Source organism: Perna viridis, chromosome 15 (genome assembly GCF_037379345.1).
Source record: "Perna viridis isolate PV_CMFRI_1.1 ecotype Kerala chromosome 15, ASM3737934v1, whole genome shotgun sequence".
NCBI lineage: Eukaryota > Metazoa > Mollusca > Bivalvia > Mytilida > Mytilidae > Perna > Perna viridis.
In genome coordinates this window covers 25,067,288-25,191,283 of record NC_142459.1, presented here as the reverse complement: position 1 = coordinate 25,191,283, position 123,996 = coordinate 25,067,288, and the positions used below count along the sequence as shown (strand labels likewise).

General features: G+C 33.5%; 3 protein-coding genes, 1 long non-coding RNA gene and 2 pseudogenes across 5 annotated transcripts; 4 read left to right on the top strand and 2 right to left on the bottom strand.

The window, feature by feature from the left end:
* Nucleotides 1–6,682: 6,682 nt before the first annotated feature.
* On the bottom strand, nt 6,683–55,880 carry LOC148597593 (aminopeptidase N-like). Its single transcript, XM_088563300.1, has 21 exons — nt 54,464–55,880; nt 33,141–33,250; nt 32,403–32,572; nt 32,069–32,189; nt 30,919–31,073; nt 28,633–28,746; nt 28,007–28,144; nt 27,501–27,566; nt 25,923–25,988; nt 25,468–25,631; nt 24,495–24,583; nt 23,234–23,358; nt 21,953–22,008; nt 21,060–21,207; nt 20,615–20,688; nt 20,040–20,144; nt 16,974–17,141; nt 16,555–16,695; nt 11,417–11,498; nt 10,982–11,055; nt 6,683–10,571 (listed from the first exon to the last, which is right to left on the bottom strand). The coding sequence occupies exons 1-21, from the start codon at nt 55,315–55,317 to the stop codon at nt 10,493–10,495; spliced, it is 3,099 nt and encodes a 1,032-aa protein (XP_088419426.1). The 5' UTR covers nt 55,318–55,880; the 3' UTR covers nt 6,683–10,492.
* A 7,422-nt stretch (nt 55,881–63,302) lies between these two features.
* Nucleotides 63,303–65,004, top strand: LOC148597592 (uncharacterized; annotated as a pseudogene).
* Nucleotides 65,005–65,831: 827 nt separating this feature from the next.
* On the bottom strand, nt 65,832–67,238 carry LOC148597591 (uncharacterized; annotated as a pseudogene).
* Nucleotides 67,239–85,773: 18,535 nt separating this feature from the next.
* On the top strand, nt 85,774–89,415 carry LOC148597590 (uncharacterized). Its single transcript, XM_088563980.1, has 3 exons — nt 85,774–86,003; nt 87,471–87,533; nt 88,882–89,415. The coding sequence occupies exons 1-3, from the start codon at nt 85,805–85,807 to the stop codon at nt 89,343–89,345; spliced, it is 726 nt and encodes a 241-aa protein (XP_088420106.1). The 5' UTR covers nt 85,774–85,804; the 3' UTR covers nt 89,346–89,415.
* Nucleotides 89,416–89,428: 13 nt separating this feature from the next.
* Nucleotides 89,429–95,508, top strand: LOC148597589 (uncharacterized). The gene is made up of 3 exons (XR_015919158.1): nt 89,429–92,546; nt 93,286–93,344; nt 93,619–95,508. It is a non-coding gene; the product is annotated as an uncharacterized LOC148597589 (long non-coding RNA).
* A 6,364-nt stretch (nt 95,509–101,872) lies between these two features.
* Nucleotides 101,873–119,343, top strand: LOC148597588 (potassium voltage-gated channel protein Shaw-like). Of its 2 annotated transcripts, XM_088562890.1 has the most exons (5): nt 101,877–102,021; nt 102,066–102,226; nt 108,945–109,255; nt 116,949–117,257; nt 117,689–119,343. In XM_088562890.1, exons 3-5 carry the CDS (start codon nt 108,986–108,988, stop codon nt 118,532–118,534), a joined length of 1,425 nt encoding a protein of 474 aa, XP_088419016.1. In that variant the 5' UTR covers nt 101,877–102,021; nt 102,066–102,226; nt 108,945–108,985; the 3' UTR covers nt 118,535–119,343. The 2 variants fall into 2 exon arrangements, with proteins under 2 accessions (XP_088419015.1, XP_088419016.1); XM_088562889.1 differs by having other exon boundaries at nt 101,873–102,226.
* Nucleotides 119,344–123,996: the final 4,653 nt, after the last annotated feature.

The window sequence follows — 123,996 nt, the reverse complement described above, 5'->3', positions numbered from 1 at the left end:
CATTTATCTAAAATTTCTGAGAAAGTCTTGTAATTCAGAAAACAGATAGTGGTCTTTTGAAATAGAGCCAAATTGTCACATGGCAGGTTTTTGACATGGATGTTTCTGATTTCTCCCATTTTGCCTGATACTTACAAAGACTTATACCTAACAGTTTTTAGTAAGCAGTGTTCTTTTATTTAAGTGCAATAGTGCAGTAATAGTCAGCTGTCAATAATATAGACGATGTATATTCAAGTAAAACACCTAATTTTACATAATTGATTCATGATCACAGTGAAACCGTCATCAAAAATGGATTTATATGGAAGGTTCAAAATACATTTTAACCTTTAAAAATGTGTCTGGTTTAGATAGGGTATTGAATTATTTGGGATTTGGTTTAGATGGGTTTTACTGTATTATACATTATCATTTTTTTAATCATTTACTTTTTTCTGAATTGTTTTGTATTGAGATGCATCAACAACCTAAAACTGTTAGTGTGTATATTTGATGGTCATTTTTTGTAATTATAATGTTGTCTTATCTGATTCCAAGATTATATTTAAGAATGCTTAATTCTTCAAAATATTATTTTTTTTTTTATTCCAATGAGGGAGTTCCAGAAAAAAAATGTTAAAATGTAAAATACAAATAGTACATATAATTAGAATGGATGATTTTGTCTTTACCCAGTCTTTGGAAATTATTTATACCCCACTAAAAAGTTTTATTTAGGGGGAGGTATGTGGGAGTCTATCTGTTCACAAGGGTAACTCCCTATAGACTGCTTGACGAATTTCAATGAAATTATGTAGAAAGGTTTTGCATGATATTTAGATGTGGATAGAGATAATTATTTTCTGTGCTCATTGATGGTAGACTTTATGAATTACATTGGCACCATATGCAGGAAGAAACATTTTGGTCAAATCTCTGTAAGGAGGGATAATCCAATTTAAGGGTTTGACTATCTTTTTAAGTACAACTTCCTCAAAATATTTATGAATTGTTTAAGCAGGTTATGGATGATATATAGAAATGTTGAAAGGAAGATAATTGTTGTTTCCATTCCAGAGTGATAATCCAACTTTATCAATTTACATGTTTTAAATCCATGTATGTATTTTGTAAGCTTTCTCATGGTATTTCAAATGTATATTGCTATGACAAAGTGTATCCATTTTCATTCCAGACTTAAGATTTGTTCAAAGTCTTGGTTTGTCATAGCACTCTCTGTTTACAAAATGTAGAATATCTATAAGTCTAGCACATTTTGAACCTGATGTGAAGAGACTTCAGAAAATGTGATGTTCAGTTTAGACTGGTTCCTGGTTTATTCAGTTTCCAGTCTGGACCAGTTCCCGGTTCGTTCAGGTTCCAGTCAGTTCTAGTTTCTGGTTCATTCAGGTTCCAGTCTGGACTAGTCTCTTGTTTATTCAGGGTTCAGTCAGGACTGGTTTCTGGTTTATTCATGTTCCAATTTTCAATTTATAGGAACCTGTTTTGAATGGAAACAATCCTTTTATTTTTGCCAGGTCAGCTTTGTTTGATTGCTTCATGCTTGAGATTTGATCTTTTTATTAATTGCCAAATTTAATTTTTTTTTTCTTAATTTTCTGCATGGTACTACTGCCCTGACCATCAGAAAATATTATTATGTCAAATCGACTATTATGTTGTTGGTAAACAGTATAAAGCCTATTTTGAGGGTTTCACCAGAACATTACATCTCCGATCAGGCTGAGTTTGATATTTCCTGTTTAGACTTTAAAACTACCACTTTTCTGTATAAGCAGACATTTGCTACAAACATTCATAAAAAAATTGACAGTGGAAAAAAAGTTGAGAGAGTAATCAAAGGAACCAAGGCCACAGCGGTAATCAAAAGAATGTAGTCCAGGGACAAAGACCAGACATGGAAAACAGACATACACAACAAAGAATATAAAGTAACTAAAATCATACATACAAAGCAACAAAAGCAAACGAGCAACTCGGACTCCACTAAAAACTGGGAGCATGGACCAGGTGCACCGGTAGGGTACCTCTGATTCATGTATGTGGCCACAAGGTGCCAAGTGGGGCACCAGTATCAAAAGGACCCATAATTCTTGTTATTAATGTGATAATTCTGTTATGTTGTATTTTATTGTTATAGTGATTATCATTTTTATTTGTATTTAGCTTTGTCCATGCATCCATATCCCATCCACAACTAACTTGATATATGTAGACTTCAGTAATGATTGGTTTAAATATTTCTCCACTTGAGATAGTAAAATTATAAATTCAACATGCAGATTTAGTGAGCATGTTAAAATCTTAATTTTATCGTAGAAAGTGCAGAAATTGTTCAAATCAAGATTATGCTAAAAGAGAAACTGTTTCTCTCATGAAATCTGTTGTAAACATGAAAATGTATAATGGTCGGAAATTTCTTGCAGAAATTTAATTACTGCCTTATGGTCAAAAGGTCAGGTGCATTTTAAATCAGTGGTTCAGAACAGAAGAAAAAAAATTAACACATGAGAAGCATCAGTGATAAATTTGAATACTTGCCACGGTTGAAGTTATTCAGATTGAAAAAGTGATGCACTAAAAATTCGTTTCCAGGTGTTTTAGAAGAATTTGCTCCGTCATTACTAATTGGATGAAGTTGTCATTGATATGTATTTGTCCCCCACCACAACCCAGAAGGGCACATAGACATATTAGTGTCTGTGCATTTGTCTGTCACATAGATGCAAATCCTTGGAAACCACTCTACAGATTTTCTTCAAAATTTGTGGGATTGTTACTCACTATATGTTAACATAGTTGATTGTATTGCACCACCATTAACGATTTTGACAAATTTTACAAGGGTTATGAGACTCTAACTATCTGCAATGGCGAGGGACATATGTGTAGCAATCTTGTTTGCTATAGCTTCAGGATAGTAAGTTTTGTAAGAAAAATTGTATTTTTTGTAACTTAGAAAGTTGTTAAGAAATTTTTATCATTTGTATATAATCATATCTTAACTATGTGTTTTTTTTTACATGCTTATTTTCCTGTATATTGTGTTACATTTAATATGTTATAGATAACAGTTTTATTGAATGAGCATATTCTAATAAGTTTTAACAGTTAGGAATTACGAATGAATGTAAATTTATGTTTTGGGAGCTATACTCTTAACTTTCTAACAGCAACACCTTTCAAAGAAACTTATGCAAGGAGACTTTAGTGGTAAAGCAGACATTATACTGAGGACTATATCAGGATTAACAAACATACTGTACAATGAAATATGTCTAAAACAAATCCTTTCCAGGCTTTAAAATTGGTTCTGTACTAAAGATCAATATAAAGGGGCTTCTATAAGTGTCTGGTTTATTGTCCGAGGGGGACATGGAAATGCCAGGTGTCCATCCATCTGTCCACGTTTTCAACACTTTTTTTTGTTATGCTTTTACCGAATAAGTTTTTTTTTGGTATGTGGCCTTATTATGAAGATTTACAGATTAAGTTTGACTTTGGTTACAGTTGAATGATTTTTACGGAAGTTATTGCCCTTGGTTATTTCAATGAATTTACAGTTTTCCGCTTTTTTTGTAATGCTTTCACCAATTGATTGTAAATTTTGCATGTAGTCTTACTATGAGAAGTTACAGAATAAGTTTGACTTTGGTTACGGTTGAATGATTTTTACGGAAGTTATGGCCATTGGACTTAGAAAATTTCAGTGAATTTAAAGTTTTCCTCATTTTTTTTTTTTTTTTTTTTTTTTTTTTTTGCGGAGGACATTGCAACACTGTGCTTTTATTTAGACAGGTTTTTGGATTATTCATTATTTGGTTTAGACAGGTTCCATTTCATTTAATTGTTTTATTATTAGAGGTATATTCAATAGAGTTTTGTTCAGCCTGGTCACAAAACTTTTAAATATGTCCAGGTCTGAGAATATTCTTAACTTCCATGGTAACTCCTATTAGTCTTTGAAATGGGTGATGTCGCAAACATTTAATTGTTATCTTTAATTTAATTTCATTAATTTTACAAGTTCTGTGGTGCTGTGTCCTAATATCTAATCATGATCTCTGCTTTCTGTTGTAATGCTGGGAATTTTTCTTACCATGGTTCTCCATATCAATAAACTTTCCTGTAGACTTAAATTCACCATCTTTTGTCAAGTTATATGTGTATGGAACCAATATAGCAGAAAATATTTTTTACAGCTTTGTTTTTGTGTGTCAGGTTGTGTTTCAAAAATAACAACTTTGATTTGCAATATATCAATTTTTTAAAGTTTCAGTATCAAAACCATTTTTATTTTATAATAGTGCAATCCAATTAGCTTTTCTATGAATGTGTTGATCATATTTTGTCAGTAGTATTGATGTTTGTTTTATAATTTTTGTAGATTCAAAAGTCTCCTACTAACATACCTATAAAGAGTCAATTGTAGCAAGTAAAGAAATAACAAAAAAAGTCAGCTCTATAAAGCCATCTGTCCTAGATGCCTACAATGATCAGACTGACAGACAGTACAAAAAAAATCAGTTCACATTTTTTATGATAAAATGTTTTGAGATGTACCTTTGTTGAAGATAGCTTTCATAGAGCTATATGAAATATACAGAGTAATGAATGCTTATAACAGTTTTTGAATTCATTACTTTTTATTTTTACTACAGCTGACTCCAATAAGATAATTTTCTTGTTAACATACAAAAATATTTCGCATAGTAGAAGTTTCATTAGAACCACAGAGATTGCATCATCATGGGCATATAATTGGGGGGGGGCTCAAACAATAACTCAACAGCAATATTAGCTGAAAATCCTGTCTTAACTTCTACGTGTAGGACATACATGTATAAAAACTATCAGTATTGTTGATCATTTTCAGTGTTGGACAAACTTTTCCCTTGTTGGTTAATTTTAGCTGTCATATTTCAAACTATAAAGTTGAGATATCAGCTCTAAACCTGGATAAATAATTAGTGGTGGTTTTTTTTTTTTTTTTTTCCTTTTTTTTTGCAAAATTGTTTTGAAATGAGTCAAAATGCCAAAGAAAGATATGTATTGGTGACTAATTACTGTAACCAGAGGAAATCAAAGGGAGTTAGTCTGTAAAAAAATTACAAACCTTGTTGGTGCTTTTTAAAATAAATTTAGACATATTGTCAATCATCTTATAATTAGACCTGTCAATTGTTCGGTAAAGTCACTGTATGTAGGATCTGAAAACACTCCATTCTACTTTCTGTTCTGATGACCTTCCTGATCAGCCAATTAGAATTCATCTGTATTGATTTTGACAGGATTATTCAAAGGGAAAAACCCAAGGTTTCTAATAAACAGTCCCTGAGCAGCAATTAGAATGGATTGTTGTTAGATCCTACATGAAATGGAATAATTGATAGGTCTAATTTTAATTAGATTAGACATTTTGTGTGTATTGATTTTGGCATTTTTTTATTTTGGACCGAAATGAGAGTTGAATTACTGTCATGACTTTTTTCTGCTTTATCAAATCTGTAGTTTAACTGTATGACATTTTAAACTGTATATGTAGATCAATTTCTACTTGTTGATGTGGTAAAATCAGATTTGTTATTGTTACATTTACAATCTATAGAAATTTATTGCAGTAGTAGTTTTTAATTGAGTTTAATTTTACTAATAGCTACATACACAAAGATTTCAATGTTAACTGTTCCCACACCAGGGTGACTGTATTTCATATTGCCAAAACCGAAAGATTACAAATCAAAACTCAGTATTGTGTCATAAATGTTTACAAAATATTGTACATTGTGTTAATGTGAACAAATAAAAGTTTTAAAATATGTTGTTGGTAGTTGGCCTACATACATGTGATAAACCTTGAAACTTTGGATTGGGATATTTTGAAATTTTGGTCAGGACTTTAAATTAAAAAAAAAATTGATTTGACCCACTAACTGCATCAAAATGTTAGTAACATTTAATTTTCTTTTTTGGACTAATTACCATTTTAAAGTGTTATGTTGACCCATGATATGTGGAAAGGTTGTATAAAAGCAGAAAGCATCTCATATAAAAATAAGGATACTTACCCTACCGGTGTACCTGGTCCGTGCTCCCAGTTTTTAGTGGAGTCTGAGTTGCTGATTTACTTTTGTTTCTTTGTATGTATTATTTTAGTTGCTTTATATTCTTTGTTGTGTTTGTTTGTTTTCATGTCTAGATCTGGTGTTTTTCCCATAATTACTTTCTTTTGATTTCCGCTATAACTTTGGTTCCCGTGATTAATCTTTCAAATGAAGCATATCTTTTTTTTTCTAAATATGTACTACTCAGCTGCTCTCAGTATGTTCCAAGATTGAAACAGACCATATATCACCCTCCTGCATTGAAAGTTGTTGCATTGCTTTATCACTGTACATAATTCAATAATTATTCAAATTAGCAATTTTGATGTGAGGCATTTATTCATATCAACCTCAAGAAAATTGGTAAAAATGAAATTGAGTTATTTTGCAAACTACAGAGTTAGATAGAAAGCTCCCCGTCTGTAAGGGTAGTGTATAAAATGGGAAACTGTATTTGGTAAAAATAAATGACAAAATTGCATTTTTTAATCACGCTTCAAGTTTTCATGAAAGGCATTGTATGTGATTTTAGCTCGATCAAGGTCTAATCCAGCTCTGTTCATTAAAATACGAAACAATTCGAACACTTTAATAAACAAATGACGTTTTACAATGTAAACAAAAATCACTATATATTAACAAATAACCAACAACAAAAACTGCCATTAAATCTTTGACCTTTGTCTAATTATATACAATAATATGAGGCAGGTTTAACCTGTAAGTGGACGAAGTGTAACCCGAGAATCCTTACTAGTAGATATTCATTATAACATGGGTAACGACCTGGGTCTTGGTATAGATTTGTGACGACTTGTTCATGTCGCGATTTGTCACATATTTTAGACTTTCGTATTTGCAGGGCAGATCACCTCCGGTCAATCTATAGGTAGAATGGTACTATTTCTCATTATTTTAGGTTGGCCTTTTGTGTACCCTACTTAAGTAAATACTTCTGGGCACTGTGATTGGACAAATTGTGCTGATACCCAAAATGTTTTATTAATTCCAGGCTCTAACGTTATTATACTCTTAAAAAATTGCATCATACTTTTTGAAAACCATTTTATGTAAATATTATGAATTTTCAAAATTTATGTGCCATTCGCAGAAAAAGGGGGAACTTTTACCCCAAACATAATCTGCTTAAAATACCAAAGAATCGAGACGGTTTTGCTATGACTTTGATCAAATTTTAGTCAAAGAAATGAAGATATTACTGGAAAAAGGTCAGTTTATAGCTCCGTCATTGTTTTAAAGGTCTGAATTTTTATTATGTTTTATTATTGTCGCCTATGGGAAATAAATAGTACCGTTCTACTTATACCCAATCACTTAGGTTCTATTGTTTATCAGTATAAAGCTTTGTTCATTCCATATAACTCTTCCGTCCTTGCGAGACCCGACGGGGTAGTTAAGGACGTTAAAAATCCCACCAGTCAGTCATATCACTCTTATAATAAAAAAGATCACCAGAACTGAAGTTCGAATTTCATTCTGAATATTACCACTGTTAACGACACGAAAGTGGCGATGTTGTCTCAAATCAAGGCAAAAGATTATAGGGATTGAAACCAATCCTGGTCAAACTGAAATTAAATCTGCGGTGATGCTAAAGTCATAGGTTAAATTTACTCTAGCAATGCCAGAGGTTGTTTGGCAAGCTATTTTCCGACTTGGTGCCATCATAACCTCTAGCATCTGACACGTTGAAAGCCACCGCAAATGTTAATTAGTTAAACGTGTTTTAAAATATTTTAAGTCTTTTAATTCATATAAAATAACTGAAATCGAGCGATAAAAATCCTAAATATTTATTAAATACCTAGAAAACATTTGTAATACAGACAAAAGTACCAGCAATTTTGAATTAGGTCACTAATTTTCCGGAATACATTATATTTTTAACAAAACGAACATACAGTTCGTGAAGGCAATTCGTTGGCTAATTTGATATCTTCGTTTCGCAAATTTTAAAACCCGTAATTTTATCAACCGGAATTACAAATGTAATTTTCATTTTAACTGCATTTACAAAATATTTCCAGGATCGCTGGATTTTCTCATCAAGTAGGTCATTTATTTTTCTTCAATTTAGTGACCTTCTCCCGTGTTATGGTAAAGAAACTGTATAAAACGTTTTAAATGGTAAATAGTTTACTATAATACTGCCGATTTAAATATGCAATATGGCGCTCGGAAGTAAGAGGTAGGGGTATGAAGAAACGGAATTTCAACCTCTTACTTGTAGGAGTATGTTTATATTCGTATAATTACCGTATGATGACTTGATTAGTATACTAACTTTAATACAGCTAAGGGATATTCAAAATGTTGATACATGTATTTGACGTCAAATAAGACGTCTCATATATTGAATAGATAAACATATAAAATTTTGCAAATAAGTGATGCTTTATTATGTCCACACTGTCGAAAAAAGGCTTTTTTATGTTCTGATGTAGAACAACTTGCTGCGCCACTATCATCTCAAAAAAGGAGGTCCGTATAACAAATGGGGAAATCGAGGTAAAAACCGCAAAGCTGAAAACCACTGCAATAGTCAATGATTTGCTTTAGTGCATTTATTTTATTTCTGTAGTAATGGGGTATTATTGTAAATCATCCCCTTGACGTAAAACCACCCGTCAATATGCTTTGTCTCTTTGATTTTAGGAGTAATATGTATTCTGTTGGGTTAAAATATCGACGTTCATCTCAAAGATAAAAATTTGCTTGCGAAAGGGATGGCAACAACCTTTTTTATGCTAAATTGAAACTTTATTAAATTGCTGTTATATTTTTTCTGTTTATTTGTATAAAATCAAAACCTGAGGTTCAAACATAATAATAGCCTGAAATCGCAACTAACTTAGTAAGCACGGCATGATTTAGGTTATTCCTTCATAGACAGAAAAATAAATATTCCCGTCATTCCATAATTATACTGTTACTTTTTTCGGGGGTTTGAGGACATACTGAAAATATTTTACTTATTTTTATTTATTTATCATCAATACTTCTATAACATTTTGTATTAAAAAATATGTTAACAGAATATAACCTCCACGGAAAGCAACAGCTAAAGGGGATTTCTCTCGGGGAACTTTTCACTGTACAAATGAGGACACATTCGTGTTCCTTTACCGATAGGAACAATATAGCTTGTTACGACTTTAATTCCTCTCTCACTGAAGGATGCCTGGTAGTAATGAAATCGTAATGCTTATGACAAAACATCATCTCTAAATCCCTTCAGAATTCAATTGATTAATGACGAAAAATTGTTGTTTCTTTATCATGAAATTATGCTGTTAGAAATGTGTTCATTCTCGTAAATACAACCTGTAAAGCCAATATACGACACCCAACCTATAATGTATGGGACGTGCACGTCTAAACATTTAACAATTATTTTATATAAAAAATAAATGTCATTTAAGTACCAGTCCATATAAATTTCAGACCGAACGAGTGATAAAAGAGATTCATAGAACAGGGAAACCAAAAAACAAAAACAAAAACAAAAATGCTTTTAGAGTCTACATAGTCCTTTATGTAATCAAATCTGTATTAAAAAAAAACAAACAAAAACCATCTTACAAAGTACAAATTTCATATACATGCTGTATAATTATTATCTGAAAAGTACAACCACGTGATTGAAGTAAGAGTGGTTATGTGTTCTTTTTTTTCAGAATTATAAAGTAAATTTCGTTTGATTTTGACTAACATGGATCACCTCCTGTCTGACTTTTATAAAGACTACTACTTAAGTTGAGGTTTAACTAAGATCCATAAAGAAAGTGACAAGTTCTTTTTTTGTCAACCTTTTAAGAGAGTAAACCACCCAGTATGCCTCATTAGTGACTGAAGATCCACTCACAGTAATGAAGAAGTTTGATAAAGTGGAAATAGTGACTTGTTACGGATTTTTGGTGAACAAAATGGGACGAACGTTATGACTAAATTCATTATTTTTCCAAACAGAAATAACACTTAAATTGGTACATTTATCATAATTGTAACTTACTAAATGATTTAAGCTTGTTTAAATTTACTAATACCACCTTTTTAACGTGCACGCATTTTAGATGAAGTTATACTGAATTGTCTAAAAGCAATATAACTCAATGTTTGTCCAAGCCGGATACATAATAATGTTTAGTATGTGTTCCGTCATGATTTCCCTGTCAAATTACTAGAACGGAATTGTCTCCCTGTTTGGTTTGACTTGCCTATGAGCATAATTAAATTTTGGCACATATTCTACACAAATGTACAAAAGTAATTGGTTATATACATATTATTTGACTCAGAGCAAGATTATCCTCGCTATCACTTTAAAAAACAGTCTTCAAAACTGTTCGTCGAGCTGACTAAGCTTACAGCATACCGATCACGTGATCACGGAGCCAGCCGGAAATAGTTTCGTAGTTCAAATCCATCCATTTAATATTTGCTCTGAAATGAAGAATGTGACAGTATACTGCAGGAAGGTGATATAATAATACAGTAACATAAGTAAAGTGTAGTTCAACAACTCAAAAACAAAATACATGTATAGAAAAAAACAAGAATAAAAACAATGAAGGGAGCTATTCTTTACAAGGATGGATAGATGCTGTAAAAAACAAATAGGAGAAAAAATGTACATCCTAAAGTGTACGAAGCATGACGAACTGGACGGATGAACCATGCTTTGTTATCAAATACGAGTGTGAAAAGCAGTATTCTTGTCTTACTTACTGATTAAAAATAGTTATTTATAACTTTTTTGGGGGTAGGGGATGTTAAAATAGTACTAAGCCTGATTTAACCCCTTTTTAGACTAACCCAATATTACAAAACCGTTTAGACAAATTATTGTATACCTCATTAGTGCTAATGCATTCTCTGCTTCTTTCTTAGCAACCTTTGGTGGCTTTTCCCTGAACAATGTTTCAAGCTGAAACAGGAAATTTATTTTTCACTCAAATTTTATCTCAAGATGTGTTTATAACTTAAGTTATAATTTGATATTGATGTGCGGACTTTTTGTATCGTAGTTTTAACCTCTGAGGTGAGTATTTAAACGTTGGTGTTGTGGTACAGATAAATTATAAATGCAATCGCATGCTGTTGGTGACATGTCATAAAATATTGGTGCAAGCGAAAAAGAAAAAAACCGTATTTCTGATATTTCTCTTGGGAAATAAAGCTGTTTTAGTCTTGCCAGTTCAAACCTTAGTAAAACACTTCTATGGCCTTGAATAAAGCTTTTTGACTTAGCATATTATTCTAGTTCATCAACATAAAACTGTTCTTACCTGCTTATACTCAAACTCCGTGTTGACATATTGTGTTACTTCACCAATGGTTTCCCTCAGTAGGAAATTGTCTCCTCCGAACCTAATGTAAAACAGTTACCAGTAAGAAATAGAATGAAATCCATGATAAGGCTTCCATTGGCGGATTAAGGGCAGGGGTGCAAAACGCCCTTCAGTTTAAAAAATAATTTCGTGCAAATGAGTAAACAATAGCCTGGAATCCTCCCTTTTCTGGACAATAATATTCGGTCCGTAAAAGTTTGTGGCATCTTATATTTCAAGACAAAATTCAAGTTCTTTCGTCTATGATAATAAAACCGTGTCGTCCTAAATTTCATTTTCTACAGTATAAATCATAGTTTTTTTACACTAAAATGTATGGAAGGGGATATCCGCCATTAATATGTTCACGCGTTTCTTTTAACTTTGTTACTTGCTCATTTGTTCTCTTGTGTTTTCTTTCTTTGTTAATCGAAGATTGTTTAAATGATAATTCGTGAAATGCATTTTTAGCACTGTGACTTGCAGTTTGTACCTATATTTCTTTGCCTTATTTCGTTTCTTTTTCTGTAATACCTTTCGTTTACAATTATACAATTATTAATTTCTAAAATACTTCTTCTAACCCTGAAAGTCGTAGTTTTCCAATATCTTTCTTTGTTGAAAGTCTTAAATCAGTGATTTCTACAGGTTATATATAAATTAGAACACGTTTCTTTGAAAATCGAAACGATCGACTCGTTACAAAGAATGCACAAACATTTAACAAATGAAGAATTAACATGTTACTCATGAGTGATTTTTCACCGGAAGATCGAGGGGTTGGTCTAAAAACAGGAGGGCATTTTCCGGTACATTTTTGGCTATAACTTTTGTTTTATTTAATGGCATTCAAAAATTAAAAGGATTTGTAAAGAAGAATAAACGCGCTTTTAAATCATTTAAAGTTTTTTGGAAAATGTCGAATAATAAAGCGAAAATCTTGACAGGACGAACTTTTGCTGACAAGAAAATTGCGATGAAAAAGGGGACATGTTGATGAATAAAGTTCATTATTTCAAAAAATGTGTCGTTTGACAAATAATGTTTACTTATTCTTAAAGCTTATACTCTTATACCAATAGGTACATTTCGATATAAAAATATTATTTCATTTGGAGTCAGCTAAAGAAGAAAAATCTTGGCAGGACGGACTTGTTCTGTGATACGTGATTTGTGTCGTTTTTTACGGGGGTACGGTAAGAAAACATCAAATATTTGGATTTTAATTCTTGTCTGTTACAAATCCTTAACATATTCTTAAAGCTTTAACTTTTTGGTATATTTTGATGCACGGTGTATATGTTTTTGAAACATGTTCAGAAATCAGTCCAGAATTTCACAGGACGAACTTTTTCTAACAGGAATTTTTCAATTTGGTATCGGATGTGGGAACAAACAACGTTATTTTTTCTCAAAGTGATAAATGTCTGTCAAAAAGTTTTACATTCGTTAAGCCTATATTCAACGGTATATTTTGATATTAAAATGATCAATTTTGAGAAAGTTAAAGGGGAAATATTTTGACAGGATGGATTCTTTCTTTTACGTGATTTGTGTATTTTTTTTAACGGGGATATGGTAACAAAACATAAAATATTTAAACTTTTCTTAGTCTGTCACAAATAGAGATGGGAAAACTATGACCCGTTGAATAAATCAGTTTTCATGGTTCTGATGGATACACCATAACGATCCATGAATTCGTGATGACGACCATAAAACTTCTGTAGTGATGACTTCAATCTTGTAGCAACAAGTAGGCGTTGGCAAAATATAAGTAGAGAAAATAGAAATATTATTCATTCATGTAATTGGGGAGATATTGAGGATGAGTACCATTATTTGTTTAATTGCGCATCGTTTGATAGTGACAGAAAATATCCTTCTCGCAGAAAAAAAATTGTTAAAAGACCAAATATTATTAAATCTAAAGCTTTGATGAATAGCTCATCACCTTCTGTTCTCAACAATTTATATAAACTTATGCGACAAATTACAAAGATGTTGTCTCCAAGATAGCTCTCTAAATTTATGCATATAGAAATTCATCATGAATATGACTCAATATTATTCTTTCCAATACATGTACACTAATCAAATTCTTATGCATATTATGTATCTATGTAAATTGTATTGAATTTGTTATCTGCACTATATTATTATGGTGTTTGAGTAATAAACTATACATAGCATCTGAACAAGATTTGTGTTTCCAAACACTACAATTTAAAACCCCATTTTTATAGTCACAACCTACCATGTCCTCAATATACTATCGGCTTCACCACGTTCTCAATTCATTTCTACAGTTGCAGTTTTTGATTTCACCTTACCTACTTGACCCATTAGTGATTTAGAATCATCCTGAACTCTCCCTTTTCCAAACATGAAATCAAATGGTCTCTCGTCTATTTTTCTTCGTACTGAATATAAAGACTCCAGTAAAACCACTTATACAGAATTCAACCGTGTTTGCAATCGCATATAAACCACAGTCAACTGAATCTGAATTAGATTGTTTGTGAATTTCTGGAATTTTGACGAGAAGCCGTGTATGTTGTTACATGTATGAGTAAATCTGTGATAACTGGATTTCCTCAGCAACTGTCAATGTATCAAACAAACTATCTAAAACATAAACCTGTTTTTCTTTTTATCTGTTTGGACGGATGTTCCCTAATGTTGCTTGCCTGTATGGTGTTTTGTGCTGATTTGCTTGACACCTTTTTCAAATTTTCTGTGCGATGACCACTTTTGTTTTTTATTTTAAAACTCAGTCCCAGGCAAGTGTCTTGGAAACCCGATTTCTGTGGAAACTGTTTTGTTAAAATTGAATGCATGTCTTAACTTTCTTACCCAAGGTATGCTTTGTGTTAAAATGTATGCCTGGATATGCTTTTCGTTGTAATTGAGTTTCCTCTTTTTCATATGTAGGTTAAGTTAAGTATGTGGTAATATTCTTGACTGACATCTATACATGTACGTCTTTCATTCAGATTGTAACCTTTCTTGATTGTCTGTAAATTAAATTGTAATTTTTTTCTTGATACTGGAGTAGACTTTCTTGTCCTCTTTCTCCTGTTTTTGCTAGTAGGTGAAGCTTGACAACGGTTCTTTTTTCAACTGGTTCAAGCCCTATGCGGAGTTCTTCCTTTAAAATATGGATACATGTTGTTATAGGTGGACATTGACATGATTCTTTGGGAACTGTTGTGCCACAATATACTTACCACTTCTACCGTCCCTTGGTGTCCTTTGTCTTGAAGCAACTCAAAAATTGCTTCTCTGCACTGGGCACAAGGAGGCTTCTAGTGAGTATTATGTCCACAGCACTTATTTATTTATTTTTTCTTCTCTTTCTTTCTTTTTTAATGCATTATTATCACTATTGCAAATAGATATGCCCTTAAGTGAACATACATTTACATTCTTTATTCATATAATAATTAGATGATCATAATTATAACCCCCATTATCATAATCCAATTTTGTAAATGAAACTGAGGTGTGCCAGTATGATAAATAAACACTATGTATTGATTATTATGATGTATTACTCATAATGCAAGTAAAAGCTAAAATAAAACGTGACAATTATTTATTTTGTAAATTAACTGTTGATATTATATGTTATTATATATGTTCAATCAAAACTGTTGTATGTAAAAAAAATTGTATTGTAATCATGCCCCTTAATTGGTGAATAAACTGTTCTTCTTCTTCTACCTTGAACAATAAAGGCACCCTGAATGGATATATGAGTGATTAGGTTATTTTCTATTACATACTCTGCAAGTGCATGTTGACTACTTACTGCTGGAGGGAATTGATGATTCTGGGAGGAGAGACAACATTTTTCCTCTACGTGCGATGTGTCTGATAAATTTCCCTTAGCCTACCCAACTCATGCTCCGCTTGATTTAAGGATGACCTTTCATAGATTTGAGGCTCTTTTTTATGTATTCTATTATGTCGGAAGGTGCAATGAGTCTTTTAGGAATAACTAATTCGTCACTCGAAATAACTGCTCTAGAAAACTCGTTTTAGGTGGTAGTTACCTGTGCCAGACAAGCTGTAAGAATCTTATAGTTTTTATAGTTTTGTAAAAAGTGAAAAACGAGAACAAGCATGTTAATAGGCAGTTCCCGTCATTCATTCTCTTGTTTCAAAACAGCATTATAGCACTCTGATAATGTGTTGTTGTACCATAGTATGGATCATAGAGTCCATCAAATTGGTCCAACACCCACTTACCTGTTTGATTAATTATGAACTAGATTAACGAGGTGTGAAAATTTTACGAGCCAGTTAATGGTGATTAGAGATTGTTAATCCAATTTAGGCAAATTACAAAGAACACTTATATGTTACAATATCTCTGCTCCTAAAACTACTGTTGTGAGACTGATTAAGATTCTATATAGAATAATACCTCCAAATTGTATTCTATCTACATTAAATTTTCATAAAATATATACATGTATATTAAAGTCCTAATTATGTCCATATTCTTCTTTAGAAATCATAAAAAAAATTTTAACGCCATTAAATAAAACAAACGTTATAGCCAAAAATGTACCGGCAAAATGCCCGTCCTGTTTTTAAACCAGTATGAGTAACATGTTTATTCTGCATTTGTCAAATGTTAGTGCATTCTTTGTAATCGTGTCGATCGTGTCGATTTTCAAAGAAACGTGTTTTAATTTATATAAAACCTGTATAAATCACTGATTTCAGACTTTCAACAAAGAAAGATATTGGAAAACTACGACTTTCAGGATTAGAAGAAGTATTTTCCAAATTAATAATTGTAGAAATGTAAAAGAAAGATGTTACAGAAAAAGAAACGACATTAAGCAAAGAAAGATACGTACAAACTGCAAGTTAAAGTGCTAAAAAATGCATTTCACAAATTAACATTTAGACAATCTTCGATTAACAAAGAAAGAAATTACAGAGAACAAATGAGCACGTAACAAAGTTAAAAGAAACGCGTGAACATATTTATGGCGGATATCTCCTTCAATAATAATGAGGGACTTAACACAGCGTCACACAACAGAAAACATGAAATGAAATGACATTATTGAACTTACTGTTCGTTAAGTCGCTCCCATTTAGTCATTAGTAAATGCAGGGCAATCATACGTCCTAGAGGATTTTTGGCGAAGTAACTGACAACGAGGCGCACGTCTTGTAACTTGATCTTTGATTCATCAAATATCCAGTTAGCGTATCTACAACGGTATCATTATAAAAATGAAGTACACATATATTCTGAACGCTTGAATGTTAGCGCTTTAACCCTTTCGTTGACAATGCTGTGCTTTCAATATGCTAACAGATATAAATACTAATGTTATAAATATATAAAAGTTTAAATGGTCTTTCAATTTTGAACTTGAAAGTATGCTTATTTATAGCCTTTTCATGTCATTTGTTTTGATACCGTCTACGGAATACCCTTTCTAACATTGTTTATAGCCAGCCGTGCAAGTACTGACAAACAGCTTACCTCCATAATAACCATGGTTTTTGAGACTGTGCCAAGGCGTCCATTAACATTTCCCGCTCTCCGTCTACGTTTGAGGATTTCGATTTATTCCAGACATAATCCCACTCCTCGACGCTCCCCTCACGAACACCAACTGTGTAGATAACTAGTGAGTATTGAACTGGTAACCTAAAAATTACATATGTAGCATTGACAAAAAAAAAGACTGGTGTCTGGGTCTACATTGCTTCAACATGTCGGATTGCTTGTATTTATAGTTACAGAGTGGTCGGATAAAATTTCGTTTAGAATATCTATTTAACCACACAGTGCATATTACACATTTCGAAAATATTGATATGACCCGATATGGGACACAACCAATGGCTACAAACCTATAACCATGTCATCCACCATCGCTTGGTATATGGAGCCGCCATGTATCTTGGCAACTAGAACTAACCGATAGTATTGACGACAGCCGACTAGGACCTTGCAAAATGTTAATAATAAAATATATTTCAGTTCCAGTGCAAAAACTTCTCGGCACAAATCAATACTGTATGAAACCAACAAGCAAAACACAACCAAACATACGGATAACCATACTACAACAGGGAAGGTGAATATGAAACAATTGATACCTTTCGTGGTTCCCTTGATTACTCTATTAAGCTTTCCGTAATACGGTAATTTCCGTACATACAGCCGCAGATACGTTTTAATGCAGACAATGATTACAAATTATAGTCCATATAGTTTCTATAGTATAATATTTAAAAAATCCTTAAAGATCATTTATCAAATGTTTAGCTGACACATTTCCAACGCCATTAGAACTCTGATACTATTTACCAAAAACAGTGATCATATTATTATAGCAAAAAACTTTCCCCTAATTCCTACTTTTATCTATCATAATCACCTTTGTTGAAGGAGTGTTCAGGCAAAAGGAATAGTCCAGGTATATCATAATAGATATCATCTGGTTTCAGTGAATTCTGCACATGTGTTTAATCCAATGTGGGACTTTTGTTATATAAGATAGGTCATGACATGTCATGCTTGAAATACCAAAAGCGTATTATTTTTGTTTTTATTTGTAATCAATTTTACCAGGTTACTGGACAATTAAATTGAAATCTTTGCACCATGTCGAAAACTTGTTTGTTTTATTCTGAATGATTTTTTTGTGGTAAATTTTCTATGCGATCGTATACAATTGAAAATGTGTAAGTGTAATTTCATTTTCAATTTTGACAAACATCCGCTTTTGAAAAAACTTCATTTTCATTGGACTGGTCGTTGATATAGACCTCTTTTAAGAGTAATCAAGGGAACCAAGGTTATAGCGGTAATCAAAAGAATGTAATCCAGGGACAAAGACCAGACATGGAAAACAGACATACACAACGAAGAACATAAAGTAACTAAAATCATACATACAAAGTAACAAAAGTAAATGAGCAACTCGGACTCCACTAAAAACTGGGAGCATGGACCAGGTGCACCGGTAGGGTAAGCGTCCTCTGCTTTTCTAGAAACACCCGCCGAGTTGCTCATAAAAAGTCAAGTCCGGGGTAGACAAACGAGGAAAAGAAAACTATGACCCGTTGAATAAATCAGTTTTCATGGTGCTGATGAATACACCATAACGATCCACGAGTTCATGATGACGACCATAAAACTTCTGTAGTGATGACTTCAATCTTGTAGCAACATAACCCTGTTCCAGAAGCCTATTTGTTAGAGTTCTAGCGCGATGCAAAAAGTCTGTGAAGTGTCGGCAAGCTCTGGCATCACGTCTGAGTTGTGATATGAACACTCCATACGCAGGAGCCGAAGGGATGTTGCCACAGAAAACAGGAAAGTTGACAATTCTGAATGAAAAGTCATCACGTTTGTCGTAAAGTTTGGTCAATAGTTTACCTTTACCATCGACTTGTAAGTGTAGGTCAAGATATGAGGTTGATATCACATTGTCTGTAGTATCCTTTATCTCAAGTTCTTTTGGGTAGATGCGATATATCAAATCCCCGAAATTAGGATTGCTTAAAGATAATACGTCATCCATATAGCGGAAACTGAGATTGAAGGATCTAGCCAAACGATATTCTTTCTTTCTGATCAGATCAGCTATAACGTCAGCCTCATAAGAGTGGAGGAATAGGTCAGCAAGTAAATGAGCACAATTTGTTCCCATTGGAATGCCGACCGTTTGTTGAAAAACACGTCCACCACACTGGACAAATATGTTGTCGATTAAAAATTCCAGCATTTTGTAAACATCTTCCTCTGTATATTTGGAAGATGATTTGGAATTATTTCTTACAAAGTATGAGGAATCTTTACCAAGAACTATATATTTGTATCTAGGTGTATCATCTTTTTTGGCTAGTGCCTAGACTTTACCAGTTCGATAATTTCATTCTTTTTAGACTATCTTTTTTGGCTAGTGCCTAAACTTTACCAGTTCGGTAATTTCGTTCTTTTTAGACTACCTTTTTTGGCTAAAACTTAGACTTTACCAGTTCGGTAATTTCGTTCTTTTTAGACCATCCCTTTTCGCTAAAGCTTAGACTTTTTAGACTATCCTTTTTGGCTAGTGCCTAGACTTTACCAGTTCGGTAATTTCGTTTATTTTAGACTATACTTATTGGCTGATGCTTAGAATTTACAAGTTCGGTAATTTTGTTATTACTCTTCATTAAAAACTAGCCCCTTTTACTTTGCTGTGTAAAACATTTGACAATTAAGTATTGTTTGTGAAAAACTTTTGTCTATTGAAAAATAACATAAATTTTCCATGTGCATATTGTTTATTGCGGGAAATATAATAAACAAAATATGCTCATGGAAAATTTATGTTATTTTTCAATAGACAAAATTTTTTATCATAGCCAATTTTTAGAAATTAATTTTAAAACATATTTTATCTTTAAACATGAGAAAAGTAGCTCTGAAATTAACTGAATAGGGGCGTGTCAATTGATTATCCATTGAGATATAACAAAAGTATGTTAACCAATCAGATAACAGTATTTATCTCAAATTAATTTATTCAGATATATTAATTAATAGTAGTACCTAACTCCTTCATTCTTCCATTTTCTGAACATCCCCTTCGCATAGTTTATTGCTTTTACTACCCCAACATCACAAGCTGTCTGTAACATGGCCTCCCTCATATTTCTACAAAATAAATATCAAAATGTTATCAAGATGTTTACTTTTAGATTGAATTCGAGACTTTTGTCAGTGGTAATAATGTAATGCTAACATTTTATCTGTCAACTTTTTATTATATTTTCTCCTACAATTGTACAGTGGATATTTGTATTATGAGTTGGATGGTATCGCTTTCATTTCAAACGGCTAATATAACTAAACTTCTGTAAACTCCAAATAAACCGAACACTTGCATAAATTGGATACTACTTTAATTCCTTCGTCATTATTTAGATGTATTCAAACTGGAAATACCGGATAATTGTCAAACCCCAGTTCAAAATTGAAACGGTTTAGAAATGGTTCATTTGTGGTGGATTTGTTGTTTTCCTTGAAACATGTACATGAATATTTAGTCTCATTTGTAGTTACTTTGTTCCTTGTAGTAATATCCATTTCTTTATTTATATAATCACAAAAGCTAATAAACTCACTGATCAGGCAGGGTACCTTCCGTTGATGTACCCACAACATCGAAGACAGGGGCTACTAGATCGTGTAAATATTTCTGAAATTAAAATAGTACTTTTTAGTATGTTAAAAGTTAATTTAGAATGGTAGTTTTTTATCACACTTATGAACTACGTGTTCATTTTGTTAATCGGGTTGTAAATGACTGTTATATAACAAAACAATACTCTCTCTCTCTCTCTCTCTCTCTCTCTCTCTCACATTTTAGGAAGTGTTGAATTCATGATATTGTAAAACTATATACTTTGATAGTATAATGAACTAAGCTAGTTGTATGGTATGTAATATATATAATCTGATACTCACGATGTAAATATGAATTTCATGTACTTACGCAGATCACATTTTATAACATAATATATTTTTTCAGTAATGTTCCAGCTTGCATTTCATATTAAATAACGTTACCCTAAGTGCAACGTAAGATCCTTGCTTAGATATCATTCCCTTTATGAACTGAATTGAATCTAAAAATGCTCTCCATGGCACGATTTTGTCTTCATTCTTCAGATAAGTTGTCATGTTAAGGGCGACATCGTAGTCAAGTAGCTGGGCTCTGTTAAAAATATTGAAATCAGGAAGTGATACCATAGAAACCCAACTAAAATATATAATTTCAACCTAGTCATTGAACAACAACTTGTTGACGTCTTATACCAACATGAGACGAAACTCCATGCCTAGGCACATCTATATAAATCTTGTTTTAAAATATTAATTATCTCTTGACGAGTATCTCAAGAAAAGAGGACTTTACGACAGACAGATAAATATATAAGGCTAAAGCAGTACTCCCTCCTTTTCCTAGCGGAGATGTTTTATCATTTTATAAGATATGCAAGACAATAATTATAGTATAGATTATTTTGTCAAGGTTGATTGCCTGATTGTTTAAATTCTTTCTGTGTTTAATGGTTGTTCTGTATATACTCAAGACAAGGCAGTTCCTTTATTAAAATGAAATATTCCACCCCGAGGTGAAAAATTATTATTTGCTCTGCAGTTCTGTGGTATCATTTTAAGTCAAGATCGTATCAAAGTACCACATAATTATGGAATTGAACAACTTAATTTGGTAAGAGATGAAATAAGCTTAGATTACTTTTGTTATTTTAGTACAGTGGTCACAAAGTATGACATAATAAAGGGCACATATTTTTTTTCATTTCCTAAAGGAATAAAATTGTTTGGAGGATTTCGCCGCTGTTTTGAATTCGCCAAGTCACTTTGTCACTTTTTAACAGTTATAGTTTTAATTCAACTTTTATCAAACGATTGAAACTAGCAATCAAGAAATATACCTTGCCAGGTTAAGTGCGTCGCCAATCAGTCCAGCCCTGTTTACCTCAGGAAACACCTGAAATAGGTCAGTGCATAGTCAGTACAATATGACACTTAATGCAAAAACTTCATGTTATAATTCTAATTGTTTGTGTAACGTTTCATTTGATTGGTCAATGTTATGAAAATCAAAATGTGTATCTTTGTATAAGCGTATACGGCTTGTTAATGCTTTCAGAGACAAAATAGTGCAATTAACAATGACATGCCTGACATCAATGAAGGTCAAAACGTAGTTTTCGTTGCATAAAATAAGGTGATTCGGTCGCTTTAAACATGAAGAAGTTCTGTGAAAATAACTTTGATTACCACAGTAAAATATAAGCCCTGTTTAGAGTTATCTTAATTATAATATTGAACAAATTGAAGAACTTTATTTGGTAAGATGTGTAATAGACTAAGATTACTTTTGTTATTTTTTTTTAGTAAAATGGTCACATTTAGCCGTTAATTGTCTACTCCGTTTTTGTGAAAGACAGTGTTACACTTTTGTAGGACTATAACTTTATTTTGAGTGATAGCGAATTTCCTATCATTGTCGGTACTCAGTCGTCACCTTTCATGGGTTTAATTTCGTAGTACTATAGACAATAAAAGTCATTATTCATAAAATTGTCAAAACGAGTACGATTATTTATTAATTATTTGTTTTAATTTAAATTAATTAAACTTATTCCGAATTTTGAAAAGGCATGGAAATTAATATGCATAACAGGTGGAAATAGTAATGGTACAAAATCTCTTCATTGGCAAAAAAACCCCATAATTTTGTGTTGTTTTCTTTGTACAAAATAACAAACCATTATTAAATGGAGTTTATTTGATTAATGTGAAGAGAAATAAAATCAAACAGTCTGATAGAGAGGGATCTTCTGAAAACAATTCGATTTATTGTAAGATATGACGTAAATATCTAATATCATACATATCTTTAATTTGTTTGTTGTGTGGAGCGTTTTTGATGTACGAATTGATAAATATTTGATTAATTCAAGAATCTACATTACTGTAGATAATAAGACCACACAAGTTTTATTTATTCATTGTATGCTAGAATGTCGCTGAGTTAAGAAATGACGATTCATGTTGGTTTTTTAGATACATAGTTTGAAACTCGAACGGTTTTTATATGTTTTTGTATTTTAATTGCGCTTTAACCCGCGCTTTAACCTGCTCATGAAAGGAAACAATCGCAGTTAAGTGAATACAGTGTACAGCTACAAACACACAAATAAACAAACCGTATGATCTTTATTAAGTTGGTCAGCAAGAGACTGCCACATTGGAACTTCATAGTTAGTTCTGAAAAATCCTAAATACTGTACGTTCCCAAGTATCCAGCTCCCACTTTCTTTAGGAATAGTAGCTACAATAAAAAAAACTTAATGGTAAAACGTTGTAAAATATATATTTAAAAACATAACTGGTAATAAGAATATTATCGAACTGAATGGCAAAAGGAAAAGATTGATTGATTGTTGGGGATGAACGCCCGAGCTGCAATGTTTCAGCTACATTCAGGCCTTGAACATGAAATAATGATGATTATGTAATGAAAAAAAATGGGATGGGACACAAGGATAATAGGGTCGACAAATTTTGATTGCCACTAGAAATTATAAAGAATGGGTAGGGTCGGGTAATTTAGTCTCCTATGGCGGAGCGCAAATGTTCCTACTCTTATTGAATACCACAACATGGTTCTTTAACGAGCGAGGAACGTGGCATCTTTCCCAATATAGTGCACCAATAAGGTTTGCAGTCAGGTTTTCCGTATTATAGCCGGACGACCCGAGTATGTAATACACCAGGGGTACCACATTCCATCTCTTGGGGCAGGCAACCCAGTTGCTCTGTTGGCAGAGCGCCCTAGCCCCCGGCCAGGGTTTTGATCACTATTAAGTCGCCTTTTACGACAAACTTAGCGCTGTTGCGGGCCTATTCTTTTAACACCCGGATTTGGGTTGGTAATATTAGAAATGATGATATAAAGGCAAAAACTTGAAAATTTTAAACAGCCATAATGTTCCTAATTTTGAAATGAACGCAACAACAGTAAGGATAATCAACGGAACAAGATTCTAACGAACTACAACACGTTGAGCAAATCAGTTTTCATGGCGCAGATTGATAAACCGTAACGATCCACGTGTTCACTATAAAACATCTGTAATGATGACTTTAATCTTGTAGCAACATAATCCTGTTCCAGAAGCCTAAATATAAAAAGTCTAGCACGATACAAAAAGTCTGCATAGTTACGGCAAGCTCTGGCATGACTTATGAGGTGTGATATGAAAACACCATACGCAAGTGTGAAGGCATGTTGCCATAGACAAAAGGAAACTTGACAATACGAAATGAAAAGTAATTGCGTTTGTCGTATGGTTTGGTCAATAGTTTTCCTTTACCATGGATGTCATGTCACGACCAAATCCCAAATAAATCTATGAATAACTATAAATATTTAAGAAAATTTGCTTTATTGCCTACTATACTTACCGGAGCCCATCTTTAACCAGACTTGGGAAGCATTGTTAGAATCTGGTCGATCCTCCGATATATACGTAAACGGTATCACCCACTTGTAACTGAAGTGAAACATGTAATTATGTTCTTAGTCTATCAACAAGCTTTTTTTAAGAAGAAAAAATTATCACAAGACAGGATTGTACAATCTATTGAATTTCACAACATAATACGAGTTAGGCACAGCCTACAACCGAGCTTCGCACTTATACATTTTTCTTACGTTTGTTAAGTCATTGAAAAACGTGACGATAGATGAAAGGGGCGAGATAGAATAGGTCAAATGGTTGTCCATCAAATGAAATGATTTGGCGCACCAGATCAAGAAACTATTAATTTTATTGATGTTGGTGTTGTTTTGTTTTTCTTTGTTTAAGAACTGCATATTTTAATTTTAAATCAATTTAAAGTCTACATTCACAATAAAATCATTTTTCTGACGCATTTCTGGGGTTCTATTTGATACCTATTCCGGTTGGTTGGACGTTTATCGCTATCGTCGCATACGATATTATTGGGATACATCCAGCGTTTGCCATTTTATTAAATGTATTTAATCATTCAAAGGTAACACAACAGAGGCGTAGCTAGGCCTGTTTTAGTTGTACGCAAAATTACGGCGAGGGGTCTTGGGGGGGGGGTCGCTCAAGGCCCCCAGTGAGTCCGGCAAGGCAAAGTCCTGAAGGAAACTCCTGAGTTTTAACGATTTTGGAGCCAGTTTTTCAGATCGTATACTACGTTCATGGTATACATATGTGATAAATAACCTTTATTTCATCTTTAAAATGTGGGTTTTTATTTTTTTACTTTTTCCGAAAGTACGCAACTGCGTAATTGCGTATAGGCAGCTACGCCCCATGCACAAGTAAAAAAATGAAGCTGAAGTTAATGAAATGTTTATGACATTATTGAAGTAGGATATATATACACAATACAAACGTCTTACTCATAAATACTAGGATCTTCTGAGCTGTAGTTACCGTCGAGTAAAAATCGCTCTTGCGTGAGGAGGTAGTTATCGCCTTGACTCGTTACCGATATAACTGGATATCCCATTTGTCTTGTCCACGTGTTCATTATATACTTCACATCATATCGATGCTCAATGGTCTTAAAAAACGAATTATATAAATAGCTTCAAATTAAACTTTAATAGAATGCCTTTGATCAATTTTGTTAATCTCGATTTTTCTAATTGTCTACAGAGACCACGACCAACACTAAAACCAAGAGATTAAACAAATAATGCAGACTGGTATTACGCAAGAATTCAAAGAGGCAGAAAAAAAATGCATCTTATACTAGAGAAATGACTAAACATAACAATAAAGTAACATGATTTTGTGCTTTTAACACAGACCAAAATTATAACCTGTTCAGGAACATCATAAGTCTACATACCTCTGAAAATGTGTCCCAAAGTTCGTCCATTTCAGCATTTTTGTACTGATATCTCGTGACGTATAGCTAAAATACAAGTAGCACGCATTTAAACAAAAATGTTAGTTTTATGTTTATTAAATAATTAAGACTTTTTAAACGGATCTTCCAACGCTAGAAATAAATACTGCCTTAAAGAAGTATAGACTTCTGTGGTCCAAAAAATTGTAAATGTAAAATTAGTCGTAAGTTATGACGTAATAGTAAATCAAAGTATTGTGACGTCATAACTTACGACTAATTTTACACTTACGACTTTTTGTGAAAAGGACCACAGAATGTGGTTCATACATTTCAAAAACACACACAGTTTTCTTATTTTCAGACCATAATTTTTTTTATTTTTGTTATATATTTTTCCTAGGCTTTTAAAATATTTTCTCATTGATTAAATTCAATACATTATTTTAAATATAACAATTTTGATTTCCCTGTCCACAATATACAATTCACGACATAATGAAAAGGTCATACAAGTACTTTAGTTAGGAACAATTATGGTGACTGTAGATCGAATTATTGCATCATTTGTTTTGTGGATTTCTTTCTGTACCTAGAATTACCTCAAATATCGACAGTGTCTTGAATCTATATTTATTGGTACTTAATTCAGCAATTGAACCATAATAATTAAGTAGCTGTCTTTGTAAGAATCATGCACAATTTGAAAAATGTGATACACCCAAAAAAGACTACATATTTTATTTTTATGATTAGGTTGCTTTATGGGTCTATACCATGAAATGTGTAATTATTCATTCATGTCTGCCTGCTCTTAGGAGATAATCCACATTGAAAATCCAATAGATTCTATTGTATTTGAGCGTCATGTACAGAGTTATCTCCCTTAAGTTTGAAATCTACAGTGCATTCTACACAATTTTATCTCCTTTTAGCACGGGTTATATGAAAAACCACGTTAATTTCTGTTTACTATGATATTTCAAACAAAATATCAAAAAATAAAAATATGTAGGCTTTTTACCCATGAATCACATTTTGCGTGATTCTTAGCTGGAGTGCTACTTAATTAAGAAAAAAATATAAATAAACGAGCATCTAGCGAATCTACAACACTCATGGGTTTTCTTTTATTTTTCGTTTCATTTGCCTGTTTTATTTCATCGTACTCAACTTGTAAAAGAAAGTAACCGGAAAATATCACTTTAATCATAATTAGAACAGCATGGACGATGTGATACAAAATGACAAGGAAGAAACATGATGTGCTATCAATTTGTTTATATGAATTGTTTACTGAAGAGTATAACTCATAATATTACATATGTAGACCATTCAGTGTTTTTTTTAGGAACATGAAAAGATTTTTGTTTGTGCAAATACTGCATCAATAAAGGCAAATTTCTTCCAGTTTCCGTACTATGGTTAATAAGTATATAATATTTAAATTTTGTGCTTGTAATTTAAAACTGAACTTTTGCATTAATCAATTTGGTAACAAACCAAGGTTGAAAATTAATTGTATAACGGTAGCTACGGAATCAGTTGTAATAACTTTACAACTTATAACGTACGTACCCTAAGACCTTGTTTAAAGTCTTCCCAACCAATGAAACCGAGTAACATCCGCAATACTGCCATACCCTATAAGGGACATATAAAACTGGTGATATAGAATTGATACATTGGCATTTCATCGATTGAAACTTCCATACTAGAAAAACGTGAGCACTGCTCACTAACTTGATAGCCCCACTGCCCAATTTCATATCATGCACTTTTAAACCTCAATTGTGATTTGGATCAAATTATAGAATAAGAGGTGCACAATGGAAAATGTAATAACGATTCTGTGATATTTTCATTGAATTCCAATCAGTGGTATAGGAAGAAGAGCACTGGATAAGTGTAGTCCCCCATATTTGCCCATATTAGCAATGAAAAAGTCCATGTTTTGCTGTGTTTTGCTAACCCAAAAATTGATTCTGATCAAATACTAAAATTGATACGACAGGTTTTGTTTTTTAAAAATAAAAAAAATATAGTTGACATGCAAGTATTTTTATTTAAAGTACAAACTTTACCTTGTTGTAGGAAATTGGATCGAAGGTTTGTGCTATATCATCCGGAGAATTTATTGGCGTGGATACCGGATGTGACGTAGTTAAAGCGTCTTTCAACATTACTGTGAAAATTTCCTTGACAACGACGTACAGATTAAACTGAAAGATAATTTATACTTTAGAAGATATTGGTTGACTTGTGTAGTTGGAGAAACTTTTCTTTCTCTTAATATAAACGCATTTGCTTCTGACCATATTATTATTATTTATTTTCATGTATCTTCACTAGGAAGGTTTAAAAGAACAGGCAATAGCCTACACTAACCTGAAAATAAATCCGTTCCCTTAACATGCATAATGTGAAACAAATACCGTGTTACCGTGGTATCAAAATGACAAAATGTCTCAGTGTTGATAAATATAATCTTTTCAAAAGTCCTTAAATGTCACTTGGATGTTTATCTTCTAATTTACAATAAAAAACTGGGGCAATGTTTCAAGACAAAGCCTTTAATCAATAAAGGAGGACAAATGGCAGGAAATTTCAATGAAATATAATCACACACGTACGGTTAACTTGTCGCTCATTGATTCGCTTAGAATCGGGAAATATGAATAAATTACAAGGCTAAATACATTATACATACAATTTCCCAGTCCGGATATATATGGTCCATGGCAAAGTACATAAGGAGGCATGCAAATCCTTCATTCAACCACAGATCGTCCCACCATTTCATTGTTACCATATTGCCAAACCACTATAACAAAAAAAAAGAACACAGTAAAACATCCATATATCAAATCAAGAAAAAGAAAAAGAAAAACTAATTAAAGATAAATTGCTTTTACAGATAAATCTCGGTAACAAGCACAAAAAATAAATAGGGTTGCTTTTATGTTGCTGGAATATATAGGAGCAACCATATCGCCTGTATGCTATCACGTAGATGTATTCACTGTATACATTGTCCTAACATGATAAGTTTTTACACTAATAATTATTATCTGCAAGATGTATCAACCCTAACATAAACGTAAAATGAAAAACTCTATAACTGCGTATGGCGTTTTTATACAATACGTAATATTACAGCGTTCCGCAAATACGCAGACTTTTTGTACCTTTTTTGTACACTTCTCACAATTATGCTTCTGGAACATGGTTATGTTATTACAGAAGTTTTATGGTCATCATAAACTCGCAAATCGTTACAGTGTACCTATCCGCACCATGAGAACTGATTTTCTCAATGTGTTATAGTTTCTCTTTCCTCTTTCGTCTACCCCAGACTTGACTTTTTAAGAGTTATTTGGTGGGTGTATCAAGAAAAGCAGAGAACGCTTTTATTACCGGTGTACTTGGTCTATGCTCCCAGTTTTTAGTAAAGTCAAAGTTGCTCATTTACTTTTTTTACTTTTTACGTATTAAATTTGGTTATTGTATGTTCTTTGTTGCGTATGGCTGTTTTCCATGTCTGGTCTTTGTCCTTGAATTACATTTTATTGGATTTCCACTTGAATCTTGATAGCCTTAATTACTCCTTTACTTTCATTTAATAATAAAGCAAATAAAATGTTGCCCTTTATGGAGGTAGACCTAGGGTAAGGGACATTACTCTTAAAATCTGTGATATGCTCGTATTATATTTAATTTCACCAAAGCCTTTCAAGCTTTCATTTAAAACTGAATGAAATCAGTCAAAATTAATTTGATGCTTACATGAGATTGGTGTAAAATGCTGAATACAAACTTTCCAATGATTTGTTAGAGTTGTGTTCCTTACCCAAGGTCTACCACCTTAATGAACATCATTAATCCTTTCGTTTCTTTGATACAATGAACATTCTTTACAATTTGCCTGATAAAAAATGTTAAATCATTGACTCGTTAAATCAAATAATAAGTACCAATATGGGATGTTAAACAGAGTCAATACACTGTGATCGCTATTCGTTCTTCATTTGAATAATAGGATTAAAGAAATTTGATAGATTTACAGTTTCTGCTAGAATGTTGTTCCCAAGTATTAAAAGAAAGTTATGGGTTTCTTTCAGTGATAGTCGAAATTAATACATAATGCATTAACACTGTGTGCGACGACAGTTTCTTAATCGAAATTATATGAATTAATTTGATCAAACAATCCAATCTTAACATCAACCATGTGTTTATCAATATTGAATTTACGTCACTGAAAGGAAGATATCAGATCTGCCAATAAAGTGTCATGGTTTCATACAGAGAGGATAATAACCGGTAATTCTAAGGATATAATTTAATTACGAAATCACGGTGACAGTGTCGTTACCGTATCAGTTATCAACATTGCGTTGAGTACATGCTTGTAATGAATAAAGGAAGTAACATACAGTAATTAATGAAAATATCACATATATGACAAACTGTGACAATAAGCAAAGAATGAAGAACTAAATATGCTTTACAAAATACAATTATTATAGTAATTTAAACGTGTAACTTTTTCAGACAAAGTTATTATATATTACTTTCTATGTCAAAGCATATAAGATACCTTCTAGATGCATATGATGTGAATATGCATATTCATTTTATTCTTATAATGACCTCTTTAAAGGTCTTGTAAACACAGCCGTGGAAAACTTTGATAAAAATATGATCAACGTCATAGATCTATGACAGTCTTTTTTTTTCTGAAGTCATGCAGTTTTACTTAATTTTTTTCGACGTCACAACAAAATTTTGCTTCATAATGGTCACCCATTTCGTGCAACACATTTGATGCGTTTTCTTTAAATATGAAAAAAATATTGTTATGAAAAATAGAAATGAATCGCGGAAGAAACTATCGCTCGAGTTAAATTAATGCGATATATATGGTCAGCCTAAGGTAAAACATAATAAAATGGAGTTTCCGTGAAAAAAATCTTAATTCTACTCAAGACATTACCGTATGGGCAATTTCATGTGCTACAATTAATGTGACCATCAGCTTATTTTCACTCGACGAAAGTTCTTTATCATACAACAATGCAGTCTCGCGATAAATAACGAGGCCCCAATTCTCCATCGCTCCTGCACTAAAATCTGGCACTGCAACATGATCTAAAATATCAAGATTTATTTTTATCTAAATATTGTTCCATGTTAGAATCAGATAGATCATAAGGTGGCATTTATCTTGAAAAAATGTAAAACTTTAAATGCCATATGTATTCGATTTCATTACGTTTAACCCTTATACAGTTTTGATTGGTATAAACTTTCATTTACACTATATACGACCTACCGCCATTTAAAATATGAAAAGTTCCAGTGATGACGCTTCGGTAATATGAGACTGACTTTTATATATAGCTTTCTCCACCCCATGCAAATTAGCAATTCCCCTACTATCTCCATTTCCAAAATAAATTGCATTGAATTTCTGTGTATTTTATATTTCAGTTCCAACTTGCATTGTACATATTTAATGTTTAAACATTTTGTTTTTAAATTTCATTAAACCACAAACTAACTTTTTAGTAAAAAAAAAAAAGCGTTTAAACCAGTTTCCGCATTTTTGTCATTCAAAATCGCCATTCTTTGTCCCAGCCCACCCATTCTTTGTCCCAGTCTACCCATTCTTTGTCCCAATCCACCCATTTTTTGCCCCAATCCACCCATTCTTTGTCACAATCCACCCATTCTTTAGGTCTATGATTAATCCTTTGAATTGGTTGTTTTCCCTTTTATTGCCAATCAAAACTGTTTCAATATTATTTGTGTCAGTCCAAGTTTTCAAAAGTTCTACAAAGTTTTCCTTTCCTCTTTCGTCTATCCCAGTCTTGACTTTTTATGAGCAACTCGGTGGATGTTTCTAGAAAAGAGGACGCTTACCCTACCGGTGCACCTGGTCCATGCTCCCAGTTTTTAGTCCGAGTTGCTCATTTGCTTATGTTACTTTGTATGAATGATTTTAGTTACTTTATGTTATTTGTTGTGTATGTCTGTTTTCCATGTCTGGTCTTTGTCACAGCTTTGTAATCTTTTGATTACCCTATAATCTTGGTTCCCTTGATTACTCTTCCAAGCATTTTGATATATTCAGTAAATCGTACCAGATTTAGGGACGATATCTTTTATACCAAAGTAATCTGTGAAGTAATGATATATTTTTTCTCCGATCTGTAAGGCGTATTCGGTCTGGTTTATCTTCTTTGGTTGTGTCCACATCCGCAACTGTAACAATGTGTAATACATATTTACAAACAAGAGTATTATAACAGTACATAGTCCACCTCCGGCTAACAATGAAACCGAGTATCAAAAGTAATGAAATTTTACCAGAGTTTCAATTTAAACAGATAAACTCATTCAGCATTGATACAAAAAAAGTTCAATCTTTATGTAATTTGATTTCAAATATCTATGTTTTTATAAATGATATAGTACCTGGTAACCATCGTCAAATATTTTCTCTGTGTACTCAAATTCAGACACTACAACGGCCAATAAATATGTCGACATAATTGGCGTTGTTTGGAACTTCCGCTTGACGTAACCAGGGTCAGATGTCAAATATTGTACACTTTCCTCTGGCATATTACTCAATGCTTTGTACCCTGAAAGTAAGAATGTGTTAGTACAAAATGATTAAATAAAGTGTGGAGTGGATTACAAATAACGTACATTATGTAAAGTATTATTCTGTTTAATATATCGTACACAAGGTGAATTGTCATTATTTAGAATTTCTAATTAGCCTGGATAAAATACAATGAAACCGAACCGAACCGGACTTATTTTAGTCAGTTTAGATAGGCGTTCGGTTTACCCAGTTTAACAATAAAAATCAATTGATGTAATGGACATTAGAAAAGGTTTAGTGGTTATTAAGAGTTTGGTGTAAAAAGGTTTTCGGGTAATTGAAGGTTTTGTTTAGGCATCCTGCGTATCTAATGGGTCGATTAAATTATCCCTAGACAGGTTTTGTTTTCGAGTTATTAATGGCTTGGTTTAGACAGGTTTTCGGATAATTGAAGGTTTTGTTTAGAAGCCTCCATCATATATATAATTTGTGACTGATAAGACATAATGAATCTTCACTGAGCATTTGATGTATATACCTTCTAATGTGTTACAATTTAAAACGTAATTTTATAAAGGACATGTTTTGAGAGTCATACATACGCTCTTGGTGTGTTATTGTCATGCTGAAAGTTGCCTTCATGTCAGGTTCATCTAAACACGGAAACATCTTCCGCGCGTCGGTAGACTGAAGCTGAGTAGCTGCTAAATGTCTGCAAAGTAAGGCATTAAGATCATGTCACCAAAGAATTTACGAATTTAAGTTTTACGCTAGAGCACCAACATCTTCGAACAGTCACATGGCACAAATATAAAGCAAATACAGAAGCTAACCGCACGAACCCCCTCGATACTGATCGCTTAAATCTTTTCTGATTTTTTTACAAAATTATGCAAGATACATTGTAGTAGGTTGGAGTTCAGGAACTAGACCTTTATATTTCGAACAAAACATAGGTTAGAATATAAACATCAAGCAATACAAGTCCCTGATGAACAATTTTGATCTCCAGGACTAAACACCTAGATGTTCATTTCTCTGGTAACAGCCATGTTGAGTATTTCTTTAAGAAAGCTTACACAGGGATCAATGTGCTTTGGCGTGTACGATTGATTATCGATCGGTTTACAAGCGAGAAACAATTTTTTTTTCGTACATTAGATCAATATTTGAATACGGGTTTGTCATATGGGATAATGATCTTCAAATCTTTTTTAACAAGATCAAATGAGTCAAAATATGAGCTGGTGGCACGAAATTAATATCACTAGGTTATTTCTAACGTGAAACTGGGCGGGAAAACGCGTTCATAGACGGAACAAACATAAGCACATAATGACTTACAAGATGATGAACGGTTAGAGCCCCCGGGTATTTAAATACCCTTGATAACAAATGGGCGATCAGACTTCCACAGCTATTTTACGTATCAAGGTCACTTACAAGAACGTCTTTTTATTCGAACTGTTTTCTACAATTAGTATGAGGAATGAACTTCCAGTAGTTTCCTACTCATAATTCGAGATCAATGAACATAATTAAATTGCGTATTAATGTATCTAATAATATCACACGACAATTACATTGGTAGTAGATTTGATCAGATCTTGCATGCCAGGTAGCGGATGAGCAGCACTCGCAACGAGTAACTGTTCCTACATAACCTGGTAGCCAGTCCAAACTGTTCCTGTGGCCAAGTAGAGACAAGCAACCATTTCTTAATTGAATGCAACAATTACTCAGAAATACAGCTTAACACTATACAAACTTTGAGTGTTTAGATTGACATTAATGTTTGTCTTAAAGGATCTGATACTCTTACAACTGAACAAAATACAGAAATATTCTAAAAGGTGCAATTTCATATCTCAAAAAGTAAACTATTTATAGTTTAGCTATATCTTTTAATCTCCGTTTCCGCTATATATATAACGTATTATCGCTAAATGAACCCAAGATCGGGGATTTGATACATTTCATCTACCCCAAAGAACTTGAGATAAAAGATACTATAGACACTGTGAAGTCAACCTTATATCTTGACCTACACGTAGAGATCGATGGTAAAGGAAAGCTATTGACCAAACTTTATGACAAACGTGATGACTTTTTATTCCGTATTGTCAACGTTCATTACATCAGTGGCAACATCCCTTCAACACTTGCGTATGGATTTTTCATATCACAACTCATACGTAATGCCAGAGCTTGCCGTAACTACGCAGAGTCTTTGAACCGCACTAGACCTCTTACAGTTAAGCCTTTGGAACAAGGTTATGTTGCTTCAAGATTGAAATCATCACTACAGAAGTTTTATGGTCGTCATCTTGAACTCGTGGATCGTTACGGTGTATCCATCAGCACCATGAAAACTGATTTGTTCAACAGGTCATAGTTTTCCTTTCCTCGTTTGTCTACCCTGGACTTGACTTTTTATAAGCAACTCGGCGGGTGTTTCTAGAAAAGCAGAGGACGCTTACCCTACCGGTGCACCTGGTCCATGCTCCCAGTATTTAGTGGAGTCCAAGTTGCTCATTTACTTTTGTTGCTTTGTATGTGTGATTTTGGTTGCTTTGTGTTCTTTGTTATGTATATCTGTTTTCCAAGTCTGGTCTTTGTCCCTGGATTGCATTCTTTTGATTACCGCTATAACCTTGGTTCCCTTGATTACTCTTTCAACGTGTCATAGTTTTCCTTTACTCTTTCGTCCGTCCCGCACTTGACTTTTTATGAGTTACTCGGTGGATATTTCTAGAAAATCAGAGGACGCTTATCCTACCGATGCACCTTGTCCGTGCTCTCAGGTTTTTGTGGAGTCTCATTTACTTTTGTTTTTTTTTTTTTTGTATGTTTTATTATGGTTATTTTATGTTCTTTGTTGTGTTTGTCTTTTTTCCATGTCTGGTCTTTGTCCCTGGATTGCATTCTTTAGATTTTCGCTGTTTACTATTGTATTAATTATAATCAATGTTTTTATATGAAATAAAATATATTTCATAATTCTACTCGTATATATGTGCAAATAAGGAATGGATGATTAATCAAAGCGTTTGATATGTAGAAAGCTGAAATGACGTTACAGCACCAATCTAGGTATTACAAAATGACCGTGTTTACCAAAAAGAACACTAATTTCACACTTAATAGATTAAAAGCTAGTGAAAACTAAATATCTTCTAAAGTGTAGTATATTGACTATCTTTACCGTGTCAATGGGAAGATAGAATAATTTTTAGTTATTAAGTAGCACTCCAGCTAAGGATCATGCAAAATGTGATTCATGGGTAAAAAGCCTACATATTTTTATTTTTGATATTTTGTTTGAAATGTCATAGTAAACAGAAATTATCATGTGGTTTTTCATATAACCCGTGCTCTTAGGAGATCAAAATTGTATAGAATGCACCGTAGATTTCAAAATTAAGGGAGATAACTCTGTAAATGACGCTCAAATCAATAGAATCTACTGGATTTTCAATGTTGATCATAGAGCAGGCAGATTTGAATGAATGATTACACATTTCATGGTATAGACCCATTAAACAACTTAATTACAAAAATAAAAATATGTAGGTGTATCGCATTTTTTTCAGATTTTGCATGATTGTTACAAAGACTGCTACTTAAAGGTTAATTTAAGGTTGTGTTTAATCATATGTTACAAATATTTATCTTTTTTTTTTTAAAAGTTGTTTTTATCGAAATCAATATAAGTCAAATAATTTAATAAAAATTTTAAGAAAAAAAAGACGTGTCAATCTCGGATTTTTAAGAAATAATGACAGCACACCTCGTCATAATCACTCCATTTATAAATCTAAGACTACTCCGTAATTTTGGTAGCTTTGTTGTTGGCTTGATTTGGCTAAATTTAATTTAAATTAATTGGTTTTCTGAACAATACAGATGTGAATACAGAAAGGAACAGACAATACAGCCTCATTAATTTGCTGGGTCATTCTATTCCACCTGTACCTAAGTCTGAATTTTATATTAAATTGTTATTGATATCATAAAACCAATCATAAATCTGAGCAACTACAACCCAGCTAATTTATTTTGTTGTAGTTTCAAATTACCTACATTCCTGTTTCTAACCAGATAAGGACCATGAAGGTCACCTACAACTTATAACCGATTCGCACTTGCTACACATAGTAAGCGCAAAATAATGACCGATACAAACTTTCTACAAATGCACCTGTCATGGACGACCGATACAAACTCTCTACACGTAGTACGCGGAAAAAAAATTAAGAAACAAAGCAACTTGTATAACACAACGTCTGCGATGCGTTAAATGACTAATTTGAAAACAAAGGACGGACGCCGAAAAATGACAGATGTCTGTAATAACGTAATTGGCAAGAAAAGGATTCAGTAATTGGTTTAAATTACTGTAATTTACTTCCTGCAGTAGACAAAGTTGAGCAATTTTGTGAAATAAATAGATTATGTTTCCATCTAACAACATCTTTCCTAAAGACGTGGCTTGTTTCGTTTGTTAAAAAATACCAATTGGCTACCCTAGCTATAAAATATAAAGATTGGCTGACCTAGCTATCAAATATAAAGATTGTGGATATCAGTTTCATAAATAAATACAAAAACTGTATGTGTATATGTCGGATATTTTAATCTTGAAAATATACAAAATAGTTTCAACAAAAGATTTCTGTTCAATAAAATTATTACCAAAACTTAATAGAGATGTCATTGACAATAGCAGTGCACATACAGATAAGGCTTAGAACCACCGGGAAATACGAGGATGTGCCGAATATTTTCACCGGAGCGAGCCGAATTCGTATATCAAAAGTTTTTTGTCATGGCAGTACACTGTCATTGACCGAATGCTGCAACAAAAACATAAAAAAGACGACGTTGTAAGCAAGGTAAAACAAAGTTGTTTTTTTTTATTCAAAGCTGGTCACACCCTTGCATCTTCAAACAATGTAACGTTTGTACATTCACAACAAAAAGCTTTATTAAATCAATGACCGTATATTAATTGTAGACACACGATCAATGCATTTTGACTACTCAAAAAGAATATTCGCAGTATGAAATTTATTCTATTATTTTCAACATTGCAAATCATAGAATTTAGGTAGTAATGATTTATCCGTCCGCGTTGACTTATCTCAAATACCAATTCAAACATTGAATGTTCATACAAGGAGCTACAGATCTATCAGTGAAACCAAATTTTATGAAACTTTTTTGCATTGTTTATGCAAAATACAGGAAACAATGATTAGAAAGGTAATCTAAAAAGAACACAGGGACAAAAACATGACTACCAAAATAGATAAAATGTGAAATATTGTAATTTATTGTACTGGACAAATTTGTTCAAATCGATAAAAAAAAAATCCAGAATTTTGACCCCTTTTTTTCTATTTAGTTTGGGAAGAGTATCAAGGGAACCAAGGTTATAGCGGTAATCAAAATAATGTAATCCAGGGACAAAGACCACACGGACGAATAATCAAGGGAACCAAGGTTATAGCGGAAATCAAAAGAATGTAATCCAGGCACAAAGACCAGACATGGAAAACAGACATACACAGCAAACAATATAAAGTAACTAAAATCATACATACAAAGTAACAAAAGCAAATGAGCAACTCGGACTAAAAACTGGGAGCATGGACCAGTTGCACCTACAGGGAAAGCGAAAACAGACATACAAAAGTAACTAAAATAATACATACAAAGTAACAAAAGCAAATAAGCAACTCGGACTCTACTAAACACTTGGAGCAAAAACTGGGAAAAATGTTTTTTGACAAGGTATGAAGAATATTTGTCATATATTTCTTATTTGTGTTGAGTTGTTCCATCTCTACTTATAGTAACATCGATAAATAATTATTCTGAGTCTGAATTTCATCTGAGCATAGGAATAGTAGTATGAACAGTTTAAAATCACAGTCTTGAAGGAGTAACCAAGGGAACCAAGGTTATAGCGGTAATCAAAGAGTAATCAAGGAAACCAAGGTTATAGCGGTAATCAAAATAATGTAATCCAGGGACAAAGACCAGACATGGACGAGTAATCAAGGGAACCAATGTTATAGCGGTAATCAAAAGAATGTAATCCAGGGACAAAGACCAGACATGGAAAACAGACATACACAACAAAGAACATAAAGTAACTAAAATCATACATACAAAGTAACATATGTAAATGAGCAACTCGTACTTGAAGCTATGGTATCCCGATAAAAATCTTGCACTGAGATCGTCCAGAATTTTTTTCGACTTTTCGACCACATTTAATTGATGTCACTCGAAGAATAACAATGTACATATATGTGTGTGTGTGTGTGTGTGTGTGTGTGTGTGTGTGTGTGTGTGTGTGTGTGTGTGTGTGTGTGTGTGTGTGTGTGTGTGTGTGTGTGTGTGTTGAGGATACAATTTTGTTTTTAAGACGACACGAAGATATGACCATTGAAAACACGTCACATGGAAATGATTGAATTTTTATAGACTCCAAATTCAGAACAAAAGTTGTTTAGCTGAATTTTTATTCTCTGAGGTGTCTTTGACAAAGCAAAAACAGCACTTGGGTAAGACTTGCCGCTTATAATATACAGTAAATCAAACAAAAACTAAAAAAACACAGTGTGTGAGCTTCGCTGGTCAACAAAACACGTGGTCAATGTATGTTTCTCTGTTACTAGACAAATTAAATATTCATAAAATATATTTGTGTAAGAAATGTCAAACTTTTAGAATATTGAATGCTATACATTCATCTTTTCAATTTGCAATATTTTGTGTTTTCTTTTAATATCTAAAAATGAATTTGTGCTGACCATCATCACATATGACAATAAAGGGGAATTTGACCACATTTGTCCTTGGATGTAATCTTATTGGCAGCGACACAATGCGTGATATCATTTTGTGATTGAATATTTTATGCGATTTCATAACACATGATTTTTCATTATTGAAACAGAATTTATGCAAGTGAAATTTAACTCTGCAATAATACTGCGGTCATTAGCCCATAACTTCAATATCTTTCCGATACATTAATCAATTTACTGAAAAGTTTACAAAAGAATCAATTTCATTAAAGTTCAAGCGGGTTATATTAATTCCATCTATCATAAAAACAATGAAGCAGGCAGTTACAAAAAAATAGAAAGACATTAAATTTGGGTCATTGGATAAATCATTGAATTGCCTCCAGAATAGGGATATTAGCTTCACTAATGATGGCTAAATTGCGTTTGGCAATATAAACTAAATACACTGAGTAATTGATCATTCTTCTTGTAAAGAACGAGTAATTTATCATTACGGTAGTTTACAATATTCTATAAGAAACAATTTCTCCATAACCTGAGATCGGAAGTTTATCCGTAATTTACCATTGTTCATCTTTTTAAACAATACAATATCTTTCGTCTCGAAATCAATCAAGACAATATCTTTATTACAAAAAATGTCGACCTATTTCTATAACCGTTATTTCTTCTGCCATCAAGTATAGAGGCTACAATGGGGGACTGTTTATTAGAGGCTATATGGAGGAGTGTTTATTATTTCCCCTTTTACCCGAGAAGGCTATATCCTTTGGCCAAATTGCACAAAAATAACGCAATTATAGTAATTATTTTCTGATCTCAAATGTCTACTTTTCCTCATGGGACTATACGAGTATGCAACATTGTCTTTAGTGAATCTTTTGTAAATTTAATTTGCACGATTGAAGACTTGACAGTTTTTCATTGCGTATAACATTGTTTAGGTAAATATCGCAGTCCAGGTGTGAAAGCGTTGATTCTTTATATGACATTGTGACTATTAAGGAATTAACAAGATATTTAAGACAAGAATGTGCATTCTTGATTTTTATTTTACACTAATTTGGTAAAAGTCGAAATAAGGCTGGGGATATTTATATAAAATGCTTAAATATAAACAAAAAGGAGGCATGTTACTAGGATTCAGTTGACTTACATAAAGGACAATTCAATATAAAATGAAACAATGTATAACTGTATATTAAATTATCTTTGTGTACTGTAGTTATTACGATTTTTGTTTTAATTTTTCGACATATTGTTAATATTTCTTATACCATTATTCTGAAATACACCCTAGCAATAACTGCAAAAATTCAAAACTGGAAATTTAAGCTACTGCAAAGCGAAATGCAGCCAGTTGCTTCTTTTGCAAACAAAAAAAAAATAACCGCCAAAGAATTTCTGAAAGAGAACCAGGATTTCAATGGCTATAAAGGACATAATACATTAACATATTGACTAGACAAAGAACATGAAATACCAAAAAAAACACCCACCCCATCCCCCAAATATAAAACCAAAACAAAACAAACAAAAACCAAAGAAAGAAAACACTCAAATAGACAAATAAGTAAATGCGCTATCCGAATTCCATTGAAACAAGGAGCAATGACAATGTGCACCGGTAGGGTAGGCGTCCTCGGCTTTTCTACAAACACCAGTCGATTTGATCATATATGACACTGTGAACAACTTGTACATATTCTCCAAATATAGTCCACTGGTATTGTAATGACCGATTATTTCTAATGCCTATTTCTAATTTTGATGGTATTGTCATTCTCTAATATGTTTTGTGCTTTGAATAACTGCGAATGTTCTTTTGTTGAAGATCTTTTAATGATCTCTTTGAATATTTATTATTTTTAAGAGTTATACGATGATACATTTGTTGCGTTTCATCATAATGTTCCCTTTTCTATAGTATTGTTTAGTGACACCTATTGTATTTATCATTTATCGTTCTCTCCTTTAATCATTTATTTTTGATGTGACGTCACCTCTTTATCATATCATAGATTTAGAAATTACTGCATGAATTTTTTACGATTTAATCATTTAGGTCACAAATACAGTTCTGGTTTCTGTTATGCTGAAAGAAAATCTATTAAAATGTATGTAAAAACACCAAAATACGAATTTTGAAAATATTACTATTGCACGTCAGACTTCACTTTATTTAATAATAAAAGGTTGAGTATTATTTTTTTAAAATAAATTGTTAAAACTGTTTGTTCCTTTATATTGAAATAATTTCAGATGTTGACAATCTTTAAGGTGAAAATCTCTGTAAGAATAAGCCGAATTAATACACGTTTATTCTTGTTATATATATTCATTTATAATACAACTCACTTGTATGAACTTCCACTTGTGGTCAGAATAAGGTGTACTAGTTGGATACTACTTTTTTTACCGAGTTGTTGAGTCTGACCTTCATTTAAAGTGCAAAACAGTGATATCGTAAGTCATTTTATCAGAAATACATTGCAAATTTCGATTTCCCGGTAAATGCTGTATTTGGTAGAAAAAAAATAATAGTGTCAATGTGTTTTTACAACAGGCGAACATCAACAGATAACTCTAATAATTTGTTCAAAAATGGGATCATTTGCAACAGGCAGATGTACAATTGTTCCCTAACAGTAAAAACACTTGGTTAAAAGCTCATTAGAGATTATTACGTACACGTGTAAAGGTACATTATAAACATACCTATAACGCCTCAGCTATAAACATCTAAAAACATTGTCACTTATCATTACCATTAAATCAGCCTCTTAGGGAAGCAATTAGTGTTGTATCGTGGAATCGTTAAATGTTGCTGATCTTTCAAGTGCTTGTATTGGTTGAAGCTTTTCAGTTACATTTGAAATGAATTTCCCCATGCTGTTTCGATAATTTGTAACATTATGATTTTAAAAGTTCCACGAAGGATAATTGAACAACTCTTTTGTTTAAAATTGTATCTTTACTGGTGTTTACTAAAGGGTGCATTTTTTTTTAAAGATTTGACATACTTTTTACATACCGTTAAATATTCGTTTAGTTTAAACCTCGTTTTTCTTAACGTTAGTGAAATGATTTATAACAAAAGGTTTTTGTTTTGTATAGTATAACTTATTGATTACCCATCTCCCAATACCACCGTGTCTAACTCATAACACAGGCTTTAAAGTATCAACGCCGGATTCATGGTTTTCATAACCCAGTTTGTTTTTGTTTTTTTTGTTTTGTTTTTGTTTGTTTTTGTTTTTGTTTTTGTTTTTTTTTTGCGACACAGTCGATATAGTTTTGCTTTCTACCCTTTGACCATAAGGACGCTCTTCTATGGAAACGCAAATCACCCGATCGCAATTTTGTTTCCCAATTGGCCAAATACTGATAACTGTGTGGCGTTTGAAAAAAACTGTATCGAATCCAAGTGCTAATTATCTTGCATGAAATGTAGAAACTTGTAAGTAAAGAGAACAAACTTTTACTGCGTCTTTCTTTTTCAGATAGTACTTGTTTAATTTACGGCTATTTCATGAGAAAAATGTGAGTAGCGTAGGTAAACTGCTTTGATATTAATGAACGTTTAGATAATTCATGTAGCAATACGAACATTTGGTGCTAAAATTTTCATCATTTAAGCGGTTGCTTATGTATAGAGGCAAAAGTTAACCTTTTTCTCAATTATTTGTGAAAAGCTAATCTACACAAAGCATTTGTTAACCTTAAAATGGTTTGTCAAGAAACTCAAATGCATATCCGGTTTTCCTTTTGTCATTTAGTTAGTAGAGTTCTCAAAATTTCATAAATTTTCTCACACTTTCAAAATCACGTAACTTTGATTTAACGACGGAGTTTGACGGTTTTACATTATGGCAACAATGGTTGCAACGGTATCAATTTGATACTAAAATTTAGCCAAATAGATAAATTTAAAGCCATTAATTTCCCATTTATGAAGTGCATTTTGTTCAATAAAGACCTACAGGCAACGCTCCACACAGGAACATTTGTAAAAACATGTGATTTTGTCATTTAAAAACCTCAGATATTGTTAAACGTCTGTGTAAATAGTTTCATACGGCTTCACATCTATAAAGAAGCTATAGCTTAGCCTGAGTCCTTTAAATATCTGGGATTAAATTTAATCATACCAATGTGAAAAAAGTTTGGCGATCTCCCTTTTCGTCAAAAATAGACTCTTTTGTGCCAGTTTAAATCCCAATTTTCGTAGAAAAATTCCACCAAAAAATAAGAATACTTTTGCGCCAAAATACAGGTACTGTTATAATCTTAAAACCATTATTTTACCAGACAACAAAACGACATACATATGTACAACTCTCAAGCCGCAACTATGTTGGACGAGGGACACTGGGTAGCTACAATAATGAAGCTCTTGTGGCATTGTCTAATTTTGCGGCACTTTTACGATAACGAAGCAAACCTTTGTTCTTGGATCTTCTTGTCGATCCAGAAAAGCAGATATACATGGAGGGATAAAGCGATATACCCCCAGGCTATTGTTAGCACATTTTTGCCCTAAATTTACACAACATTAATAAATTTTCTCAAAAGATAGTTGTATTGTCATAAATTGTCAGGATCCGCCACTGGAATATGTTAAGAGAATGACATGCATATTGTTCTAACTAGGCCCCGACATATCGTTCCCGGACATGCTAAGGTAGTTTAATACTTCGCCTTTGCCAAATTATTCTTTTTCTATTTCTTTTCATATATTACTTGCTTATATCTTAAAGTACTTAAACTGCTGTATTTGAACTTTTCTAATATAATTTATGCTAGGTATTTCATTTTGGCTCTTCAAATAAAATGTTTAATAAACAAAATTTTCATAAACCACACTTTTTGAGGCCTAAAGGTATAAAAACTGTGATATTTTAAACAAATTCAACGAAACGAGACGTATCGGATAATGAATTATAAAACAGAGTTGTGGTATTGTCGTAAATAGGCCATTATGTGTACACATGAATTTTTATCTGAACAATCAGAGGCGGAATCAAATTCACGACAGTCACGTTTAGATGCATACTTAGGTGATGAAAACAGTCGTCTAAAACATCTTTTCCTTTCTTTTGAACAATAAACAATTCGTCGACCTTTTTGTGTTGGTGCACACAACGACAGACTTTTGCTATATAGATTAACTAAACTGTCATTAATAGCACAGCAATTTACCTTCGCTACCCACTTTTTCTCAGGAAATTACCGTGAATTAACAAAACCCGGCATTACATTACGAAAAGATTGAAGTCAAACAGTTTGTAGTACTTATGTCTCTATCTTTCAATCATTTTATTCCATAGTAGAGATATTATTTCTTTCTAAAACATATCATATTGTTTATATATATGTTTACGGCACCAACAGATTTGCAGCTTTTCATAAGTACACTTTGATACATCACGAAAACGAAAACCGACATACTAAACATTAATCCTATACCATTTGATGAAAGAGTAATCAAGGGAACCAAAATTCTAGCGGACATTCAAAGAATGTAATTAAAGTACAAAGACCAGACATGGAAAACAGACATTCACAACAAAGAACATAAAGTAGGTAAAATAAAACATAAAGTAATAAGTACTTGAGCAACTCGGACTCCATCAAAAACTGGAACCATGGACCAGCTGTACCGGTAGGGTAAGCGTATGAAAACTAGGAGTCTTTACCTTCAAAATTATAGTGTGACGACATTAGTTTCTGGACAACTTATTCGTTAGTCAGTACCCTTTACGTAATTTGTCAAGATTTAACATGAAGTTGGTTTAACGGCTGAACATTCTTGCGGCTTTGTTTTTTGTTTAGAGTCAAACATTGAAAAAGAAAACAAAAAAAGAAACTAATGTTAAGACCAACAGACATATAACATTCTTTATTATTTATCTCTTCCAAAAACAGGGGTTATATGAAAAGTAACAAGTTAATATCTGTTTACTATAACACTTTAAACAACATATCAAAAAATAAAAGTATGTAGGCTTTCAAACCATGAATTACAATTTGCGTGATTCTTAACTGGAGAGCTACTTAATACAAAACCTGAAAAAAATAAATATAAATAAGTTCAAAACCCTAGAACTTCATAATGCATAATGCATTATCGTACAAATAGGAATAAAATTTAAAACTAAAGTCCCAATGTCAAAGAAAAATCATTAGTATGACCGAAAGATATCGTATATATATTTTCTCCAATTCTCCATCTTTTGCGAGGGAATGAATTTTTTACGTTTACTAAAACTGTCATTTGAAAGGAATTTGGATTAATTATACAGACGAGAGAGGTACTGTAAACAAACAATGACGGAAAGGTTGTTCATTACTGATACCGACAGTTTTACTATCAACAAACAGTGGCAGAACAGACAAGAGTATTTCTCATTACTAATACCTGTAACTCTGTACAACCAACAAACAATCGCATGGAATTATCTTATTAGCCAGACTGATTTATTGTTCTTGGGTGATATCTTATTAAACAGGAATAATTAACACAACTTCATCATGTGTCACTTAAATTGTATAATCTGGTCAAAACGTGTTGATGCACAGATTACGTTTGAGATAAAATTAATTCAGATAAAGTTGTGAAACGATTACTGCAGTTATTGAAATATAATACGATTGCGATGCTCTTAGTAAGGCATTAGATACTAGTAATGTCAAATACGGATAAAAAGTTGACAATTCGCCAATTTACGTTTGGTAGTGTAAGGTTGCTCTGTAAAAATGAATTACAAGGTCAAGAATAAAAATGCATTCATTTTAACACGTCATATAAGCACCTTTTTATCATTGACAAAATATTCAAATTCAAAAATTATTTATTGGTATTAAATCCAAATTATAAGACTACAACCGGTTAAAATATAGGACAAATCCAAAACACATAAAGAATGTTTAGTAGGATACGAATACAATACACAGAAAGCAAAAAACAGCGTTTCCGCTACGACGCACTTACTTTTACTAGAAAAGTATTCAGTACTTTGTAAGGTAAATCGGACTATACCTAGTGGAAACACAAAATTAAAAAAAAAACAGGTAGAAAAAGGAATGAGCCAGGAATAAACAAGCTCAAAATGACTGTAGGTAGAATATATATCCTCGCCCTGGTGTCAGGGCTATTAAAAGTAAATAAAGAGTTTCCAGATGACCTTTACGATTTGCCTAATGCAAAGGAATGTAATTCAATGTAATATGCACCAGACTGTATACGACTGAATACTAATGGGTGTAATTAGCCGATACAACCCAATTAGATTAAGGAAAGCATAACAAAATGTATTATCTGTTCCATGCACATCCCATGCAGATTATATCATTGTAATCTGCTCAATTGTATAGAATGGACAAGAATAGAAAAAAAGTTATGATGGTTGACTATGAGGAAGTACAACATATTGGAAGAGTAATCAGGGGGAAAAATTCTAGGGGAAATAAAAACAACAATGACCATGAAATAACCGAAATAACACGTATAAAGAAAACAAAATGAAAATGAGCAACTGAAAACTTGGAGCATGGACCAAGTGCACCGGAAGGGGAAGTGTCGTCTACTTTTCGGGAAATATCTGCCGATTTTCTCATCAAAAGTCAAGCCCAAGGTAGACGAAAGAGGAGAGGAAAACTATGACACGTTGAACAAATCAGTTTTCATGGATACAAAGTAACGATATACGAGCTCATGGTGACGACCATAAACCTTTTATAGTGGTAATTTCACTCTTGTAGCAGCATAACTCTTTATGATATTAGGTGAGATTAATTTTCATTCCTTTATATGAAGCCAATAAAGAACATTCCCTTTGAAGATATTTCATTAAAAATACTTTAAATGAGGAAACGCAGCAAAAATAATCCTAATTTATGCCAGTTGTTTGTATGGAACACCATATGTGCTGCTTGTTGAAAGAGGATAGCACCAATGACCTAGAAAATCACTTGAAAACAGACAAACCAGGCAAGATGAATCAGTGACGGAAAAATAGGGGAAACGAGTGCGTAGGCCGTTATATATGGATGAAAGTGTTTAGAATTTACACAAGGGTAAACAAGTCTACAGCACAAACATTGCATCTATAAACAATCAACATATGACCCATTAAATCAGCCTAAAAGAAACATTAATAAGTAGAAACAGTCTTAAATACTCTATAGTATAGCGTTATTACCATTAAAGTTGATTTGCCTTTCAAGCTTCAATCAATAGTTCTCTTCAAATCCATTGAAATAAAGCTTTTGAAAAGTATATTGTTGTGTTCCATTATTACGTGAAACAATGTTCAAACCGCCGTATTTCACTTCATCATTGTGAAAGATTGTATTGGATACCAGACCAAGCTAATTGAAAGCTCAAAGTTATTGTGATTGAAAGTAATTAGTTAAATATGACATGGCACGTAAGTTTATAATCAAGTACCGGTACTGCCATTCGATAATGTTTTTACTATAATAACATCGTACTTATTGAACACATTACTTTAAAATAAGAAATAAAAGAATTTTTTTGTATCCTTGTTCTTTGCGGCGAAAATAATTTTCATTTAAGAAAGAGAAAGCAAAAAACAACAAATGACATGCACCTTGCGAGAGGAGTTCCTGATAAAATTTGCTCCTTGTATCGTATTTATGTCATTTTGTTCAGCTTTTGCTCCGGTTTATATATTTCTCAGTCAGTGTATTTGCATTTCATTAATATACATGGGATAGATATGACTAGAATTTTTAAACACCATTATAGCTTAAACGTATAAACATACAAATTGAACTGAAAGCTTAATTCAACAACTTCAATTATAATTCCCTGCTATGAAGCATCCCTCAAAATACATTAGTTCCATGTTATAACGAGGTCATTAGTTATGTAGTGCAAAAACACGGCGCAAATTAAATAGAAATGTTATCATTGCCAGTAAGATTTACATAACAGTTACCTCGTGTTGTTAGATTGATAGCGATTACTTTGATGTAATTGTTTGGATGTTAACATTAAAGCAATGGACTGTTTAACATACAAAAGTGTATCATCAATTAAATTAAATTAAATTAAATAAGTTTGAACTAGATTTAATTATCGCGTCATCAGTATTTATTCCTACTCTTTGTATTTTTATGCCTCAAAGGCTACTAAACTCAAGAATAAAAACAGGACAGTTTAGAGAAATCGCAACCCAAAGTCGTGGAAAGAGTAATCAAAGAATCCACGATTCTAGCGGAAATAAACAGAAATGTAATCCAGGTACAAAGACCAGACAAGGAAAACAGACAAACACAACAAAGGACATAAATTAACCAAAATAAAACATACAAAGTAAAAGTATTTGAGAAACTCGGACACAAAAAAACCTGGGGCATGGACAAGGTGCACCGGTAGGGTAGGCGTCCTCTGTTGGCGACAGAGGAACGGAAAACTATGATACGTGTAACAAATCAGTTTTCATGGTGCAGGTGGATACGCTTACGATCCACGAGCTCATGAGGACGACTATAAAACGGAAAAATAATAATATTCAATAAATGAATTACATGTAAAAACTGGCAATAAGAAAAAAAACAACAACAATAAAAATAACAAATTTAACCACCTGCAAAACAAAAAAAAATAACAAACAAACAAACAAACAAAAACCAAACTAAAAACAAAAGACCGGGAGTAAGTAAGGTGATCTGGATGGGTAAATCTGTCACATTATAAAACTTCGTCGTGATAAACAGCACATGGGTTTTGGAATGATCGATAAATTTAATAAAAAAAAATATTTGTTAAAAATACACCACAAGATAATGAAATTAATATATTGGTGGAATTATTATACTGATATTTCAAAATATAACAAAACGAAAGTTTTGACGTAAAAAGTATCAAAACACAAACATGCATATAGAATGTATCTTCAAGAGTCTCTGTTTTAAAAATGTAGCAAATGTCATCAACCGTCAATGCGAATAAAAGCAAAATGAAAAAAGATGACCATGTGACTTTTTACTGAACAGATAAAATGAGCAATAAAAGAGTGAACCATCTAAAAAGTGAAATAATAACTTTTTCTGTGCTCCTACACATGTTGATACAAGTCGTAGGCGTAGAAAAGGCGGAGAAGAAGTGGTCACAGGTGACATACACTAAACAAAAAGGCAGAGAAGAAGTGGTCACAGGTGACATACACTAAACAAAAAGGCAGAGAAGAAGTGGTCACAGGTGACATACACTAAACAAAAAACTCTATCTTCTCTTTACTAGTATTTGTACGCGCTTATGTCCGAGGTTTTTGGATACCTTGAATTTTGTTCACTCGTTGATTGTTATGATGTGGTCACTTCCAATAAATGCACAAATTCGTATTTATAATGTCGTAGTTTTGTCGTTAGTTTTCACTAATACTCGATATAATTCCAAGCATTCGGTGGGTAACATCCGTGTAGCTCTTTTTTTTTCTTTTTTCGTTTTGTGTGTGTGTGTGTGTGTGTGTTCTTTTAATTAATTTTGTCTGTTGTCTTTATCCCTAGATTTGCATCCTGTTCTTCGTTCTCTTTGATCATAGATGTATATCCTGTTCTTCGTTCTCTTTGTCCCTAGATGTGTATCCTATTCTTTTTTCTCTTTGTACCTAGATGTGTATCCTATTCTTTGTTCTCTTTGTCCCTAGATGTGTATCCTATTCTTCGTTCTCTTTGTACCTAAATGTGTACCCTTGTCTTCTTTCTCCTGGTCCCTAGATATGGGTTTTCTGTTCATAGTTCTTTTTATTTCTAGATGAGTATCCTGTTCTTCGTTCTCTTTGTCCCTAGAGGAGTATGTGTTCTTTATTCTCTTTGCACTTAACTGTATATCCAGTTAATCGTTCTCTTTGTCCTTAGATGAGTATCCAGTTCTTCGTTTTCTTTGTCCCCAGTTGGGTATCCTGTTCTTAGTTCTCTTTTTCCCTAAATGGGTACCCTGTTCTTAGTTCTCTGTGTCCATAGATGAGTATCTCGTTCTTCTTTCTCTGTGTTCCTAGATGGGTTTCCTGTTCTTAGGTCTCTGTGTCCCTAGATGTGTATTATGTTCTTCGTTCTCTTTGTCCCTGGATGTGTATCCCGGTCTTCGTTCTCTTTGTTCCTAGATGGGTTTCCTTATCTCCATTCTCTATGTCAGTAGATTTTTCATGTTTTTCGATCTCTTGTCCCAGAGATGGGTATCGTTTTCTTTGTTCTCTTTGTTCCTAGATGAGTATCCTGTTCTTAGGTCTCGTTGTCCCTAGATGAGTATCCTGTTCTTAGTTGTCTTCGTCCCTAGATGTGTATCCTGTTCTTCGTTCTCTTTGTACCTAGATGGATTACCTCATCTTCGTTCTCTTTGTCAGTCTGTGTTTATCCTGTTCTTAGTTCTCTTTTTCCCTAGATGGGTAACCTGTTCTTCGTTGTCTTTTTTCCTAGATGGGTATCCAGTTCTTAGTTCGCTTTGCTTTTACTTTTGGTTATCAAGCTGACAGTATCATTTCTTTTTATGAAGAGATTGATCACTTTTTAAAGTACCAGTTCATTTTAAACGTAGACAATTCCTACTGTACATGTGACTAGGGGTGCTTGAAACACCGAGTGTTTGTTTTTGTCTATATACGCATTTTCGTATTTTTATGTCCTTTATGCATACAGATCTGTTTTCTGGAAACAATCACTTGCAAAACTCCCCCTTAATTGACCAAATCTTACAAATAACTCGTTCGTCCTGTCGACGTTATGTACCATTTATAAAATATTTATCTCAAGCGAATTACATATTGAGACTGTGGTCTGTAATGTTTCTTATGATGTTGAGATGCATGTATTACACCATATATATTTATTCATATGAAGTCTAAAGGAAGTTGTCAACCGACAAACTTAATGTGTAAAATTTTATATATTGTTAAAGACTGTCACTTAATTATTTCTTGTGAAAATAACGTGAAGTGGTGGCTGGAAAAAAAGGAAAGAAGCCAACATTGAGGTTATTGAGAATTTCAGTGCTTTTATTTCAGATTTTTAGAAAGGATATATTTTAACTCGAATGGTTAAGTAATATTATGAATAAAACAAAACTTTCAATCCAAACAATAAATCAAAGGAGGTTCAGATCATAAAATCAACACAGAATAAAATACTATATGGCTTAAACATTACTCATGTACTTTAAAATTCTGTGCAGATCTTAATAAAAACGGGTTGCATAACAGTAAGACGTTATCCTGTTTCTAAACTAATTGCCTTATTGCCTTCGGGGAGTATATCTAGTAAATGATTGATGCCCGTTCGTGTTCTATGCTATCTCGTGTCAGTGATGGCATTTGAAAATATCATATGATCACGTGGCTTGTAAATCAAAGTAAATTGACCAATTGCGTGATCAGTTTTTCTGCTTTACAGTTTTGTTTACGAACCAATCAGAAGTCAATTACGATGTATTACTCTGCCGGGAAAATACTTGTCAACGCGGAAAATTGTTTCTCATACAAATTACAACTCAACCGCTCTCTGCATGGAGACTGTGGAATGTTCATGAAAAAAAATAACTTCTCTTGTGTTCCCGGGAATATGTCTCATATTATGCACTTAAAGTTTCAATGTCTTAAAGAAAAAAAACACCTTTCATAAAACATAAAACTTGATTTTAAAATTCTGAACAAATACATGCATAAGTTCAAAAGTTTTGAGAAACTGGTATCAAATTTATATCCGTTATATATATAAATATATATAACGTCTCAGAATGTGACGACTCGTCTACTCGTCTACTCGCTACGCTGCTCCAAATTGATACAGGGAAGATAAAGTAAACTTATACAGGAAAATTAATAATATATAAAATATATATATATATATAAACATCTAAATATGTTTAATATCACCAGAAGATGATAAAATTCAAATTGAATATTTCGGATAATTGATATCCTTCTTCAGCATGAAACTATATGAGCATAAAACTCACAAAGTTCAAGATCAAAACAGATTCAGAAGGTGAATCGCGTACGCTGTGGGTGATTATACCTTTATCAAAGGCTCACATGAGCAACTGATAAAGAGCCTGAATGAAAATAACATAGTAGGTCTTTTAATCAAAATTGAAAGTAAAAATTAACTGTAAAAAACAATTTAAAAAAAAGTTCATGTATAGTAGTACGGCGTATTGATGTATAGCATATAGTGCTGTATCAGACCAAGACCTAAAATGAATATTTTCTCGTTTATTCCATCTGGTGAAGTTCTTTGTAATTTATTCATCCAAAAGCTTTCCCGAGATACTCGTTACATTTTGACCAATTTTTATTATGTTCTATGATCGTAACAACAATGTTGTGGAGATTCTCCTGGGTGTGTCCGGCGGATCTAAGACTTAGAGGGAGGTCTGGTTTGCATTTGTAGTCACTGCGATGACCATTCATACGCCTGTTGAAAGGTTGTTATGTTTCGCCAACGTACTGCATACCACATCGGTACTGGAGGAGGTAAATGGTATTTTCAGTTTTGCAAGTCACGTCGCAAAAAATGGCAAATTCCTTTCCAGTGCAGTAGCTTTACAAAGTTTTGGTGTGCGGCATCTGGGTACAGGTCTTACATCTTTTATCTCCACATGGTCGACACTAGCCCGTTGTATTTTGTTTGAGCTGAGATGAATTCTCTGCTCTTACTAGGGCATCTCTAAAGCTCCTAGGTCTTCGGAATGCCAGGACCGGGGCATGAACGTCTACATATGTTTAACATCACCAGAAGATGTTAAAATTTACATTGCATATTTCGGATAACTAATATTCTTCTTCAGCATAAAAATTATGAACTTTTGTTATATTCTAAATGATGTATTCAAAACCAAATATCCAGGTTCTGGGCTGGTGCATTTGTCGCATATTGTATCCATATCAGTTCTATTAATAGCCCTGACAAAGATTTATATTACCGTCACATATTTTATCTTAAATGCTTTTTTTTAAATAAAAGGTTGACAATTTTCCCACTAAATAATTTTGGTCAAAACTTCGTTTTAAACAAATCAAGGTGAACAATTTCATTCATTCATTCATTCGAATACCAATTGTTCAAAGGAAATGTATTTGTATTTGGGGTAACAATAATAGAAATCGATCATATTTAACACCAATTACAAGGTAAAGTATCACGACTGGCAACGTACAACATCTTCCAACGGAATGTGATATGCGTTCTTTACAGAAAAATGACAATTTTTGCACATAGAGATGGCAACATATATTACCTGTAAAGTTTGTTTGAAATGTCAATATGTTAACATTGTAATAGAGATACTGCATGCACCATTAGTATTTCTACCAATGGTTTAACCGAAAGTAATTTGTTCACATTGTAATAGATATGGCAAATTTTATCGTAATTGTTCACACGAAAAGTTTAACCGAATGTTTTGTGTTCACATTGTAAAAGATATGGCCCCATTGATCACAATTGTTCATATGTAGAATTTAACCTAATTTTATGTAATTATATTCACATTGTAATAATATCTATTACAATATTATTATAATTACACATTGATCACGACTGTTCACACATATAGTGTAATCGAATGTTATGTGTTCACATTGTAATAGATAATAGATTGATTACAAGTGTTCATTCGCATAGTTCGCTGACAGACATTAAAAAAAAACACGTTTTCTTTCATACAACAACCTAGATGACGATATTATGCGAGTAATGTAACTGTTTAAAAGGCAAGGAAGTAAATGAATAAGGAGCATTAGCAAGGCATAATAAATTTTAAATTACAAATATTTTTACCCTGGTTTCAGTTTATGAAATTGTTTTTGTGTTTTTTTTTAATATCTTGTCTGAGATAATACAAGAGGAAGGTAAACCTGTAACTAGAGATATAAAGATTTCCTATGATATCAACAATAAGGCGTACATTAAATTAATCTTTTTTTCAATATTCATAATGAGGACTTGACTGCAAAAAAATCCTTATTTCTATGCATTATATAGACAAACCACCAAGAAAACGGCGTGAAACCTAAAACAAAAATTAATTTTGTACTCACGAATAGACAGTGTCTAACGAATGATTATAAACTTACTTGACTGTACCATCTTCTTCGTATTTGCTTAAGTAAAGCCCCTTCAAATCCCGAATGATTCGACCAAAGAATTCCCTAACTTCCACCAGATAATGCTGGTCAATTTCAATCTGATCTTCGAGTTCTATTATCCAAAACTGATTCGGTCTGTGTAAAGATTGTTTTCGGACTTTCAATTCCTTTTTCGTATTAATATTTTTTACAGTAACATCCTGTGGAAAAAAATGAATCCAGTTGGTATGAAAAACAACATATTTAGTTTGCTTTTTGGCGATTAAGTGCATTTTTACACTTCCGGAATATGTTTTATTTTCCAAATCAATCCTGAGGACGATGTCATAGTGTTCAGGAAGAAATGCGCGAGATAACCGAATGTTATGACTTGGATGTCCGCGGTCAAGGCTGTCTTCATCAACAACATAATCGTTTTGAATCCCTTCACTTTTATTTTCAGATTTTTCGTATTTTGGACTGGATGTATCGTTATTTTTGAATGTGAGATTCTCAGCAAATATCCCTTTTAATTCATCTTTAATTTTATCCTCAAAAGATACAGTTATGTTTTCGTGGCTTGATCGAATAATCTTTTTACTATTACCGCAATCACAAGGTACTGTAGATGTGATCTTTGAACTTTCATCTTTTCGTACAAATGTTAATAATAAAACAACAAGCAAAATACATAACAAAAATGCTGAGGTAAACAAAACAACTTTAGATCTACTCAAGTATACTCCTCGTTTTGGTTCCTTTAACGTCACTAATATGTCTTTTCGATCTTGGTCATTAGTCAAACCATTTAGTATACCATTTTCCACCGCGGCCAAACTCGGACGGTCCTGCTCTTTGTTCATTATTATTTTTTATTATTTTTTTATTTATTTATTTATTTATTTATTGATTTGTTTGTTATTTCCAACTGGTACAATTATTATTTTCCTAAAGTTTTAAATTTCATTGTATGCAAACACTTTCATTGCGCAGTCTTTATAAAGAAAATAAAATCCATGCGAGTAGAATAAAGTCCTACATTGTATAATATTTCTAACAATACACAATAACAGCACGTAACGTCTTCGGGAAAATGAAAAACGAAATAAGCAATTTATAGTCCAGTTATTTTACGTTTATCCAGCAGAAACTTCTTCCAAAATTGAATTAAAGATCAATTACTGATGTATTTTCTTATTGCGTTTACAATAACTCAATCGCTCGCATCATTAAAGAAAATAACCACAGAACACATTCGGAATTAAAAAGACAACTGCGGTTTTCGATGAGACGCGAGATGTTCAGATAGAGACAGGGTCGTGATAATTGATTGATGATCTTCTGCCAGGAGGAAATAATACTAAGAAATAATGCTACAGCACGTGCTAATTCCCTTTAAGTTACTATGACTGACACTGTCGTAGTAAAGAATGATAAGTAAAGATTTAATGAGGGTGCTTGTATATGAGATACTCTAGTAAATTGTATTGCACTGATATAGGAGACTGTTGTGTCCGACTGGAAACAAAAATGTATTGGTTACTGCAGGACATGGTTTGTCGAAATATCTTATCTTTGCAAGTTCAATGTCGTTTTCTTTCTATGTTAATTTCAAACACGACAAAATAAGACGTGAAAAAATATCATATGCATTTTGGGAAGTTACTGGTTATGTTAAATATGACTTTTATAAATGAAAAAAAGTTTTATGTCTTCTGAGGTTTCTTTCTTTTTTCTTTTTTTTTGTTTTGTTTTAGTTTTTTGTTTTTGTTTGTTTTTTTGTATTTAAGTTTATTTTCTGTCCGATGTTTTCTTATACTTGTACATTGTCCTAATGTATTCCTAAGAAATGACACATTTTAGTACTGAACAGATTATACTGATTCTTATTTATAATTTGATTTTTTTTTCTTATAATGTCGCCTTCAGTTGACTTCCAATGTCGGTATTTGTGGTGATATTAACTTCTAGCATTTTATTTAATTATTATTAAGATCTTTGGTCGCAATTCTTCCGAAAGCTCTGGTAACTCATTGAAACACTGTAACAGTTCACCGGAATTCACAGTTCCTATATCATTCGTGTTGGTTTTTTTGGTTTTTTTATTGTTTTTTGTTTTTTGTTTTGTTTTTGTTTTTTTTTTGTTTTTTTGTCATAGATGAAAGCATATTTTTTCAGTTACACGCTTACAAGCACTAATTTTCGATTATTTTCAGAAAAACAATTAATCATCCGACGAGAATATAAATTTTCTCTTGAAATCAGTGATACGTTTGAATGAGAGTCGATGTAATCAAAGCCAATGACAATGTATTTGCATGTAAGACATGTTTACTTTAGCCTCTACCTATCTCACTATCAATTTCAATATGAACACAGCAAGTAAATACTATAAGCGAATTAACAAGAAATGGAACAAAAACAAAGCTTTGTGTGCTTTGCTTCTTCCGTATGCTGCATTTATTATAGGTGAATAAACTGTTATGGTTTATGTATTAACTGTTCTCTTTCAAATTGAGATGTTGATAAAATTTTGATGTAACAACTCATTGTCTCAGAAAATGCACTGTGCATAGAATTTCCAAAGCATGTATCAAAATAATCAGATTTGCTGAATGTAAAATATATTTTTTAAGTTATTAATCACATATTGATTGTTCTTATATCACAAAAAAATTATGTTAATCATTTTAACCACATTCCAATTTTTAAATAATGAATATATGCAAAGAATAATCAAGGGAACCAAGGTTATAGCGGTAATCAAAGGAATGTAATCCATGGATAAAGACCAGACAAGAGAAACAGACATACACAACAAAGAATATGTAGTAATTAAAATCATACATACAAAGTAACAAAAATAAATGAGCAACTCGGACTCCACTAAAAACTGGGAGCATGGACCAGGTGCACCGGTAGGGTAAGCTTCCTAAAAATACGATAGTGTCAACAGTAGGATGATCCAAAAACGTCAAAAGCCAAAACCATTGCCTGAACATTAATGCAAGAAACAGAGACGATCTACATGTATAATGTAGCGAACCAAATATAATAAGACGATAAGGGAAACGAGACGTCACACAAAAAAAACTAAAGCACTAGCAACATGAACCACTACAAAAAACGGAAGTGACAGCAGGTGCTCCGGAAGGATATGCATGTCATGCTCCGGCACCGGCCATATTATAAATAAGTATAATCTGGTAATAATATATCAGCATTAATGCACCTACTCCGCCGGACGTATCAAACACTATTCACACTAGTATATAATCAATGATTATACGGTCCGTGTAACCTTTTCACAAATAACTCAAGATATGTACGGTAAACAAATATTCGAGAATAAACTTTTTTTCTATTTTCGTTGCAAACTCTACGTAAACAATTCATTATATCTGCAACCTTGAAAACATTACATGTGCTAATTTTCTATATACAATTAAAAGGGAGATAGATTTGTATCATTATAAATAAGAGCGTTATCGTATTTAAACAGAAATTAGTTTATTTACGTAATCATGGTAGGTTTGTGATGCAAGATGGTTGCAATCAGGCCATTCAAAATTGTTTTAGGTGTTTGGTGATAATAGAATGAATATGTTTGCAGCCTGCAGGTCGTTTGTGACATTTGTAAGCGTTAAATAGGAATTTGTTGCAAGGAGTTGTCATTTACATCCTTATAAATATAACAAAATGTAAACCATTTAATATCAAAAAATGCAGTCTCATAAAGCAGTTGGTACGACAACACAATAAAATTACCCATGGTTTATCCTGACATTTCGAAATACTGTTTAAAATATGTCAAACGTGTTGGCGTTATGTTGATGGAATTTGTTTTTTTGCAGAATCGCCATCTTTTGAACATAAGTAAAAGGGAGGCATGACGAAAGAATAAAAGAAGTTGTAAGATAATCTACTTAATGACGTGCATACATGAAACGAAATTAGATCTGCCATCGCTATATTTAAGTATCATTCTTTATCAACAGATGAGACGTTTTAAAACAAAACTACTTGTTCTGATTACGTTACGATTGAACTTGAACCAATCAAATGTCGAGGGCAATAAAATACCTATTCCTTTTTTGCACATGGTAGTACCTTCCAGTGATAGATTCGATAGTTTTGTGTTTTGAGTACTTTTCGTATACCGTATTGTTTTATTTAGATCTTTCTTTTTATTTGATTATAATGCTGCTGATGAGAGATGACTCCTTGAAACACGTGTTCAGCATATCGATATTTGCAATATAGATGATTTTATTGGTATTTGAAAGGTATTTCTGACACCAAACAGTTGTTATTTTTTAACAGAATTATATACAGTAATTTGAAAAGGAATCGACAACATGCATCTTGCAATAAGAGGAGCGATAAAAATGGGCAACTTACCTACAACATTCAAACCAATTATCAATAACTGAATTTGATTAGTAACCTCGAGGTTTATAAGCGTAAACTACAGCAAACCAGGTTATATTATTTGATTTATTTTTCAAACTCAAGAACGATTTCTTCAGTGCAATCAAATGTATCGTCCCTATAATGTTCCCATGAAATTTATTCAATGAATCATATTTATTGCTTTATATTTTAACTAAGGTAAAGGGCAATTTAAAATGTTCTGAAGTTTGAACGTTTTGACCGAGTGGAGAAATCTTGTAACACCCTCGTGACTGTAGAAGAATCTATATATCTTTTTTAACTTGTAATGTTATTATCATTTTTGTCTACATTTAATGTTTTATCAATGGCTCATTTTAACTTTAAAATGTAAAAGTTTTGACCATTCTTTTTATATTTGTTTTTTGTTTATTTGTTTATTTGTTTATTTCTTTTTGTTTGTTTGTTTTTGTTTGTTTTTTTGTTTGCATTTTATGTTCATTCAAGGGGAAAAGGTATAGGAATTAAATGTATGTTTAATTCGAAACTGTTTCATTTCATCTAAAATCAGTTGTCGTCTTACTCAATAAGTAGACACTGTTGTATGTTATGTTCTGACTTTCTATCATCTTAATATCTGCACAAATCTTCCAAAGCGCTGTAGGAATTGCATTTAATAGAGCAGGTGCAATCTTCTATTTCGGTATTCAGATATCAAACGTTATCAGTTTATTATTAAGTTCACCAAGAGTTCTTTATCACCAGATCATACTTATACAGATAAATACTTCGATGATTATAGTAGTTACTTAACCAATACATAATAGTTACACTTACATGAGCTGTAAAATGATGAAAGGTCATTTACTGGGGTCAGATTTTTAACACGCGGTAAAGGAAAAATATTGCTTCAAAAACTACTACATAACTAAGTTGTTTTCAGATAAACGTAGCCACTATTTGAGTCTCACGTATTTGTTCTGGATAATTCCAATATGACGTACTTCAAAGCCCATTAGACCACAGCCATGGTAAAAAAACACATGACTAATATTTCGAGCGACACATAGGCAGTGTCCTTTCAAAAATTTGAAGAAACTAGTCATATTAGAATTGAAATGAATAACGGAAACTCCATTTTATCTCTGTTTTACCACGGGTTGGCCATTTATGTCGTTATTTAATCCCTCGCAATCGCTCGGGGTAAAACAATGCGATATGGATGGCCAGCCCGTGGTAAAACAATGATGAAATGGAGTTACCGTGATTTATAAGATAATCTATTAAATCCAACTGAGAGTGACATCTTGTCCCATTATCATCATTATTGTTGTTGTCAATGTCTTATATATGAAAAGCAGTAAAAATTATCTTGAAGTGAAGTGAAGTGACAGTCCAGGACAAAGAGGAGTGTCCAAGACAGAGAAGAGTGTCCAGTACAAAAAAAGTGTCCAAGTCCGAGAGGAGTTACGAGGACAAAAAGAAGTGTCCATGACAGAGAGGAGTGTCCAGGACATAAAGAAGCGTCCAGAACAGAGAAAAATGTCCATGAAGAGTGCAATGTCTATGACAGAAATGTTCAGGACAGAGTGGAGTGTCAATGACAGAGAAATGTTCAGGAAAAAAAAGAATTGTCCAGGACAGATTTGAGTGTCTATGACAGAGAGAAATGTCCAGGACAGAGAGAAGAGGGTGTTTAACGTGCAGCATCAATATGTTTAACGTACTTTCCGTTTTATCCTAAAATTCATAATACTATGATGATATTGTTAGTAATATTCAATTCACTCTTTTTGGTATTAAATACCTTAAAGAATATTGTTAATGAATGTAAAAGTTGAGCAGGTTTTTTTTTCAAGTAAAAATGCGTACTGTATATATAGTCATTTCTTTTACCTCATGCTAAAGAGTAATCAAGGGAACCAAAGTTCGAGTGGAAATTAAAAGAATGTAATACTGGGACAAAGACCAGAAATGAAAAACAAATACCATAAAATAGCCAAAATATTAAATACAAAGTAACAAAAGTAAATGAGTAACTTGGACGCCACTAAAAACTAGGAGCATGGATCAGGTGCACCGGTAGGGAAAGCATCCTTAAAATCTATTGTCTCAAAATATTATTTTTTAATTTTATAAGATATATTTTCTTTATTTTTATGATTCTTTCATTGACGTTATTTAGAAACCAAACAATTGACAACATGATGATTTGCATTATATATAGTTCCGTCTATTATATATAGTTCCATGTAATATCTAAATTTCCATGTATTATATATAGTTCCGTGTATTATATATAGTCTCGTGTATTATATATAGTTCCGTGAATTATACATAGTTCCGTGTGTTATATAGTTTTGTTATTTTTATTATTTTGTTTTCATGGCCAAAAATGCGACAAGACAATTTCATATTTAAAAAAACTATCATTTTTCATCTTATTATCATAAATTAAATCTAATACACTAAAACAAACAAATATCTATGTTTATCTGTCTGTTCTCTTTAATATGTAAGATTTATGAGACTAGGACATTGTGTATATGGTAATTTAGACGATAATAGAAGTCATTTTAAAACTGCTCGATTGATTTTAATGAAACTCTCTTGTAGTGATCATAAGATAATGAAATGTGCATTTTACTCTTAAGTACCATTCTGGGTAAGAATCAGGTGGCACATAATTTATGTCAATTTGGTCTTTTCTGCTTCAAGTAGGTTCAATACAACTAGAAAACAACCGAAATCTATATTATAAACCTGACGCAGCTTTCCTTTTGTCTGTGGCAACATCCCTTCGGCTCCTGCGTATTGAGTGTTCATATCACAACTCATACGTTATGCCAGAGCTTGCCGAAACTACGCAGACTTTTTTGTATCGCGCTAGAACTCTAACAAATAGGCTTCTGGAACAGGGTTATGTTGCTACAAGATTGAAGTCATCACTACAGAAGTTTTATGGTCGAACTGGTGGATCGTTATGGTGTATCCATCAGCATCATGAAAACTGATGTATTCAACGGGTCATAGTTTTCCTTTTCTCGTTTGTCTACCCCGGACTTAACTTTTTATGAGCAACTCGGCTGGTATTTCTAGAAAAGCAGAGGACGCTTACCATATCGGTGCACCTGGTCCATACTCCCAGTTTTTAGTGGAGTCCGGGTTGCTCATTTACTTTTGTTACTTTGTATGTATGATTTTAGTTACTTTATGTTCTTTGTTGTGAATTTCTGTTTTGCATGTCTGGTCTTTGTCCCTGGATTACATTCTTTTGATTACCGCTTTAACCTTGGTTCCCTTGATTACTGTTATATAAATATTTTTTACTGTTTACATAGTAAAAAAATGTTGGGAAATGTTTCCCGCCATTTTTCCATATTGCATATCAACTTTTATCTTTCAATATCTTAAAAAGACTTTACAAACACTTTGATGGTTAATTCTGGTTGTGATTATGTTCGGTGTCCATGCAATATGTAGATAATGCAACAAAATCTCTACGGTTTTTTTTTCATGTGCCACACATTATATACATTTTGCCTGATTCTTAGAGAAATACTTAATATATTTTATGTTTCCTTTAATTTGGCCCTATTGCAAATGACTCTGATTAAGGTATCAATCTAATATCGCCCACCTTTATAATATGCTTTTGCGCTTTTTAAAATCCGATGATGCTTTTTTTATGAAAACTTTAGAATTATATATAATTATGTCAAATATATATTTGTGCCTTCACATCAACAGGGAAGACATAGCTCACAAAAGAGTAAACATAAACCACTTACATGCATGCTCACAAAAATCCTCCTGCTTGACTTCATCAATGTGTCAACAGACCTGTTCCGCAATGTGTTTTCCGGATGCTTTTCCGAAAAACTTTACCAAAAGTAACTTCCGATGAGTTCAGATGACTGTAGATAATGTGAAACTGTAGCAGAATCCTAAAAGAATAGCATCAGTTTAGCCTCAGTAGTAACTTTTTGCGGTAAGTAGAAATACACACCATATTTGTAATATTGATTGTTTGTTTGTTTTTTTTTTTGTTTTTTTTTTTTTTTTGTTTTTTGTTTTTGTTTTTTTTTGCACAAATAACAAATTTGGTAGACATAACATCGGTGACTACCTCAGTCTGAACAGATTGCAGAGTGCAATAAATCGTCAAACGGAAACAAGGCAAGAAGACATCAAATTAAATAATACTTTGAGGGGTTAGGCTGATAGGGGCTGAGGGACCTTGCTCTGTTTATTTTCGTAGCCTTATTTTGTTATAAATATCTACTTTCCACATGTTTGTCTCCGGAGCAAGTCACCTCCCCCACCAATTTTGTATACATTTCAATTCAAATGATAAAAATTGCTGAGGTATAAGAGGGATGACAAATACTATATCCAAGGTGTTTTAATGCTAAGCAACTTGAAAGCTAGGTATTATTTTCTTTATCGATTCCAGATGTCAAGTGCTTCTGATACAGAGTGCCACCCTTCTGTCCAGAAACTTGGAAGTTGGAAGGTGAAAGATTTGACAGAATGGCTCTGAGCAAGAGATTTGAAAATAAGTAGAGCAAAAGATATACTTATTAACTGGTTATATAGACATTTGACTTCTGGCGTAATATCTGATTGTGGCGACTACGTGAAAAAACACAGTTACAGAACTGAACATGAGCTCAATAAAAGCTGATTGGAAAATATTAGAATCAAGTGATATCTCACCCCTGTTTGTGAAGCAGGTTGATAATTATTTTCAGTTTCAAAAAATCCAATGTCTGGGAATAGAATAAATTTTGAAAAACATATGATTAAAGCTAAAATATTTTGCAATGGATATTTTATTAGTGAAATATTCCATAACAAAATAGATGATGATGAAACTGATCATTGTTACTTTAAAGCTAATTGCATGCCATCCATGAGATTAAATGTTAAGATTGGAAATTCCGGTAAAATGTCTTCATTTTAATCACTCCATGTTTGCCTATCCAAAAAGGACAGGATATATAATATCTGGTCGGTGCAATTGTAAGGCGGGGGATGCTGGATGCTCATGTCGGTGCACTTCTATACACCTTAGAGAAAACAAGAAATTAATGTACCAATAATGCTTGTCAATGGGAGCGTCCCAGGCCCATTGCAAGGAAACCGAGCCCCAAAAGCGTCAATGATATTACATATGCAAAAACAGATAAAGATAAAACCGAGAAAATAAAACCGTATCCTGGAGCTTATGAACCAAGTTCTTGTGAGAATGATAAAAGTCAGTTCTTCAGTGAAATATTAGATGGACCGATAGATATTTATCCTATCCTATATTCAATATTCAATCCTTTAATTGTGTACTATGATCAGGTTGACTTAAAATCTGAAACCTGCAAAAATGTATTCTCAACATTCCTAAATGATATGATCATCACCAATGAAATATCAAAAAAATTAGAATTGGCAACACGTGGACAGCATATACACAACAACTGGAGAAATGACAGATCAAAGTTGTTAACCGCTTCTGTATTTAGAGATATATACAAAAGGAAAGTCATTGAACCTGACTGTTTAATTATCCGTATTGTATATGATGTGTCACAGCAAAATCTTAAGTTAAGAGTTTGGAATGGGGTCGCTCAAATGAATGTGTATCAATGAAAACATAACAGACTATTCACCTAAAAACTTGTCAAGATATCACTGTAGAACATAACGGTCTACTTGTGAATACAAATTACCCATTTCTTGGGGCTAGCATTGATTTATTTGTATCTTGCAAAGTATGTGGTTGTGGCGTAGTTAAAATTAAATGTCCTTTTGGTTCAGACAAAGATGTAATGCCTTGGAGGAAAAGGCAGCCTATACAATGTGCTCTTGATGTAAAGTTTTGCTGTGAATTGAAAAATGAGAAACTAAAATTAAAAATAAATCATAACTACATGTTCCAAGTTCAAGGACAAATGCCTTTGTACGAAGTAAAGTGGGCAGACGTTGTTGTGTGGACAACTAAAAGGATTTCTGTTGAAAGAATAACATTTGACGAATCTTTATGGAAAGATACGCTATTTAAGCTTCAATCCTTTTATTTGCATTCTGGTATACCTGAGTTTTTCTCATGTAAGGTTAAAGGAGAAAAAAACTATTTTCCTGTCAAAATAAAAGTTAATTGAAAAAAAGTGTTTTTGAATATTAAAGTACATTTATAAGTAATCATTCTGTCCGTCCTCCTGTCTACAATTTTGTTGTTGTGCAATAAGTTAAGATTTGAATAATATCCTACCACAACATATACCACTACAAAAGGTACATGTAACCCCCGTTCTATTTACGGGCAGTTCCAATATGTCAAACCGTCTGTCTGTCTACCATATCAATTTCGTATGATAACTCAAGTTTTCTTCGACAGTTTCGAACAAAATTTTAACATATGATTCCACTTTTGATATAAGGGCAATTCTATCCATCTAATATTTCATACCATAAACTAATTACTTTAGCTTTTTGAATAAAACTTGAACAAACACAACAAATGAGACAAATTGATGTCTGGTCCTGCGTCGCATAGCAGCTGCGATTTATAGCTGTTGGGGAAATTGATATTAAAAGAGTGTTACTGACAGGTATATACAATGGAACTGTGAAATACAAAACCATGAAAAAATGTAAGAGTAATCAAGGGAACCAAGATTATAGCAGTAATCAAAAGAATGTAATCCAGGGACAAAGACCGGACATGGAAAACAGACATACACAACAAAGAACATAAAATAACTAAAATCATACATACAAAGTAACAAAAACAAATGAGCAACTCAGACTCCACTAAAAACTGGGAACATGGACCAGGTGCACCGGTAGGATAGGCGTCCTCTGCTTTTTTAGAAACACCTCTGAGTTCCTGATAAAGTCCAAAGACCCAATACTTAGACCTACTTCCGCTTAGGTCGAAACAAGTTAAAACACAAGATTTTTTTTTAATTTGTATTGTCATTTTTTTTTTATTTACCTAGAACAAGTCACAAACGTTAGTTGTTGCAGAAGAGGAGACAATATGTTTGTCCATGAAATACAAATGACAGCTATTTGTTCTGCCAAATGTGCTTCTGAAAGAGGTAAATTAGAGTTCAAAATCTGAACGTTTTGTACTTGCTGCATTTTCATTTCTACCACTATTCTGGCCGATGCAATATTAGCCGTTTTGAAGAATTTTGAAGCTGACATGCTTTGTTGACACACCCGGAGGAACATTCAAACTAATGTCTGGAGGCAAGAAGTCCTCAATGGTAAAGCCTATATCGGCCATTATTACATCACCTGGAGACAATTTTGGTACAAGTCCATCATGTTGCACTAAACGTCTGTCAGATACATTGCCTCCCCATAATCTAGATACCAATGAAACCATTCCATAGGGTGTGACACTAATTAGTATTTTAAAAGTATTATGGTGCTTATACTCAGAACATGTCAACCACTGTGAAACAAGAGAATAAGGTCTTTCAGCAAAAAACTCTATGCAATCCAGGACAATTATTTTCTTAACATGGTCACTGAAGTTTTGTGGTAGATTAGCAAGAATTTGTTCTCTTGATGGCCAGGCAATCAAACCTTTGCTATTGTCATATATAAGATTGGCCCAAGTGTTGAATATTCTAGATTCAGGTGCTACTATTTTATAAATCTATCAATTTATTTTACTTTATTGTATACACACTACTAAATTGCTTTATAGTATTGCATTTTTATAAAAACAAAATACTGCTTTAAAAAATCTTAATCTTTATTCTTGAGAAGAAAAAGATTTGCTACACTTCAAGTGTTAAAAATTATCATGTACTTATTGTCAATTTTCAGATACACACTTATGTAAGTGTAGTCAACCCTCTTTTGTGAAAAAAAATATTTGAAATTTTTGGCCAGGCAATCTAACCTTTGCTATTGTCATATATAAGATTGGCCCAAGTGTTGAATATTCTAGATACCGTTGATTTGGAAATTCTGAATATATTGGCTAAATGGTATTGATTAATTCCAAGTCGCAATTTCATGCATGTTAACAGAAATTCATCTACTGGTCTTTTTTCCCTGGCTTCTTATAGGAATCCTGGTGGTAAAGTTTATCTCCCATTGATCTTTTTTCACCTTCCCAATAGTTGAGTTTATTTGCTCCATGTTTTATGAGTGTCAAGAAGAACAGCCAAAACACCTTGAAAGTTGGAAAGCCTGTATAAAATCGAACCTTACAATCATCATCTTCAATATCCTCATATATCATGCGTGGTATGTCACACTGTATACCACTATCTTTCATGCTTTTCACATGTTATGTGTTGCAATTAACTAGGCTTACATGTATTTGAGTTTATTTAAGATCATCCCCAGGTTTTGCAGTAATACCTTTATCCACTGATGTTCGTGTACAAATTTCTACATTTTGCATGATATATAATGTCTCATTCAATTATTCTGACATACATGTTGTGTTACTAATTTGTGTACATGAACTGCTGTTATTATCAGTGGTTGGAATGTTATTATTGTTATCAATTCCAAAGTGTTTCACAGGGTGGCGTCTTGTTTTTACTTCCTTTTCAGGCTTAGATGGAAATTTTGTTGGAATTGACTTGTCTGTAAAATGTTCAACAAAATGTTCACTACATATTCTTGTACTATCTGTTAACACTAAGTTGGCCCTGACTTTCTTTACTCTGCTAATCCAGTGCTTCTTTATATCCAACTTTTTCTCTGACATAGGAAATCTGTGTAGGATAACCTTTGTTCATTTTTAAAAACTGTGTCAGATGTATCGTGACAAAGTGGTACATAACAATACTTCTTTCTCATACTGCAAATAAATAATAGGATGGATCATTATTACTTGATTTTTCAAATCATATATGTAGATGTGCTTAAATTGTATTCAAAACATTAGATATTTGACATTATTTGTTCACCCAAACACATGATTAATTAAATGACTAATTATGACTAATTACCTGGACAGGTACATGGACCTACTGGTGGTTTTATCCGTACAGTTAATTATCACACACAGGTTGCTCATCTCAGTATTTTAAAATTAATATAAAAATAGAAAAGTTAAAAAAAATTGTGTTAGAAGCATTTTTTTTTTATGTTGGTTATTCTCATATTTACAAAATTTTAAATATAAATCATGACATTTTTTTCTGAAAGTTGTTCTTGATTTAATACTTGATTTTACATTTAAGCAAATATTGTTTTTCCTGATTTAAAAAAAGGCAAATTTTGAGTATAAAATCACAATGTGTACTGGGGTCCATAACATTATACTGACTTCTTTCCTACATAATTTGGTAAAATTGCAAGATCATTGGTTTTACTAATTAAACATTAAATGCGTAGTTTAATTAGTTTTTCATTATTTTCTTTTAATTTACAGTTTTATATTTACTGTGAAACTAATTAACTGTGTGTTTAAACTTCTATCTTGAAAACCTTCCATTTAATGATAACTTTGGTGACTGAATAATATACACCATACCTACATGTATTCTCGTTATATTGTTATATTTGGATACAAAAATTTAACAAAATCAAGAAAGGAAATCGTATAAACAAGTATTTATTTTTAAAACAGATTTAAGCTGTTTCTTACCAGTTTTATTGCAATAAACGAAACTGTTTAGATTTTGAATAAATGATTAAATTAACTAGTTGAAATTGTATGAAAAATTCAGATTATCTCCTGTACTTGTAAGACATACATCCAGTGTTTTTGTAATTGATATTTGCGACCAGGAAAACATGATGTGGAAGCCTGGTACTGATTACTCAGAATGACCTAAGGGCAAATTAAAAACTTTGAATAGGTGCTACTATTTTATAAATCTATCAATTTATTTTACTTTATTGTATACACACCACTAAATTGCTTTATAGTTTTGCATTTTTATAAAAAAAAAAAAATATGCTTTAAAAAATCTTAATCTTTATTCTTGAGAAGAAAAAGATTTGCTACACTTCAAGTGTTAAAAATTATCATGTACTTATTGTCAATTGTCAGAGACACACTTATGTAAGTGTAGTCAACCCTCTTTTGTGAAAAAAAATATTTAAAATTTTTGGCCATTGAATCCTTAACCAGTTCACCAACTGCCCACTTAAAAAAAGCAAAAACTAATATAAGTCAAACTCTCTGAAATTGAAAACCTAACACTGATGCATTTGCCTTCATTTAATTGTTTTTTTTTATTTTTGTTTTGTGTTAATTATTTTTTTTAATCTTATTCTAGTCTACTTTTTCAATTTCATTTTGAGTACAAATTTAAAAACCAAAACTGTGACATTTGTAACTTTTAAACTCACTTTTCACTTTTCCCCTTTGAAATTGAATAAATAAAAGCATTTTTCTGCATTGGAAGAAGAGGAATAAACAATTTATTGCATTTAATGCACCATTTAATAAAAGGAATAACCAGTCTCTAGAATAAAAATATATAGATTTATTCTTATAACACTATAAGACTAAAAATTTCAATTTTGTTACTGCTCTTATTTTGATAAATCATCAAATTAATTACCTCAAGTGTTTTGTGTCATAAAATACTAATCAAAACTAAATAATTCACTGAATACCTATTTAACTTAGCTACATGTATTTGGCCAGGTAAACAAGTAAAATTTACCTGAGATACCAAAACCTACTTTCAATTAAATAATGAGTTGTATATTAGAAATAACAGAGATAGACTTCTAAGAATTGTGCCAAGTATACCAGGTATTGCAGGTATACCTGGCATTTATCAGACTATCCTGTGAGCTGTACTGTACATGTGCATGTAAGTATAATGAGAGTAGAGAGGGAAGATAGTGAATTTGTCAAACAGACAACCACCCCAACGAAATAAAAAATATATGTGTTTCCTATTATATTTCATTTTCTTATTCTGTATTGCATGGAGGCTTACCCTATTTAAAATGAATAAACAACTTTCTTCTTTGTAAGTGTTTTAGTTTTTATGTGTTTTTTTTTTCATTTTTAGTCTATACAAATAATTGTATAAAATTCTGCTGTTTTTTTTTCTGTATGCAAATGGTTCCTGTATTCAGTTTAGTTTATACAATATTTTATTCAGTATAAAGTTAAAATGGATTGGGCAGCAGTTAAGCATATATAAGCCCTCTCCATATATTTTCCTGTATTCACATTCCTGTCATGTCTATATTGTCTTTGAATTGCACTTCTATTTTGACTTTTGGTTAGTTTTTGCCGAAATTTATTCAATATTGCCGTTGATTTTATTCAAATTAGCACTGACGTCTCACATTGGTACCATCAGGAAAATATGCAACTTTTCCCAATTAAACGCAATGGAACATATAATCACGTATGCATTCTCAGTGACTACCGCTGATCAGTAAAGCCGACTGGATTATTGGGGTAACTAAATCCTGTATGTTAAAGGTATTCTTGCTTTGTTCTTTATGTTCATATTACAGAAAGTAATTTGTAGTAATGGCGTCATCCCTGACAATTAATTTCACGGCTGTAATTGACACCATAGTAGATCTAGTCTGTTCGGTAATAGTTTGTATCATGTTATTAAACTCGGTGTTGGTCAATAAATCACGTCGTGTATCGCAGTATACAGTAACAATCAGAATGTGTTTATCATAGAGAGCAATTTGAAGGTCTATGGCTAATATTCATATCCACGACCTGGATTTTTCCTTTTTTTTCTAAAATAATGAAAGCAACTATAGAAGTATGGGGCTTACAATGTTCAAAACTGTTTTGTTGTGCTCTGCGCGGTGGTACTTATTTGACGTTTGATTGGATAAATAAAGGTATGATGGCAATGTTATGTTTTATTTTAAAAACTATTTTTATTTTATTATTTTGGTAGTTTCTCTAAATTTATAGTAATTCCATTTTGAGGCATGAATTTCAAATGAAATGAAATGAACAACAAATCTATCATAAACGTTGGAAATTTTTCCATTTTTCTCTGTATTTGCCTTATACATTGTATTCTATTTTAAGGCGCGAATTTCAAATTTTTTTATTTTTTTTTTTTTTTGGGGGGGGGGGTCAATCACCTTTTATTATATGCTCAACATTCAATGAGTCTTATCTGCCTTTATGTATTGGTGATACGAATTGATTTTTGAAAAGAAGATTAATAAATTACCGTTAGGTTTTATGTTATCACCTGTTTTCAGTTTTAATCATTGCGTTTGTTCCTATATTTCATTTAATCATTTTCTGGTATGTATACATGATATTCTCTAAACATCTATATATTCATTCCACGAGACCTTTTATACTCGTATGGTTAACCTAGTCTTCTATTTCTTTAAACAATTTTGGCCCTCTGTTGTTTACCATCGCACATATCACAACACATCACAATTTTTACGTTATGCCAGAGCTTGCCATAACTACGCAGACGTTTTACATCGCTTGACATTTTACAATTAGGCTTCTGTAACAGGGTTATGTTGCTACTATACTGATGTCAAAACTACAGACTTTTATGGCCGTCATCACGTGGACCATTACGGTGTATCCATAAGGACAATGTTCAACGAGTCGTAGTTTCTCGTTCTTCTTTTCTACTATGGACTTAACTTTTTATTAGCAGCTCCCGGGTGTCTCTACAAATTAAAGGACTCTACTTACCGATACAAGTTGTCCATGCACCCAGTTTTTAGTGGAGTCCGAGTTGCTCATTTACATGTGTTACTTTGTATCGTTGTTTTGGTTATTTTGTGTTCTTTCTTTTATGTGTATGTCTGTTTTCAATGCTTGATCTTTGTCCCTGGATTACATTCTTTTGATTTCCGCTAGAATCTTGGTTCCCTTGATTACTCTTTTCGTTAATGGTGGTTGATCATAGTTCATTGTAATGTCTATAAAATCTCTCAAACAAGACGATACTTAATATCAGATATTTTTGAACAGGGCATCCCGACTTACACATCAGGTTTTGTTTCCCTTGATTGCTCTTTTATAGGGTAATACAATGGTGCATTTGTAGCGCGTTTTACCAGATCTTTTCCTTTTTCAAACAGTTTCTGCGTAAAACGGTAATTGCCAAAATTAGAATCATCATGCAGTCGTAGGAACACGTATGTAAAAACAAACAAAAAATAGTAACTAGTAGACGGGGTACAATTGTACTTACGTTCATTAAAGAATTGAAGAGCAAACATCAACGACCCAACTGAACGATAAAACGAGAACAAATATGGTGAATATGTCAAAGTGACAACAAACCCATCGGGATGAAAAATGTTAGCTGCAGACTGCCTACGGATCTTCAATGGACGACGAAGAAACCCTCGTGATACAGAGCAGACTACAATTGGTTGCTAAACAATATCATTCACATGAACAGCAAAATAGTTTCCTTATGGGTTCCAGCAACATAAAAGAAAACTGACAGAGAAAACGAAATGTATAGTCAATAGACTAGAGAGTTGCTCGTATATTGCCATTAAAGTATGTACTTCCGGTATAAAATAAAATTGTATATTTAAAAACATTATTTTTACTTGTTGCGAAGAAAACAAATTAACTGGTTTTTACCCAAATCCAGCCTAAATCAAATGGTTGCTGCCTTACACCTTACATCCTTAAAAATAAATAATATTTGAAAATGATTTTATATAATAAAACCAGTTTCTTGACTTCTACAGCTGAACATTGATTTGAATTGTCCCATTGATATATCTAGATTAGTAGAAAGACATTTTTCAATATGCAGAACTTTGTAATTGATTATTTAGCTAATCTGTCTACATTTACACTTGTAGCCTTCATTATAATTGAATGTTACTAAAAGATAGATTATGGTATGACTGTTTTTTCTAAAAAGTTTTTTTTTGTGAGGGTTTAAAAGAGTAATCAACGGAACCAAGGTTATAGCGGTAATCAAAAGAATGTAATCCAGGGACAAAGACCAGACATGCAAAACAGACTTACACAACAAAGAACATAAAGTAACTAAAATCATACATACAAAATAACAAAAGTAAATGAGCAACTCGGACTCCATGAAAAACTGGGAGCATGAACCAGGTGCACCGATAGGGTAAGCGTCCTCTGCATTTCTAGAAACACCCGCCGAGTTGCTCATAAAAAGTCAAGTCCAGGGTAGACAAACGAGGAAAGGAAAACCATGACCCGTTGAATAAATCAGTTTTCATGGTGTTGATGGATACACCATAACGATCCACGAGTTCATGATGACGACCATAAAACTTCTGTAGTGATGACTTCAATCTTGTAGCAACATAACCCTGTTCCAGAAGCCTACTTGTTAGAGTTCTAGCGCGATCCAAAAAGTCTGCGTAGTTTCGGCAAGCTCTGGCATAACGTATGAGTTGTGATATGAACACTCCATACGCAGGAGCTGAAGGGATGTTGCCACAGATGAAAGGAAAGTTGACAATTCTGAATGAAAAGTCATCACGTTTGTCGTAAAGTTTGGTCAATAGTTTTCCTTTACCATCGATTTCTAAGTGTAGGTCAAGATATGAGGCTGAGTTCACAGTGTCTGTAGTATCCTTTATCTCAAGTTCTTTTGGGTAGATGCGATGTATCAAATCCCCAAAATTAGGATTGTTTAAAGATAACACGTAATATATATAGCGGAAACTGAGATTGAAGGATCTAGCTAAACAATATTCTTTCTTTCTGATCAGATCAGCTATAAAGTCAGCCTCATAAGAGTGAAGGAATAGGTCAGCTAGTAAAGGGGCACAATTTGTTCCCATTGGAATGCCGACCGTTTGTTGAAAAACACATCCACCACACTGGACAAATATGTTGTCGATTAAAAATTCCAGCATTTTGTAAACATCTTCCTCTGAATATTTGGAAGATGATTTGGAATTATTTCTTACAAAGTATGAGGAATCTCTACCAAGAACTATATATTTGTACCTAGGTGTACCATCTTTTTTGAAAAACAACGATGTTTAATGTTTTTAAGTCGGGATTTTAACTGAGTATGGGGAATAGAAGTATACAGTGTTGAAAAATCATAGGTTTTAATGCTATTATATTCAGATAATAGTCTTGAACTGATTGTCTCCAAAAGATCTTTCGAATTTTTCAGGATCCACATTGAATTAATACCAGTACGTGAGTAACATGTGTTGCGGTAGGACTGCAGACCCTCTTTGACAGTTGTGAGTATAGAAGTTAAAAGTTTTGAAAGAGGTTTGGTGGTACAGTTTGCAGATCCAGGTATGAAACGTTGTTTGTATGGATTCTTGTGAAGTTTAGGAATCCAGTACATAGACGGTAAATCACAATCATCGTCCTTGGTAGAGCGACCAAAAGAGGATAGTACAGATTTATGGTTTTCCACAATCTCTTCTTTGGAAAGAGGTAGCAGTGTAGGTCTTATCACTGCTATTATTTTCTACGTCTACCTCTGATAATAAACATTGGATATAAACCGTTTTGCAGACAAAAACAATGTTGTTTCGGGCTTTGTCTGCTGGTACGACAACATACTTGTCATGTATAGTAGAAAATGTTTTTGCTACATCGGGGTCTTTGAAAACTGATGTAGCCTTGGCACTCATTGACCTACTAAAAATTTTCATTCGTTTCAAAATTAAAGACCTCAAGGCCTTAAACCACTCTGAAAGAGAATCAATGTCTTCTTGTTCTCGTTGTATCCATTTTCTTGCATAGTCCTCGACGGCATCCATACGAACTTTAAAGTTATAACGTAACGACGTGACCGGAAGGACCATATTTGAATGGAGAGGTTTTGCAAGAACACTCAGGTGGTTTAGCCTTGAAGTCCTCAATCTCGAGGTTCTGCAATAGCCTTTTATAATTGAAAATTTTGGATGCGATGGGTGAAGTATAGGAATATGAAATAATTGGTATGAATTTGTCTTTGAAATATGGGGAAATTTTGTTGACAAACGGTAGTGGAAGAAATGATCGTTTTTCTTCATCTTGACTTTTCAAACAAACTGGTTTAAAGAGTCTGTGGAAACCAATATCCAAAATGATGGCAACAAGTCTGTATAATGATGAGGTGTGGTCAGAAACAGGAGTGTCAAGACTTGTTTTGTAAAGAGAGTGTAGTAGAGTGAGAGGTATAGAATAAAGTTTGGTTCTAATGTGATGAAGTCCAAGAGGTTTTTGTATGAAAGGAAGGATACCATCTATGGAGACATCATGTAACTTAGGTGACGTATAGTGGCGATGGCCATGACTCCTTTCCCGTCTTGGATTTCTGTCAAATAAATTCATCACATATATGTTATTGTTATATTGGCTTGAAAGATTTCCTATACTTTTGATGTTGTCATTGCATCCGTAAGGTATTGCAGTACCTAGTCTGCGTATCCAGTACTCCTCTCTTTCCCTACGATAGTTTAAAGAAATTTCTCTAGATTCATTTTCCTTTATGTGTTTTATGAGGTCTTAATCCTATTAATTTGTGTTTATTTGTGTTCTCTTGCAGCTTATTACTTTTTCAACAAATTCATAAGTATTAATGTTAACCAATATAGAATAAGAATTAATCAACGTTATTGGTTACACAGAGTGAAAAAACAGTATAATTTGTTTCTTTATTCATATTTTCCTTCATAAGACACCACTTAAACATTACAATTTAATCTATCTGTACATATTTCATGCATGTGAAGCAGAACAACAACAGTTTCACCCTTACATGTTTTGGGTGATTTGTGTATTTTTATGTAAAAAGGGGGAGAGTATGGTAATTTTAGGAAGGTTTCAAGGAATATCTTATGATTGTGGATTGTGGTCTTTTTATCAGATAACTTTCATTAAAATAATAAATTTACACCTTGACCCTAAAAATAGGTAAAGTGCTTGGTTTTATTTAAATTTAAGAAGAAATGTCAAATTCAGCTTTTATGTCTTTTTTCCATAGATTTTGTATTGGACATGGGCACTTTAAATCTTTGCATTCCACGGAAAAGTGCATCAATAGGTGCACTTTTTATATACAGATGTGATTGCAATAACATATTTTTAGATAAAACAAATGTATACTTAAATCTGAAGATGCAATAGAGGTCAAGAAAAATATATGTCTGTTTACGATTACCTTGGATGACAAAAATAGTGTAGGTGGGTGAAATCTTTTGATTTTTGTAAAATTATTTAATATATGCACATATCGGAAGATTTCTTGGCTTCGATAGTGCTCAACCAAAAAATAATAGTTACAATGTGCTAAGGTAAGTTAAACAAATCAGGTAGGTAGAGCAACCTTAAGCAGACATTTATCTGGCTTAAAGGAACAAATCAGTTTTCATGGCGCAGATGAATACACCCTAGCGATCCACGAGCTCATGATGACGACCATAAAACTTTTGTAGTGATGACTTCAATCTTAAAGCAACATAATCCTGTTCCAGCAGCCTATGATGGTATCTTCTTATGATTCAGCCTTTCAGTAAAATTGTATGGTTACACGACGATTGAATGTAGGATGCAGTTCAGAGTAGCCACAAATGGAAAGATTGAAGAGGATTTTAAGTCACATTAATTAAATATTTTATTCTAATATTTTCACTTTCCATCGGTTACTTTCTACCCTTTAACCGCCTAAGTACGGCGGGTTTAGTAATGATATTCCGAGATGCTCCTTTACTTTTTTGCTTTATATGTATTGATTTGGTAATGTTATGTTCTTTGCTGTGTGTGTCTGTTTTCCATGTCTGGTCTTTGTCCCTGGGTTACATTCTTTTGATTTCCGTTAGAATCTTGGTTTAATCACTACAGCGACATAAGCTTTTCAAACTTATAAATTCAGCAACTTTTTATTTGATAAATTCCAACCTAACAACATGATATGGATTACATTTTGTACCAACATGTAAACACCATAAATACATGTAACGGAATTGATACCAATATAGACATTGCCTCTAACGGGACTTATATCCCCGCTGCCTGTTGACCTATCTATATTTGGGGAACAATATTGACACACGATTCATATTGTGCACAATTTTTGGGGGGTTATGGACTAAGGATTTGTGCCACCATTTCTAAAGCACCCAGCTCCAAACCGAAATCAGTACTATTTTTTTGTTGAAAACACAATAACAGAATATGAATGCAAACTTACCATAAGCATAAAGTGCTGACAATATGACCACCTTAATATGGTAATCTAACATATAATGGAGTTCCATTACAAGTCATTGAGAAGGAGTTGCTGACAACGCATCAGACCAAGATTTGCTGAAAAACGCTTAAATCTAACAGTCGTTATTTCTTTATTTTTTTGCCAAAATATAAATTTCTGACAGTTTGCTTATCCAAATATGAAACTTTTAAACTCTATCAGGTTTCATAACAATCCTAAAAGTCATTGAAGAGGAGTTGCGGACTAAAGTTTGCCCATCAGTCAGCATTTCTACAATTTTCACCAATACATTAAGTCCTGACAAAATGCACATTCCAATGTTGTAATTAAACACCCATTAAATTTTGTAACAATCCTGCAAGTCGTTGGGGAGGAGTTGCGAACAATGCACATGAGATCCAAGTCCATCAACTGTCAATTCTACGATTTTTGTACATACAAAATTTCTAGAATATGCATATCTCCATTTGCTTATATTACATCCTACAAAGTTTCATAACAATGCTGCTTAGAAAATAGTTCGAACAGAGGGACCGACTCGGCGAAATCTATTTGCATGGGGTATAATGAGAGAGTCCATCGTGAAAAAGGAAGGATCATTCCTAGGCAAGCTCCTGCATAAATAGGCTTGAAAATTCAATGCTCAGGAACCACATCGCCTTTACTCTGCTTTATACCCCTGCAAACGAAGTTTTGGGGTTTGTAGATTCTGTCTGTCTATCTGACCACACAATTTTATAAGCAGCTTCAAGCATTGTTATGACACTTTGTGAAGTTTTGAATACAGTACATTGCTGTCATGATTTTACATAAATCTACCAAGCGGAACCTGTATTACATAATTCATATTCCAGGTCACTTGATATAATAGTTCGTACAAGCAAGATAATGTATGGTGCAAAATTAACTGGAAATCTACAAGACAAAACCTGTTTTTATTCAGGTTCCGGGTTATCCAATGTTTATAAGTTCCCCCACACAAAACAAACTCCTTAATGTAGAGTGTTTTTTTTTTAGGAAACTTGCAAAGCGGAACATGCATTATATACTCCAGGTTTCGAGGTATTAAAAGTCCTTATTCTAACATTAAGTATGTTCATTAAGTTCTAGCTAGTAGCTAATACCTGGAACGTAGCCCCGGGAACCAGGATACTTGAGTTCCTACAAGCAAAATAATGTTTTATAAATTCAGTGGAAAACTGCAAATCGGAACATGTATTATTTAATTCAGTTTAAGGTTCATTTGATATAAATTCTTATAGTTCCTACGAGCAAAATAGTCTATCATAAATGTGGAAAATTTAGCGGAAATCTACAAGATGGAACCTGTATTATATAATTCAGGTTCCGGGGCATTTCATATAAAGTTTTACAGTTTCTACATGCTAAATAATGTATCGTGTAGGTGGAAATTCAGTGTAAATCCACTAGGTTGAACCTGTACTATATAATTCAAGTTTCTTGGTATCTAACAACGAGCTGCCAGTTGTGAAAGCACTCATAAAATTTCGTAAGAACAAATGTAGAGTGCAGGACTGCCGAGTTTTCTACCAATATAACGATATTACTTGCATATAAGAAATTCAGACATTCTTATGGTTTTTCTTCGATGTCTGCTTTTATATACTTGCCAATCCATTTAGACCTTATTCCGCAAGAGAAATCGTCTAAAATATTTACCAAAAGCAAGGGAGGGTTATTTTTCATTTGTCTAACGCCTGAAACGCAGGTCCACTGGAATATTTTAGACCTATCCGTATTAATTAAAGGCACAACTTAATATTTTGATACAATTATACTTATTCTAAACATTATTGTGAATATTACCATTTCTATTGGATAAAAATATTTTTAAGCATAGAGCATCCCTGGACACAGTGTCAAAAACGCCTACTAATTTTTGTCTACAAAAGCACGATAGAGTTTGAATTTAATTTTATCTACTTTTGCTGTAGATATGTTAGCAAGACAACTTACTATTGCAAAAAGGTCGGTTTGTTTTTTGTTTAATCTAGCTTGTCTCTGTTTTTAAAATTTAGTTTTATGACTCTGGTAATTCTTTTCCTGATTCAAAAATTACATAAAAAAGTTGTTCATTTTATGTATTCATCTATTATTTCATCATCAATTTTAAACAAAACTTTTTCAAACTTCTCGTGCACTTTAATTTTTCGATTGTTACGATGTCGGTCTATTCAAATTATCGTTTATTTCAGGAAATACCTCTGCCGTTTTCCAGTTATACTAAACTGAGCACATTATATCGAATTTTCTTTTTAATCTACTAAATAATCAAAATATATCAATGAAATTGCCAGTACCTATTGAAACCATGTTTGGATGATTTACAGTTAAATCAATGACCCTGTAATACAATAAAATACTGTAAGTACAGAGGAAAGAAAGATAATTCTATTTCAACTACGCAGACTTTTTGTATCGTCCTAGAACTCTAACAAACAGGCTTCTCATGTTGCTTCAAGATTGAAGTCAGCATTATAAAAGTTTTGTGGTCATCATCATGAACTCGTGGATCGTTTTGGTGTACCCATCTACGCCAAGTAAACTGATATGATCAACGCGTCATAGTATTCCTTTCCTCTTCCGTCTACCCCGGACTTGACTTTGTATGAGCAACTCGGCGGCTGTTTCTGGAAATTAAAGGGCGTTTACCCTACCGGTGCACCTGGTCCATGCTCCCAGTTTTTTTTTTTTTTTTTTTTTTTTTTTTTTTTTTTTTTTTTTTAGTGGAGTCCGAGTTGCTCGTTAACTTTTGTTACTTTGTATGTGTGATTTTAGTAACTTTATGTTCTTTGTTGTGTATGTCTGTTTTCCATATCTGGTCTTTGTCCCTGGATTACATTCTTTTGATTACCGCTATAACCTTGGTTCCCTTGATTACTTTTTTGTCTGTCTTTAAGACTCAATATATTTGGGTATGAATTATAATTACTCATGTCTGACATATAACCAATATATCTGTGTAAATTCTGACATAATGATAGAGTAATCAAGGGAACCAAGGTTATAGCGGTAATCAAAAGAATGTAATCCAGGGACAAAGACCTGACATGGAAAACAGACATACACAACAAAGAACATAAAGTAACTAAAATCATACATACAAAGTAACAAAAGTAAATGAGCAACTCGGACTCCACTAAAAACTGAGAGCATGGACCAGGTGCACCGGTAGGCACGGTAGGATATTCTGTCCAGACTCTTAAGCTCTAAAATTGTGAAATATTTAAAATAACAGCAAAACATAAGTTTGCCAAACATTGCCACAAATGGTATGTTAACAAATAATAAACAAAATACAACATTATGCTTACCTTATAAATAGATGAAAAGTCAGGTTAAATAGATGAAAAGTCAGGTTAAATGGTACAATACAGTACTTCATAAGGAATAAAACATTACATAAAACCTGAAACAAAAATATGATTCATAACTGATATGTCCAAGAACAATAATAACATTTATTATGAACACCAAAAACATGGAGTACATCATTATATAAAAAAGATCAATTAACATATTAAAAGTTACTCACATACTAATGAAAACCCCAATGAGAATTTGAAGTACATGTGACTTGAGTTGACCAATAGATAAGACAGAAACAGAGAGTTCTATAAATAGCTAATCGGCTGGTAGGTTAATCCATCAGTCCAAGTAACTGACTAGAATTACATTGATACGGGTAGCAGCATACATTTAGATATAAACGTGGGTAAGTATTTATATACATATAAACCATTCATTTATTAATCTCAAATCATATAACATCATATAATAAATAAAATACAATTCACAGATACATAGAAAGAGTAAAATATAATGAATATTATATACACAGTCAAATCCTGATTAATTAAACTTTGCCACATATGGTGTTTCCGCTTAAACCCAAAACCAGATGACAACTTCAAATCAGGACGCTTACCCTACCGGTGCACCTTGTCCATGCTCCCAATTTTTAGTGGAGTCCGAGTTACTCTTTTGTTACTTTGTATGTATGATTTTAGTTACTTTATGTTCTTTGTTGTGTATGTCTGTTTTCCATGTCTGGTCTTTGTCCCTGGTTTACATTCTTTTGATAACCGCTATAACCTTGGTTCCCTTGATTACTCTTAACTTGTTGGAGTTGGTAGATGTTACTCAAAGCGACCTGGCAGATACTGAACTGAAATATACTGAAAAAAAAAACTGAAATATATAGAAATAGTAAATACAATTAATATTATATGAAGATTCAAATCCTGATTAATTCAACTCTGCAACATACTTCTCCGTCCGGTAAATGACGTCTAGGCATTTCATTGATGTACTAAAGTGGGGTATGTGCCTTGCGTCTGTCTGCAAATCCTTTAGTAAAGTAGAATCAGAACCTAGAGTTGTAATGAACTTAACTCTCTTTTTTCAGTCACTTTGTGGTTTTCCTATTGCAGATTTGGTCATTTGGTATTCACAAGATCTAAACCTTTGTGGTGGTCTCCGTTCTCTGGAGAACCCATACTGACTCTTCATGAGATGTAACATCACTTATGTCATCATGTTGGGTCTGATCCGGATCTTTTGCAGGTGTCACCCCAATCATTGATTGGTATCTTCTTGCTATTCTTTTTGGTCTCCTTGTTTGGACTAGGAATCATGTCTGTTAAAGGCCTGCTGATCTTACTAAAGTCCTTGATGAATCTTCTGAAATACCCTACAAATCCTAAAACTCTGCGTACGTCCTCAGGTGTTGTTGGTTTGGGCCATTCCTCTATCTTCTCTGTCTTCGCTAGATCGATTTCCACTCCGTGTTTTGATACGACATGTCCTACGTACTTAACTTTCCTCTTAAATAATTCACATTTGGTAGGTGTTAGCTTCAAGGTTGGCGTCTCTAATGCGTCTCTCAGTGACTGACGTTTTCGAGATGTTCCTTGTATGTTCTACCATGAACTATGATGTCATCGATGAAAATGCAACAGATCCTGAAGTTGTTATCGGCCAAGCAGTTTCCCATAAGGCGTTGGTAAGTTGCTGGTACATTAGTCAGTCAAAATGAAATCCTGCTGAACTCATAAAACCAAGGGGTCCAACTGGGAAGGCGGTCCGTTCCTTGTGTTCCTCGACTATATCCACCTGGTGATGTCGATCACAGAGAAAAACTTACTTCCAGAGTAGCACTTGAGTAACTCCTCTATACGTGGCAAGGCTTAATTATCTCTCTTAGTATGCTGGTTTAGCTATCTATAATCCACACACATTCTATTCTTCTTCCTTACCAAAACCACATTCGAAGCAAAGAGTGACCTTGAATGCCGGATAATTCCAATGTCAATTAACTGCCTAAGATTTATACACACCTCATCGTACATGGATGATTGTATGCTTCGGTATCTCTGCTTGTTCTTCTAGACGATCTATCCTGTGTTTCATTTGGTTAGTACAACCAACGTCATGATTGCCTCTGCTGAAGATTTTGCTGTAGTAGACTATAAGATCTTTACCTTTCTGTAGTTCAGTATCTGCCAGGTCGCTTTGAGCAATGTCTACCAACTCCAACAAGATAAGGTTGTCATCTGGTTTTGGGTTTAAGCGGAAACACTATATGTGGCAGAGTTTATTTAATCAGTGTATATAAAATTCATTATATTTTACTCTTTCTATGTATTTGTGTATAGTATTTTATTTATCATATGATATTATATGATTTGAGATTAATAAATGAATGGTTTATATGTTTATAAAAACTTATTCACATTCATATCAAAATGTATGATGTTACTCGTATCAATGTAATTGTAGTCAGTTACTCTGACCGATGGATTTACCTATCAGCTGATACGCTATTTATAGAACTCTCTGTTTCCCTCTTATCTATCGGTCAACTCAGGTCAAATGTACTTTAAATTCTTTTTGGGGTTTCCTTTAGTATGTGAGTACTATTCTCTTTGAATTTACTAAGCTGGATGGCAGAAATATTGATTTCTTTGTGATTTTGATAACTTTTTCTCTGGTTTCTGCATAGTATTTCAACATGGGTTTACTTTGGAAGTTTAGTTGTATTGCTGAGTTTCTAGAACGTTCCTAAAATCACATCACCAACTCCATTCCAAACTTTAGTACATACCACGAAAATACTAGAAATAAGTATTGATGACTTATGTAAATGTAAACTAGTAAAGCATGACTAAAAGAGGGGGAAAAGTATATCTCTTTAAAACTAGAAAATATAGAGAGAAAAATACTGTCATAAAACAAAAACACATTTCCTGGATTGCTCAGTCAGACAAACAGAGAGTATGAAAATGACTCCTGGTTTTTTTTTTTATTCAAGTGGTTTAGATGGAAGCAAAACTATGAATTATTTCAATAAAGTCCTACTTCACCCCAAAATCTCCAAATTGTTAAGAAGGATCACAATGAAAGGCTGATATAAGATTTTTGAAATGCTGAAATCCACATCATTTTCCTGTAAAATTGGCCACTTGTTTACCTTATATTTCACAATCAACATACAAAAAATTAAATATAAATACTACAATTCCTTACAGGTTATTGTTCTATAGAATATCTCATACCTGAAATTTGGTACTACCTTAAAAGATGCAATTTTATATTAAGTACGGATTATATACCGGTCAAAATTATGCATTGTTGGATGATGAAAGAAGCATCATAAACTAGTGTGAAGCTAGCCATCAATACAAACCTGCATAGTCGTCAATAATATTCACGGCCAGCTTCCATGCGGGCTGGTATTGACGGCTAGATTCACTTTCAAGTTCTGAAATATAAGAAAAGTACCTAACAACATGAAAATATAAGAAATGGTACAAAAAAAGACAAAACTAAATTTCAGAGTATGTTTTATACCTGCCCATGTTGAGAAATGGGTAATAGAGATGTAATGAACTGTCGTTGATTAGTAAGCAAGAAACCATGAGAAAAATGCCTTGGGTACATGCTATAGACACCCAAGTAAGAAAGAATCCACAGTAAAAACAGTAGGTTGACGTAACAACAATGGTTTAAGCAACATTAAGAAATGCTGACTCAGCAACATGTCATGAAACTGCTGGACGAATAATCCTAATATATGTTTATTTCAACTATATTATCTGGACTGAATTCTTCAGTTTCAGGTACAGAAAAAAACCTGAAAATAAATTTCCTCAGTTGTGCCAAATATCAGTATAAGTAGAACGGTACTATTTACTTCCAATAGGTGACAATAGTAAAACGTTTAAGAAAATCACCCATTTAAACAATGACGGAGCTATAAACTTACTTTTTTCCAGTCATATTTTCATTTCCGTAACTAAAAATGTGAGGAGTCATTGCGCAACCGTCTCGTTTATTAGGTATTTTAAGCAGATGATGTTTGGTGTTCCCTCATTTTTCTGCAAAAGGCACATGATTTTTTGAAAGTATAATAATGTTAGAGTCTGGAATTAATAAAACATTTTGGGTATCAACACAATTTGTCCAATCACAGTGTCCGGAAATATCTATTTAAGTAGGGTACACAAAAGGCCAAGCTGAAATAATGAGAAATAGTACCGTTCTACCTACCTTTGCACCTGGGTCAAATCATTTACATTGTCATTCAGCATTAATTTAGTATATGATTTATGTATAGACAACCTCCCGAGTCGTCTGTAGTTTGTTCAATATGTATGTGTAACAATCGTATGCGCGCCATTCCTTCAATTGCGTCCGATCCACTTAAACGCATCTGGTACATCGCATTTCGCTAAAACGTGTTCGTTGACAATCTCTTCAAGCACGTTTGATAGCCTAGATGCTTGCTTTAATATGTCCAATATAGCTTCTGAAATAGTTGGTACAAAAGAGTAATCGAGGCAATATTCGAGCGGTAAACACAGGAATGTATTCCAAGGTTAGAAACAATGCAGTGAATATAGACATAGACACAACAAACAACATGGTAAAACAAAAACACATCAAAAGAAACAAAAATAAATAAAACGACATATACTATAGTAATGTCGTTAAACGGAAAAATATGGATTGTTAAGGAGGTAGACCTAAGGTAAGGGACATAACTTATGAAGTCAGTGATATGTTTGTACCATATTCAATTTCACCAAAGGCTATCAATCTTTCATTTGACACAGAATGACATTAATTTAAGTTTTTTCATGCTTACGTGACATTGATGTAAAATGCTGAATACAAACGTTCCAATTATTTTTAAGAGTTGTGTCCCTTACACTAGGTCTACCTCTTTAAGTAGCAGTGTCTATAAGAACCATGCAAATTCTGTAATATGTGATACACCTAAAAAGACTATACATTTGTATTTTGTTTTTACGTTGTTTTGTAAGTCTTTATGATGAAGTGTATTATCATTCATTTCAATTGTCTGCTTTTAGGAGATCATTCACATTGATAATTCAATAATATCTATTGTGTTTCTGTGTCATTTACAGAGTTATCTCCCTTAATTTTGAATTCTATAGTAGTTTTTTTTAATTGATGTCTCCTCTGAACTGCAACAAAATGAAAAGCCACATGTCAATTTATGTTAGCTATAAAATTTTAAAGTAAAACACCAAAAATAAATATTTGTAGGCTTTTTAACAATGAATCACATTTTTCCGGATTCTTAGCTGTAGTATATTATCCTTTATTTAATGATCGTCTTTGTGTTTCCTATGGTTAACTTTTCGGTGAACAATTGTTATCAATTTGTAGGACAAGACTTATCAGGAACTACATGAACTTGTGATATGACACTTCATTTGTAATCAAAATGACTTGTAACATTTTACTAGCATTTTCCCTTTGTTTTTGGTCAAGTATGTCGAAATGTTCTTCCGAAAAACGGCTTTTGTTGAGTGACCCGGATGTAGTTAGGAATGAACTGGAACAGATGCACTCCCTTATTGCAGAATTGAATAGAACACTCGTGGCGTATCAATCAAAATCCGCACAACAGGATTTAAAAATCACACAGCAGATACAACAGCCGTCATTTACTTTCCATTTCCAAATGAACGGTAATTTATTTGCATTTGCAAACAATGTGGTGGTTTTTTTTAAATATTCGTCTACTCAAACAAACATTTTAGCATCTTCATGAATACATTTTGCTTTTCGTCTACACGTTGACAAATAGAAATGTGTTCCATGTATGACCTACCTCAAAATCTTTGTAACAGTAATCAAGGGAAATAAGATTATAACGGTAATCAAAAGAATGTAATCCAGGGACAAAGACCAGATATTGAAAACAGACAAACACAAAAAAGAACATAAATTAACTAAAATCATACATACAAAGTAACAAAAGCAAACTCGGACTCTACTAAAAACTGGGAGCATGGATCAGGTGCACCGGTAGGGTAAGCGTCCTCTGCTTTTCTAGAAACAGCCGCCGAGTTGCTCAGAAAACGTCACGTCCGGCGTAGACGAAAGAGGAAAGGAAAACTATGAAACGTTGAACAAATCAGTTTTCATGGCGCATATGGATACACCGTAACGATTCACGACTTCATGATAACGACCATAAAATTTCTGTAGTGATGACTTCTATCTTGCAGTAACATATCCCTGCTCCAGAAGCCTATTTGTTAGAATTCTAGCGTGATACAAAAAAAATCTGAGTTGCAAATTAAAAGCAACTCAAGATGAGAATCAATTTGAAGACTTTTTTATTGTTGATCATTCAAATCTTCCTGACATAAATGTGTTGATTTCAATGGTGTTATCATAAACCATTTCTGTTTGTTTGTTTGTTTGTTTGTTTCTTTTCATTTTGTATTTATTAAAATATGCACAAAGAATGTTTTAACAATAATTCGGTGAATATCCGTCTTAATAATGAACATGCTGTCATCTGTTACATTAATACACTATGTTGATAAAGTTGATTTAGGGCTTACTTTGAAAAAATACTTAAATATGGTTTTATAAGTTTACCAAATGACTGTTGAGGACTATTATTCTGCGCACGTACTTGCGAGTGAAATATATATTTAACGAGGGATAGTATTCCCTAACATTACAAAAATTACCTTTTTATCGTATACCAAATATTAAAATTCTCTTTAATATGCAATTCAGGAATTCTGTCCCCATTATGCTATATTTCGTTTTCACTTTCAGTTTACTTTTATGCAACTGAATATTTAGGGGCAGCTATTTCGCTGTACCTGGTTATAATATTGTTTTGAGGCCACATGTAGAGCAGCCTGCCCTGTGTCTGATGGTCTTCCTCGTTGTTATTGACGATCCATTATTGACCTAATTGCAAGATCATCTTGAGTTTTTTTTCTTGTGTAAATTTTATGTAGCTAAACAATGAAATATCTAACATATAGTTTTATATGCTTAGTTCAGCGGTAACCATCATTTCTGTTATTTTTTATGTAATCTAATTTTGATCGTTTGTTGCTATTTGTTGTTTTATTTTTTTATTTTTTTATTTTTTTTATTTTTTTATTTTTTTTTGGTTTTGTCTACAGGGTCAACATACGTTGTTTGGGGAAGACGATCCTGTCCAACATCTTCATCAACATTGTACTCCGGTATGTAAAACAGGAAACGTAGATTTCAATTACTCAACTTGATTTGCAAAACGTCTCAACATTGGTTGATCTTGTTGATGTGACCAAGGTTATTGGGTATATCCAAGTTTGTTTCCGTGACTTCATTAACTTTGATTTATCAACATCTCGCAATTCAAATAACCTATACACTGAAAAATCCTTTGGTCAAGGGTCAAAGATAAATATCTTATTCGGAATGGTATGAAATCAAAATTGATTTTAAGGATTGGTTTTCATTTTTAAACAACTTGCGGTTGCATCAATTACTTTGGAATAAGTTACACTTGTTCACAACAGTTTCGCGGTTCATCGATTGCGGGTAATTGCATAACTCGCTATGCCAAAGGGCTTTTATATATGTAGGCTTTTTTATTACCATAATTTGTCTATGGCCTATATATAGGCTTTATGCAAGTTGTACACTCATTCACCAAGGCATTTGTTCTACAATAATGTTATTGATAGTAAGGGATTGAAATTAAAAGGATTAAACACTATTTATCAAGAATTTATGGATGTGTGAGAACGGACCAATCACTCACAAACCGGATATAACAGTCCTTTTAAGAATAGGCAATAATAAAAAAATTGTCTTTTGAAAAATAACATAAATTCTCCATGTGCATATTGTTTATTGCGCAAATTTTTATCATAGCCAATTCTTATAAATTAATTTTAAAACATATTTTTATCTATAAACATGAGAAAAGTAGCTCTGAAATTAACTGAATAGGGGCGTGTCAATATTTTTTTTATCCATTGAGATATAACAAAATTATTTTAACCAATCAGATTACAGTATTTATCTCAAATTAATATATTTGTATTTAATCCTATACCAAAGTCAATACATATGACTCTGGCAAACAACATTTGATCCTTCAAATTATAAACTTTACATCTACTATTGAAACAAACTATGTGACCCAACATGACATTAGAAAGAAATAAAAAGAAGCTACAGCTTCCTGAAGGTGTCATTAATTGCATAGTCCCATAAGCTAGGATCCATCTCTGCATTCGATAACCCCGCCGTTGTGCACTTTCTTGTGACGTGTCGTCCTCATCAACTATGGTCCAGTATATCTTAACATGGTAGGTAACATAAAGAAATGTAAATGATAATATTTTGTTTAAGGCCATAAAATGTCAATATTTGTATTAAAAAATCGATGTTTTGTATTGACTGACACAATGGATTTTAACGAGTAAAAGCACGTAAGTATATTAAGGAAGTTATATCAATGAAAACTGTTTCGTGTTTTTGAAACACAGATTTATGATTCATTTCGACTTAGATAATCATATCTTCTATAACTCGTTTTAGGATACGTTGCAGGAGGTTTATATTCCGATCCGGGATCTGCTGCAGAAAGTCTCTGTCTTCCTACAGATCCTCAGTTTAATCTCACAAAAATTACGAACGGGGCAAATCATGCACGAATATATGGAGCTGAATACTACTCGATGCATTTTTTTCGTCCAAATGGTAACGATATTCCTTGTTCAGTTTGCTACACATCTGCTGCAAATACACTGATGATTCCAGCGAGAGATACATGCTACGGTGGATGGAAACGACAGTATTATGGATACTTAGCTTCTGGATATTACAATCAAGTGGCTGCATCTTCTTACATTTGTATCCATATTAATCCTGAAGATCTAAACGGTGGTGAACAAATTCATGATGGCAGGTATTTTTATCCAGTTATCTCAAAATGTCTACCCCTTCAGTGTCCACCATATCACGAGGATTATCCGCTAACCTGCGTTGTTTGTTCAAAATAGGTGATTTAAACATACGTAGATACTCGACTGAAATTATCTATTGGTAAAATAACATTATAGTATCCTTCAAATTTAAGGAGGTAAATAACTCTTGAAATTAGTGATATGTTTTTATCATATTCAGTTTCACCAAAGCTTATCAAGCTTACATTTGATGCTTACATGAGATCAATGCAAAAGCTGAAAACAAACGTACTAATGATTTGTAAGAGTTGTGTCCCTTACCCAAGGTCCTCTCTCCTTAAGATAAATATTTGTTCGCTCTCTATGTTAATTTTTGACGCATTTCATTTATATCTAAATCTTACTGAATATTATTATGATGATAATGATGGACATTTTAACATCAATGAACAATATTTTTCAATAGTGGAAATTGTAGACATAAACAATGAAATTCTGACTAGCTCTCTTTTTATTGAGATATTAGAATTTCACCCATCCATAATAAAACTATTTACTGGTCTAGCATGTTTAGTGCTTTATACGAATTATTTTGATTATTGTATGTTCTAAGTTGTTTGTGTCTGTTTTCCATGTCTGGTCTTTGTTCATGGATTACATTCGTTTGATGTCTAGTAGAATCTTGGTCTCAGTGAAGTAAGATGAAATACATCCGGCATGACAACACATTCTTCAGGATATACTATCATCTACTCTGGCAATCCAAATGACAATGACATCCATGATAAAGGTGTTAGACTTCTTCTTACAAAAAAAAGAAAAACGATCTCTGCTTGAACCCTGCGTAAACTAGAATCATCACTGCAAGGTCTGGCACGAAATTTCAGAAGACAACAGTAATTCAAGTCTACTCACCAACAAACAATGAAAGTGAAGAAGAAAGGGGGAACATTTTACGAATTACTACAAACCACAGTGAATGCAATTATAAAACATGACATCCTTAAGATAATGGGCGACTTAAATGCCAAAGTTGGGGCCAACAGAAATGGAAGAGAGAGAGAAATGGGGCCGAATGGTATTGGCGATATGAATGAAAAAGGAGAACTTTTTTCTGCTTTTTGTGCAATAAATATTTCAGTCATATGAGGGACCTTTTTTCCACACAAATCATGTCACAAAGTTACTTGGATTTAACCTGATGGAAGTACAGAAAACCAAATAGATCATATTGCTATATCTCAAAGGTGGAGGTCTTCACTTCAAGATATTCGAAACAAATGAGGTGCCGATATATCATCTGATCATCATCTACCAATTGCCATGATAAAACTAAAATTTCCATCGACAAAATCAAATAGAAATACCAGAAGGAAATTTAATGTGCAACTTTTCAAAGACCCAAAAGTTTCTGCAAAATGCCGCATAAAATAAAACAAGTTTAGTGTCCTGGAAAACCTACAGGATGACGACACCAACAATGATTCTGTTTGCGAAAATACAAGAGACTCAATTCTACAATCATGTGAGGAATCTGTGGGTATTTTCAACCGTAACGTAAAAAATGAATGTATGAAGATTCTTGGCAAGAAGTTGAAGAGAGGCAAAAATTACAAGAAAGGGTAGTTAGTGCAAGAACAGAAAAGCAAAGGAAACAAGTTGAAGACCAACATAGAGCTAAGGATAAGGATGTGAAGACCAGCTGTAAACAGGACAAGAGAAATTATGTAGAACAGCTAGCCCAGTAAACTAAGTCAGCATGTGGGAAAGGGGATATTAAAAAGAGTAATAAAGGGAACCAAGATTATAGCGGTAATCAAAAGAATGCAATCCAGGGACAAAGACCAGACATGCAAAACAGACATGCACAACAAAGAACATAAAGTAATTCAAATCATACATACAAAGTAACAAAAGCAAATGAGCAACTCGGACTCCACTAAAAACTAGAAGAATGGACCAGGTGCACCGGTAGGGTAAGCTTCCTCTGCTTTTCTAGAAACACCCGCCGAGTTTCTCATAAAAAGTCAAGTCCAGGGTAGACAAACGAGGAAAGGAAAACCATGAGCCGTTGAATAAATCAGTTATTATGGTACAGATGGATACAACTTAACGATCCATGAGTTCATGGTGACCCCTCTATAACATCACGAGGCAATTGAGTGGGAAGACATCACCCACTACCACTTATTTACATCACTAAATGATTACTTGTGCGAATTCAAAAGACAGGGGACAAGTCTCAATGTAGCAACTAGAGAGGCATAACACTACTATCGATCCCAAGCAAACTGCTATGTAGTATTTTTCTCCACAGAATGAAAACCGAATTAGATAAACAGCTAAGAGAAGTACAGGTAGGCTTCAGACAGGAAATATCTTGTGTTGACCAAATAGCAACGTTACGTATAATCATGTAACTAAGTATTGAATGGCAAACATCTTTATATTTAAACTCTGTCGACTTCCAAAAAGCCTTTGATAGCATAGACTATCAAGTGCTATGGAACATCCTGAAACACTATGGAATTCTCGACAAGATTATCAACTTCATAAAACTGCTTTATGAAGATTTTTGCCAAGTTATTCATGGAGGAGCAGTGACTGACTCATTTCCGGTAAGAACTGGAGTAAGATAAGGCTGCCTTCTCTCTCCCCTCTTGTTTATCATAGTACTAGACTGGGTTGGTAAAACAACTTATACCTATATAAGGGGCATCCGCTGGAGTTTATCATCTTTAATAGAAGATCTTGAATTCGCAGATGACATTTGTACATTAGCACATCGATTCCAAGATTCACACCAAGACGTCGAGCATAGAGAATCAGCACAAAAATTAGTATCTTCAACTGCAATGTTAAGTCGGTCCTACTATATGGTTCAGAAACTTGGAGGGAGACTGTAGCATCAATCAGCACAATCCAAACCTTTGTTAATCGTTGTCTCAGAAACATCCTTTGCATTCGGAGGCCAGAGAAAATATCCAATAAAGACCTATGGAACAGGACAAACCAACAGCCTATAGAACACCAAATAAGAAGAAGAAAATGGAAATGGATTGGTCACACTCTACGAAAAAGTGACAACAACATAACCAAGCAGGCAATTGATTGGAACACTCAAGGACATCGGAGGAGAGGAAGACCCAAAAACACTTGGCGTAGGGGACTTACAATAGAATTACAGAAGATAAGCAAGACCTGGAAAGAGGCAAAAACAACAGCCATGGACAGAAGAAGGTGGAAAGACACTGGTAGTCGCCATATGTCCACAAGTGGACGGTTAAGTCAAAGCAAGTAAGTCAGTCTTGGTTCCCTTGATTACTCTTCAACAAAAACATCAAAGGAATTGGTTCACACCTCGAGCACTGTAAGCTGTATGGTTATTATATATTCTTAACTTCCCTTAACGAGGTAGACCAGGGTAAGGTATCTTACTCTTGAATTTAGTGATATGTTTGTATCATATTAAATGTCACCAAAGCCTATCAGAATGAAATCAGTCGTAGTTACTTTAATGCTTACATGAGATTGATGTAAAATTCGGAGTACAAACGTTCCAATGATGTGTAAGAGTTGTGTTCCTTCCCCTCGGTCTACCTTCTTAATTAAGGTTTCCCAATAAGTAACGTCATAACATTACACTTAAAGGGGACTGCCGACAAATAAAAAAAATAATCATTTCTTTTAACCAATCAAAATTACATAAATATTACAATTCACTTAAAATAACTTCTGATACTCTTCACTTTTTAATATATTATTCTAATAAAACGGAAATGAATATTATTGGTTTAAGAGGTTCATGAAACGTTGGAAGTACGTATTGAGCGTTTAAGAATCTATCACGAGAAAAATTCAGATATCGTAATCGAAGCATAGCTTAGTTCTAACACTGGGAAGCTATCGTTTTTTTAAACTTATGCTGCAGTTACTTTTTAAATCTTTGATTTGTTTTACTTCATAAGTTATCTGTAAAATACACTAGAAGGACTGTTTTTCCAGGATTATGTACATATTAAAATAAAATTTTCAGATAAAAGTTCAGATTAACATAAACTAAGAGATGTTACTAGAGCAGCTCGCAAGGGAAAGGTAAATACATAGCATGTTGAAACGTAATATGTAATGTCTTTTTTTTCAAATACATGCAATTATTACAAAATTCTAAATACTCTAAGGATGTATTAGTGTAGGCAAATATATGAAATGTTCAAAATATACCCTGAATGAAGTAACATGTAGATCGATCCACGATATTTCTTCTCCAACTCAGAAGCTTTGATTCCAATTTTTTGTCCCACATCTTTACTAAGTCAATCCTAAAAGTCTCCAACGTTTTAGCTAATAACACAGTTCTATCTTTTAGGATTGATCATAACAGATGATTTTAAATCAGCTGTGTCCGTATCGCTACATATGTAAAGTATCAAACGATTGAGGAGATAAAAAGAAATCAACGGTAGCAGGATTAGAATACCAAAGAAAATAACACAAAGATAACATGTAAACCATGGAAATAGACACATACTACATAGAGCATAATGTAACCATGGAAATAGACACATACTACAAAGAGCATAATGTAACCATGGAAATAGACACATACTACAAAGAGAATAAGGTAACCTAAACGGACTTTTAGAGAAACAAAATAAATGAGTAAAATGGACGTTAATAAAAGTTTGGAGCATGGACCTGTGCCGAATGTGTCCCCTGCTTTTTAAGAAACCAGAAATCATATGTAATAAAATGGCTCATTTAGCAGAAAGCAGTAATAATAAGCAGGTAAACAACAGCCGCATTGAAAAGGTACAAGGATCTGATTAGAAATAAATTACAAATAAAAGGCATGAAAATCAAGAAAGTGGGGCTGGAATTTTCGGATTAACGACCTTCGTCAGGAGCTAGAAGTTCTGAAGATTAAAACTATCGACCCAAACAAAAAAGACAAAGTGCTCTTCCAAAAGTAATCTTGATCATTGTGAAGACGCGTCAAATTCAAGATGAAAAAAATGACATGGTGGCTGGATAGAAACAGAAAACAACGTTGACGGAAGACATCAAATCATGTTCTTCATCTGAGGACACCCCAAAACATCGTCTATGTATCTTTTGTAAAGATAAAAAAAGGGGGTGTTACGTACTCCAATCATTCCCCCCAGATAGCCAACAATTAGTCAAGCAAAGCAGGGTCCCATTTTGATTCCCATTGCCATCTCCCTGACTGGTTTTAGTATTTGCCATCAAACTGAAAGAGATTGAGGTTGAGAACAAGTCAGGCAATCTTTACGACGATGTAAGTTGTGACATAAAGATTATGTCTTCTGCCTAGGAAATGTCACAAAGCTATCGTAGGATCTTTGTTTGGGATGCTTGTATAAAAGGTTGTCACATCCATAGTGAAAGAAATGCCCTGTGTTACTTGAATTGTTCTATGATCATTAATAGAGCACAAATAAAGCATCAATGGAAGATTGTCCAGTCGGTGAATATTTTCGAACGGCCAACCACAGTGTTAATGATATGAAAGCAACTGTCCTTCCAACTGTGCGATGGGGGTTATGAATAGGGAGGATAGGGAAATTTGTTTTAAAATATTTATTGACGTGAAAACTATATTAAATTAAATTCTAAATATCTGTTTGATGTTGAAGACTTTATAAATATATAAGCTTTAGTTTGATAATGTTAATGTTTAATAAGAAATATGCAATTGAGATCCAATGGGGGATTAGATTTTTCTATGGGGAATGGGGAGATGGTCTATGGCGTAAGTTGGAAATTTAAACCATCTACGAATTCTTGTCGGACACATTATTCTAGCTAACTACAAATAGGAAAGAAGTGTTTGGTGTGGTGCGGTCTTAGATTGGTCTACGACATTCCACACTCGAGGTAAGTACCCTACCCTCAGGCCATCCAGCCAGCCATTTCCATTTGAAGCAGGAGAACTTTGAGAATCAACATTCATACAATAGTGATTTTTTTAACATTTAATCAAGTATTTTATCGTAAAACCAAAACGAAGAGCATGTTTTTTACATAAACTTTTATATGCGATCAATCTTTATAAACTGTATGTCGATTCATCTAGCATCGAAATATTATATTATCTCAATATATTGTCCCATTTCTAACGAACTTAAGTCGTTATAATGAACTTTTTTTGTACTGAGCATTACTACCTTTTAGTGATAAAATGTCGGAATGAGTTAAGTCTTAGCCCAAGGTAGGTCTACGGCAGATCATTTGAACAAAGGACAAATAAGACATTGTATATCGCTTACAGTATATTTGATTTTATTAATGAATAGATGTATAAGATTTTAAATGATTTAAGTTAAATTAAATTGCATAAATGTTCTTGTTTTTGTCATGTTTTCCTTATGATTTTTGCGTCTTGCTCCGCCAGCTGCACCCGCCATATCGCACGTGAATTTAATCTGGTGGGAAAAAAAACTAGCAACAATAATGCAGCTCTGTCACACATGTCACACACTATTTACGCTACGGCGAAATCATTAATTTGTCCAAAAAAATTATAGAGAAAGCTATTACAAAAAGAAAATATTTCAAAAGGGCTCCATGAACAGGGATATGTTGCCACCAGTACAGAAATATAATGGTCGCCACCATCATTATTGTGTTTCCATCTGCACTATGCATATGAAAACGATTTGTTCACTGTGTCATAATTGTTCTTTCCTCTCACGTCTACCCCGGAAGTGACATCTAATGAACAAAACGGCTGGTGTTTCTATAAAAACAGAGAAAATGTAATCAGGAGAACCAAGGTTCTAGCGAAAATCAAAAGAATGTTATCCAGGGACAAAAAACAGACATGAAAAACATACACACACAACAAAGAGCATTAAAAAACAAAAGAATACATACAAAGTAATAAAAGTAAATTGTGCAATTCGAATTCCACTAAAAACTGGGAGATGACTCAGGTGCAACAGTAGGGTAAGCGCCCTCTACTTTTCTAGAAACACCCACGGAGTTGCTCATAAAAAGTCAATTCCAAGGCAGACACTATGACACAATGAACAAATCAGTTTTCGTGGTGCAGGTGGATACACCGTAAAAATCCACGAATTCATGATTACCACCATAATACTTTTGTAGTGATGACTTCAATCCTGTAGCAACATAATCCTGTTCCAGAAGCCTAATTGTAAGAGGTCTAACGCGATAAAAAAAAGTCTGCGTAGTGACGGTAAGCTCTGATATAACGTATGAGTTGTGATATGAAAACTCCATACGCAGGTGCTGAATGGATATTGCCACAGATGAAAGGAAAATTGACAAAATGGAATGGAGTCATCGCGTTGGTCGTATAGGTTGCTAAATAAATTTCCTTTACCATCGATTTCTAAGTGTAGGTCAAGATATGAGGTAGACTTTACAGTGTCTGTAGTATCCTTCATCTAAAGTTCTTTGGTGGTAGATGCGATGTATCATATCCCCGAAACTAGAATTAATTTACGCTAATAAGTGACTATATAGTGGAAACTTAGATTTAAGGATGCAGCTAAACGATGTTCCTACTTTTGGATCAGATCAGCTATGAATTCAGCCTAATCAGAGTGAAGGAATATGTCAGCAAGTAGAGGAGCACAATTAGTTCCCACTGGAATGCCGACTGTTTGTTTGAAAAAACGCAATACTGGACAACTATTTTGTCGATAAAAAATTCCCATCATTTTGAAAACATATATTTGGAAGATGATTTGGAATGATGGTTTACTAAGTATGATCAATCTCTACCAAGGACTACATATGTGTCTAGGTGTAACGTCTTTTTTAGTAACCACAATATATGTTTTTAGTCGAGATTTTAACTGGGTATGGGGAATATAAGTGTAAAGATTTGAAAAATCATAGGTTTTAATGCTGTTGTATTCTGATAATAATAATCTTGAATTGGGGTTTCCAGAAGATCTATAGAATTTTTATGGATCCACATTGAATTAATATCACTACGGGAGTAACAAATGTCGTGGTTGGACCACTTTGACAGCTATGAGTATAGAAGTTAAAAGTTTTGAAAGAGGTTTGGTGGTACATTTTGCAGATCCAGCTATGTAGCGTTGTTTGTATGGATTCTTGTGGAGTTTAGGAATCCGGTACTTCCAGTTTTTAGTGGAGTCCGAGTTACTCATTTGCTTTTGTTTCTTTGTAAGCTTTTTTTTTATTTATTTATTTTTATTTTTATTATTATTATTTTATTTATTTATTTTTACTTTTTTTATTTCACCTTCTTTGTTGTGTGTGTGTATTTCCCCCTTTTAAACTCTAATTTTGAAAAAAAAATATTCATTAAACCTGCCGAACATGTTCTTGGTTAGTATAACCCGAAAAGTTCACCGAAAATCGTAAAAACCTGTAAAATTGCATACCTTGGTTTAGCAAAGAGAGCTGGGAAAGGCGGAAGACATTCCGTATAGTCAAAAGACGTCACAAGAATTATAGATCGCTTAATAATTAGAATAACCTTAAAAAAGGCCTATAAACGTGAAATGAATAAAGCTGTGGCTGAACACCGTACGGGGCGTCGAATGAGACTTGATCTTTTTGTAATCAAAATCAATTTTGTGTACACAAGATTAAATTCCGTGATAACAAAATCATTTTTGTCGTACAAAACTATGTTACACAGACTTGTTTTACGATTACTACAATTTTGTTATGACGAAATTCATATTTGAGACATAATTCAATTTTGTGTCACAAAAGTCATATGCAAATTAGTTTTCAGAATCCTTTGGATATGCAAATAAATTCAAAATGTGCAGTATCATGTACACGTGTATTACAAACTTAAAGCATTCACTGCAATACAATGGATAAGGTACATATGTGCACTGTTATAATAAACCACATAAGTGAAAGAAATATCGGATATCGTAATCGTATAACCCTCTGTTTCACTTCATCTTGAATCTAAAGATAGATTATTTGAGCAAAAGGGAAACGAAAGTTAGACACGTACTATGTCGGTTTTTCATCTCGCCCGACCTGTTCCACTCAACCGAACTTCTCGTGTCATACATCAATAGAATCGGCATGAAATAAGGAATCTATCAGTATCTGGCAAAAAATCGTGAGGAACAGCAGAACAAAATAATATTTCGCCGACTTTCGCTGACAGATTAACAAATTTCACCGCACAACACATTACTAATATGATTTTCTTGGCTAATCTAACATTTTATTTCTTTTTCCAGCAAAATTTGGCAAAAATACATTACTACAAATTATCTTGTCATATCTTAACAAATTTGGTTGCGATTAACAGGTCGGGCAAAAGCGAGTTGAAAGATGTATGGGAATGATCGCATGATTCACCAGCAGAAATCCCAATAAATCGAAAGTAGAAAAATCGCGTATTTTAAAACCTGTTTTATCAAACAAATCTCATAGAAAAGGTATAGTAGCAATTTTAGTCATTTCAAAACAGTTTTACTGTAGAATGCAACTTACAAGATTTTTTTCATTTCACTTAAAACGGCCTTAACCGTCCTGCGTTGCTCAAAGTAATCGGAAACCTGCGGTTACTATATCCAATGAGAAATCTACTTACAAAATCGTGATGAGAGAATTCATTTGCATATTCAAAGGATTATCTTTTACTAAATGAAAACCAGATTCAGGCAGTGATATTCTAGTGTTGATAGTATCTTCACTTTACATCTGCTGTATGAAATTCTAAGACAAAAAAAGGAAAAGCTTTACTGTGCATTATTTAATTTCACAAAGGCATTCGATACTGCTTGGTGTCCAGACTTACTTTCAAAATTGCTTGATACATCTATATATATATATATAGTAATATCAAATCTAAACTCTTTAACAAACTTTTCCTTTTAACACCGGTGTTAGACGGGGAGAAAATGTATATTTGAAAAAAAAAGTATGTCCAGTAATAATGTACATAGATAGAGATATTTTCGTAAACCTTTTCTTAATATTGTATGCAGACGATACTGTTCTCAATTTTGCCTCTGTAGTACATGTGTTAGACAGCGAGTGTATGTATCTCTGTGTTTTCTTTCTATGTTAATGATTTGGAAAATTTTATGTCCAGTAATAATGTAACTGGCCTAAAAATTCTCTCTGACGAAGTTGATAGAGAACTTGATATTTTTGTAAACCTTTTCTTAATATTATATGCAGACGATACGATTCTTTTATCAGAATCAGAAATAGACTTACGAAAGCAACTCTACTCACTTCATAAATATTGTTCAACAGGGAAACTAAATGTTAATGTTCATAAAAGTAATGTTGTTTATTTTATAAAGGAAGACTCCTTAATGATTTAAAATTCATTTATGATGGTAAAGAAACAGATACCGTTAACGATTTCACATATTCGGGCGTACTTTTTGCTAGGTCTGGTGGCTCTCTTTAAGCAAAAATTACAATGCCGATAAAGCTATTCGTGCTATGTACGACGTCTTGCGGAAGGAAGACTACATAACTTATCACTAGAATGGCATCTAGATCTATTTGATAAGATTGTCCAACCTATCTTACTTTACGGGTGTGAAGAGTGGGGAACAGGAATTAATTATGTAATAGAGAAAGTTCATTTGAAATATTGCAAACTTTTGATGAAGATGAAAAAATCTACACCAGACTTCATGATTTACTTTGAAATGGGACGATACACACTTGAAATATGTATAGAACTCAGGGTCATCAAATATACTGGGCTCAATTGTTACAAGCAAAGAGAGCAAATTACTTACTTTGCTTAGATATGTGAAATCGATTTTCAGAACTATTGCAGAAATTTGGATGATAAGAATCATATAACTTTTGCAAATTAAGAACCATTAATCATCAGTTGCCTATATAGGATCTGGTAGATGGCATAACACTCCCCAAGAAAATAGGAATTGTATTCTATGCAAGTCTGAAAATATTGTCGATGAATATCATTATATACTCATATGCAGATTTCATGACCGACCGAATACTACATCAATGAGCTGATGAACAACCAATGTCTATCAGATCATAACTTAATGAGCTGATGAACAGCCAATTGCTACCAGAACTTAACAACTTATGCAAATTTATACGTTGTATCTACACAAATTAGAATCCTCTGGGTAGTCAATATGTTATTCTATTTTCTAATGATGTAATTTCAACTGACACATTTATGTGAACCTTTGAATGTTACATTCATTTTCATTTTTCCATGCATGTTTCTCTGTGCTCAATGCGGCTTTTTGGAGAATAAAGATATATAATGAGTGACCTCTCCTAAGCAGGCTTAGAACCAAATACGTAGGACGTTTAACAGGTAGTACTCAAAGGCCAAAGTAAACAAGAAGTACAAGTAGTATTCAAAGGCCAAAGTAAACAAGAAGTACAAGTAGTACTCTAAAGTCTAAGTAAACAAGAAGCACAAGTAGTACTCAAAAGTCAAAAGTAATCAAGAAGTACAAGTAGTACTCAAAAGTCAAAAGTAATCAAGAAGTACAAGTAGTACTCAAAGTAAACAAGAAGTACAAGTAATACTCAAATGCCAAAGTAAACAAGTACAAGTAGTACTCAAAGGCCAAAGTGAACAAGAAGTACAAGTAGTACTCAAAGGCCAGAATATACATGAAGTACAAGTAATACTCAAAAGTCAAAAGTAAACAAGAAGTACATGTAGTACTCAAAGGCCAAAGTAAACAAGAAGTACAAGTAGTACTCAAAAGCCAACGTAAACAAGAAGTACAAGTAGTACTCAAAACCAAACTGACAAACTATACATCTGTTCGATCGGTATACTTGTACCCATAGGCTTAATGAATTCAAGACGGGTCAAGTCCAACAATATAATCGGCGAATTGATTGTTCGATTTATCAGCCATGATAGCTTCTGCAATGCATCGGAAATCTATGCGGGAGGCAGAAACGCTGGACCAAAGATGACAACTACTTGCTAAATTCTGAAGGTTAATTTATCATAAATCAGACTTTTTGCCTTTGTTCGTCTCGGACACGAAGACATCTATCTTGGACAAAAAATTATTACATATAAATAGAATGAAAACTATACATTTCTTAATATTTTGAACACTTTTTATATACATGATTTTAACCTATTCATATGATTTACCAAATTTATTGATCTTACCTGTAACTATAGTTACCTGTAAATTCGCCCAATAAAAAGGCGGAGATTCAAACTCTGCGCGCCGGTTAGAAATTTAAAAAATGCTCTCTATTGAATGGTAGTAAGTTTTTAAAATGCACCCAAATGCAACCGTCAATTTTACTGATTGATAATCTACAAGATAAAAAGATATATTTCCGATAGTTTGAGAATTATAAGGATTAAATACTGTTTTTCTAAATTTATGGGGAAAAAAATTACAAAAAAATATTTACAACCTACGTCTTCAGATGGGCTATGATAAAGAAATAGTCAATAAATTCCTTGGTAACTAGTACCAGTACGTGAATCAACTTCGGGTGAATATTTTATGTTCAAAAATATGAGGTAGCATTTCTATAAATTTTTGTTATAATAATAGAAATAATGCGTTTAAATCTTTTTTAATAGATCACATTTTTACGCATGATATTTGCTTTGAAACATGAACATATTATTAGCAATTCACAATCTTCGGTTCGTGTATTATTTACATGACAGTACCTGTTATATGCATAACTGTACCATTTTGCTGAATGTTATAAATTAAAACTAAATTGCGTAACCTACATACGATGTTACCGGAGAAAGGGATAGACCATGAGAGTATATACACAATGAGACGTGTTTAAAAGGGATAGACCATGAAGTATACACAGCAAGAGACGTGTTCTAAAGGGATAGACCATAAAGTATACACAGCAAGAGACGTGTTCTAAAGGGATAGACCAACAAAGTATACACAGCAAGAGACGTGTTCTAAAGGGATAGACCAACAAAGTATACACAGCATGAGACGTGTTCTGTAAAGGTACGTTATTGTTGTTTATTGTTTTTTTTCTACGTTTTCACATCATGTTTCTCAGTAAAATCCATAGAAATCTAAGTGTTTTAGTGACATTCGTTGATGGCAGTTCCGATATTTGGACGCCCCCTCCTCCACCCCTTTTGTGTATAAGAAATTTTATTAACTCATTGCTAAATTGGGCAATAATGGGCAAATGGCAGCCTGGATTCTCTGTTTCAATATCTTTACATATGAATTTGAATGTTTGCCATTGCAGACTGAGAATACGCCTTCAGACGGTATAAAAGCTAACAAACTCAGTAATTAGTTATTGTTGTATACACTATGTTGGTTGGACGCAGTTTTATATATATAACCCAAGCCCCTTATTGACTGCAAACAAATATTTGATTTAAAATTCAAACTTATATCAAGGGACTTAAACAAGTATGGGGCTAAGTGAGGTTTTCTAACTGTATTGTTAAGACATGTTTCCCGAGACTAGTACATTTATGGATCAGACAGGTTTTCTAAAACAACTGTATCGTTGAAACAGGTTTCCCTAGACTAGTACACTTATGGTTAGACAGGTTTTCTAAGACAACTGTATTGGTAAGACAAGTTTTCTGAGACAGTATATGTATGCTTCAGACAGGTTTTGTGAGACAAATGTATGAATGAGACAGGCTGCGTTTCCAGAAAGAGAAATATATGAATGAGACAGGCGACATTTCTGGAGAGACATATGTATGAATGAGACAGTCGTTCCCGGAGACAAATGTATGAATCAGACAAGCTGCGTTTCCAGAGAAAGAAATATATGAATGAGACAAGCTGCGTTTCTGGACATAGGTATGAATGAGACAGCCGTTTCCGGAGACAAATGTATAAATGAGAGAGGCTGCTTTTCTGGACAGGCAAATGTATGAATGAGACAGTCCGTGTTTCCGGAGACAAATGTATGAATGTGACAGACCGCGTTTCCGGAGACAAATGTATGAATGTGACAGACCGCGTTTCCGGAGACAAATGTATGAATGTAACAGACCGCGTTTCCGGAGACAAATGCATGAATGTGACAAACCGCGTTTCCGGAGACAAATGTATGAATGAAACGGGCCGTGTGTCCGGAGACAAATGTATGGATGAGACAGGCTGCGTTTCTGGACAGACAAATGTATGAATGAGACAGGTCGCGTTTCAGGAGACAAATGTATGAATGAGAGAGGCTGCGTTTCCGGAGAGACAAATGTATGAATGAGACAGGTCGCGTTTCCTGAGACAAATGTATGAATTAGACAGGCTGCGTTTCAGGAGACAAATGTATGAATGAGAGAGGCTGTTTTTCTGGACAGGCAAATGTATGAATGAGACAGTCCGTGTTTCCGGAGACAAATGTACGGTTTAGACAGGTTTCCGGGGACAAATGTATGATTTGGACAGGTTTCCGGAGACAAGTATATGGTTTGAACAGGTTTATGGAGACAAGTGTACGGTAGTACAATACAATCAGATCATTGCTGAAAATTTGGTCTCATTTTGTTGAAAAAAAGCTGTTTTGAGGCCGTCCGCACAGAAATTTCTAGTGTTTTGTCATAAAAAGTACATATTTTTGAAATCCTTGGTTTGTGGAAGTTCAAGTCATTTATAAGTAATTTAGTGATTATTGTTATGAAATACAGTAGCAATGGTAACATACTGAAAAAATATTACTGAGTTTTAGTGCAAATCAGGGATGCCTTTCCAAAGCTAACAGCCAAATACCGTGCTTTATAAAATATCAGGCGCTTAGACACTACCACAGGATGAAAGCATGCATGGAGTAGGTGGAAAAAGGGTAAAAATAATATTTCCATGTCCGATTCATTCTCTCACAATTTTAGTGCCAAAAGTTCGAATCGTGCGAAATAAAGTATTTTGAAAATCAGCCATCTGATGCTGAGGAGAGAACCTAATACGGCAGGGGACTGAAACGTTCCGGATACCATTCTTCATTTAAATTACACCTGTTTACCATAACATATATTACATCTGTCTATGTATAAATGTTTAACTACATTTAAACAATATAGCCACCAAATTTCAGTTTTTAAGTTTTACTAAATTTGACGGGGGGTAACTTGGTGTGCGAAACAGTGCGCCTTAATGTAACTGTATAGTGCACCCTATGGTTTGGACAGGTTTCCGGAGATAAGTGTATGGTTTAGACAGGTTTCCGGAGACAAATGTATGGTTTCGGCAGGTTTTAGGAAACAAATGTATGGTTTTAACCGATTTTCAGAGGTAAATATATGGTTTTAACAGTATTTTAGAGTCAAGTGCATTGTAAAGGACAGATTTCCAGGGACAAGTTTATGGTTTTGACAGATTATTAGAGACATATGTACGGTTTAAACAGGTTTTCTGAAATAAATGTTTAGACAAGACAGATTTTCAGAGACAGCTGGACGGTTTAAACTGGTTTTGTGAGATGAATTTATGGTTTAGACTGTTCATCTAAAACAAGTGTATGATAGTACTGATAGTACGACACGGATTTGTTGTCTATCTAGGAAGTCATTTATAGGTCCCCATTAATTCTAGGAGAACGGACAATTTGGCCAATTTCACTTTAGCTTTAAGGAGAATCTGTGCCGCTCGGTATTGTATACTACTCAAGACCTCTTGACGTGTATGAGAGAAAGACATCCATGTGCCGCATCCGTCGGCAATGGCCGGTCTAAGCACATTACTGCATAGTGCTTTGCCAAATTCAACACAGTTGAAGTTTCAATGTTCACCAAGAATACGCATCATATAATTAAGTTTGTTTTCCATACTATCTTTAGTATAAGTGTTGATATAAGTATTTTAATAGCACATTTCTTACTGTACTGGTCCTAAACACACGTTTCAAAGCATATAAAAATATGTTCATTTTCCCATGCAAAAAATAAAACTTAAGGTCAAAATAGATTAGGATATTTGATAATGATGTAAGAAATAAGACGTCGAGAATATTAGTTTCATATGGTTTTATAATGAAATAAAAACAGAAACTGGTCCTATATAAACGTTAAACACTCCTTCAGGGAAAGTTATCATCGATACCTTCTTCAAGTTCATTGTGTTGTTGAATAGCTTATACATACATATATCATACAAATACTTATAGGTTCCTGGTTATAGATTTGATCATAAGATACATTTGTAACATGTTTAGCAAATAGTTCCTGCCCTTTAAATGTGCATGTGTTGTATTATTTCTATAAGGATTATTGCATGACATTATTAATATTTCCCTGGGTTTCAGCCCAAGACTATTATATAAAATGTACGACGTTGTCTATGGCTGGTATGAATCAATTGCTGATACCAGAGTATATGGAAAGTTGTATGGTATTACCTATCTTAGTCGAATGTTGAATACTTGCGATATAGGTTGAATTCCACACGTCCTTAATTCCCATGGCGCTGATATCACACCCTATCAACTACAATATATGACAAACAAACTATGATATAAATTTTTCATCCCCGTGACCCATATATACCCTCAACCTAACACTCGGTCTGTTATAGGTGTCCAGATTTTTATATGGCATGACTTGTGAGAAATGATGGGTTTCGGGTTGGAGTCTGTTTGAGGGGCCAATTAGAGTCAATCAATGTATGTGTTTGGAGACTGTTTGAGGGGCCAATTTGAGCCATTCAATGTGATGTGCTTGGGTCTGTTTGAGGGGCCAAATAAAGCCATTCAATGTGATGTGTTCGTAGACTGTTCGAGGGGCCAATTAGAGCCATTCAATGTGAAAAGTTTTCTCCAGAATACAGATCTGTACACAGAAAAAAGACTATTGTGGCGTAAGAATATTGCGTGTGTAGACTGGTGGGTTTTGTGCACACATTGGATATCCGATGTTAACTATTTGTTATTGTGTATTGTTGATAACAATCCCTTGATATAAACTCGATAGCTGGCTTTTGTTTTTTTTATTTGTTTGTTTTTGTTTTTTGGTTTTTTTTTTTTTGTTTTTTTTTTTTTTGGTTTTTTGGTTTTTTTTGTTTTTGTTTTTTTTTTCTTCTTCAATCGGAATTGTCTTTGTGCAAGATGGGTCATCCGTCGGTAGTGAGAATGAAAGATTAAGATTTAATCAATTTGTAACCGTGGTGAATGCTGTGTGTGTAAACATTTTAATATAGATGGACATGAGGGGTGGGGATACGGGGGTAAGGGGACGGGAATCGGTGGTTAAAGCGGTGGTGAACGGTTGTGGAGATGACGGGGAACGGTGGTTGAACGGGTGGTGAACGGTATGGAGAGGACGGGGAACGATGGTTGAAGGGGCTGGGAACGGTAATGGAGAGAAAGGGGAACGGTGGTTGAAGGGGCGGTAATGGGGAATGCTGGAAGCTGTAATAATGGTTGGGAACAATAACCGGAAGTTTAATGAAAGGAGAAGGGAAGGGGTGGTCAGGAGGGTGGGGGCGGTGGTCATTGGTGAGGGAATTAGTGGTCAGGAGGGTGGGTGCGGTGGTCACTGGGGAGGCAAAGTGGTGGTCAGGAGGGTGGGGTGGTGGTCATTGGGGAGGGACGTGGTGGTCAGGAGGGTGGGGGCGGTGGTAATTGGGGATGGAAGTGATGGTCAGGAGGGTGGAGGCAGTGGTCTATGAGGAGGGAAGTGGGGATGAAGTACCCCCAGGTCCACCCCTCAAGATTTTATGTAAACTGTTTGTGTATGTAACATTGGAATAGAGATAACTGTGTTTGAAAACATGGCCGCTTGTTGTTATGAAGAAACAAACAAAATACGAAAAAAATATACAGGCAAAAAACTTTAAAAAGCAAACTAACAAAAAAACGAAAAAATAAAAACAAACAAAAACAAAAGGACAAAAATATCCAATCGACTTCCTGTAATGAATAAGTTGCATTTAAAGGATTAAATATTCCAGAATACCACTTTGTAAGTCGATTGAAAACAATCTTCTGTGCAGGGATATATTTAGCTTGAACAACTTCACCAGTAAGCATTTAAGGACGGACGAAAGAATTTCTAAAGGAGGAGGGTCATATCTTGAATTATTTGCTCATTGCTGTAAATTTTTTGCACAAAATCAATTATATGTTCCAACCAAAGAGGTTTCTAGTTATAACTGCTGAAATTACTTTCATTTACGACATCAAATAAGATGCACGAAAGAAAGGGCTATATGTATATGTACAACACTAAATGTTGTTAAGTATGACTCTGTCTAAAAATCTGGCAGGGGTGATTCATCGTATCTTGATATAATCAATCAAATTGTTTAAATACATTTATTACGTTCTAAAACTCTTTCTGCTTTCATTGCCTTTGGCATGCTAAATACCATGAACTAGCATTTGACAGGTTATTGTGAAAAAATTTTGGCGGGAAATTTTCCAGTTCTGTTCTATTGTAGAATGTCAGCCACTTTAAGTGTTTTAATATCTCCAGTACCCAACTTCAGTTTGCATTCTTATTGTTAAATACAGTTTATATTAGGCTTAATGATAGATTACATACAAATTTGGGTGGAGAAATAAGATATGAATCACTAGTCATAAATTCTGTCTGACTTTAAGGTAGAGCTGTACTTTAAACTTATAAATCGTTATGCATATTACATTCACATCTTTGATGGGCACGTTCTGGACCCTTATGACGTGTTTTATTAAAATTTTGAATTTGACAATTCAAACCTTTAGCTCATGCGTAAATACATGAATGGACCCTACATGTATGTAATTCAACCTTTACTACCTAGTAATACATGTAAATCATCAATCATCATGGTTACATATGAATTGGTTAAATTGTTTTTATTTACTTCTTGTTGGAATCCCACTCATTTTTTTGTGTGAATTTGTTGTTGTTGTTGTTGTTGTCTTTGATTTATTGTTTGCTTTGGGGTTACTTTTTTTCATTATTATTATTTTTTTTTTTTTTTTTTTTTGGTGGGGGGGGGTGTTTGTTGTGGTTGTTGTTATTGTTTTTGTCCAGCTTACTTTACTATAAATCCTACAAGAAATCAGCTTGACTTTTTATCAATTGAAAAGTAAGCTGAAAAATACATTACATGTTATCCTCGTCGGTTAATTTTTGCGTTAAGTGGTAAGTATCAGTCAGCAAAATCACGTATAATGGATAATTAAAGAGGTAATGGTCAATATCGTCAACATCACAGAACGATGATCATTGTCTGACATTGTAGTTTTTCTATGAATAATGTAAGAACATAACAAAGACTTATCAATATATTTCGACCCTGTTTGGATTTTAAAAAAATAGGGTACATATTATAGCTCAGACAGGTGACGTAATAATGACTTTTGACCTGTCTCGATGTTAACAAATGCTGTATAAGTTATCAACAATGAATTTGTTTTTGTAGTCTTCAATACAATTGTATATCGTAATAGAGACTATTGACAAGATTTAAAATCTAGTTTGACGAGATCTTTGGTATATTATTTGAATTTAACAACCGTTTAACGAGTAACTTGTGTCAATTTAATGGCGGTAGTCGTTTTTCTTGATAATCCTCTTCATTATAATCACCTGTTAAAACTTTTTATTTTGACTTTCCCGTTCTGACAATAGTACAACAATTGTTAGAAACAATTTTCTTATTTAAATGGAAAATAAACTGTTACTTAGACATTCATATAAAAAGGACGAATTTCTCGATTCATTTTTAAACGATTTGTAACGGAGGGAGTATACCATGTCTTTTTTAGTCTCGACAAAATCCAAATCTAAAAGCTGCAGTCTGAGTGGAATGGGGAAGAAAGGACGTAATAAGCATAGTCCTCTTATTGCCCTGCTTCCAGGGGCTAGAATTGATAGTGAAAAAGGAAAGATAACTCTGAATATTGGGATATCTAATGAGACAGTTGTATTCAATGTCGGCGGTGTGAAGTTCGAAACCTTCAGATCGACACTTTATCGGCAGCCTCATAGTTTGTTGGCAAGTGAAGACTTTTTGCGGAAGCACCTCCGGGAAGACAAGGGAGACTACTTCTTCGATCGGGATCCGGATATTTTTAAAGTAAGGTTTTACAAAATAACTTAAATTTACACTATTTTTGAATAGGTATCTATATAAGTTATGTTAGTATGACGTAACTGAATTCGTCAAATAGATCAGTAAAACACTTAACAAGACTCTTTTTTACAAATATAAATCTGGTTTCTAACCTTTACTTAGTAGTTTTACATAATACATAAAAGTTAATTTTTTTTCGTATATTTCTCTTTAAATATGAACTGTATAAATGTTATAGGATTTCAAAAATGGTGTTAACTTGCAGAAACATGACGTTATACGAACAAAATTCAATATGTTTCTTTTACAATATAGTAACCATTTTGTTAAGAGGTGAGTAACAGATCCGTCTATTACATCCTACTTTTCTGTTGTTGTTGCATGATATTACCTTAGTTCGATTTTGTCTTAGTCAATATATCTATCTAAAGAATGAACCCGACGCAGGCTCAATATACCTATCTAAAGAATGAACCCGACGCAGACTCACTGCTGTCATTGGTGCTATATATCTATCTAAAGAATGAACCCGACGCAGACTCACTATACCTATCTAAAGAATGAACCCGACGCAGACTCACTATACCTATCTAAAGAGTGAACCCGACGCAGACTCACTATACCTATCTAAAGAGTGAACCCGACGCAGACTCACTATACATATCTAAAGAATGAACCCGACGCAGACTCACTATGCATGCTGTCATTGGTGCTATTCTGAGAAGATATATTTTATACCACGCTTGCGAAGTGTTGGTATATATATGTATAGAAATAAGATGTGTCTGTATTTCCGTTACGCATAGGGTTACCCTTTTCTTATCCGTTACTCCTCCTTTACCACCAAATTGAATTTAATGAAACTTTCAGGGAATTTTATCAAATATTGAATATGTCCATCTCCTCCTTTAGATCATGATCTGGATGTTTTAAAATCAAATGTGGGAGCTAGGGTATTAATTCGGTGAGCATTGCTCATTTTTTTCAGTATCAATGAAGACCAAAGATCAGTTGCCCATTACAGATTTGTAGAATCAGCTCACAGAAAAATTGTTCCATCGGTATTTAAAAGTTTGCGGCATTATGTCTGACATGTTTTCATCAGTATTAATCTCTTCTTAACGTATCTGTTTAACAGCCTCAAAACAACCCAGGTTTGGGTGTATAGTAATGAGAGTGTCCGTTCCTCCGTCCGTAACTTAGTTCTTTTATCCGTTATTCCTCCTGCACCACTGAGTTACCACATCATGTCATTATTTGCCCACTAGAAATATCCCAGGGTACATGTAAAAGCATACATTTTGCTTGTTTCTTTGATGTTATACACTCGTTTGAAAAGCGCAATGTGTACACGTGATCATGTTGTCCGTCCGTCTAGAGTTGTAATCCGCAACTCTTCCCAAACTTGTGAATAGATTTCTTTAACTTTCTCATATTCTTTATATCTCATAATGCCGTTGTTCCTTCTTTATTTGTATTTTTATTCCATCAGAATGACTTTTGGGGTTTCCTGGTGCAAAATATAGACTGTCATTTGTCGACCAAGTGGCCATCTTGTGATCCACACATCATCTAGGCCGTTGATTCCAATTTGATAACACTTTTATAAATTTTTTGTCACATGATGCCATCGTTCACCTACTATTTTTGCCATCTGAATTACTTTTGATATTTCCTATACGTTTTTTAGGGAGGGAAGCAGGGGATAACAACAAATGAGCTCTATATTATTGTTCTCATTTGTATTTGTAGAGTCAAATTACTAGATTTTTTTATGTTTTTATACCAGTCAGGATTTACAAATCCCAGTACATTACCACCTTGCAAGTGTATTCAGAAAAAAGAAAAAAAACTTATTAAAAAGAGAAAAAAAATCCAATGTACACTGTTTTTTTTTTTTTCATTTCATGACAATATATAGCGATAATTAATTCAATGTAAGGTACTTAGTAGCTAGCTATATTGCTGGTGTTGATACCACGGAGATTGGCTACCTTTATGTAAGTAAATTATTATCTAGCTATATTGCTGGTGTTGATACCACGGAGTTTGATTACCTTCATGTAAGTAAATTATTATCTAGCTATATTGCTGGTGTTGATACCACGGAGATTGACTACCTTCACGTAAGTAAATTATTATCTAGCTATATTGCTGGTGTTGATACCACGGAGTTTGACTACCTTCATGTAAGTAAATTATTATCTAGCTATATTGCTGGTGTTGATACCACGGAGTTTGACTACCTTCATGTAAGTAAATTATTATCTAGCTATATTGCTGGTGTTGATACCACGGAGTTTGACTACCTTCATGTAAGTAAATTATTATCTAGCTATATTGTTGGTGTTGATACCACGGGGTTTGACTACCTTCATGTAAGTAAATTATTATCTAGCTATATTGCTGGTGTTGATACCACGGGATTTGACTACCTTCACGTAAGTAAATTATTATCTAGCTATATTGCTGGTGTTGATACCACGGAGATTGGCTACCTTCATGTAAGTAAATTATTATCTAGCTATATTGCTGGTGTTGATACCACGGGGTTTGACTACCTTCATGTAAGTAAATTATTATCTAGCTATATTGCTGGTGTTGATACCACGGGATTTGACTACCTTCACGTAAGTAAATTATTATCTAGCTATATTGCTGGTGTTGATACCACGGAGATTGGCTACCTTCATGTAAGTAAATTATTATCTAGCTATATTGCTGGTGTTGATACCACGGAGTTTGACTACCTTCATGTAAGTAAATTATTAGCTAGCTATATTGTTGGTGTTGATACCACGGAGTTTGATTACCTTCATGTAAGTAAATTATTAGCTAGCTATATTGCTGGTGTTGATACCACGGGGTTTGACTACCTTCATGTAAGTAAATTATTATCTAGCTATATTGCTGGTGTTGATACCACGGGGTTTGACTACCTTCATTTAAGTAAATTATTATCTAGCTATATAGCCAGTGTTGATACCACGGAGTTTGACTACCTTCATGTAAGTAAATTATTAGCTAGCTATATAGCTGGTATTGATACAACGGGGTTTGACTACCTTCATGTACGTAAATTATTATCTAGCTATATTGCTGGTGTTGATACCACGGAGATTGACAGGCTTCATGTAAGTAAATTATTAGCTAGCTATATAGCCAGTGTTGATACCACGGAGATTGGTTACCTTCATGTAAGTAAATTATTAGCTAGCTATATTGCTGGTGTTGATACCACGGGGTTTGACTACCTTCATGTAAGTAAATTAGTAGCTAGCTATATAGCCAGTGTTGATACCACGGAGTTTGACTACCTTCATGTTAGTACATTAGTAGCTAGCTACATAGATGGTGTTGATACCACGGGGTTTGACTACCTTCATGTAAGTAAATTATTAGCTAGCTATATAGCCAGTGTTGATACCAGGGAGTTTGACTATCTTCATGTAAATAAATAAGTAGCTAGCTGTATTGCTGGTGTTGATACCACGGAGTTTGACTACCTTCATGTAAGTAAATTATTAGCTAGCTATATAGCCAGTGTTGATACCACGGAGTTTGACAGGCTTCATGCAAGTAAATTATTATCTAGCTATATTGCTGGTGTTGATACCACGGAGTTTGACTACCTTCATGTAAGTAAATTAGTAGCTAGCTATATAGCTGGTATTGATACAACGGGGTTTGACTACCTTCATGTAAGTAAATTAGTAGCTAGCTACATAGATGGTGTTGATACCACGGAGTTTGACTACCTTCATGTAAGTAAATTATTAGCTAGCTATATAGCCAGTGTTGATACCACGGAGATTGGTTACCTTCATGTAAGTAAATTATTAGCTAGCTATATTGCTGGTGTTGATACCACGGGGTTTGACTACCTTCATGTAAGTAAATTAGTAGCTAGCTATATAGCCAGTGTTGATACCACGGAGTTTGACTACCTTCATGTTAGTACATTAGTAGCTAGCTACATAGATGGTGTTGATACCACGGGGTTTGACTACCTTCATGTAAGTAAATTATTAGCTAGCTATATAGCCAGTGTTGATACCAGGGAGTTTGACTATCTTCATGTAAATAAATAAGTAGCTAGCTGTATTGCTGGTGTTGATACCACGGAGTTTGACTACCTTCATGTAAGTAAATTATTAGCTAGCTATATAGCCAGTGTTGATACCACGGAGTTTGACAGGCTTCATGCAAGTAAATTATTATCTAGCTATATAGCCAGTGTTGATACCACGGAGTTTGACTACCTTCATGTAAGTAAATTATTAGCTAGCTATATAGCTGGTATTGATACAACGGGGTTTGACTACCTTCATGTACGTAAATTATTATCTAGCTATATTGCTGGTGTTGATACCACGGAGATTGACAGGCTTCATGTAAGTAAATTATTAGCTAGCTATATAGCCAGTGTTGATACCACGGAGATTGGTTACCTTCATGTAAGTAAATTATTAGCTAGCTATATTGCTGGTGTTGATACCACGGGGTTTGACTACCTTCATGTAAGTAAATTAGTAGCTAGCTATATAGCCAGTGTTGATACCACGGAGTTTGACTACCTTCATGTTAGTACATTAGTAGCTAGCTACATAGATGGTGTTGATACCACGGGGTTTGACTACCTTCATGTAAGTAAATTATTAGCTAGCTATATAGCCAGTGTTGATACCACGGGGTTTGACTACCTTCATGTAAGTAAATTAGTAGCTAGCTATATAGCCAGTGTTGATACCACGGAGTTTGACTACCTTCATGTTAGTACATTAGTAGCTAGCTACATAGATGGTGTTGATACCACGGGGTTTGACTACCTTCATTTAAGTAAATTATTATCTAGCTATATAGCCAGTGTTGATACCACGGAGTTTGACTACCTTCATGTAAGTAAATTATTAGCTAGCTATATAGCTGGTATTGATACAACGGGGTTTGACTACCTTCATGTACGTAAATTATTATCTAGCTATATTGCTGGTGTTGATACCACGGAGATTGACAGGCTTCATGTAAGTAAATTATTAGCTAGCTATATAGCCAGTGTTGATACCACGGAGATTGGTTACCTTCATGTAAGTAAATTATTAGCTAGCTATATTGCTGGTGTTGATACCACGGGGTTTGACTACCTTCATGTAAGTAAATTAGTAGCTAGCTATATAGCCAGTGTTGATACCACGGAGTTTGACTACCTTCATGTTAGTACATTAGTAGCTAGCTACATAGATGGTGTTGATACCACGGGGTTTGACTACCTTCATGTAAGTAAATTATTAGCTAGCTATATAGCCAGTGTTGATACCAGGGAGTTTGACTATCTTCATGTAAATAAATAAGTAGCTAGCTGTATTGCTGGTGTTGATACCACGGAGTTTGACTACCTTCATGTAAGTAAATTATTAGCTAGCTATATAGCCAGTGTTGATACCACGGAGTTTGACAGGCTTCATGCAAGTAAATTATTATCTAGCTATATTGCTGGTGTTGATACCACGGAGTTTGACTACCTTCATGTAAGTAAATTAGTAGCTAGCTATATAGCTGGTATTGATACAACGGGGTTTGACTACCTTCATGTAAGTAAATTAGTAGCTAGCTACATAGATGGTGTTGATACCACGGAGTTTGACTACCTTCATGTAAGTAAATTATTAGCTAGCTATATAGCCAGTGTTGATACCACGGAGATTGGTTACCTTCATGTAAGTAAATTATTAGCTAGCTATATTGCTGGTGTTGATACCACGGGGTTTGACTACCTTCATGTAAGTAAATTAGTAGCTAGCTATATAGCCAGTGTTGATACCACGGAGTTTGACTACCTTCATGTTAGTACATTAGTAGCTAGCTACATAGATGGTGTTGATACCACGGGGTTTGACTACCTTCATGTAAGTAAATTATTAGCTAGCTATATAGCCAGTGTTGATACCAGGGAGTTTGACTATCTTCATGTAAATAAATAAGTAGCTAGCTGTATTGCTGGTGTTGATACCACGGAGTTTGACTACCTTCATGTAAGTAAATTATTAGCTAGCTATATAGCCAGTGTTGATACCACGGAGTTTGACAGGCTTCATGCAAGTAAATTATTATCTAGCTATATAGCCAGTGTTGATACCACGGAGTTTGACTACCTTCATGTAAGTAAATTATTAGCTAGCTATATAGCTGGTATTGATACAACGGGGTTTGACTACCTTCATGTACGTAAATTATTATCTAGCTATATTGCTGGTGTTGATACCACGGAGATTGACAGGCTTCATGTAAGTAAATTATTAGCTAGCTATATAGCCAGTGTTGATACCACGGAGATTGGTTACCTTCATGTAAGTAAATTATTAGCTAGCTATATTGCTGGTGTTGATACCACGGGGTTTGACTACCTTCATGTAAGTAAATTAGTAGCTAGCTATATAGCCAGTGTTGATACCACGGAGTTTGACTACCTTCATGTTAGTACATTAGTAGCTAGCTACATAGATGGTGTTGATACCACGGGGTTTGACTACCTTCATGTAAGTAAATTATTAGCTAGCTATATAGCCAGTGTTGATACCAGGGAGTTTGACTATCTTCATGTAAATAAATAAGTAGCTAGCTGTATTGCTGGTGTTGATACCACGGAGTTTGACTACCTTCATGTAAGTAAATTATTAGCTAGCTATATAGCCAGTGTTGATACCACGGAGTTTGACAGGCTTCATGCAAGTAAATTATTATCTAGCTATATTGCTGGTGTTGATACCACGGAGTTTGACTACCTTCATGTAAGTAAATTAGTAGCTAGCTATATAGCTGGTATTGATACAACGGGGTTTGACTACCTTCATGTAAGTAAATTAGTAGCTAGCTACATAGATGGTGTTGATACCACGGAGTTTGACTACCTTCATGTAAGTAAATTATTAGCTAGCTATATAGCCAGTGTTGATACCACGGAGTTTGACTACCTTCATGTAAGTAAATAAGTAGCTAGCTGTATTGCTGGTGTTGATACCACGGAGTTTGAATACCTTCATGTAAGTAAATTATTATCTAGCTATATAGCCAGTGTTGATACCACGGAGTTTGACAGGCTTCATGTAAGTAGATTATTAGCTAGCTATATAGCTGGTGTTGATACCACGGAGTGTAAGTGAACTACTAGCTAGCTAGTTTAATAAAAAAGCGATGAAGCTCTTATCGGTCCATATGAACATAATCTGCAGTATTTCTTATCTCAAAATAAAACTACTGATGTAAAAATATTTACATGTATATTATTGTTAAATACGAAATAAAAACTTAAAAAAAAGAATTATTTTCAAAGATAACGAATAAATTTATTTAAATACTTGAAAATCTTGAAAAAACCATCAAAACAAACTTTAATTTGACCAATCAGTGAACTATTTAAGATTCTGACCAATCAGTGAACTATTCAAGATTCTGACCAATCAGTGAACTATTTAAGATTCAGACCAATCAGTTAACTATTTAAGATTCTGACTTCCATGCGTCTGAATATGGGTCATCATTTGTCACACTAACATAGGGAAACTGATGCTACGGTTTTGTTTTTGTTATTGTTTTGTGTTTTTTGTTTTCTTTGTAAAAATGTTCAACTTTTGAAGATTTTCTCGATTTAATGCCTCACATGAAGCATAATAGTACAAAAATTGCTTCAACATTGCAGGCTGTTCTGAATTACCTCCGGACGGGAGAGCTCCACATGCCGCCATTTATCTGTGGACCAGCAGCAAAAACGGAGTTAGAATTTTGGGGAGTACCTGACAGTATCATAGAGAAGTGTTGCTACTCACATTACAACTCATATAATTCTACACTGAAAGCCTTAACTCAGCTGGAAAGAGACAGACATGGCAGCTTCGATTACAGTGAGGATGATGAAGGCGAACACAACCGGAACTTGTCTAAATGGGAAAAGTTCCGACATAGGGCGACAGTAGTTTTAAATCACCCCGAAACTTCATCATTAGCAAAGGTATAATGCATATTTTTTTTCAAAAAATGTTTGATTGATTTCACGGCATATCTTTCACAAAATGGTATTTTAAGGACTATAATGTCTCCTTGGGTCGTGAATAAAGCGACAGATATAATGTCAATTTAATACTGGACACCCATTTCATATTTCAGGCTTATTTTTAATTTTGACAACCCTTTTAAAACCTATCATTTCAACAAATAAATTGAATAAAATATAGTGGAGAATTACATTTATTATTTAATGAGATACAAGTAGTCCCCTCTTTATAAGTTTACATTATATTTTGTATACATTTTCGCAGGTAGATTTTCTTTTGTTTTTGTTTTTGTTTTTATTTTTTATTTTTGCTTTTGTTTTTTGTTTTGTTTTTGTTTTGTTTTTTCTTGTTTGTTTGTTTTTTTTAGCTTGTTGTATCATCGTTTTAGGTGTATGGTATAGTTTCATTGGTAGTGGTTACTGTTTCAATAATCTCATTCTTAGCGGAAACTCATCCGAGCATGCGCATGACAGAGACAAAGTATGATGTCACGCGCATCTTCAATAGCACAACTAATTCAACTGAAAAACATGCAACAGAAGTGAAGATACCAGTTCCACATCCGGTTTTGAACGCATTAGATATTTGTTGTATGATTTTCTTTACTGTGGAGTATCTTTTTCGTCTTTTGCTTTCGAGGAAACGATTTCAATACGCTTGCTCAATCATGGGAGTTATTGACCTGTGTGCATTACTTCCGGATTACATAGAAATCATTTTGTTCTTCGTTAATCACAATCTTGCCTTCAGTTCCATCACGAGAATAATAACTGTATTGAAAATAACCAGAATTTTACGTATATTTCGTTTAGTTCGGCACATTCCCGGTTTGTGGATCTTAATTTATACTCTAAAGGCAAGTTTGCGGGAACTTTTACTCATGGTCGCATTTCTCCTTGTAGGAATGTTGATCTTTTCGTCCCTGATATTTTACGCAGATGATCAAACAGTTTTTACTAGTATTCCTCACAGCTTTTGGTGGGCACTTATCACCATGACAACAGTTGGTTATGGTGATATGTACCCGGTGACAGAATGGGGGTACGTGATTGGTTCCTTGACGGCTATGTGTGGTCTATTAATGATCGGATTTTCGGTTCCTATCCTAGTCAACAACTTTATGATGTACTACCAACACGTACAGTTCGCATTACAGGAAGAAAAGATGAAGCGAGAACAAGTAGAAAAACAAAAGAAAAAAGAAAAGTGTTCCAACAACAATTCATACGCTTGATCACCAAGTTGTTCCTGGATAACTTTTATAGTTATAGTTAGATTCAACTATAACAAACACAACAATTTCTATAGTTTCCTAAAATATTTTTGATAATTTTTAAGCAAGTAGGAAATCAAATTCTAACTTGTAGTGTGATCATTGGCTCCAAATTCTAACACGTAGTGTGATCGTTGTCGCCAATTCAAACATGTAGTGTGATCATTGTCGCCAAATTCTAACATGTAGCGTGATAATTGTCGCTAAATTCTAACATGTAGTGTGATCATTGTCAGAAAAACTGAGTAAAAATGAACCACTACGAACAGTAAAATTAAATTTTACGTTAAACACTTCGCTGACATTGTCATAATGGCAATGTTATCGATTAACACTGTCTCATGGGTAGTTTGGGATTGGCTTAATTAAGAATGTCTTTTGTTTTTGTTGAACATGTACTAGTAACACTATAACACTTGGTGTATACATTGAAACATTACAATAATTATATATACATTGAAGTTCAAAATGGTAAAAAAATGTAGTGTGTGTGAAATAATGTAGTCCTCTGTCAATGTTTGTAACGGATTTTGTTCTTTTTGTGTATACTAGCTAATAATGGCCTGGAACCTCCCTTTTATAAATTTCTAAATCTGCACCCCATTTTATATAAATCCCCCCTTTTAATAATATTTTGGACCCGTCCGTGAATGTAATCGTATATGAAATATATTTTGTATGTTTGTAGCTAGCTAAAAGAAACTATATATGGAATATATTAAATGTTAATAAATACAAGAGTATCAGAATAAAAAAAAATGAATAAACAATTTGTCTTGGTCTGAAGCCGATTAAAAAAGCTAATGTTTCCTCCAGAACTTATCCGTCGTATCCTTTACCTTTCTGTGTGCAACCAAAAACACAGTAGGTCATTTACTCCGTTCCTCCATACCCCACCTCTTACTTCCTAGCGCCATATTGCATAACGCTCGTTCCGCCGTTCTTTGAAATCGGCAGAATTAAAGTAAACTATTTACCATTTAAAACGTTTTATACAGTTTATTTACCATAATACGGTAGAAGATGACTAAACTGAAGAAAAACAAATGACCTACCTGATGAGAAAATCCAGCAATCATGGAAATTCTTTGTAAATGCAGTTAAAATGAACTTCATATTTGGTTTTTAGCTTTTTGAGTGCGTAATTCCGGTTGATAAAATTAGTAATTTTAAAATTTGCGAAACGAACATATCAAATTAACCAACGAATTGCCTTTACCATCTTTAAATTCGTTTTGTAAAAAAATATATTGTATTCCGTAAAATTAGTGACCTAATTCAAAATTGATGGTCATTTTGACAACTGTCTTCATTACAAATGTTTTCAAGGTATTCAACAAATATTTAGGATTTTTATCGCTCGATTTCCGGTAGGTTAAACTTCTTTTATGTAGATAAAAGACTTAAAATGTTTTAAAACACACGTTAAGCTAATTCACATTTGCGGTGGCTTTCAACGTGTCAGATGCTAGAGACCCAAGTCAGAAAATAGCTTGCCAGACAACCTCTAGCATTGCTGGAGTATAGGTTGTTGAGATATGTCTGCCACTCCAGATCATATGAGGCTCCATGGGATATCAAGGAAACAATGATTCAAACGGTGAAAAAATATATAAATCAAGGACAACAACTAGACAAAGGAAATAGACATATATAAAAAAAAGAACATGAAATAACTAATAAAATACGCACATAAAACAATGATAAATAGGTAACTCTGAATCCACTAAAAATTTGGAGTATAGACCAGGTGCACCGGTTTGGTAAGTGCCCTCTGCTTTCCTAAAAACACCCACATGAAAACAAAGAATCACGCTCTGTATCTACATGTATATCATGAGGGTGTAGAAATGTCTACGACATTGTGATGAACAATGAAGAAACTTACTTTGTTGTATTGAGATCCCCCTAACCCGGAACGAAGAAAAGCTCAAGATTTTGTCCATGCATGCGTAACTAGATAAACAGAGAAAAGAAGGGAAATAAAAAGAATATCCAGTCATATATAAGTATACTTAATTATAGGATGCTTCCCGTGCAAACACTTAAACAATGGAAGTTAACCATCAAGTTACTCATTTACATAATAAAGTCGTCCAAAATGAACTTGTATTATTTGACAAGCTGGTACCAGAACGGATATGACAAGACCGATAAAGAAATATAGAGTTATCTTTCTTTGAACACAATAAATTATATATGTATCGTATGCTCTTTCCCTTCAGGTGTCATACCACTATACTTTCTATGCTAAATTTAGTTATTTATAAAGCTCAAAACAAATTTTGCATCAGTACAACTGTTGCTGGAGGGGTTTCATTATGATGGTCACTCTTTACCTAAACTCTAATAAAATATCAACATACCTTTCGTGCTTTTAAGAAAGAGCGGTAAAGTGAAAGTAGACAGGTGCAGAAATCACTACTTTCATTCTGAAATTTAACCAATGACGTATCAAAGGACGTAGAGTTTTTGTTTAGAATTTGTCTATCCTATACTGAATAGAGAAAATTAAGTGTTAGATCACTGCTGATTCATTCAGCTTTCAGATAACACCAAGTGTATATACATCTACTAAGCTAGGATAATAATAGGGGGCAATATTGGGACTACTTCGTGTCATTACGTACTACTTGCGACTGGTTCCAAAATAGCGGTATTACACATTAAGATATGTGAGTTTTTGTAAAACTGTTTGATACAAAAAAAATATTTGCAAAAAGTTAGAAAATTTATCCTGAGCAATTACCAATAAAATCTTACAAAATAATAGTTAAAATTTCAGTTCCATAAGTGCTTTTGAAATCATTTTAAGAAAATCTCTGATTTTTTTGCTCATTAAGATTTGATTTCATGTTAGTATCTGTAGTAATACTGCCATTTCTCAAGTCCAGAACCATTCAACCATTAGGGGCAAGACGGGCCACAACTTAGGAAGCTAAAAAGAGATGAACATGACCTTCTGATATTCAAACAATATCAAGACATCACAATCCGGAAAATTCAGTCCAAATAACTCAAAGGTGATGAGGCTACTTCATATATTCAAGTGGTATGAATGTGTCTCAGTTGAGGGTCGCTTTATCTTGTCCTATGGATTACATGGTCACTTCTTTTAAACAAAAACTACTAGAAATTGGTAGATAATTTTCAATAGCAGTTTAATATAGTATCTCATGTAATAATAGATACAAGTGTAGAACAGGATCTCATACAGCAGTAGATACGAGTGTAGAATAGGATCTCATTCAGCACTAGATACTAGTGTAGAACAAGATCACATACAGCAGTAGATACAAGTGTAGAACAGAATCTCATACAGCAGTAGATACAAGTGTAGAACAGGATCACATACAGCATTAGATACAAGCGTAGAACAGAATCGCATACAGCAGTAGATACAAGTGTAGAACAGGAACTCATACAGCAGTAGATACAAGTGTAGAACAGAATCTCATACATAAGTACATACAAGTGTAGAATAGGATCTCATTCAGCAATAGATATAAGTGTAGAACAGAATCTCATTCAGCAGTAGATACTAGTGTAGAATAGGATCTCATACAGCAGTAGATACAAGTGTAGAACAGAATCTCATTCAGCAGTAGATACAAGTGTAGAATAGGATCTCATTCAGCAGTAGATACAAGTATAGAACAGGATCTCATACAGCAGTAGATACTAGTGTGGAACATGATCACATACAGCTGTAGATACTAGTGTAGAACAGGATCACATACAGCAGTAGATACTAGTGTAGAATAGGATCTCATTCAGCAGTAGATACTAGTGTGGAACATGATCACATACAGCTGTAGATACAAGTGAAGAACAGAATCTCATTCAGCAGTAGATACAAGTGTAGAATAGGATCTCATTCAGCAGTAGATATAAGTATAGAACAGGGTCACATACAGCAGTAGATACTAGTGTAGAATAGGATCTCATTCAGCAGTAGATACAAGTATAGAACAGGATCTCATACAGCTGTAGATACTAGTGTAGAACAGGATCACATACAGCAGTAGATACTAGTGTAGAATATGATCTCATACAGCAGTAGATACAAGTGTAGAACAGGGTCACATACAGCAGTAGATACTAGTGTAGAATAGGATCTCATTCAGCAGTAGATACAAGTATAGAACAGGATCTCATACAGCTGTAGATACTAGTGTAGAACAGGATCACATACAGCAGTAGATACTAGTGTAGAATATGATCTCATACAGCAGTAGATACTAGATAAAAACAATGATCTCGATATTCATCAATTAGGTCACTATCCCATGAATAAGTGTATGAGATGGTATACATTTCTCTGGCTAGTCTAGAACAGGGTATTTATTTTCATTGCCAGTATAGAACAGGGTATTTATTTTTATTGCCAGTATAGAACACGGTATTAACTTTCATGGTTTGTCTAAGACCGGGTATTTATTTTCATTGCTAGCCTAGAACGTATTCATTTTCATTGCTTATCTGAAGCAGGTTATACATTTTGTTTGCTAGTCTAGAACAGGTTATTCATTTTCATATGTAGTCTAGAACACGAAATTTATTTTCACTGCTTATCTAGAACTGGGTATTCATTTTTCTTGCTAGTTTAGAACAGGTGTCTCGTCTTACTTGCAGGTTTTTCATTTTCCTTGCTACTTTAGAACTTGGTATCATTTTCCTCCCTAATCTAGAACTGTCCCTTCATTTTCCTTACTAGTACTGTAGAACAGTGTATAATTTCCTTGCTAGTCTTAAATAGGGTTTTAATTTCCTTGTTATAGTCTAGTACAGTAGATATTGTTATTTGTCTTCACCAGGGAATTCCTTTTATTTACTAGACTAGTACAGAGTATATATTATTTGTCTCCACCAGGGTAAACCTTTTATGTGCTGGTCTAGTGCAGAGTATATATTATTTGTCTCCACCAGGGTATACCTTTTATTTACTGGTCTAGTACAGTATACATTATTTGTCTCCACCAGGGTATACCTTTTATTTACTGGTCTAATACAGAGTATATATTATTTGTCTCCACCAGGGTATACTTTTTATTTGCTGGTCTAGTACAGTTTATATTATTTGTCTCCACCGGGGTAAACCTTTTATTTACTGGTCTAGTACAGTATATATTATTTGTCTCCACCAGGGTATACCTTTTATTTGCTGGTCTAGTACAGTATATATTATTTGTCTCCACCAGGGTAAACCTTTTATTTACTGGTCTAGTACAGAGTATATATTATTTGTCTCCACCAGGGTATACCTTTTATTTGCTGGTCTAGTACAGTATATATTATTTGTCTCCACCAGGGTATACCTTTTATTTGCTGGTCTAGTACAGTATATATTATTTGTCTCCACCAGGGTATACCTTTTATTTACTGGTCTAGTACAGAGTATGTATTATTTGTCTCCACCAGGG

Bases quoted from the DNA above. Each gene is read 5' to 3' on its own strand.
- LOC148597593 (XM_088563300.1), bottom strand. From the start codon at position 55,317: ATGAACAAAGAGCAGGACCGTCCGAGTTTGGCCGCGGTGGAAAATGGT. The intron at 20,145-20,614 runs GTGAGTTTATTA...TTTATTTTGTAG, and splicing joins GAAGGTACCCTGCCTGATCA to AAATATGAGGGAGGCCATGT. The intron at 17,142-20,039 runs GTACTACTATTA...TGTAATTTTTAG, and splicing joins TGGAAGAATGAAGGAGTTAG to GTTACCAGTTCAATACTCAC.
- LOC148597590 (XM_088563980.1), top strand. From the start codon at position 85,805: ATGTCGAAATGTTCTTCCGAAAAACGGCTTTTGTTGAGTGACCCGGAT. The intron at 86,004-87,470 runs GTAATTTATTTG...TTTTGTCTACAG, and splicing joins TTTCCATTTCCAAATGAACG to GGTCAACATACGTTGTTTGG. The intron at 87,534-88,881 runs GTATGTAAAACA...AACTCGTTTTAG, and splicing joins TTCATCAACATTGTACTCCG to GATACGTTGCAGGAGGTTTA.
- LOC148597588 (XM_088562889.1), top strand. From the start codon at position 108,986: ATGGGGAAGAAAGGACGTAATAAGCATAGTCCTCTTATTGCCCTGCTT. The intron at 109,256-116,948 runs GTAAGGTTTTAC...TCAACATTGCAG, and splicing joins GGGATCCGGATATTTTTAAA to GCTGTTCTGAATTACCTCCG. The intron at 117,258-117,688 runs GTATAATGCATA...TCATCGTTTTAG, and splicing joins AAACTTCATCATTAGCAAAG to GTGTATGGTATAGTTTCATT.